Source organism: Monodelphis domestica, chromosome 7 (genome assembly GCF_027887165.1).
Source record: "Monodelphis domestica isolate mMonDom1 chromosome 7, mMonDom1.pri, whole genome shotgun sequence".
NCBI classification, from domain to species: Eukaryota; Metazoa; Chordata; class Mammalia; order Didelphimorphia; family Didelphidae; genus Monodelphis; species Monodelphis domestica.
Genome location: NC_077233.1, coordinates 50,800,581 through 50,944,759, shown reverse-complemented (window position 1 = coordinate 50,944,759; position 144,179 = coordinate 50,800,581). Strand labels below are relative to the sequence as shown.

Sequence of the window (144,179 nt, the reverse complement as noted above, 5' to 3'; positions counted from 1 at the left end):
GTTCAGGTACCACCTCCTACCCAGGGCCTTTCCCAATCCCTCCAGTTGTTATATTTAATATATAAATTTTGAAACTTAATTAAAGTTGTTTGCCTGTTTGTCTCTCTATCCTTCTGTCTCACTTTCTGTCTCTGTATGTCTCTGTCTCTCTCTAGCCACTACCTGTCCCCACTTGAAATGAAGTTGTATATTTCTGTGTATAGTTTGTATTTATTTATCTTTGTTCTTGATGCATCCTTTTAGTAAAATATAAGCTCTCTGTAATCAGGGATTGCTTTATTTTTTTTAATTGTACTTCCAGATTCTAGTATAGGATCTTGTAATAATAGGTCTTTAATATAGATTTGTTGAATTGAAATATTTTTATTTCTAAAAAATTAATTTGTTTGTTACATTAAAATACCCAGGTAATTCCTCCCTCCTTCTCCTCCCCATTAGAGAAGGCATTGAATTGATTTAAAGCCCAACTGACCATTCAAAAATACAAAAATTTTAAATTTTATAATGGACTTCAATTTGCTCTTTTAATCTTATTGGCCTTCCTGCCTTCCTGCCTTCCTCCTTCCTTTTTCTTCCTTCCTTCCTTCCTTCCTTCCTTCCTTCCTTCCTTCCTTCCTTCCTTCCTTCCTTCCTTCCTTCCTTCCTTCCTTCCTTCCTTCCTTCCTTCCTTCCTTCCTTCCTTCCTTCCTTCCTTCCTTCCTTCCTTCCTTCCTTCCTTCCTTCCTTCCTTCCTTCCTTCCTTCCTTCCTTCCTTCCTTCCTTCCTTCCTTCCTTCCTTCCTTCCTTCCTTCCTTCCTTCCTTCCCCAGATAGAAGTTGCAAAGAGGTATATTTTGTCTTGGTGTCCGAAAACTTCATAACAGTTATTACTTGACTTGAGTCATGGTGGGTTTTCCCATCCCTGGAAGTCTTCAAGGAGAAGGTAGTTGACCACTTGCAGGTACATTGTTAGAGAGACCCTTGTTTTTTAGGGCAAACTGGACTGTGTTGCCTCAGAGACCCTTTTATCCCCAAGACTGCTTTGCAGAAGGAAGAAGTTGGACCCTATCTGACAGTGCTAAGGCTAAAGCATCACAATACCTCCATGAGCAGCTCACTACCAGAAACCTTATATTCCACTCCGAAGGGGACCATTCAGAATTATTTCAGTCTTTGCTGAGATGTCCCTTACCAATGGAAAGGGATCAGGGCTGTTCGCTCCCAGGTACAATATCTCTGACTATGTCAGGCTTCTTGTGTATGCTCAGCAGTTATAAACTAGTATAGAAACTGGGGTGGAGAGTGCATGATTTACATAGGAATCTGCCAACTATGTTCTCGTGTTCCCACACCAGAAAATGAGGAAATCATGAAATCTCCATTTGCCAAAAGGGCTCAAATCTATTCTGTGCCAATGTGGAAAATCAGGTCCTAGACGGCACCGCCACTACCACCTCCCTTGCCACATCCTGGCCCTCTGCCAAGTGTTGCCCATTGGACAGCTGAGCCAGGGGCCTGGCCTTTGGGCTCCATCGCCATGTAAAACAGCTGCTTGGCGTTTGCTGTCTCTGTGTGGTCTCTAAATTGTGGGGTGTGGAAATATCCATGGAAAAAGCAATCAGAGAGAACAGGCCCAGCTTTCTCTTCAGGATGGACTCATTTGCATTAGAGCCATCTGTCTCCTGTTGCATTTTTGGAGGAAGAAAAACAAGGGAGTGACTGATGAGCCTGGAACAGCTTGCTTTGCTCTGGCCTTCTTGCGGCCCTGGCTGGGTCAGGTGTGTAGGCCAGCCAGGAAGGGTATATTGACTCTTCTCAGGGAGAAGAAAGACAGTTCTATGGGCGGATAAAGATGAAGCGATCCGCAAGGAGATTTTATGTGCCGGATTAGCTTGTCCAGTCAGTTGCTATAATATAAATAAACTTCATCTGGCTGGCTGGGTGGCTCGAGGCCCAAAAAGCAGCAGCTTTGCCCTGGAAATGGGCTTTCCCCATGGTGGATTATCCAAAGACACAGTATTTGATACTATTATGACTACTGAGGAATGATAATCAGAGATAATATGACTAAAGTGCAAAGTGCACAATGAGACAATTATTCGTTGCTGGGTCTAGCTTAGTACTAGGGTGACTCTATTTGGCTGCAGGAGGCGTATTGGAGCCCAAACTGGACAGCTCAGGGGCTGGACCTTGTACAAACATGACTGTAAATTAATAAGCTTAAATCTTGCCAAAGAAGAAGCGTGACAGCGTGGGTAGAGTTCTTCTTGGCATCTGGAAGAACTGAACCCAACATCTGCTCTGACATAGACTATCTCGATGATGCTCAGCAAGTCGCTCAACCTTTGAGCCAGTGGGTTATAGAGCAGGTGCCATTCTGTATGGGGAGGATACATTTGTCCACCCGGAGTTTGTTATAGCAATAAAGTCACAGATCTAGGGCCAACATCTTGCCTAGTATCTTGATCCCTCATCCCAACAGATGGCGCCCAGCCCAGCTCACTGACTCCTAGAGTCTCAGAGTGGGAAGATGATCTTCAGTGCTCATCTAGCACCTTTTCACACCTGGTCATCTGGCTTCCATGTGAAAACCAAAAGGGACACAGAACTTAGTCCCTCTAGGAGCCAACCATTCCAATGTTGGACCGCTCTGAATATTGCCTCTTATAAGAAGTTTAAATCTGCTTCTTTGCAATCTCTACTTTCTGCCTTCCAAGGCCAATCAGGACAAGACTAGCCATCTTCCATATGACCAACCCTCAAACCCCTGAAGGCGATGTGCAACATGCCACTGAGGGCCAGTAGCCATCCTTGTACCAGGGAAGCCACTGGGTTTTGTCAGTTAAAGCAGAAAAGAAAGTTCTTAACACCCAAACCTTAACACTGAAAAGTTGAGTGTCAGAGTTTTATCAATGGAATGTCACTAAAAAGGTTATTACTGTCTGTTTGCTGCTCTACTGATGATTGCAGAGCCTTCCCATTGGACTTAAAGTTGAAATTTTCTCTGAGTTTTCTCCCCGTATTAATCACTTGAGAACAGGGACCATTTTTACTTTCTATTGTATCCCCAGTGTTTAGCATAGTACTTTGTACATAAGTACTTAATCAATGATCTTCCTTCCCCCTTTTCCTCTCTCCCTCCTTTCTTTCCTTTCTTTCCTTTCCTTCCTTCCTTCCTTCCTTCCTTCCTTCCTTCCTTCCTTCCTTCCTTCCTTGCTCTCTTCCTTCCTTCCTTGCTCTCTTCCTTCCTTCCTTGCTCTCTTCCTTCCTTCCTTGCTCTCTTCCTTCCTTCCTTCCTTCCTTCCTTCCTTGCTCTCTTCCTTCCTTCCTTCCTTCCTTCCTTCCTTCCTTCCTTCCTTGCCCTCTTCCTTCCTTCCTTCCTTCCTTCCTTCCTTCCTTCCTTCCTTCCTTCCTTCCTTCCTTCCTTCGTTCCTTCCTTCCTTCCTTCTTTCCTTCCTTCCTTCTTTCCTTCCTTCCTTCCTTCCTTCCTTCCTTCCTTCCTTCCTTCCTTCCTTCCTTCCTTCCTTCCTTCCTTCCTTCCTTCCTTCCTTCCTTCCTTCCTTCCTTCCTTCCTTCCTTCCTTCCTTCCTTCCTTCCTTCCTTCCTTCCTTCCTTCCTTCCTTCCTTCCTTCCTTCCTTCCTTCCCTCCTTCCTTCTTTTCTTGACATCTTTGATGACAAAAAATCATTCTGGTAATGCAGATTGTCATTCTCCCCTGCAATTTTTACTCTAATAAGAGAGTTGCCTAGAGCCATCTGAGATTAAGTTATTTATTCATGGTCATACCTAGGACTTGAACCCAAGTCTTCCTTACTCCAAAACTATCTTCTATACCACAATGCACTGGAAAATATACTCCAAATAAATGCAAAGACATTTGGGAGTGAGGGAACACTAACTTTCAGGTAAATGTGCAATTAGAATTTGCTCTCCAGAAACTCCCAGCATCCCACTTTTCTTCTCATGTTGTGTCATTATGTTTTGGAGATAAAATTTTGTGTGATCCCGCCCCTCTGGCTTTTTTCCCCTGATCACAGCTTGTGGAGGTGGGCAGGAGAGTTTTCTTATGTGTCTTTACTCAGCCTTTTACTTTTGTTCTTGTATTCTTGCTACTTCAAGAGATTATTAATAAATCTTATAAAATATAATACTTGGAGTTATTGGATATTAATTTTAATCTTACAGAAATGAAGGAAATTCTCTTGAGAGAAGTGGTTCTGATGTGAACCTTGAAGGAAGCTATGAATTCCAAGATTTGGAGAAAAGAGATAGTGCATTTCAGATGTGAGGGTGGAGTTGGGATGGGTACCAGTTGGCACAAGTGTACAGATATATATTTTATGTAAAAGAGTCAGAATATCAGTTTGGCTGCAGTACAGAGTACACGAGAGAGTATCTGATCACAAGGGAAAGTAGGCTTGGAACCCAGTTGTACAGGCCTTAAAAATGACAAATGGGTGACTGAATTTTATCCCAGGAGTAATTGGGAGCCATTGAAAGTTTTTCTACAGAAGAGTGACACAGGTCATATACCTAAATATTCAAAGGGTTATTTCAGAGCATGGGAATAATGGATTGAGGTGGAGAGAAGAAAATATGGAAAGGGGGTTAGAAAACTACTGGAATCATCTAGAAGGGAAGTAGTTAAAGTTTGAGTTTGGGTAGTCATAGAGGAAAGGGGACAAAAACAAGAAGCAAAGAAAGAGAACTACCTGGAAGAAGCAACTAACTAGTTGAATGTGAAGAACTGAGGAAGACATTAAGAAGCTGTTACTGAAAGCATGATGGCATCTTCAATGGAAACAAGGAAAGTAGGAAGAAGAGTGGATTTGGGGAAAAAAAGTTAGAGTTCTGTTTTAGACATGCCATTGGGACATCCAAGAAGAATTGTTCATTAGGTAATTGATGATGTAAGACTGGGGATTAGGAAAGAGAAAAGATTAGGAGATGGAAATGTAGAATTAAGGATAATCTATGTAGAGTTGATAGTTGAATCTATGGGAACTGATGAGGTTACCAAGAGAGAAGAGGACACAGGGGATGTCCACCTTTGAGAGACTGGAGGATAATCCATCAATGGAGACTAAGAAGTAGTAGCTAGGCAGGTAAGAGGTAAATCCAGACAGGGCAGTGTTAAGAAAACCTTGAGTAGAAAGAATATCTAAGAAGAGGAGAGGATGGTCAACAGTAGCAAATACTGCAGAAAGGTGATGACGGCCAAGGGTTGAGGAAGAGCCATTAGAATTGGAATTTTAGGAATCATTAGTGATCTTGGAGACAGCAGCTAATAAGTAATGAAGGAAGTAGAAGCTCATGGGAACAGGGAGAGATTAGATGGAGGAGAAGTATATCTAGTGATGTTTAGGCATTGAATTGGCATCTAACTTGTTAGCTGGACTATTTAGTTTTCAAGGATTACATAAAATTAAAAAGGGACAAAATCCAATCTTTTCACTGAATGATTCTTAGAATCCAGTAACCTCCATTTGTGTGGCACATTTGGGTTTGCAACCCCCCCTCCCCAAACCTTACCTTCTGTCTTAGAATCAATACCGAGTATTAGAGTTCCAAGGCAGAAGAGTGGTAAGGGCTGGGCAATGGGGGTTAAGTGACTTACTCAGGGTCACCCAGCTGGGAAGTGTCTGAGGTCAGATTTGAACCGAGGACCTCCCATCTCTAGGACTGGCTCTCAATCCACTGAGCTACCCCGCTGCCCCCTATTATTGCCATTCTTAATAAACTCAAGTCTATTATCCCCAAAGGTAGCACCCAGCTTACTGTGTCCTGCTCTTGTATCACACTGCTGTCCCCTCCTAATTAATGCTTAATTTTCAAAGTAAAATATTTTATTCATTTTCGTTCTGCAGAGTTGAGCATTTTGTTGTCGGATCCTACTTTGGATACAAAAGGACAGTGGCTATTATTATCAATAATAAATAGGATTACTCAGATTTCTTTACAAGAAACTTACTATTCTGTAGTGCTTTAAGATTTAGAGAGTACTTTCTTTGCAACAACTTTGTTAGGTAGATAAAGTACCATTATACCCATTTTACAGATGAGGAAATGAAGGCTCAGAAAGGCCTCTGTGCTCAAGGCCATATAGTTAATAAGTAGCATACCAAGATTAGACTGTAGGTTCTAAAGCTAAGTTTTAAATTTATTCCTCCATATAACACTGTCTATTAAATTTTTTACCAAAAAAAAATAAATAAAAACAAACAAAAACAAACAAAAACCAAAAAAACTGGAATGTTTTACACAAGATTTAGAATGTTTACAATCTATATTATTGGGGCAGCTTGGTGACTGCTGATAGGGTAAGAGCTCACTTAGTGACAGCTGAGCTTAATATAATTATGATTTCATCACTATTAATGGGACCTAAACCAACTCACCCAGGATCCCAGCTCTCTCTCTGAAGAACTTATGTGTGACTCCAGATATGGTACACCAGACAAGGTCAACAATGTAAGAGCAAGGCTGAAAGGGCCACTAGAGATAAGTGGGGAAGGCTGTGTAATGTATAGTTAGACATTATTGAATCCCTAAAACTGCATTACCCAACATTCCTTTCTGCATTACCTAGAATCCTTTTCCCTTTTTCTGCATCTTCCCATTGGGCGTGATTGTATTTAAGTGGGCTGGAACTCCTCCCATGCTCTCTTTAACTTGTGCCCAGGCTGAGTTCAGGTAGCTTAAAAATGTTTAGTTATTATTAATTTTATTAATTATTATCATATGTAATTACTTATTATTTATTATTAATTTTAAAAATATAATACTTAGTTATTGACTGTTCATTTTATTTTTTAAATTTAAATTATATATTTTTTTTTGGTTACAATACTCACTTTATTTCCCTCCCTCCCCTCCACCCACCCTTCCTGCAGCCGACCCACAATTTCATTGGGTATTACTTGTGTCCTTGATCAGAACCTATTTCCATGTTGTTTGGACTAGGATGTTCATTTAGACTCTACATCCCCAGCCATATCCCTTCAACCCACGTGGTCAAGCAATTGTTTTTCTTCTGTGTTTCTACTCCCATTGTGTTTCCTCTGAATGTGGATAGTGTTCTTACTTGTAGATTCCTCCAAGTTCTTCAGGATCTCTGCATTGCTACTAATGGAGAAGTCCATTACGTTCGATTGTACCACAATGTATCAGTCTCTGTGTACAATGTTTTCCTGGTTCTGCTCCTCTCGCTCTGCATCACTTCCTGGAGGTTGTTCCAGTCTCCATGGAATTCCTCCACTTTATTATTCCTTTGAGCACAATAGTACTCCATCACCAATATATACCACAATTTGTTCAGCCATTCCCCAATGGAAGGGCATCCCCTCGTTTCCCAATTTTTTGCTACCACAAAGAGCGCAGCTATGAATATTTAAACCCACAGCTGGATGGGAGGTTTGAAGCCCAGCACTTTTATAGTAGGACCCAAATGGAATGATACTTTTCAAGGGCATCCTGGTCATGCCTTCATTGATGCAACCTATTGATGCACTAGACTCAGCTCTGGCCGGGGCACTCTGTGGCCCCATCCTTAGGGAGTGAGGGCTCTATTTTTTTTTAATTTAAACATTATTTTATTTGGTCATTTTCATACATTATTCATTGGAAATAAAGATCGTTTTCTTTTCCTCCCCCCCCCCCCCCACCTTTCCCTCTCCCATAGCCGACGCATGATTCCACTGGTTATCACATGTGTTCTTGACTCGAACCCATTTCCCTGTTGTTGGAATTTGCATTAGAGTGTTCATTTAGAGTCTCTCCTCAGTCTTATCTTCTCCAACCCTGTAGTCAAGCAGTTGTTTTTCATCGGTGTTTTTACTCCCACAGTTTATCCTCTGCTTGTGGGTAGTATTTTTTTTTAGATCCCTGCAGATTGTTCAGGGAAATTGCATTGATACTAATGGAGAAGTCCATCACCTTCGATTGTACCACAATGTATCAGTCTCTGTGTATAATGTTTTCCTGGTTCTGCTCCTCTCGCTCTGCATCACTTCGTGTAGGTTGTTCCAGTCTCCATGGAATTCCTCCACTTTATTATTCCTTTTAGCACAATAGTATTCCATCACCAACATATACCACAATTTGCTCAGCCATTCCCCAATTGATGGGCATCCCCTCATTTTCCAATTTTTGGCCACCACAAAGAGCGCAGCTATGAATATTTTTATACAAGTCTTTGTGTCCATTATCTCTTTGGGGTACAGACCCAGCAGTGCTGTGGCTGGATCAAAGGGCAAACAATCTTTTATCGCCCTTTGGACATAGTTCCAAATTGCCCTCCAGAATGGTTGGATCATGAGGGCTCTATTTTGAGAGATTGACATGGACACAGGAATCACAGGTTGATAGTGGATAGAGGTGCTGGGCTAGGGTGGAAGGAGAGTCTGGGAATGAGGATTTAGTGGAAGGTCCTTAGATGGAATCCCGTTAGAACAGAAGCTTCCATCAGCGTAGGTGATTTCCTTCTTCTTTTATCCTTTATTCCCAGTACCTAGCCAGGGCTTGTCATGTAGCAAATGCATAATAAATACCTGTTCAGTGAGACTGATTGACCTCTGGATAGATGCGACTTGGGGAACTCTAACTAGGTCAAGGCAAATGATGCTGTGCCTCAGGGCTCTGAAATTAGAAGGTGCTAATATTGCCTTAGAAAAAGGTCACCCATTTGTCACTTATTTGGCAAGAATTTCTTGTTAATATAAGAAGTGACCAATCGACTAATCAATTAGCAAGCATTTAGTAAGTGCTTACTGTTAATAAAGCCTTGAGATTCCAGAGGCAAAAATTAAGCAATAACTGCCTCAAGGAGCTTATAGGGGGTTTGTGCTAAGGGTCTTTGCTCTTCTTGGAACCTGTAAGATGGTGTGACCTTGCTGTGATGTTTTATCCTCTTGCCCACCCACTCTCTCATCTGAAGGTATGCTCGTGCCACTTGCCCTAGGCACAACCTTCATAGCCTCAGCTCTCCTAGTGATTAAATTGAAAGTGGAGAAAGTCATTGCATAAAAAGAAGGCCTGAATACAAATCTTGGTTTTGCCATTATAGGACCATTGAGCAAATACATTACCCTGGGCTATTCTTCTTCACCTATAAAAAGAGCAAGTAGGATTATGTGAGCTCCAGATCCCTCCCAGCTCTAAAATAGTATATGAATCCAGCTGAAGACAGTGACCTAGCTGCTATGCAGTTATTTTTTATGTGCCCAACTCTCCATGACTGCATTTGGGATTTCCTAAATACTGGAGTGGTTTTCCATTTCCTTTTCCATCTCACTTTACAGATGAGGAAACTGAGGCAAACAGAATGAAGTGAATTTTCCAGGGTCATACATTTCCTTCTCCAGCTCACTTTGAAGTTCAGGAAACTGAGGCAAACAGAGTGGAGTTACTTGTCCAAGGTAATACATTTCCTTCTCCAGCTCACTTTACAGAGGAGGAAATTGAGTCATACAGAGTGAAGTGACTTGTTATTAAATCTCTGAGGTCAGATTTGAACTCATGGAGATGAGTCTTTCTGATTCCAGGTCTGATGCCCTATCCACTGTGCCACCTAGCTGCCCTGTACAGTTTCTTAGGGGATGGGATAGGAGTTATTGCCTGACCTCTCCTTTCTCTAAGCTCTCAATTCACATTGCCTCTACCACACCCATTAGGACTCAGAAAACAATGAAATTTAGAGCTGAAAAGGAATTTAGATATCACCAAGTCTAACTCTCTTCTTTTGCAGTAGAAGAAAGAGAGACCCAGAAAATCTAGGTGACTCAACTCCAGAGACTACAGGCAGCTGAATCCAAGCTGGCTCCTCTGACTTGGGATCTTTACCCTCTATCTCCCATGGGCTCTCCCATTCTATGACCATTTTCTGCTTATTTGTCTTGTCTCTGCATCTCAGCCATGGATTTCCCAGAATGCCTAGCATTCTCTCCCTTAATGGCTTATCTGGGACAGATATGGGACAGACAATGGGACAGTCTGACTTAGTGTTAAGGAAAGCAGCTTTGTTAACTAGCTTCAGAAAAAAAGTTTTTATTTTAATGGTCTGCAAAATCGAAATATCCTTTTAACATTCTAACAGGCCTGTTCTGACTTAGCCAGTACAATTTTCACCTGGAGAATTTTGGTTTGTTGCTAAGTTTTGCACGTCTGCTTCTCGTACCTGTGAAACACAAGATAAAGGATTCCGATAAAGCCAGTTACTTCCCTCAATGTGTCCAGAAAAATCTTTAGTGGAGTTCAGTTATTTACTTTTTGTCTTGTTTACATATAACCTCCCAAATCCCTCAGAAGTCTTTTTCTAGCCCAGTCAATATTTTAATTTAGATTTTGTGGGAGCGGAGGTCAAATATTTGTCTTTTGCATATTATTGAGTGACAGGGTGATCTTGGGAACCACTAAGATTTTTTCATTCATGACACTAAGTGAGTTATGAAATATTCAGTCCTATTTAATAGGAAATTAGGGGACCCGTATCTGTTAGGCATGGATTCTCATGAATCAATATATTTTTTTTTAAAAAAGAAAAATGATTTCCTTCTCTCCTTACTCAGAGAAGGTCTCTTGTATTAGAATAAGGGAGATCAAGAAAACAAAGACTTCTTAGAGACATAATCCTGTCTAAAGCTAGAAGTGAGATCAGCATCATTTGCTATATTCCCTTATTTCAAATAAGGGGAATCTTGGGCTTAGAGAACAGACACTCTGCCCAAAGTCTCATAGCTGAAAAATGGCAGAGCTAAAACTCGAACCCAAGTATCCTGGTTCTCATTGAAATTATCTTTTTTAACTTGATACAACAGATGAAAAGACTAAAGGTGATAAAGGGAACTGGTATTATTTTCCCTCAATAATAGGCTGAACTCTCTTAGGGTAGGTTTATTTATTTATTTAATTAATTTAGAGTATTTTTCCATGATTACATGATTCATGTTCTTTCCCTCTCTTCTTCCCACCCTGATTCCATAGCCAATGAACAGTTCCACTGGGTTTTACATAAGTCACTGATCCAGATCTGTTTCCATATTATTGATAATTGCACGAGGGTGATCATTTAGAGTCTACGTCCCCAATCATATCCCCATCAACCCATGTGGTCAAGCAGTTGTTTTTCTTCTGTGTTTCTCCTCCCACAGTTCTTCCTCTGGATGTGGATAGTGTTCCTTCTCATATTTGTAGGGGAGTAATGAGGGATGAGGAAGGAGAAAGGCTAACCAGAAAGTGTAGGACCTTAAAAGTCAGGAAAAATAGTATGGATCAGATATGATAAGTAATAGGATGTTATAATTAATTTAGAGGATTGTGTGTGGTCAAGCATTTGAGGGGAGCATGACTATGGTCAAGCAAAACAAGATAAACAGATCATCTCTTTGAGGCAGATTTGTTTAGTTGTCGTTCCTAGATAGAATTAACGGGAAGAGGGACTAGTGAGAATGATCATTTTGGGGAGGTGCCTTTAAGGAAGCTGGGAAAGGCTGTTTAGTAAAATGGAGAGAGTACTGGCCTCTTCTATACTACTTATTACTGTGTGACTTCATGCAAGCCACTAATGGCTTAGCCTCTCAGTTTGCTCAGCTGTAAAATGTATAGATTAAATCACATGATCTTTAGGATTTCTTCCAGTTCAATAACAAGGCCTTTCTTGTTTGCCTTTTTCTAAATTACTTGAAACTAATAAAATTATTTTTAATGGCAGAGTTTTTATTGTTATTCTTTCAGACTGGTCACCCACCTTTCCCCTTTCACCCATCCTAGCTTGAATGAGATTTGACTCGAAGAAGTAATCTGTTTTTGTCTTTTTTTTTTCCTCTGGCTTAGTGACCTCATTTCTATTCTCAGCTTCTATTTTTTTGCGAGATAGAATAATAAAGCATTTGACTGAGAGGCAAAAGCCTTGCTTTTTAGACTTTTTTTCTTCCACTGCATGGCTATATAATCCTGAACAAGCTCCTGTTCTCTTTCTGGTTCTCCCCTTTCTTTCATTTAAAAACAAGGGGATGACTTAGAGGACATTTAAGGTCCCTGAAGCCTCTCCAATTCTTTAACTCTAAATCAGCATTCCTCTGACATATATTCTTTCAGCATAAAGATGATGTTACCTTTTGGGGGAAAATGGCATTGGACAAAATAATTGTGATTGTGGCCAGTATGTGAAACAGATGTGGTCCAGATGAATTCAGTTATTTCCTTCTTCCTTTTGGAAAGCAATTTGGTAATTCTCAATTAAGATGGTGGCATGAAAGGTGCTAGAGGAGCTTCGCTCTCCCACAAACACTCTAGTAAAGTTCTACAAATGCACTAGAAGGGAGTTCTGACCCAGAATAAAATCCGTGAATAAGGAGAAGACCACCCAGCTCCCCTATACCTACTCCAACATCGTCTGAAATTTTTACCAGACTGAATAATGACAAAGAAATAAAAGGCAAAATACAGTCGGTGACTTCTTCCATCTCAGATCTACTTAGAAAGCCAGTTAGAAGGCCACAGCTAATTAAGACAGGAGGGTACTAGCAAAACCCATTTTAGGGTAGGCAAACTAAGCCAGATTGTATCCCCAAATTACAATTCAATGTGAGATTTCTTGCTCCCTGATCAGATAATTTAATTTTCTCATGTGAGTTGCTGTCATACTCTGGGAAATATTGGACAATAATAATAGCTCAGTTTTCTGTAGGATCTTAGTGTTGATCTGAATTGATAAAAGCAACTTCTTCACCAATGAGTTCCTTATATCAATGAAATCACTGGTTCAGTCTTTATCCCTATTGCTTTAAGCTTGCAAAATATATATGGAGTCCATTTGATCTTCACAAGTCTATAAAAGCAGATAGACTTCCAAAGGCACAAGTCTAAATATGTAGCTTCCTGGTCAATAACTTTCAGTGGCTCCCCTTGGGAACCTATAGAGCAAAATGGAAACACACACACGTGTGTGTGTACATATATATATCTCACATATAATCTATATATATGTAACATATTACTATATATCTATAAATATATATTTATAAAATATATATATATATCTTCAGGGTAATAATATTGAAAAGGTAGTTGGGAGCTGTATCATGGAGTATCCTAAATATCAGGATATATATATATATATATTCATATATATTTATGTATATATACACACAGAGACATATGTATATATGTATTATGGAGGATCCTAAATGTTGAAGCCAGAAATTTAGAATCTGCCATAATTTGGCTCGCACTTACCTTTCCAGTATTATTTCCTGCTACTCACTTTTATGATCTCTTGTTTCCAGCCAAACACATCTACTGGTTGTTCTCTCAGTTCATTAAATTTCAATTTAACAAACATTTCTAAGTGCTTACTCTATGTCATTTTTGTTATTTAGTCATTCATTTGTGTCTGATTCTTTGTGACTCCATGGACTATCACATGCCAATATTGTCCATGAGATTTTCTTGGCAAAGATACTGGAGCGATTTGTCATTTCCTTTCCCAGTGGATTTAGGCAAAAAGGGGTTAAGTGACTTGTCTAAGGTCACGCAGCCAGCAAGTGATTGAAGCCAGATTACAGACTGGCAAATTCCATCTTCAATATATTTAACAAGGACTGGGTGAATCTATTGATAGAAAATTTTTTTCTTCATAATTTTACTATGTTTCTTTAATTTCTCCTCTCTGTGCATGTGTCCTTGATATACAAATAATACAAGCTGATATTGTAATTTTACTTTCAAATAAGGTTTTTTTTTATCTTACTATCTCTATTTTCTTTGCCTTGGAGATGAAAAAAAAAACATTCCATCAATTAACACAGCTTGATCCTTCAAGGTATTCCAACAGAAAGTGTTTGTGTCTCTGAATATAGAAGCAGAAAAAAAAAATAAAGTGCTCAAAGGGAAAGCTGATCCCTTGAGGGCAGCAGCTGCTATTTGTTATTGCTAAGCTATTTGAGACTTAAATAATGAGGGATCTCACTTGTTTCTAGAAAGTATATTGGAGCCATTTGAACTTGTGTTCCATGTTTCAAAATATAATGTTTAGACTTTTGATTTGTGATAGTGCTTTTTTAGTTGAGGACATTCTGTCCTTTCTAAGAGGTCATCATTTGATTATAACATTTTGATTTGAGTTTTTAGCCATGCATGATTTTGGGGACTTTCACAAAGTTTCAGATAGTCAGTACCATCCATTCAAGATTCCATTAGTTTCAACGTTTTGGTGATTCAACCAAATCAGACTAATTTGCCTTTGCACTATCTGTGAAAATCTGTCTGTTTCAGGCAAATTTGTCATGCAAAATAAATTGCAGGGCTTGTATTTCAGTTGTTAAAATATTTTTTTTTCCTTTTGGACTTTAGCACCTAATATACATAAAGCAAAATGAAGTGGAATAATTGTTGGATGACCAGTCAAATGACTAGAATTTTAGTACCAAATATGCCACTAACTAGCTACACGACTTTCTTAAGTAATTTCCTTTCCTTGGACCTTGGTTTCCTTATCTGTAAATGAGGGAGTTGGGTCACATGGTTTCATAGGTCCCTTTCAGAGTTATAACCCTAGGATCTTTGGATTCTCTGTTAATTACTAAGGTCACTAAAAGGAGGTTACAAAATTTTTGATTAAATTTCACTTATTTAAATAGTTGTAAGGCAAGTTTAATTGATTGTATTGAGTTTCAATATTATTTAGAGTAAATCATTAAAAAAATAAAAACATTAAGAGCCACAAATGATTCTAGTCTGTTAGTCAAAGCAAACCTAGAGAGTTTCTTATTTGGAAGCTCTACTTTTGGATCTAGAAAATTACAAGACATCGTATTGTACATTACAAAGAGATCAACTCTAAAAGTCATCATTTCTGGAAAATCCCAATTTAAATTCTCAGTCTAGGATTCAGGAAAGTTGCCTTTGAAATTCACTTGTAGTGAAAGCTTAAGGTTTTCTTTTGATTTGTTGCCAGTGGTAATGGAAATGATGTCGTGAGTTCCTTGTTACTGGAGGTTTCTTGGTAAAGAATGGAAGTCCATTTATGAGAGGATTCATGTCTGGGTGTTCTGAGGAAGGAGGAACATGAGGCACACGCCATTCTATCACCATTGCAATATGGTCTCTCCATCAGCTGCCTGTCTGAGTCTCCTCACAAGGATCCCTCTCCAATTTTCCCCTTTCCCCCATAGCTTTCCAGCCAAACATACCAATGTCTAACACCCAGAGAGGACTCCAGCCTAAGGTTGAATGCCTAGGGAGGTTGATATGCATACCTGAACTCATTTCTCAGTGACTAGCAATCTCCTGCTCCCTCCAACACTTTCCATCCCAGTGTTTTGAGAACTCTAGTTCTGTAATTATTCGAATTCATTCTTTTTCTTTCACAGCCTGTTGTCTTTCTCCCATCCTTTCCAACCCAACCTTCCTAACCCCCAATCTCTAGCTCTCTAGCTACCCATCCTATTCACTGTGCTTTTTGGAATGTTTCCTCCATTGGTAACTCTCAATTTCATCTTAAACTTCTCTCTTTCTTGTACCCTTTATCTTTCATTGATTGAAACTAAGCTCTTTTATGATGACACTGGCAGAGATTGGGGAGAGGCCCTCCTTCTACCTCTATCATTCAATAACATCTCCACCTTTAATATTCACTCAATTCAAATTTATTGCCCAATCAAGATGCTGTAACGACCTCCTGGATACTTTTTTTCCTTATTGAGTTCAATGGATGACTCAGTCTTTCTTGCCCAACTTTTGCTCTGCCTCTAGGGGACTTCAACATACATATTGATACTCTCAAGGATACCGTGACTTCTGACTTCCTCAGCTTATTTATTTCTTATGACCTTCTCTTCCACCCCACCATAGATAGCTACACAAAGAAACAGCCCTTTCCTTGACTTTGCTATCATCTTCAAGCATTCCACTTTTATGTTCATGAACTCTGAAATTACCTTAACTTTTCACAATTTATCATTCCATTTCTTGATATCGTACAACGTCAATTCCTATTCTTCATCCTCTGAATCATGTATAATCCTTCCACCCCCAAGTCCAGAACTAGCTCCCCTTTTCTTCTATATATTAACCCATTGGTGAACTAATTCAATTCTTTTCTGTCCCCTTGCGTAGGGAATGTAGCAGACTTTGTGTTCTGGAAGAGTAAGGTAAGACTATCATTTGTTATATAAAATAGAATTGAAAAAGAGGAAGAAAAAAAGATTCTTGAGTTCTATGACCTTTTATCCCATCCTTGATCTTTCTTGCTGAGGACTTAGAACTCTGGAAGTAAGTAGATCCTTGTTAGGGTTTTTAGTCATTACTTTTGAGACCTCAGAGACTGGGGATTTATCTTCAGGATTTAGCCTCAGAAAACCTGTGAGAAGCACTCCTTTAGCATTGATGTGGCATTTGGACGTAAACTTAGTGAGACCAGGGCTATGTAGAACCTGCTTTAAGTCTAAGCACACTCTTCTCAAGTATTAGGGAAAGTGTGTCCCAGACTTGTTGGGGTACAAGGGAAGTCTGTACTTCTTTCTACATCTTTGAAGTAAATATCCCTTTGTAGAACCTAATTGATGTTATTTGATTTAATGGAACTGGGATACTTCTCACTGAAAGCTAATAGTGGGTGAGACCAGTAGAATGGGGACTCAAGCTGATACCTCATCTTTTTAGGGATACCTTAGAACTCTGAGGGAGGAGATGTGCTCTGGAAGAGTAAGGTAAGACCATCATTTGTTTTATAATATAGAATTTAAAAAGAGGAAGAAAAAAAAAGATTCTACAAAATTAACCAGAATGTCAAAAAAAGTATTAAGTACGTGGTATTTCACATAGTACACTTCCACTTCTACAAATAAATAGGATTTTCTCCCCAGTTGTAAATATATAATTTGCAATATTATGGAAGAAGATTTTATATTTTTAAGTAGGAAAACACAATGGAGAACTTGAATAAGCAACCCATAGCCTCAAAGAGGAGTAGCAGATAGAAGGGTATTCTTGGGGTCAGGAAGTCCTGATTCCATAACCCTGCCTTTGACATTTACTAACTGAATGGCCATGACCATCTCTTAACTTCTTGATGCTTATAGCAATTTTCTAAGACTAGAAGATGCAGGAGTTTCTTGATTTTTGTCTATGGATGAACTTTCCATACTAGAGAAGGGATTCACATTTCCAGGGCCAGCTACAAAGAAGGAATCAAGTTCCTTATTGTTCATCCAGAGGGTGGAGCTGGGACCTTCTGGGAAAGTTAAAGGGTTGCAGATTTGATTTAATACAAGCAAGAACTTTCTGACTATTGGACCTGTCCATGAATAGGACAAACTGAGGCAGTGAACTCCCTGCCATTGAAAATATTCAAACAGAGACTGCATGGCCTATGAGAGATTCCTAAAAGGAGTGGGAGGTTGTAGGAAATGAACTCAAATATTCCTTCCAACTTGGAAGTTTAGAAAATTATAATCATTAATTTTCTTCAAGGAAGTAAGCTACACACTGAGAAACTCTACCTAATTAGGAATGAACATTTTATGATGCAGAAAATTCTCTTAATTGTCAATAGAGGGATAAGGTAAGAAGAAGTCTAAAATATTTATTCAATATGAATTGAAAGTAGCTCTGTTGAACAATAAAAATAAAGAGGTAGATATGTGCTTCCATATAAAACTAGGCAAATAAGGGATATATCCCAATTCACAGTTGGTCGCCATTACACCATAAACTCCAAAGTCCTTTGGCATCGCCAAATGCAGGCTGTCCAACCAATTCTTTGGATTTGAAAAGACTGTTGAATTTAAAATGGAACCTCCTACTCATGGAGTGACTCAATACAAAGGAATATTTTAGATCGTTTTTAACTAAAAGAAATTCATGTGCTAATATAGCCAAATGACTGCAAATATCTTTTTTTTTTGACTATGCTGTGATTTATTTGGTCTAGTCAACTCCTGATGAAGAAATTCACTCTACAGATGCCAATTATATTTCCTCTGAAAATTATATTCTTAGAATTGCTTGGGGATGTAGTGAGAACTTCAGTGACTTTCCCAGGGTTACACAGTTACTAGATCAGAGTAGTCTTTTGAACTCAGCTCTTGCAGACGCAAAGTTCAGTTCTTTTTACACTAGATCATGCTACCTCTTAAATTCCCAATTATTAAGATTTAAATTCATGAGATTTTACTGGAACTGTATCTTCCAGAGGCCTCTCTGTTTTAGGGGCTCTCTCTCTCTAAGATCTAAAGTATCATGGCAGGCTCATTCTGCTCTAGGCTTATCCTCTTGATTAAAAACTTTCCTCCTCCCCTTGTCTGGATACTTCCATGCTCCATCGAGTATAGCCAGGATTCTGATAACTTATTACCTGCATTTCTCTGCCTATAGCATCCAACATGGGACACTCCATAGACATATTAGAATGAGGACATCACTCCCTACTAAATAAAATGATTAGCTTTTCCAGGATCTCTGATGGGAAATAAAAAAATAAAAATAATAGTTAATATTCATATTGTACTTTAAGGATTCCAAAATGCTTTGCATATGTTATTTCAATTAATATAACAACTCTTTGAGGTAGGTGCTTATTTTCTTTGCAGATGAGGAAACTTGGGCTGAGGGAACTTAAGTGATTTTGCCTAGGATCATAGAGCCAGGGACTAAGGTAAAATTTTAACTCAGTCCATCCTCATTAGTGCTTTAATCACTATGCAAGCCAAAGGACATAGAAGTTGGATACATTGATGTAGAGAAGTGATGGGAGCTTGAGTGAACCTCGTTAGGCCATGTTTTGGGCGCAATACTGACTGTCCGTTATTCTTTCCCGTACTCATGTTGAATCTATCATGATTTGCTCTCGGTCACACACCTAGTATGAATCACAAGTAGAACTTGAATTTGTACCTTTGTGGCCAGTTTTCTATCTTCTGTGCCAAGCTGCCCTCCTAATAGTGGAGATCATTTTGCATAGAACCATCCAACCAATTCTTGTTAATTCTATTCAACAAATTCATTTGGAGATGTTACATGATTTCCTTTGTTCATACAGTATATTTTAGGGGCAGGACTTGAACCCAGGTCTTCCTAACTCTGAGATGGTCTCTTTCTTCCCTAGCTTTGACTGTATAGGCCATTCCTTATGTAGTCTCATCTGTGATGCAAAACATAAAGATTATTTCATTTGTATTACATTTCTCCTTCCTTCCTTCCTTCCTTCCTTCCTTCCTTCCTTCCTTCCTTCCTTCCTTCCTTCCTTCCTTCCTTCCTTCCTTCCTTCCTTCCTTCCTTCCTTCCTTCCTTCCTTCCTTCCTTCCTTCCTTCCTTCCTTCCTTCCTTCCTTCCTTCCTTTCTTCCTTCCTTCCTTCCTTCCTTCCTTCCTTCCTTCCTTCCTTCCTTCCTTCCTTCCTTCCTTCCTTCCTTCCTTCCTTCCTTCCTTCCTTCCTTCCTTCCTTCCTTCCTTCCTTCCTTCTTCTTCCTTTTCTTCTTTTCCTTTCCTTTCTTTCTTTCTCCCTTACCTTCTATCTTAGAATCAGTACTGAATCAGTACTTAGAATCAGTACTGGGTTAAGTGACTTGTTCAGAGTCAGCTAGGAAATATCTAAGGTCACATTTGAACCTGGGACCTCACCTCTCCAGGCCTTTCTCTCAATCCACTGAGCCACTAGCTGCCCTATACTTATTATTTCAAAGCTTTTTTTTTGTTCTCTTTTCCTCACAACAATCACAAAGGGGCAGTCAGATAGATTAAAGTATATATTTTATATTTAATTAATATAATTAATAAAAGCTAAATGTTGTTTTTTCCCAGTAGGATCTAAAGTCCTGTGGACAGGGATTGTTTTGTGGTTTCCATGCCCCACCAGGTACCAGATCCATAGCAGAAATCTTAGTAAGGGCTTGTTGAATTGAATTGTTGACCTAGGAAGAACGTGAGGCCCAAAGGTTAATTGAATTATCCATAACCTCAAAGCCAGGGCCTCTATTCCTATTAATGCTTCACTTATGTAGTACTGTCTCATTTTCAAAATATTTTCCCATCTGACTCTCCATTCAGAGCTTTCCCCCTTGATATTCTCCCCATTTCAGCCGCTTCCAAGTAAATCTTTTTAGTTTAGTTGTAGTGAGGAATCTCAGGCCCAGGACCCAAGACTCTGAATTATTCCAGCAAGTATTTTTTTGAGTTTAAAAATGACCTTTCATTTTCAAGTCAATTCAGTTTTGTGGGGGAAAAAAATAAGAGCTTAGTTCTACCCAAGTTAGATAGCTTTTGAATTGGGTTCCCGTTGCCAGACGAGTTTGTGTGAGGGAATTTGCTCAGGCTGGCACTGTTTCACCAGGCCTCCCTCTGTTCAGAAGAGGCTTTTGGGTCCCAAGCTGTCATTTGGCCTGAGCCTATTAGCGTTTGCAAGTTGAAATCCACACTGAGGACCTCTGTCTGAAGGCTCAGCACCGAGGGTGGATGCTGAAGGAATGTAGGGACCCAGAAAAGAAAACATCAGATCCAACAATAGCACACTTGTACACAGATCCTCATTAGAGTGACTGCACGGGAACAATCGCTCCTTAGAAAGGCTCAGACATGGATCATTCGGCCGAGGCACATGGCAAACGCCCATCGATGGAAACGTTTTCAGCCTCACTCCTGGGTTGCTAATTTACTCCTGTGACTATAAAGTTATAAGTTCAACATCTTTAATCGCATGCATCAAAGGTCCAGAGGCAAGTCAGGAGTTCTGGTCCATCCCTTGGCGGTTTTTCATGATAACTCATCTAGGTTGACATCATCCCCTTTTAGTGTATACTAAGAGTTGTAGAAAAGAGAGCAAAGAGCTTGCAGACAAGTATATGCTTAATTGGGGTTTCTTGGATTTGGTTTGCTCATGGCAAACTTTAGACTGTGACCATAACAACTAATGAAGGGCAACCACGTATAAAATAATTTCTCCCTTTGAAAAGGGATAACAGATAGATGACTGGCCTTGACTGGACCGATAGCCAGCTGGCCATGGATCCAAGTTCTGCTTCTGATTATATACTAGCCATGTGTCCAGGGCAAGTCACAGGGCTTCTCTGGGGCCCCACTGATGCTTGGCCACTCTTAAGTTGCCACTTTCCAACATTTCCCACAATGCACCCTCCTGACCAGGGAGCCAGTTCCTGCTCTCAGGCTGTGAAAGCTCCCTACGTGCTGCCAGCTCTAATCACTCATCTAGACCTTTTCATCAGATTCCTCTTCCATCGATGCTATCACTGAATTTGGAAAAAGGCAAAGCATTGAATTATCCCAAGCTTCCACTTCCTTTTGACTTTACTCTTCCCTACATACTTTTCCTCTTTTTTTTAAACCCTTACCTTCCACCTTAGAAGGATACTCTGTATTGGTTTTAAGGCAGAAAAGTGGTAATGGCCAGAAAATGGGGTTAAACTGACTTGTCCAGGGTCTCACAGCTAGGAAGTGTCAGAGGCAAGAATTGAACCCAGGACCTCCTGTCTCTAGGCTTGGTGCTCTATCCACTGAGACACATAGCTGCCCCCACTTTTTGAAAATTCTTTATGCTTCCCAGCCCTGGATGTGTTGGTAAATGTTTAACAATCAGCTCTCCAAGAAAAAAAAAAGTACACACAACACATTTAAATCTAATCTGCTTTAGTAATATTTCCATCACTTACCACGAAACAATAAACCAATCTCTAATTTGTAGTGTTTGCTGATTTCCAAGATGGAAATGCTCACAATGAAATTGGACAATGCTGGCTCTAGCAGATCTTGGTTGTCTCTCACTGGCAATTAAGCTCCTTGAAGAAAATTTAAAACTTTTGTTATTTATTAATCACTAGTGTTTAATACATTACTGATACACAGTAAGCACTTAATGAACATGATTTTTCATTCTTTCATTCATTCAAGCTGCAAATATATTTCAGTGAAGGGAGTTTCCTTACTAGGAGTTCTAATTCTCCTTATCCTGAAAAACAAACAGCATTTATGTGGCACCTACAATGTGCCAGGCACTGTGTTAAGCACTTTACAAATATCGTCTCCCTCTCTTGATTTAATCCCAGCTCTGGAGCCACAAAGGATCCCTCGTCTTAGAACTGATTCATCCTGATAGAGGCATATAATTTCGAGGGGAAAGATATTCAAGATGCCATTTAGTCCAGCCCCCTCACTATGTAGGGGAGAAAACTCAAATAAAGAGAAATCACAGCTCTAGACATTGAGGTGATCTCAGAGGCCATCGAACTCAATCCCATCATTTTACAGAAGAGGAAACTGAGATCCGTGGTTGCTGAATGACTTGCCCAAGGTCCCGAGAGTTGTGAGCATAGTAGAAAGAAGTCTGTAAGGAGTAAGAGAAGGGGGGAATCTGAAGCCAGGTGCCATGACTATAGAGGCAGCCTTCTCTTCAATGGGCCATCAAACAAACAATTCTATGTCACATAACCAGTAAATGGCAGAAGTGGGTCTCACCCTTCAGTCTTCTCAGACTGGTGCTCTTTATATTCCCTGCAACTCTATGTCTCAGCCTCAATTTCCTCATGTTAAAAAAACGAGAAGCCTGAATTAGATCACTAAGGAATCTTCCAGTTCTAACATTCTGCGATTCTATGAATTTTAACAGCCTTTCTCAGGGCTGCCCCATGTGGGCGTGAACATGTTAGATGTGCTTATCTTTGCCTGAAAGATTTTGGGGGTGAAATGAAAGCACTTTCCAGATTTAGCCTTCTGTCAGTTGAGCAGTAAGACATGGCAACTGCACAGATCCACCGTGGGACAATTTCTAAATGATTTTCCGAGGGTGGAAAGTCTGTGATTTCTCTTCTTCAATTCTTAAGCTTTGTATGCAGAGGGGAAAAAAATCAACATTCCACATTTTCTTAATTTTATACATTTCATGTCCTTAGAAATAAAATCAGACTTCTATACTCTATTAAAGTGGTCTCCCTTGCTGTAAGCCCATAGTGTTCTGGGAGCATGCCAAAGCAGCAGCCACACTTGATGAATGATAGGGAGAAAAAAGATTCTCCCTGTGGGAGAAAGCACTGAGTGATTGGGACAACTGCAAGAAAACCTGCACCTGGGAGGTTCCTGCCTTTGCAAGGGGAGCTGACTCTCAGCAACTTTAGAGGAGGGCACATTTTGTCTGGACCCCCAGTTTCTCTGTTGTGTATCATTCCAACTCCCCACCCCCCCATCTATGACTTTCCTTGGAAAGAATCTGAGATCAGTCATTTATATTGTACTTATTTAGTGATGAGAGCAGAGATGTGTTGGCACATATTTAACAACTGGCTCTCCAAATTTAAGCTTAATCTCCATTATTAACATTTTTCTTTATTTTTTTCTTAAGTCTGGGCAACTAACAAAATAATAAATCAAGCCCTGATCTCTAACTTTGTCAGTTTCTGAGGTATAATTCTACATGCTGAAAGAGGGGACCAATTGGGGAGGGTAATTTTAAGCTTGTTCTAATATACTCCTAGGTGAGAGGGATCTTTTCTGTAGTGGCTAGAATACAGAGCAAGGAACTCCAGTTCTTTGTCCTGGCTCCTTCCAACCCCTCCTATTCCAAAATGCCTTCATAAGGCTTAACAAAGTTTCAAGGACCTTACACACAGCACCTTGGCAAAAAAGACCAAAAGCAGGAATAATCAGCATATGAAATATTATAGGAAGATCATCAAATTCATGAATTGTTGATGGAGCCAAAAATGAAAAACTTTGGAAATGGAAATGGAAAAAATTGGAAAACATTTGAGAATTACACAAAAGAGAAACCAAAATTTCTATATCCTTTGAACTAGAGATCCTGCTGGTAGAAATATTTCTAAAGGAGGTCATTGACAGAAAATAAAGATCCATACACACCAATATATTTATAGCAGCATTTTTTGTAGTAATACAGAACTGGAAATCCATTAACTAGGAAATAGCTACATAAATGTAATGGAATAGTATTGTGGTTTTAGAGATGATGGAATGAGGCATGGCATGAGGAATAAAGAGAATCTTGAAAAGACTTTCATGAACTGATGCAAAGTAAAGTAAGCAGAGCCAGGATAAACATATATACAAGAACTACAACAATGTAAAAGAAAATACAACCACCACAAAACAATCAAAACTGAATGTTGCAAAAATTATAAATATCATTCTCAGTCCTATCCCCCAAATAGATATGAGTAAATACCTTTGCCTATTCCTCTTCTGAGTTTGGATGTGACATATTACATGTGAGCTCAAACTAGTTTGATGTGTTAATTATTTTTTGCAGAATTGTTTTCTCTTGCTCATCTATATAAAAAAAAAGCTTTTTTATAAAGGATGGAGGAAAGAGAGGAGAGAGAGTAGGGAAGCAAGAAGACAAAGAAGAAATCTAAGTGATGTGGAAGTTAAATATATTAAGAAAATTTATGTTTAAAAAATTTAAGGAAGTTTATATGACCTGAGTACTAGCTACTAGGAAAATGATGAACTTGAAAGGATTTCCTTCCCCTACCCTAAGGGGAGGGAAGCTAAGGACCCCCATTGAAGGGGATGTGGGTATGTTTTTTTTTAAAGGTTAGAACCCCTGTCTGAGGGACCCTTTTGTGTGTAGGATTGACTAATAAAAGAGGAGAACATATGTTGATTGGGTCCTTGACAGGCTCATAAAAGAGAGAGAACACTTGGGAGGAAGAAGAAACAGCTGGAACATATGGCAGCAGCTTGTGGAGAGGCAAAGAATGACAGCTTTGGAGAAGGGCAGTACTTGGGCAGATAGAGGGAAGAAGCAATGAGGCATATGGCTTATTACTGAGAGATAGGGTGGGAGAGTTTTTTTCAGCTTCAAGACAACTCTAAGATTATGAGATATGCAGGGACTATTCTCTCATCCACCAATGTAGGAGTTTATGAACAATTAGGAGTAGAGGCAGAAAATTATTTTACCCTCTGATTGAGAGAACACTGGATCTGGAGTCAGGAAGACTTGAGTTAAAATTCTACCTTAGATGCTTATTAGTTGTGTGACAATGGGCAAGACGCTTAACCTCAATCTGCCCCAGTTTCTTCAACTGTAAAATAGGGAAAATAATAGCAACAACCTCCAAGAGTTTTTAATGAAGACCAAAAGGATATCATATTTATAAAGTGTTTAACAGTGACTAATACGTAGGTAGGTACTTAGTAAATTCTTCTGCCCTACTATATGCTTTTGTCTTGGCTTGTGAGTTATTTTAATTTTAATTCTTCTATGGAAAATGATTCTGCCCCATAGTTGGCAGCCTGTCCTGGATATTCCAGGAAATGTCTATGGTTCCATTAACAAGGGAAATTCCCAGTGTGGGAATGAGAGTTCCAATGTGAGTCAACCAATGGGAGTTGCAAAGGTTCTAGTCCTTAGTACAACAGTGCACTCACAGGGATATTTTATATTTTTGACCTAATGACCTAATAAATGGAATAGTTCAGTTTTTCTTTTAGTCTAGGTGGGGTACATGAAAAAATTACTAAGATACAAAGAGTTCCCTGGAACAAGAAAATTGGGGGACCTCTACCTCACTGGATAAATCCTAAGGTCTTGCTTAAGGCACAGAGATAAGAAAAGACTTGCCTACAGTTATATAATCATTAAGTGCTAGAGAATCCAAGTCCAGGGATCTCTCCATTAGGTCACTCTTCCTTAACCAGGAGAATATTGGACTTAAGAAAATGAGCTTTTGCAGTAATAGATGGTTTTTAATCATTAAAAATATTATTCAGATTTAGAAATGTGATTCAGTCTACCCACCCAATTCTGGATCCAATTCTACTTGGATAGAATAGTTCCATATGTTACTCAACTGAATATCATACTCTGGGTAACAGGTATTTTCATCCACTTTTATTTCCATTCAACAACTATTTATTAAGCATCCACCATACATATGGTTCTGTGCTAGATCTGGTTCTTCCCGTATGGATGATTAAATTGGCTCATATTCCTGCATATTCCTCTAAGAAGGCTTTGTACTAGTTCCAAGATTCAGTGCAATAAAAATAATGTCAGTTATCAAAAAGAATCCTTAGAGGATCTTGGCAATGGTGGAACATCTTTATCTTTCTTCTTTATCTTGTTGCAGGGCACCCTCCATGATTTCAGCAGTCATTCTGTGAACATATACCCACTAGCTGGATACTTATCAAAAAATACTTAAATAGTCAGACAAGTCTGTGATCTCTTAAATGTAGTTATTCCCTCCAACGAGGGAATACAGCCCACCCATGCCCAGATGCTTCACTTGATGTAAATTTTCAAGGACTTGTTGAACAAGGCAATCTCTGGTTGTATTTGTCATGAAATCTTGGATCATGTTGACAGATGGGTGAAAAACATTGTGTCTAAGAAAAGGTTTCAAGACAAAACTTTGCTCTCAGTCAAGAAAGGCTCAGATTTCTTAAAATCTGTTTGTCCTTGGAGCCTTGTATTCTCCAAACTGCTCACTAAGCTATCTGATCTCAAAGAAGAAAGGGCAGAGGTAAGAAAGTACTATGTGTGATTATAGTCATTCCTATTTTCATCAACCTTAAGATTACTTTAAATCTTTTTTATAGGGAGCTGGCCCTTCTGAAAATACAAAATCAATAAATGTGAAAGATATTGATTCTGGCTAATAACTGTTTCCCAGATAAGATTAAATGTTCTAAAATGTCTAATATTATGAGGAGGGCAAAAGAACCCAAAGATTGTTTAATCAACAAATGCTAATTCCCTGATAATTAAAGAGATATAATCATTATTTGTGATATAAGTAGAGAATATTAGCCCATTTATTAAAATTCACAGTGGGAAATGATAGATTATGAATAATATTAGAAAAGGAAAACAAGCAGATGAGAAAATGAGTATACGGTGAGTTTGGCATGAAATCCAGCTAATGTTTATGATTATTCTGAGTACATGCAGATGAAATTCAAAAGGACAACAAACAAATGTCATATAGTACAGATCCATTGGCATTTTAATTATTACCTATTCTTTTCTATAATAATAAACTATAATAAGAATAAAAATATAGTCTACTGTTTTTAACCTAATGTACAATGGCAACAGAGGGAAAAATGGAAATGGAAGTAGATGGGAAAAGTGGATATGATTGTTCACAAAAAAAAGATGAAATTCAAAAGAAATATGGTCAGATAGATACATAGTGATTTTTAAGATTTTCAGTGATGTGAGAATACAGTGGAAATTATCACAAAATATGATCACTATGTTTTCAGCTTTAACCAAAGAAAATTGTCTTAGGTAGAAAGGATTTGCAAATTCTGTCAGTGGAGAGGATTCCTATGTAGATGGAATTGTGGATCATGGAATTTTTCTCTTTCCTTATATTTCTGTGTAATATTTTGTCTGATTTCACTTTTGACTCATCATGAGCTACCTTTACAGTTTATTTTTCATCTAAAAGATCATGTTTTTTGAGTTCAAGAACTAGAATATTCTTCTTTGTAGCCTCAGCACCTACCATAGCACCTTGTTCAGAACAGGTCTGTGATCAATTTCTGCTGATCAAAAATAATTTATTATCTCCTTTATGACACTATGATGCCCTTAAGGACTCTGACTATGTGACATCTCTTTTTTTGGTGTCCTCAGTGGCACAGTGGATCTTTCCTTTGTAGGTAATAATTCAATGTTGATTATGCACCCTCCTCTCTTAGTGGGTTTGTATGTTATTGTCTCAAATAAAATTTTCCATTTTGCATGGAATTAATCTGCATTTTATACATCTCGCATGATGCAAAGGAAAGTTAACTCTAAGGTACTTTGATACCCAGAGACATAACTAGCAATTTCTGTGCCTAGATGAAGTGCCACAAAATGAATTCTCAATTTCCATTGTGAGGGGTTTACAAGATCAAATAGATATTCAAGCTTCTACACTGCTTAACTACTTCAGTACCACTAGCGACCCTCTAAATTTTGACCCCCTTGGACAAAGCACTGACTCTCCTACCCTAGTTATGGTACTGTTGATTGCTAATAAATTACTTCAAATGGGCATGATTAAACACTTTCTCAAATCAATTGGTATCTTTCTCAGCTATGATGATTAAAAAAATGCAAACAAACCAGAAACCTTCTTCCTGAGAAACTATTGGTTCAAAATCAAATCCCTTCATAACTAGAAGGATGATAATTTTAAGAATTGCAGAAGCAATTGTTTTGGAAAAAAAGCAAGGTCTAATTACCATATTTTTTCATTTTCTAGTGTCTGTGATTTTATTATTTATAATCATAATTCCCCAATTCCTCTAAAACATGTCAGTCATGTCCAGCTGGTGCAAATGTAATTCATGTTTGTGGGTGTGGGATGAGGCGATATAGTTGGGGCTTTTATATGATTGGACTTTAGGCATGCTTAGACATAACAATAGGGGGCCTGGTTTGGGGACTTTTCTAATGGAATAATCTTGATGTGCCAAGAAAATAACTTTTTTTTAAGTGCTCCCAAAGACTCTTTACAAGGAAGTAGATTTTCCAAGGAATCTCTTTTGGGGATCATTCAAAATCAGAAAATTGGAAGGGTTTTTCAGAATGAAAAATAACTTCTTGATTTATGAGATTCTCAGTGCCAGGTGCTAGGAATACACCTTAGTGCTCCTTGCCTTAGTTAAATTATTTCATTAAATTTCATTATGGACTTTTTTATACTAGAGGAATGTGGGATTTTTCTTTCCTTCTAGGGATGTAGCTGGTCCTTTCTTTAATCTTATGATTACCAATTTGAGAAAATAAAGATGTACTGGAGAGATTTCAGAACAACTGTAGTTTGAGTGGATAGAAATAATCTGCTTATATCAAAGGAAGTTTAATCTCCAAATCAATAGCAGTTAGATGTACAGAGTTGAGAAGACTAGTTGCCAGAGTTAAAGGACCAATTAAATGAGCCAGTGAATGCTGAAAGTAATAAATCCTTTTATTTGATATGTTTAGCTCAGAAAAGAAAACTACCTGTCTTAACTGGAGATGCCTAAGAACATGAGAAAGTTGGGGTGTGTTATGATTTTTAGGAAAGAAGAAAGAAAGGGAAGATACACAAGGGAAGAATCACATATAAATAAAATGAATTTACTAACAAAGAAGGGAAAGGTGAGGGTGGATAAGGGGAAGCCCTTGCTACAGGTGGGGGGATGGAGTACCAGACACAGTGAGAATCAGAGACAGCAAGGTACACAAGCACCAGTATTAGTCATCAGTGGGACAAGGATACCACCAAAATCTAGAATTTGGTAGAGCTAGCAGGATCCAGTCTGGGAGTACCAATGTACATTATAGGGTACAGGGAGTCAGTTAGGAATGGGGAACAGTTCTTGTGCATAAAGACAAGAACAACTCCATAGAGGTCCTGGTTTTTAGAGCATGCACAGTTTTATAACTCTCTGGGTGCAATTCCAAATTGGTAACTCCAAAATGATTTAATTAGTTCCCAGCTCTACCAACAGTATATTAGTGTTCCCATTTCTCCACATCTCCTCCAACATTTATTATTTTGCTCTTTTGTCATTTTAGCCATTATGATGGGTGTGAAATGATATCTCAGAATTGTTTTGGTTAAGGAAAGCTCAATGGATGCAAGAAGGTGAATAAGAAAATTCCAAACAGGAAAATTGAGAGTGGTAGAAACAAACCTGTAGCCCCAGTTCCTTCTTTTCCCCCAACCCCTAGACTAATATAAACGTGAAGCCACTATTGCCTTTGTGAGGCTGGAAGCAGAATGTTCTAGAGGGGAGAGCCACTGCATTTAGATCATGGGATCATAGACCTGGATCCAGAAGGGATCTCCAAGGCCCTCTATTCTCCATTTACACATGAGTTATCTGAGTCTGAAGAATATCCAGTAACTTGCTCAAAGTCACACAGGTTGTAAATACTGGAAGATGTGAATCGAAGTTTTTTGTCACTTGTTAGCCATGTGACTTTGGATGAGAGACAGCAAGAATTTAGTACAATTTGGTGTAGTTTAGTGGAAAGGCCATTAGATTTAGAGAAAGACAACCTGGATCCTGAAACCCAATTCTCCTGCCTGGGTAATCTTGGGCAAGTCACATAATTGCTTTGTAGCTCGGTTTTCTCATCCATAAAATGAAAGGATTGGGCTAGATGATCTTGGAGATTCTTTCCATCTCTAAGTCTTGTGAAACAACTTCACCTTCTGAGCTTTCTTTCCCATGTGTCTATAAAGTGGTGATAAAGCTGTCAAGTTTACAGAATTGTTGGATGCAAAAAAAAGTTATCAAACAGAAAACTCCAAACCCCAACACTTTGTGAAATGTTATATCAGGGAGAACTATTATTATTAGGCTAAACCTTGAGGAAAGGGGACTTAGGGCTTGTATATTTGAATGGGAGATTCACCAAGTGTGAGGTGTTTGGATGGCCTAGGGAGGGAATGATTGCTTATTGTACAGTACTGTTGATGGTTTGACCTAGGGGTGAGTCCATACCCTTTAAAAAAATCCTTATTTTTTTTGTCTTAGTAACAACACAAAGACAGAAGGGTAAGGTTAGGCAAATGGGGTTAAATGAGTTGCCCAGAGTCACATTAATAAATTAAGAAATGTCTGAGGATAGATTTGAACCCAGATTCTTCGAATTCCAGGCACTTTATCCACTGTGTCACATAACTACCCTGAAGTTCACATTCTTGAATTTCCTTTGAATTTCTTAATTCAACAGGAATTAGCCCTGGATAAGACAGGCTTCTAGCCCCATACCTGGCCTCTAGGTCTCCTATTTCTTGACATATGAACTTTCCCCCTATACTCTTGAAAAGTTCTGATTCCAGGAGACTCATTATAGTTCATCTTCCTATGGTTTTCCTTTAAACCAATAAGGAGAATGCATGGGCAGGCACTCCTGACCTTTGGACAACTGTCCTACATTTTTATCTCAATGTATCCTGGGGTCAATCATCTTCATTAGAGTGAGGGCTATCATATGAACAAAGATATACTTGGGAGACAAAGGAAGTAACCATGGTGGACTCAAGGAGCAGTGAATGGTATGTTAAAGGTAATTGAATGAATGATCCATTCCCAATGGATTATCAGAGATTCAAATTAGGATATTAAATTGATTGTACCAAAGTCCTTACTCAAGACAATATGGTACATATCCAGATACTAAATATCAGAATGATAAACTATTACAGCTAGATAATGTCTATCAGAAATTCTTGTCCAGTTTTTAATTTGTAAAGGAAGAAACTGAGTCATACAGGTTATTACTAGCAGAAATGGGTCTAAAGTGGAGGTGTTAAACTCTCAGACCTCAGGGCACATTAAGCTTAAAGAGTTCCTTGAGTGTCACTTAAACCAAATTAAACTGTAATTGGAAAATGTTTGAAAAAAATGAATAAAATACAATATAACATAGATAATGTTAATGTGTGGTTTTCTAAGCCGAAATCCAATTCTATTTGAGTTTGACACTGCTGACCTAGATTATTCCCAGTTCAGTTCTCCATCTTGAAGATAAGCTCATAAGGGAATATCCAGAAAGAGAATTATACTCCTCATAAGGTTCTAACCCTCAAGGATAGGTCTGATCAAAGTTTCCAGGAGTTTTATTCTGAGTGACTAAATACTTCCAGCACAGAGTGATTGATTGCACAGTGCAGATGATGGAGACTTTTAGAGAAGAGAAAGCCTTGTGGAGAGATTACAGTGATGGCATCCAAGAACTCAGAAATTTCCACATGTTCGTTCCTAAGATCCCAGAGAACAAGAAGAGAGAATTGTTGAGAGCAAAGAACTAAGTTTGTAGTTGATGGCAGCCTCCAAACAAACATGCCTATACTGAAAGCTCATCCCAGAAAGTGAGAGACAGAGACAGAAATAATGAGAAAAACAATAACAGATAATTCATGTTTCAAATTGAGAAAACATGAATGCACTATTAGATTACTTTCTACATTTTTTTCTTCAGAGATAATACCCTGACCCAAAGGCAGTGCATTTGTGAATCTGTTTTCCCTTGTTTTTAAAAGTCCCGATTGGATGTCTTTTACAATGCATGTTCTCTCTCTATTAAAAACTAAGTTTAGAGCATAAGTCAGAAAACTACAGCTCTCGGGTCAAATCCAGACAGCTGGCCTGTTTGTTGTAAGGCTTAAAGTTAGAAAGGTTTTTATTTTTAAAAATACAATAAAACTTAATTTAAAGATGTAAAAACCATTTTAGCTTCCTTAGCTTTTTAGTTAAATACAATAAAACTTTATTTAAAAATGTAAAAAAAAAACATTTTTAGCTGGAGGGCCATACAAGAACAGATGGTGGGCTGAATTTGGCCCATGTGCCATATTTTGCCTGTTTTAGATGGTCTTAGCAGGGCTCAGCTGAATTGGGATGGGGGCGTGAGCCAAAAGACGCACATATCTGATAGCCACCATATTGCTCCCAGTAGGTCATGTTAATCCAGAAGTAAATGGATCATAGGTCACAAGAGACTTTCCATTTAGAAGGAGAGATCATTTCCAAAGAATTAGGGAAAGATATCTGAAACCCTCTTCAAGAGAGACCACACAGGCAATTTATCTGCGAAATGAAATCTTTTACATTTGGCACTGACCTCAATTCAGTATATTCTCTACTATTTAAGTTTAGTATTCTCCTCCCCACTTTTGCTAAGTAACCAACTCCTTTGGGGTTGCTTAGGACCTTTCTTCTGCTCTTCTTCTCCTTATCAGTTGGAGAAAAGAAGGACCCCACCCTCCCATCAATTGAAGCAAAGAGTTTTCCCATATAGGGGCAAAGGCTAGTCCTAAAACTTTGGGAATTTTTATCTTTTATTAAAAACCAGATAGATTGCCAACAGTGAGCATAATGTAGCAGATTCAAATAATTAGCTGCTTGTGTCATTTTGCTATTTTAAAACTTTCCTTATTTGAACTCCTGGAAACACATCTTTCATATTTATTAAGCTTCTGCCCTGCCCCACTCTTGCCACCAGAAAGAGGGGGAGGGAAGAGCTCCTTATCTTTTATGGGATAAAAACTATGAATGATTTTTCTTTAGATAAAGCAGTTTTGTGGAGGCATTTATTTTAAGTCATCAGTAATTAACCTAACTTCCAAGAAAAATGAAATATTGAGAATGGGTTTAATAGTTTTCACAGTAATGGAGTTCCCTTCTGTGTCTATGTCAATAGGACTGGAGAGTTGATATGCTCTAGATTTCGAAGCCCACAAATGTATATTTTGATCTAGAATTATTGAATCATGGATTGTTATAGCTGAAAAAGTCCTAGAGGTTCTCTAGTGCAATATTTCTAGTTTACAGCTATAGGAACTAAGAACGTAGATGAGGAAATGACTTTGAAATTGGCATGGAAGTTAAATAAATTCCAAGCAGCTAGTCCAAGTACTTGGACAAACCAGAACCTTGGTATCTTAGTGCAGAAAAGGATTTTAAAGGTCATGCATTTTAATCTCTCTCTCAATGGAGGAATCTCTACAAAGTATTTCTGGCAGGTGACCATCTAGCTTCTGATGGAACATCTCTGGTCATGGGGAACTCAACTCTTCATGAAGAATCTGGTAGTATGAGGCAATGCAACACAGTGGGTAATGATCTTGGAGTTAGGACACATCAGGGTGCAAACCATGTCTTAAATATTTACTAGCCATATGACTCTCTCTGAAATTCAGTTTTCTCATAGGATACTATATTTAGAGCTGGAAAGGAACTCAGAGGTCTTCTGGGGAATAATGATTTGTTAAGCACCTACTATGTGCCAGGTCTTTTGCTCAGAGGTTTACAGTTATCTCAGTTGATCCTCACAGCTGCCCTATGAGGTAAGTGCAGTTTTTATTCCCATTTTTGAATCAAGGAAACTGAGGAAGACAGCAATTAAGTATCTTGTCCAGGGTCATTCAGCTAGTAATTATCTATAGCCATATTTGAACTGAGATCTTCCTGACTCTAGACCTAGTGCTCTGTCCACCTTGCTTCCTCTGTCCAGGTCAACTCCTTATTTTACCAATGAGAAAATTGAGTCTCAGAAAGATGAAGAGACTTATTCAAAGTCACATAGGTCTTCCTTTCTTTAGACTAAACATTCCTAGTTCCTTTAACATCTTTACACCTTATTTCCTTTGGCTTATTATATATGTTGATCAGATTCACTGCCATAGCTGATGTACAATTCCACTGGGTTTTACATGTGTCATTGATCAAGACCTATTTCCATGTTATTGATGTTTGCACCAGGGTGATCATTTAGAGTCTATATCCCCAATCATATCTCCAGCGACCCATGTGATCAAGCAGTTGTTTTTCTTCTATGTTTCTGCTCCCACAGTTCTTCCTCTGGATGTCTCACAATACTTCAAACTTTTTCATTATTGTATCTGTTATGATGATCTGTGATCAGTGATCTTTAATGCCTATATAGGATGGCAAACATTACATGAATGTTGTGTGTGTTCTGCCTGTTCTACCAATCCTCAATTCCATGTCTCTCTCCCTTTCTTTGGGCTTCCCTATTCCTTGAGACACAAAAATATTGAAATCTGGCCGGTTAAAAACCCTGAAATGACATCTAACTCTTCAAATGAAAGGAACTCAATTGGTGTGGCAAATCTCATTGTTGTCTTATTTTAAGAAATTACCAAAGCCACCCCTACCTTCAGTAACTACCATAAGCAGCCATCAACATTGAGGGGTTCTACCAATAAGATTTTGACTTGATGAAGGCTCAGATGATGGTTAGCATTTTTTAGCAACAAAATCTTTTAAAATTAAGAAATGTACATTATTTTTTCTTACTTTTAGACTTACCATTTCATACTCTATAATATATCACAGTATATAGTATAAACTTCTATATATACTTGGAAACAAAAAAAATGATTATCCACTTTATAGTGATATTTGCTTTATTGCAGTGGTCTGGAACCAAACCCTCAGGATCTCCAAGGTATGCCTGTATTGACTATTTTGTAAAAAATAAATTTTCCATTCTTCTGTGAGTAAGTCAATTTGCTCCTTAAAAAAGAGGTATATGATGCCCTTGGTGAAGGTATGGACTCCTTATAACTCTGCTCATTTAAGACTTCTCTGGCCTATAGGATGGATCTGGGCAAACAAGACTTCTCTAGGGATCTAATTTTGTTGGTAAATAGCACAATCTGTTGGATGATCTCTCTGCTCATGACACCATTAAAATACCTATGTACAGATTTTCCTTATGCAGCATATTGGTAGGTTGGTGGTACAGAAATCATCCTAGATGCCAGAAATATTACAAATTTATGTATGACCTTTGATCTCAGCTATATTTGTTTGAATAAAACATGTTTGGATAACATCAGAATTACCCAGCTTGCTTAACTTGCACACTTAGATTTGTAAATAAGATTCTAGTAAATGATGAATCATAGAATCACAGAATTTTATCATTATCATCCATTACAGACTGGAAATATCTCTGCCTCATCTATCTCACTACTCTAATTTATCATCCCCTTGGCTGCTAAATCAATTTTCCTAAAATGAAGATCTGACCATTTAGCCTCCCTGTCCCCTCCCTACCACCTTAATAAACTCCAAAGACTCTGTTATAGCCAGGAACAAATATATAATTCTTGGCTTGGCATTTAAAACCACTACCTGACATCTCCTTACCTTTCCAGTCATTTTATTCTTTCTTTCCCTACAGAGAGTCTATGCTCTAAGCTTTACTACCCAACTTGCTGTTCTGCCCACAGAAAACTCAGTCTTCTCTCTGTGACTTTTGACTGACTGTCTGCTGTCATTCCTGGAATTTTCTGTCCCCTCTGGCTTTCTTCAAGGTTTAACTCAAAGCCCCCCATTTATAAAAGGACTTTGCCCTCCACAAATGCTGTTCTAAGTTATGGTTCTTAACCTATTTTTGTGGTCCTGGAGCCCTTTGGCTGTGTGGTGAAGCCTCTGGATCCTTTCTCAAACTGATGTTTTTAAATATCTAAAATAAAAACCATAGGATTACAGGAGAATCTAGTATATTAACACTCCGTTCTCAACATACTTCTTGAAGATCACACGTTCATGGACCCTAGTTAAGAACCCTTGCCCAAAGGTCAGGTTACCTTCCTTCTTCACATATATCATGTTGCTTGGTTGGTTGGTTGTTATACTCAAAGAGGATCAAAATGGCCTCACTATGTCAGGTCAACATAAAAAGAACGTCAGACTGTGGTTGATCACCAATACGAACTCGGCAGATTCTCCCACAGGTTAGTCACAACTGGCCACGTGAACATTTGGGATGGAGATGTCTCCAAATTTGTGCACCTCCCATTTCTTCTGACTAATTCTGAGCTGAGAGAGCCCAGCACTTTCTTTGATGCAGGAACACCATGCTGGATGGTCCTGTGCTTAGATCTCCCATGTCTCGAAATCAGCATCAAACTTCTTCAGAGAGACCTTGAACGTAGCTCGGTATCACTTCTTCTGACCTCTGCATGAGCACTCGGTGCCTCGTCGGAGTCCTCCATAAAATTGTCTTTTAGGAGAATGTGGGCTTAATATTCTAACAACGTGCCCGGCCATCAAGGTCGCTTTCTCTGTAGTAGATTGAATGCTTGACCATTCAGCTCGAGAAAGAACCTCAGTGTTTGGTAGCTTCTCTTGCTAGATGATCTTTAGAGTCCTCTCAAGACAGTTGAAATGGAAGTGAGTCAATTTCCTGGCATGGCGCCAGTAGAGGTCCAGGTTTTACAGGTGTAAAACAACGAGGCTGGCACTGTGGCTCTGGAGACCTTCCGTTTGGTAGGCAGCCTAATTCCTCTTCTCACCCACACTCTTCTTCAGAGCCTCCCAGACTCTGAACTAGCTCTGGCGATGCCCGTGGACATCCTTGGAAAGTATGCTGCCAAGGTTCGTGATCACGTCCATAGCATTCCAAATTTCTCCATTTGCTGTAATCAGAGGTTCCATGTATGGAAGGTGTGATGCTGGCTGATGGAGAAGCTCTGTTTTTTTGGTGTTAATTGTCAAGGGAAAACCAGGGGAAGCAGTGGAGAAAGAATCCATGCTTTGTTGCCTCTCACCCTCTGGGGCTGCACTAAGTGCTGTGTGCCTTCTATCTCCAGGTATATCTTGTAATGGACATATTGTCTGCTCTAAGAATATCTGTTCCTTGAGGGTAGGGACATTTTTCTTTTTTGTTTGGCTTTCTATTCTTCTGCTTAAAGTAATTCCTGGCACACAGTGAGTGCTTAATAAATGCTTGGTAACTAAGTGACTGACTTCAAGATGATCTGTTCTAGTCTCTCACAGAAAAGAAAGAGCATGGAAACCTTTCTTTCTCTTTTTTTTAAACTCTACCTCCTGTCTTAGTAGTAATTCTAAGAGGAGCAAGGGTTGGGCAATAGTGGTTAAGTGACTTTCCCAGGATCACCCAGCTAGACCATCAGGTCTGGAACTTTATCCACTGTACTACCTAGCTATCCTTGTCATTTCTTTTTTTAAAAAAACTTTTACTGATGGATTTTGATTTTATATCACCTCTGTTTCCAAATATATTCTGGACAACAAAAGAAAAAGCGGCTTAGCAGATTCAACCAATATGATGCTCTCCTTTTCATGGACCTTTTTTTTCTGTTTTTAATGGAAATATGATAAAGAAGCCTACTGAAATTGAAAAAGAATTCCCAGATCTCTAAGGGACCTTGCAAAAGACATATTGGTTGAGAGTGTTAGTGCCAACAATATATGAGTAGTGGACTATGGAAGCGAGGTGGTCACATGGATACAATGTCAGACTTGGAGTCAAGATGACCTGAGTTCGAATTTGTTTTCAGACACTCATCTGCTCTGTAATCTGGGCAAGTCATTTAATACCTTATAGTCTCAGTTTCTTCTTGTGTAAAAGGGAGATGAGAATAAAACCCCCCAACTCATAAAATTGTGAGGATAAATCGAGAAGCACTTTAAAAAATTTGAAGCACCACCTAAATGTCATTATTTTGATAAGACAGAGGTGAAGGCTCTGAGCAGTGGTGATGGAGGGACAGTCAGGAATAGGAGAAGGGCACATCTAGATCCTGAAGGGGAGAGCAAGGCTGTGGGACAGAGCCAGGCAGGCAAGGTAAAGCCAGCATGCAGACTCACAAGGGTCAAAGCTAGGATTTAGGTCAAAGAAGCTGGAAACTGATTCATGGTGAAGCAAGTGGTGGGGCTCAGAACAGACAATAGATAGAGAATCCAGGGAGAAAGGAGACCTGACCAACAGCCAAGTATTCAGGGGAAATGGGAATCAGAATCAAATGCAGACATAGTTCCTCAATGATAGGTATAGATATTTTTTGCAAGGACTGTGATAACGGAGGCAAATGCTACTCCATCCAGGCAACGTTTTTTTATCATTACGCTTATGGAAGAAACTGATGATGATAATTTTGATTCTCTCTCTCTCTCTCTTTCTCTTTCTCTCTCTTTCTCTCTCTCTCTCTCTCTCTGTCTCTCTCTCTCTGTCTCTCTGTCTGTCTGTCTGTCTCTCTCCCTCTCCCTGTCTCTCTTTCTCTCTGTCACTGTCTGTCTCTATATCTGTCTCTGTCTCTGTCTCTTTATCTCTGTCTCTGTCTCTGTCTATCTGTCTGTCTGTCTGTCTGTCTGTCTCTGTCTCTGTCTCTGTCTCTCTCTAGTTTACAATGAATGAATGAATGAATGAATGAACACCCTCCCAACATGGCTAGCCTAGGGTTTCCTGATGTTAAGTGACTGGAAATGCTTGAAAGCTCGACTGCAGTAGGAAAGAGAAGAAAATAGAGAGGGGACACTTCTGAAAAGCAGCTTTCCATAGACCTATGATCTCATTTCCTGGCTTCTAAGGGAAGGGCTAAATAAGGTAGAATCTTTTATGCTCATATTTGTAATTTTAATACAGCTGAATTTTGATGGCTTAGGGAATGACAATGTAGATGAGGGACATCCGGATGCTAGAGTTCATCTCCTTTTCTCTTCCTGCATTTTTTGCAGTCATTTCACTCTCATTATCACTTCCCGCAGAGAGAACACGACATTCTTGTTAGCACATGACAATGTGGAATTTGGCATCAGCCAGATCATCCTTTCCCAGGGGGAAGAGGGAGAGCCACCTCATTAAATCCCTGTTGCACATTTTATATGGTCTCAGACATGAATTCAAAAGGCAGCATTACAGTGAAATAGTTAGAGTGTAAGTTTATGAAATGTAGACTGGTTGCTTTTACTATTCCTTAATATGTGTAGTGAAATGAGTATGGAATTGATAATAAACCAAACTGGATTTTTAGTTCTCTTCCTGACACTAATTCTCTGTGAAAATCTGGATGGATAGGTCATAGCTTCTCTAAGTAGTATCTTTCTCCTCTATAAAGTAAAGGGGTGAGATAATCCATTTCTTACACTAGGGTCCATAACCAAATTTTTTTTTGGATAATTATATTTCAGTAGTATTGGTTTCCTCTGCAATCATGTATTTTATTTTATGTATTTAAAAACATTATTTTTAAATGACAGACCAAATTGCCAAATGCCCATAACACAAAAAAGATTTAGAATCCCTGTTAGATTATTTCTGTGAGGTTCTCCAGTTTCATAATTTTGTGGTTCAACATAGCTCTGGTCAAAGGCCAGGTAGGGGGCTGAAGGAGAGGCAAGGGAGAAAGTAATGGCTAATTTCTTTCTGTAAGTTATTCCTTGCTGTCTGTTCTTCTACTATCAAGCATCATCAGTACCCAACTATGAGGTACCTAGGACAGATTTTTATGGCTTCGAGACCGAAAAATATGTATCTCTACTTAAAGTATAATACAGGCAAATTATTTGAGCAATAACAATGCGAAAAATGGATTTGGGGTCAGAGGAACTGGATTCAGATCCTAGTTTCCCCATTTAATATTTTCATATCTTTGGATAAGTTATTAAAAATCTCTGGGCTTCGTGTTCCACATGTGTAGCAATGAAAGTAGGTGCCCTTTCCTATCCCTTCCACCTTAAAATTGCTGATCCTTCAAACAGAATGTATATCTCTTCTTTCCAATACCAGCCAATCCCACTAGCACAGCCTTTTAAGAACCGTGAAAATGGTAAGGCTTGAATCTTCAGTGAGGGCCTCGAAGGAGTTTGTGCATATATCCATACACGTACATATATCTCCATATAATACGTGTGCAATAAATATCACCTAGTGTTTAGGTCCAAGAATTATATTTACATGCTATTGATTAAATTTCAGTACTGATGAATCTCACTCATTGTGTACCATTGAGGATGGGGTGTGGGGAGGTGGAAAGAGCAACTGGGTTTGATAGATAAGTTCCAATCATGGCTGTACCACTTGCTATCCATGTGAACCTTGGGCAAGATACCATATTTTTTTCTGGATTTCAGTTTCCTTAAAAGTAAAAGGAAGGAAAGTTAGATTAGATGGTCTTTAATCTCCCTCCTATCTCCAAATATGTGATCTTATGATCATAAGTTTTATGATTTTCTTTTTTTTTTAAACCCTTACCTTCCATCTTGGAGTCAATACTGTGTATTGGTTCCAAGGCAGAAGAGAGGTAAGGGCTAGGCAATGGCGGTCAAGTGACTTGCCCAGGGACACACATGTGGAAAGTGTCTGAGGCCAGATTTGAACCCAGGACTTCCCATCTCTATCCACTGAGCTACCCAGCTGCCCTCAGTTTTATGATTTCTAAATGTATAATATTGTCTCTAAGTGTATGATCTTCTGAAAATTCATGATCAGGAGAAATCTTCAGTTAGAGGGTTAGAAAGATTCTGCTTTGGCTCCTAAAAGGGCTGCAGGGGCTGTGGACCCTCAGATTAAGCACAGATTTGCCATTTGTAGGCAAAAAGATGGACTTTTACCATATTATATATATATATGTATATATATATATATATAATATACATTGTACACTTTGCCACCTAGTCTTCCTTAATGATATAAAAACTAATCAGAGTCTTTCAAGCAATGGGCAGTTTAACCAAATAAGGAGAAAGATGTTGACTTAATAGAACTTTTATTGAGAATAAGCTTATCATGCAAAAAAAAATGCACTTTGAAATTTGAGTTATAGTTGAAAAGGAGGCAGACAATCATCCAACACCCTCCCCCCACCCCCTGCCAAGCCTCCGATGTTTCCGGAGCTCCTGTGTTCATGAAAAAGCACTCCTATTCTAATCCTATACGTTCTCGTCTCTTAGACTGGCATTCTGGGAAACTCCTTCTATACAACACCAGTGGTGCCATGTAGCACCCCTCCTTTCATCTGAAAACAGCTTCCTTCCCCATGTTTACACAGAACATTTTTTGGTTTTGAAACTATCTACCCACAAGCATCTTTCCTTTAAAAAAAGATCCCACTGAGAAATATGCAGTGAAGTTGTTTGCTCTAGCACAGACATTCTCTTCTGCCTCAGGGGGAGATGGCAGGGATTCTGGCTCTTCCCCTCCATTCAGGCTCCAAGGGGCATTTCTTAAGAATGCTGGGTTTTGCTACAGGTTGGGCACAGAAGCTGACCCTTGGCCACGATGTAAGCTCGGCCAGTCAGTGATTGCTCACAGCCCTCGCAGACAAAATGCTTCCGGTGCCAGGCCAGGTCTTCTACTCGCTGGTAATCCTCGGAGAATATTATCTGGCAGAGAAGAGACAATAAATCACAAGACTCATTTCAGCCCAGGGACATGGAAAATGATCTCATCCCGACTTACAGAAGGCAGTGATCTGGCAAGATCCTAGATCTAGGAGCCTACACTCGTAGCCCATGAAAGAGGGGAAACAAAACGATCTTCAAACGGATCCCGAAGGGACTCCGTGTCCATTCTCTATGCACGAGCATGGCATTTGGTATACATGGAATGCAGAATTCCTAGCCACAGATGTAAAAGATTCTTCAGCTGGGGACTAAGGCTACTCGCGGTGGACTTTATTGCTCCTGGATAGCCCGTGATACTCTTTGGAAGTCCTCGTGTTCCCCTGGCCCCGATGGATTAAGCCCTCTTCTTATTCCAAGGCATTTTCCCTGGGTGTAGTGAGTTTGTGGTGCTAGTGACCTTGCAGAGCTTGGTCATCGCTCAAGAACATATTTGGGGCTCTCTAGACAGTCATCAACTTAATCTCCATTTGGAGGCTCTTGGAGGCAAGGGAGGAAGTTGGGTGTTCGTGTCGGTCAGAATCACGTGCGTAGATCATTTCTTCTCCCATCGCCATGGCCCTAAATACTCTCATGGCCTTGGGAATGACCTCAGCACTAGAAATCATGGACATCTCCGCTTGGTGTGGACAGTAAAACCACAGGGAATAGGGAAACCAGGCCGGCCAAAGGGGTCATGCTTTACTGCGATCTCATGAAATAGAGGAAAGGGCACCAGTTAAAAGCCTCGGTACGTAGACGTGGCTAACTCTTTAGGACTCTGAGCCTCTGTTTGCTAGTCTGCCAAATGGGATTTAGGGTGCTGGTTATTCCAAGTCAAGACTTGTGAGAAGTAAATGAGACCACTGATAAGACCATGCTCTGGGTGAATAACGCTCTCTATCATTGTAGCTGCTCTCAATTTTTGTTAGTTTTGAACTTCAGTAAGAACTGCCTGTCATTAGAGACGTGCTCGCTTCTGGAAGAGGGGTAATGACTCCCAGAAAACTGGGCCATAGAAATGCCCACTAAAAAAAGAAAAGAAAAAGAAAAGAAATGTTGGGAAGAAAGAACTTTATAAACCTGAATGTGTTGTGGAAAAAAAAAAATAAAGAACGGGGCTCCAAGTCTTGGCTTCCTCACTCTAAAAAAAAAAAAAAGAGAAATGCCCACTAACTGCCCACGAGGTTCCCTTCTCCAGAGCTGCCATCTCTTGACTCCGAGAGATGTGACTGCATCTCCTTGGTAAAAGCTGAGGACTTGGGGCCAGAGAGTTGAGATGCTCTTTGCAGCTTTGTATTCTTTCCCCATCAACTATTTATTATTGGAGTAGAGGCTTGTGCTCTACCCCATGTAAGCTCCTCGAGGGACTGGCACTCAATACATACTTGTTGAATTGAATTGAACTGCATTGAATTGAGGTGACAATGAGAGGCAAAAGCAGGACCTTTCAACCGTATGGTCCCCAGTCCCAGATGTGGGTAAGCAGTGACATAGGACAAGGCATGACAGCTGTGAGGAAGGGAATCATTTGTTTGAATTTCCTGAAGCCTAGACTTCTGGGAGATGAGACTTGATAAGAGAAAGTGAACTTGAAACCATGGAAAGACTATTGAGTCTGTAGTCAGAGGACCTGGGTTCAAATCCCAGCTCCAATGCTTACTGCCAGTATGATGTTGGACAAGTCACTTAAGCTCTGTGGGTTTCCTTCTCCATTGAATAGATTAGCTCTGAATGGCTCTATGACCAAATGTGCTTTGATAATTCCCCAGATACATCAGGACTATTATTGCAATAAATAATATTCTTACCTCGTCACAGCCCTTGCAACGGGGCCGTACACTCTCACAGTAATGGCGCCCACACAGGGGAGCACCATTTTTCCAGAAGTAGATCAGGTCAACCAGAGGTTCTGAGCACTTGGCACACACAAAGCAGGCAGGATGCCACTGCCTATCATAGCCAGCTCTGTCTGCATACACCACTGGGCAGTCTGAGGGGGCAACCTGCTTACAGTGCTCACAGATCTGAAAGCAAAGAACAAGAAAGTGCAAAGTGAGTAGACAGGTCAATTTAGTCATCATGCTGAAAAAAAACCAGCAAAAATGTATCAAGAACCTTTGCTGGGGAATTGTGGGGGATATAAGGGAAGGATTAAAAACATAATCTTTTTTCTACTTCTTCCAGAGGTAGTAGGATATAACAGAGTGAATGCCAGTATCGGTCACGAAAATTGAGTTCCCATCACACTTCTGTGACCATGGAGAAGTCACCTTTCCTCCTAGGATAATAATTTTCTAATGCTATGTTACAGAAACTGATTATCTTCACTAGTAGAGGGAATTGTATCACCTGCATTGAATGAAATGATGGGTCCAATCAAAAAACAAAATGGAAGTAGTCTCTGTCCTTGTTGAATGGTGAATGCATAATATTATTGGGAAAATGAGAATTAGAAGTGTGGGACCAGGAACTTCTCCCAACGAGCAATCAACCAGACTTGAACAGGGAGTTTGAACAAGAGATATCAAATGGGGCCGTCAAAACTCCTCCATGTGGGGGAACCACCTTAAAATGTAATTGACACGTTTCACAGAATAAAAAAAACACAGTATGATGAGTGTCGCCATGTGCTTTGTTGGAGCAGCTAAGTGGCTCTGTTGGCAAATCTTGTTTATTGTACTTTTCCACCCTTTCTTGTAGAAATCCTTTTTCCTCAACTCATACAACCACTGCCCTTGTGCATATCCTCATCTCCTCTGTCTCAGACTATTGCAATTAGCTTCTGTTTTGTCCATTTGTCTCACAGCTATTCCCACTTCAATCCATCCTTCCCTTGGTTGCCAGGGTGATTTTCCCAAAGCTCAGAATCGTCTGTTACATTCTCCATCCTGTACTCAATAAACTTCAGTGACTCCCTATTATATCTGTGATCATATACGTAGTCCTTTGACATTTAAATCCCTTTAGGACATGCCCCTGTCTTAACTTTTCAGGCTTCTTACTGTTTACTCCTTTGTGGGAATTCTAAGATTCAGCTACACTGGTCTGTTTGCTCTTCATAGCACAAGACATTTATTCTTCCTCCCCTGTACCTTTGAACTGGATCTCCCACCCACCCATGCATGGAACCCTTTCCCTCCTCGCCTCATAGTTTCCTTTAAGATTTAGCTTCAGTGCTACCTAATGCAGGAGGATTTCCTGACCTGTTTCCCACCCCTGCTCCCTGCCCTCTGAGATGACCCTCCATCTACACCATATACAACTTGTGAACACATTGTTGTCAGCACGCCTTAATTAGAATGTGAGGTACACAAGGACGGAAAACTGGTTTTTACCATTCTTTGTCTCCCCAGAGCAGAGCCCAGTGCTTAGTACATATTAGTAATTAAGTGCTTGATAAATGCTTGTTGATTGACTTTCAGATCTATGGTCTTTATTTTATTCTCAAGATAGCATTGTGAGTTAGCTAAGACAGTTGGCATTTATGTCCATCTTATTAGTGATAATGCCCACTTGGAAATTCATTTGGGATGCCGATTGCCTGATTGGTTTCACTAGATTATGGAGTTCTCTGGTGAGCAAATTCTCTCTACCAAAAGCAAGCAGGAACCTCTGAGTAAGTTAGAGAGTTGCTTAGAGATTTGTCAGTCATGTAGCCAGTATGTGTCAGTGGCAGGATTTGAACCAAGGTCTAAATGACGCCAATCTAAGCCAGGCAGCTGGTGGCCCAAGCCCTATGTATGGTGTCAGGAAGACTTGAGTTCAAATATGGCCTCCAACATTTATTTTATATATATATATATATATGTATGTACATACATACATACATATATATATATATATTATATTTATGACCCTGGGCAATTCATTGAATTTCTGTCTGACCCAGTTTCCCTAGTAATAAAATGGGGATGATAGCAGTGCCTTTTGTTGCAAGGATCAAATGAGACTATAAATATATGCTGAATAACAGTTTGATATATTATATACACATATAGAGAGTTTTATATATATATGTAGAGAGATTATCATCTGTCTATCTAATCTATCTTTGTCTGTCTATCAGTCTGTCTGTCTTCATGTCTATCAGTCTATATGTCACTCTGTCTCTGTCTATCAGTCTGTCTCTGTCTGTCTATCTGTCTTTCCATCCATCTATCAGTCTATTTATCTATTTGTCTGTCTCTCTATCTACCTATCTATCTATCCATCTATCTATCTATCTATCTATCTATCTATCTATCTATCTATCTATCTATCTATCTATCCATCCATCCATCCATCTATCTATCTGTCTTTCTGTCTATCCATCTCTCTGTCTGTGTGTCTGTCTATCATCTGTCCATCTGTCTTTCTGTCTATTCATCTCTTTCTATCTATCCATCTCTATCTATCTATCTATCTATCTATCTATCTATCTATCTATCTATCTATCTATCTATCTATCTATCTATCTATCTATCTGTATCTATTTATCTGTCTTTCTATCTCTCTGTCTATCATCTGTCCATCTAACTTCCTGTCTATCCATCTCTTTCTCTCTGTTTGTCTATCTCTATCTATCTATCTATCTATCTATCTATCTATCTATCTATCTATCTATCTATCTGTCTGTCTGTCTGTCTGTCTGTCTGTCTGTCTGTCTGTCTATGTATTACATAATACAGTTCTTGGCATGGAGTAAATGCCTTAAAAATGCTCATTCCCTTCCCTTCCGCTTCCTTAAAATGATCCACAGTAAAATTCAAATCCAGAGGCTTCCATTTTTTCCTTAAGGTCAAGAGAAAGCCGTTTCTTCCTAATGCGATGCATGACACTGCATGTAAACTTCTCTAGTTGGCCTGGAGCTAACCAAAGGTCCTTGGGCAAATTGTAATAATTAATCCATTAGTTTCATGATCACTTAAAAGTAGCTGGGCAGGTTAAGCCTCTGGGAGTTAAAGTATGTTTTCTGCCTGGCCAGCTGAAAACATTAAAAGTTTTACCATTTCCAGGGTCAAGACTCCCATGGGAAAGGAATTAGCTTATTTTTTCCCCCTGGTGTGTACGTTCAGAGGATATTGAATGGCCTATGATGGAAAGCTCAGGGTTCTGAATTTCCTTCTATTGTCTGGGGGCCCCGAAGGCCTGGGGGGATGTTTTTAAGTAATAAATTAAGGCTTCCTGGTCATTTGCAGTCCAGGGGATTTCTCCACTGGGTGGGAGCTTGGATGGGATGCCCTCTGAAGAACCTTTTCAACTGATCTGTAACATCGATCATGTCTTGGGCTCAAAGGCTTCTTCCTTATTCCGAGGAATTGCTCTCAGTTCTATAAGTCAGTTTTGTCTTTTCAGGGTGCACATGGGGCACATCTTTTGATGCTCATTTTCATTTTGAAAACACCAAGAGATCTTTGGTCCAAGGAGGATGAGGCTTAGAATCCAACACCATTATTGGTTAAAGAAGAGAAGCCGTGTCAGAGGAATGGGAAAGAGGTAGATTATTTAGAAGAGCTAGGCTACTGAGTTCTCCCAAACGATTTCATGGCCCAGGACTGCTGGGAAGGAGTCTGTAGTTCTGGGAAGGCAGGACTAAAGCTTGTCTAATAGAATAGGCAAAACAAATTCCCAGCGTGACAGTTCATTAGGTGGATCTCTCTCAGATCACTGCAACTTCCCTCCCTGGCCTTGCCTAAAAAGATAAGCTCTTCAGGTCACCTGAATGCTATGGGTAGGATGTCAGATTGCCCCCGTGGATATTAACTAGAGAGCCGTGGGAGCTTGGAATCTGTCAACCAAGCACCTGATGAAGAATCACCTTTACCAAATATCCAATCAATGAGTCAATAACTCTCCATTATATTATTCCCCCCAACAGAATGTGAATTTCTTGGGATCCGAGATTATTTTTTGTTTTTGTTTTTATATCCTTAATGTCTAGTCCCTTAATCAACCAATTAACAAATATTTAATAAGTGCCTATTACAGGCACTATGCTAAGGTCTGGATGTACAAAACCCAAACCAAAAGAATGCTTGACCTCAGGAGGTTTGCATTCCCTCCTGGAAACAGCATCTACAATAACAGATGATCTGGTGTTGGCAATTGATTTTATGTAAAAGTAATGAACCTTTGGACTTGGTCTAAAGCAAGTTGATTCCATACCATATGAAAGGGCCTTAGGATCTAGAACTAGAAGGAAATGAAGGGCCAGGGAATCCAATTCCTTCCCCAATGCCATTTTCAAAATGAAGAAGTTGAGACCCAGGGAGATTTGTCAAAACTCAATAGGCAAGAATTGGGAGAACTAGGATTTGAACTCAAGTCTTCTCCCTTTGAATTCAATTTTTTTTAAATCAACACTATAGGATCAGAGCTATCTTAGGTGATGTTGAGAGTCACTAGTATTAGAAATAATATCTCTACTCTGAAAGAGATTCTCTGACCTCTTATTATATGATCGTCACCTACCTGACTGCATCTATTCTCATGGACGCTCTTTCTGTTCCTGGTTTCAATTTTCTCAGCTGTCCAAGAGTGCTTTGAGGAATATCAGTGTTTCTACTGCCTTACACTTTCTCTGACTACAGAATTTATTTCTTTCAGTAGCCTTTAAAGCAAACAGCCTAATTGCCATTTTATGAAAACAAGATGTTCTAAATAACAAGGTCTGTCAACACGTCAGGAATTAATTTCTTTTTCTTTTCTTTTTTTTTTTGCCAATTTGCTCCTTTCCATTGTCTCTTTCTTGTGAAATCTTAAAAGATTCCAGAGAACAATGACTTTGATGACTGAGGAGAATCTCTGCACCCCAAGTTCCAGGTCTCGATCATGGAGCTGAGATAAAATCATGACTATTTAAGAAAATTATTGGTTAATAAAAGTGGGAAAGGGGAGAGCATAAGATCCTAAGGAAAAGGTTTTTTGGTTCTGGCCCCTCCTCCTAAGCCTGAGTAAGCTAGGGGATTATTTTTCACTTTGATAATTTTCTTAATTATAATTAAGATTAAAATAAAATAAAATAATTAACAAATTCAGTTGTTTTTATTTGTCAGGACATAAGGCAACTCAGCCACCCTGCTAACTGCTATACTTCCCAAGGAATATCATGCATTATATAGTCAAACCTTACTGTTCCTGTTTTATTATGAAATATCTAGATGGCCAGTGGGGCCTGGAGTTAGGAAGATCTGAATTAAAAACCTGCCATAGATGCTTACTGGCTGGGGGACCCCCAGGAAGTCATTTAACCTACTTCAGTCTTAATTTTCTCACTTGGAAAATGAGAGCATTGGATTCAATAGCTTCAAATTTTCTCTCCAGCTCTAACTGTATGAATAATGCTCTTTCCCTTCCTCTGGCTTCTTTGTTCCTTCTCCTTTTCTACTCCATCCTTATTTAACCCTAGCTCAACTTTCAAACCCTATCTCAAATCTATTTTGTCTCTTCCATGAAGCCTTTGATAACGTCAGTCCTCACTTATCACATAGAATTACATAAATTTAGTATTTTGAAGGATGATTTGAGGTTGTCTCTCCTTATCTTTTAGTTTTAAAAATTATTCAACTGAAAATCAAGAGGTAAGTGACTTGTTTAAAGTCACGACTACTAAGTAGAAAAGTGAGGTTTTGGACCCAAGTCCTTTGATTTCAAATCCAAGATTATTTCTCCATCCAATGAAATCTTGAAGTGTCTTATTGTTATTAGAAGGAGGGAAGGAGTAGTAATTGTGTCAGGATCTAAGATGAGGAATACTTAACTAAGCTGATATTTCATAAGCAGCATTAAAGCAGCAATCATAGACACAGAGAGCAAAGTCACGTTATTATTGGAGAATAAGGGAGAAGGATGCTTGTTGACTAATTATTCATTGATTTGGACAACATTTGCCATATAGCCCATTTGCTACTCAACCATTGCTCTTTGTTTGACCAATCATCTCTTTAATAATGGCCATGCTGTAAGAGCTTATGTTTTTCTAGCACAGTGAATATAGCATGTAGAACTTGTTATTATCTCATGGAAGGTTAGACTGTTATAATGGTGAGCCTGTGAAAGTGGGTTATATGTTCCCTTTAAAATCTGGAGGACTTAAGTCACAGATGTTGGCTTGATCAAGAGCAGAGGGTGTTCCCTCATTTGTAAAGAAAGGGAAACAGTATGTCTAATGCCTTTCTTGAAAATTATAGAAAAAACATTTCAAATTATAGCAAATGATTTGGTAAAAAGTGCCCTGAAATAATAGACTTTTAAAAAGGGAAAAACAGTTATGATTTTCAAATTTACTTTGAGATGGGGCAGTGTTGTTCAGCAGAGATCCTCTCAGACCCCTTTTATGAAAAGATTGGAAGCACTTATAATTGGCATTCTATTTGTTTTTAAAGAATTTAAGAAATCTTGGTCACTTATAGAGTTTAAGCATTTGCCACCTAGTCTTGTCCAGATTAGGAATAAGGTGAAAAGAATATACCTTTATTAAGCACATACTATCTGTGAGATACTGTGTTAAGCATTTTAGAATTCTCATTTCATTTGATCCTCACCAGAACCCTGGGAGTTGGGAGCTATTGTTATCCCCATTTTACAGTTAAAGAAATTGAGGCAGACAGAGGGTAAGTGACTTGCCTAGAAATGAACAACTCAATATCTGAGCTTGGATTTGAACTCATGTCTTTCTTCCTCCAGGCCAAGCATTTTATCTACTCTGTTACCTAGTTGTTTTATTGTCATAAAATATGGGAAATTACATTTTTTTTGTGGAAAACATGTTCAAAATCTTATCTTATAATTTTTTTATAAAACCCTTACCTTCCGTCTTGCAATCAATACTGTGTATTGGGTCCAAGGCAGAAGAATGGTAAGGGCTAGGCAATGGGGGGTTAAGTGACTTGCCCAGGGTCACACAGCTGGGAAGTGTCTGAGGCCAGATTTGAACCCAGGACCTCCCATCTCTGGACCTGAGCTCCCCAGCTGCCCCCTTCTCTTATTATAATAAGTGCATAGAAGAACAAGAATATATCTTCCCCTGATCATTCAATTCAATAAGCATTTAGTAAGCAATTGACTAGCTAATGAATTCTGTTCAAGCATCAGCTAGACTGGAAAAATAAACAGAAAGGGTTGCCGCCCTTGAAGTGCTTGCTGTCTATTACAAGGACAAGGTAAGAGAACAGAATTGAAAACATCCCTCAATGGAGAGGCTCGAGAAGTCCTTGATAATGACAGAATCTTCTTTTACTCTTGATCAATGACCGATTTATATTTTATTTCAAGCAACAGCAAACGAATATTGTTAGGAGTTATGGGTGCTCTCCTTGTGTTCTACACGCCACCAGCTCAAGGTGATGGAGGAGAAAATCCCTCCAGACTGGGGTGGCTTAACACTCTAACCCCATTGGCTTCAATGGGCAAGAGTCCTTTCCCCATCACACACAGTTCCCCTTTGGAAACTCCTTATCTGAATGCTTGCCCAGGCTAATCCAGAGAGGCTTGGGAAAATCTCACTATTAGAATACAGTAAATATTAACAAAAGAGCCTTAAAGCCGAGCTCTGGTTTCTCTCCAATGCAAATACTCACGATTTATTTATAAACACAATCTCCCTATTTCCTCTTATGGTGATCATTCACTCAAATAGCTCAGCAGACAAGGATTTCCCCCCAAGTTTTGTTTCTGAGGACTGTGGCACCCTCTCCCTTCTTCATTCGGAGGATATTTAAGGGGGTGTGTATACAGCATCTATATCCCCCTTATCTCCCATCTCAACTTCTTTGGGAAGGAGAAATGGATTTGTTATTGAACATAATGTTCTTTTCTATCAGGGGGAAAAACATGAACATTTTCATACTTGAAATTTTTCAAGTCTCTGTATCATATCTATTATGGAGAGAGAAGGAGGATTCATCTGCAGCATAGCTGTTGAGTCTGTAATGAGGTCTTGTTGGGCACAATAACATTTAGACGGACCATTCTTACAGAGGAAAAATAATGGAAAATCTTTGGATTTACAGCCAGAGGTTCTGGGTTCAAATCCTGTATCTCCCTAGTATGAGATCTTGGGAATTTCTTCTCCCATTAAAAAGACAGTTGTACCAGAATTGCATTTCCCAGCTTTCAATCCGAGGCTATGGGTGCTGGATGGGGTGGCAGCTACTTGGTTCTAAATAAAAAGGTACTGGCTAGGCTCAAAGAAAGGACATTATTTAGGGAACCCTGAAAACTGATAATTATTTAGGTCTATTCCAAGAGCTATTCTGGTAGAGTAAATAGGATGTCTAAGATGTTTATTCCATCCCTGCCCTTTCTGTTTATTAATTTTTTCCCTTTCTTTTACCTTATAGAATAAATGTTGCATGAACATATAATGAAGCCTGAGGATGGGTTCTAAGCCAGCTCTACCACTTACTTAATCCCTCTGGGCCTCAGTTTCCATGTTTAATAGGGAAGGAGTGGATCAGATGATTTTTTGGTCCTTTTGAGCTCTAAATCCAATGAGGCTTTATTCTTCTGGTGTTTGAGCAGAGCTGTGTTTTCAAATTTCCAGAGAAGATTCAACAGGGTAGAAAAAATGTTGACTAACCCACAAGCCAAACATTTCCTTGGCCCAAGTCCTGGAAGATTCATTTGCCCACAAGAATGTACCTTAGCAGCAGCCTATACAAACTCCAACTAAATTCTCAAGTTGCCTTGAGTTTCTGTCTGCATCCTAGACTTTTGGCTGCTAAGTGAGGGACCTGGTTGAATTTTGGGACCCTCCCAGTCTTATATGGCCCCCAAATGTTCATCTACTGAGATTCTGGAAGATTGGACTCTGTGCTCTCTCGGTCCCTACCATAGAATTCCAGACCAAATTAATGGAACATTATGAATGGAAGCAATATCCTAGTTTTCCATTTCCTTTTTTTTTCCAAATCACTCAAGCCTTTTATTTCAAAGCTATAATTTTAATTATTTGACTTTACAAAAGGAATTATGGAACAATAAAAACCTGTATCCAATAATGGGGATTGAGTAAACTTTTGTATTTTTAGGCTGCAATGGTTTGCTGACTCAGGGTATGGAGTAGCATCATGGATTACTTTCTGGAAAGGATCTTGGGTACACATAGAAGAATCTAGATGACTTAGGGTCACAAAAGGAATGAGGGACAGAGGTAGGATTTGAACTTAGATTTTCTGACTATAGATCTAGGACTCCTTTCCTCTAGTTGTACTTTGCGGAAGAGGAGAGAAATCTTGGGGCCAATGGAATAGAAAAGAACTGGAAACCTAGAAAAGACTTTAAGAAAGTCATTTCCCTGAATGAAACAATTTGGTATAAAAGCTGACACTCATTTTTTAGCTCTGCTCCCATAAGTCTGGGAATACTTCTAAATGTCACCCATGTGGATTAGGATATTGAAAAATAAGGGATATCAGCAAGACTGAGGCAATCTTGTTTAAGCCCCCTAGATGCAACATTATTTAAAACCAACTAATTAGGGGTCCTTGGCCTATGGGGGTGTATTGGGGGAGAGATGGGGAGGCTGAACAAATATTCAAAGGTTGACTTCTCATTTTAATCTTTCAAAGTGTAGGCCTAAAAATTCTATAAATTCATCAGTACTATTTACCCTAAACCCTTTGGACGCTGGTAGACAACCCTGGCACTGAACCCTCTATTAGGATCTGCTAAGAATTCCCCAGAACTTCTCCCACCTAAACTAATGAGAAAATTGAAGGTAAAAGTTGTGGACCAATTTTTTTAATTAATAAAGTTGGTTTAAATTACATAATGGGCAATTAATGCCAATGGGCAGTTAACTTAATGGGAAAATAATGAGAATTCAATTGATGGTTAATTAATGATGGTGGTTAAATTATTAACTGGTATTTCCCCCCCAGTGATATTGCCTTACATAATATTCATTTTTCAGGCATTGTATCTGAATCTTTTCCCCTGTGGTTTCTTTCTCTTCTTTAACCTGGTATCTAGAAGAAACACGGGTTTTATGAGTTGATTCAAAAGAGACAAAGGAGAAGTTTAATCATGTCACTTCCCTGCTGAAAAAGTCAAAGGGTTCCCTATTGCCTCTGGAATCAAGATGAAGAACTTTTCTGTTTAGTTTTTAATTTCCTTCACGCTTTAAGTCCAGCTTATTTTTTTCAGGTTGATGACACATTTCTCCTCTCCACATGGATCTGTGTTTTATTCAAACTGGACCTCTTGTCATTTTTTATACTCGCTACCCCATCTTGTGACTCCTCTGCTTATAATATACTCTTTTCTCATCTGCAATTTTCAGAGTCTCTGGCTTCTTTTGAAACTCAGGTCAGGTGCCACTCTATACACAAAGCCTTTCCTGATTCCCCCTCCCTTCTAAGAGCCTCCTGAAGTTGCCATTTATTAAATTAATTATATTGTATTAATCCTTGGGCTTTTCTTAAAGCCAGAAGGAACTTTAGAGGTCATCTAGACCATTCCCTCATTTTATGTATATGTGGTTCTTCCAAGGAGGTCAGGAAATACTTTGTTTTCTTGATTCTTAGACCATTCTTAATGCATGTGTCTTGATGAATGAGTAAATGAATGAATTTGGTTTAGCCTTTAAGTAGGCAAAGATTGCCTAGCCAATTTTAGAGTGTCTTGTAATACAGGCTGGTCATTTGGACACGAGAAGATGCTGAGATGATGATGGTTAAATTACATAAATTATAACATAATTATATAACATAAATTATATAAATCAAATAAACCATCAGTAGATCAACAGGAATAGATCAAATAGGAAGTGATCAAACCATTGGCCTTCTTGGTGGAACTCGGGATGACTAAAGTCCAAAAGTAATGAGAAATACAGGGCTGTGGACTCTACTCAGCTCCTGCAGGACCACATAACAGCAGCTGACAGACAGTAGGTCCAGAAGTAAGGAGCAATCCCTTAAGGTGACAGCATGCAGGATCTGCACTAAACTGGAGGTAGATCTGAGAAGTTGGCTAGAATGTGGGCATTTCATTGAACTTGGTTCAGCAAAAAAAGACAGCTTGGCTAGGAAGTTGTTACTCCCTGAAAAATGGATTGTTCTTGTCCTCAGGCTCCAAACAAAAGAAATCCTCACAACAGGAATTCCACATGGACAAAGAAAGAAACCCATGTGGAAAAATCCCTTGGAAATAACTATTCCCATCTTCTCAATGGCCTTACAGTTTAGGAATCATTTTTTTTTTCTTTTTAGAGTAGAGGAGCACAGCGCAGCTATACTTTGCATCTCTTCTTGGTCTCAGAATTCAGTTCAAGTTAGAAAATATTTATTGGGCACCAAGCACCATGCTAGGCACTCATGATGTTCTATCTGCTATCTCATTTCCTTTGTCTGTCCTTTATATCTGGAATGCAATCTCATCTTATTTTCACCTCTGGGAATCCCTAATTTCTTTCAAAGATTTACTCAGATGTCACTTGCAAATGAGCAAAGGTCTCTCCTTAGCTGCTCTGATGAACCCCCCACCAGTTGCTAGATCCTTGTCCTACAAATAATCTGGATTGATCATGTATGTGTTAAGTATGCATTTATTTTGTAGATATGAGTCTCCTGGATTGCTCTGCAGAACGTAAACACCTTGACTGCTTTTATGCCCGTAGCATAGTCTCTGGAACATAACAGATGCCTAAAAAACACTTACTGATTGATGGTATATTGATGGGTATCAAAGATGAAAAAGGAAGCCTTAAAGGAGCCCACATTCTGTCCAGAATTATATCAAAAATAGGGTGATGACCTAACATTACAATGGATACCAATGGGATCTAAGGATGAGCAGTGGAGATTGAGAGATGCTGTAATGGGTAACTGGCAGCTTAAAAAGAGAGTTGAACTTCCATTTGTCTTGGATTAGGCAGGACCCAGAATGGAGGGAGGCGAACCTGAGGCTACCTAGAGAAATAGTGTCATGCCCAGAGTCAGGAGATTCATCTTCCTGAGTTCAAATTCAGTCTCAGACATTTACTAGCTGTATGATCCTGGGCAAGTCACTTAACCCTCTTTACCTCAGTTTCCTCATCCATTAAAACGACCTGGAAAAGGAAATGGTAAACTACTCTAATATCTCTGTCAAGAAAACCCCCAAAGGGATCACAATGACAAGATTGGAATAAAGGAAAAGCAACAGAATAAGCATCAGAGGTAAAATTTGAGTCTAGGCTTTCGTTGGACATGGTCAGCTGGCCTAAATTTCCCTCTCCTCTCTACCAGTCTAACAACGACAATAAATAGCATTTATATAGCACCTTAATGTTTGCAAAGACCTTCGAGACATGTTAACTCATTGGATCAAGGCCACCGTGGCTTTTTAGAATGCTCTCTTAAAATTCAGATCCATTGGACTGCAAGATTTTCTGGGAATCTTGTTCATTCCTTGATTCTGTAAATCCCTGTAGCTGCTGAAAAGGACAATTTTCTCATCTAAATAAGCCAGCCTTACCATGATAATTCTTATGATTATGGTTTCCCCCCAAGATTTAGGTTTCTCCTGTAGGCTTCAGTTCTAAAGACTAAGCTGCCTTTCTGACATCTGGCCAAGTTAGCTTCTCTTATTAGATGGGCACAGACTTGCAGCACTTACCCACAAGCCACCCCCCCATCTCCTACCCCCCAGCTTGGTCTTAAGTACAGAACAGAAAATTAACAGGTGCAAACAAGGCTGGAGGCACAAAGGCTTCATTGTAGGGGCAGCTTAATCCACAAAATGTGCCTTTCTTTAGGAGCTGGGCCAAACTGCAGAGGCAGGAACATCCCTCCTTGCATCCACACAAAGGAAGCTAATGTTAACATATTAGAACAAATTCTAAATAAGAAACAGACAGTTTACCAGGCCGCCACATGCAGTCTCCTACCAGCTTCTGCTCCCCAGCCCCGAAGGGTAAACAGGGAATTACAGAAGGGAGATTCTTTGCTATTTGCCTGGAATAAACCATAATACACAAACTTGGAAAAAATATCTTCTCTCTACCAGGGGGAAAAGGTCAACTAAACTCTCCCCAGCTCAGGTACCCCCTCCTGCAAGTAGGATTGGCTTCCAATTCTAATTCTGTCCCTGACCCGAGTGGCCTTGGGCACGTCTGTTAATTGCTCAGAAACCCAGTTCCTTCATCTGCACTGTAATAACAGCTAATACTAGCTTGTATTTCTATAATGTATTAAGTTTGCAAAACTCTGAGTTTTCCTTTGATAAGCAAGGGAGAAGGCTTTGATGAAATGATCTCTAAAGCCCCTTCCAATACTAAATCTAATATGTTTTTTGTCCTATAGTCCCAGACTTGATTCTAGGGTCAGGATTCTTCACCTGGGGTAAAGGGACTTGACAAAGCACAAACTACATTATGTCTTTAAGAGTTTCACTACCCTGTAACTGAAGTTTAGCGTTTTCTTCAGTTATATAAGTGGTGATGTTAGTCACTCATTTTTAGTTGTGCTGGACTCTTTGTGACTCCCATTTTTGGGAGCAAAGATTCTGCAATGGCTTGCCATTTTCTTCTCCAGCTCCCTTTATAGATGAGGAAACTGAGGCAAACAGTGTTACTTGACTTGCCCAGGGTCACCCAGCCAGTAAGAGTCTGTAGTCAGATTTGAACTCAGGAAGATGCGCCTTCATGTTTGACCCAGCACTCTACCCATTGTGCCACCCAGCTGCCCTTATAACTGTAGACAACAAGTGTTATACTGAGAAGGGATCCATAAGCCTTGTAATATTGCCCCAAGTATCCTTGGCTAAAAGGGTTAATGATTCCTGCTCTCGTGGGGCATGGAGGTGGGGGACCACTACTAGATTTGTTTGCTAGCAAAATGAATTGTGAGAGACTCATGGCATTACTGGCACCTTTTCACAATGAAAAGGATCAAGGATTTAGAGTCTAAGGGTCTTGATTCCAAGCTTAGCTTTTCCAGTTGCTGACAATTGAACCTTGGACAAGTCATAGGCTTTTTGTGTCTGTAAAATGAAGGGGTTAGACTATAACTTCTACCATCTATCATCTCCTTCAGGGAGCTTGCAGAGACTTTGAAACCTTGATTATTCACTTGGCATCCTATCTCGTTTGTTCCAGCTTTAAGTGTAAGTCAACTGGTGGGAAACCCAATTGGAGTACAAAATGGAGCACCACAATTGGATCTCTTTTTCTCCTTGGGCCACTGGGATGACATTTATTCTTAAATACAATGATAAAGTCATTGCCCATTAACAGCTGAAGGAAAAAAAAGAGTCAAAGTTCTTCAGTTTTGCTCTGTATCTTACTTTCCCAGAGAAAACAACGTCAGAGGAGGCTGATCATTGGCTCAAAGACCCACTTAAATGATCTCCAGCATGTGATTTTTTCTTAGAATCTCCCACTTGGAAACTCTTGGGCGAATATATTTGAGTCAACACTCTCCAAGCTCTGAAGATATGCTTTTGGCTATTAACATGTCAAGAGATCATATTGGTGCTTCCAGACAGAAGCTTTAGTCCTAAAGGTTGTAGTCCTCATGTATATAACCCTTTTCAATTTAGAAAATATTGTTTTCTCAACAACGCTATGAAAGTATGAAGTGCAAATACTGTTATCTTTTTGTAAAAATAACTCTTACCTTCTATCTTAGAATTAGTTCTAGAATAGAAGAATGGTGAAGGCTAGGGCGGTTGTGACACTCATCTCCATGTCCTGGTGGCTCCAAGATTATCTTTCCTTATAATGTAGAATAACATGTTCTTCAATAGCATTCCCTGGGCTGTCCCAGGTTCTCTCTACCTCCTCAAATGTGCTCCTCGGGTTGTTGTAAGAATCAAATGAGCTAATATTTATAACGTGTTAGGTACAGTGCCTGATACACCATGAGAGCTATAGAAATGCTTCTTTCCTTCTCTTCCTCTTCTATCTCCTTTATCCCCTGCCAGTGTAATATTATGGAAAGAGCCCTGGGCTTAGAGTCCTAAGTGCTGGTTTTGAGTTCCAGCTCTGACTCTAGGAATAGCATGGGGGAAAGGATGAGGTCCTTAATTTCAAGGTCAGAAGAGCCTTTGAATCCTACCTAATAAGTCATTTTATCCTATGTGCCTCAGTTTCCTCATATGTAAAATGAGCTGAAGAAGGAAATAGCAAACCACTCCAAGAAAACCCAGAAAACCCCAAATGTGGTCACAAAGAATTAGACATGCCTGGAAGATGACTCAATATCAATTGCAACAAGACAGAAATGGCAAGATGACTGAATTCAGTCATAGGACCTCAAACTGCAGCTCTGCTGCTCGCCAAATGTATGGCCTTGAGAAAGCCTTCAGAAACTAGTCTTCAGTTTCTTCATCTGATAAGCAAGATGTTTGTATTCCCAACCAATCAGCTTCCATTAAATGCCTCTTATGACCTAGACAATGGTCTGCATCAGAGATGTGGTCCCTAGTATTATCCAAAACAAATTAAAATATGATTGGTAAATATTTACCAAAACAAATTAAAATGCAGTAGAACATAGATAATGCTACTATGCAGTTTTCCAAGTCAATATGCTGCCCACAAGGAATCTTATGTACAGATTCTAGTTGAGTTTGACTACATGATTTCTAAGGCTCCTTCTGGCTCTAGACTGTATATCCCTATCAATTATACAACCTCTGTAGGCCTTAGTTTCCTTTAAAAAAATGGGATGATAATTCATGAGAGAGAAAGCATGGAACAAGGAATAGAGAGTTGCCTTCCTGTGACATATTCTGGCTGGAAAGCCTTAGACAAATCATTTAATGTCAGTGGCCTAGGCATCTCCTTTAGACTATGAAGTACAAACAGTTTCTTTGTTGGGAGTTTCTACCACAAATGGGATCACAGGAATGGACCAAATACAGTATGACCTGTCTCATTGGCTTGTTGGAAGGCTCGGTTAAGATAATTGATATAAAGTTCTTTGTCAGAACTTCAAAGTGTTAAATATTTCTGAAGAAAAAGAAGAAAATAGTTTATGGTTTATAATAGCTAAAGGAAAAGCAGGAATAGTGAGAGAAATCTGGATGTTGGGCAATTAACCCTAAAAGCTTAATGCTTTTGTTGACTGTTATCACTTTTGTTTATAAGAGAAACTTGTCTTGCAGTCCTAACTTAGAGCAGCTAGTGGTTCTTTGATTTTGCTATGTGTCCTCAAAATAGTTGTTGATAGACACCATCATCTTGAAAGCCCTTGGTGAAACTCAAGATAACAAGACTGTTTCTATGCAAGAGTCAACCTCTGCTTCTTTATAGGATGACAGAGTTGGAAGGAACCATAGATCTCCAAATTCCCTGCCTTTGTCCTAGCTCTATCGTAGGTCTAGAATATTCTTCCTCTTCACTTCTACTCTTAGAAGCTCTGACTTTCTTTCAGACTCAGCTCAACTACCATCTTCTTTGAGAAGCCTTTTTTGATGCCCCCAAATGTTAATGCTACCCTCTGAAATTAGTTTGTATTTCATATGAATATATTTAATATTTACTGACCTAGGTACCCCCTAGTAGAGTGAAAGTTCTTTGAGGACAAGGACTGTTTCATTCTTTGCATCACCAATGCACATTGTTGGGCACAAAGCAGGTTCTTAATTAAATGTTTGTTAAGTTGAATCTAGACGAGGCAGGCCTTTACTTTGAGAGTGAAGGAAACTTAGGAACTTGGAATGAAACCCATGAGAGGCAAAATACTTACATATTCCACTTCCTTTGTTGAGTCACCAACACTTCCATTTGTGGTGGGTGGTGTGCTTCCTGCCCCTTCGGATTTTTCCTGTTGCTTTCCCTCATCTTTGGGCAGGCCACCTTGACCTGGGAGGGCTACCTCTCCCACTCCAAGGGCATCACTTTTATATTTCTTGACAAAATCTTCCATCAGTTTCACTTCATTTTCCAAAAGGCTGCGGCATCGAGAAGGGTCTTGATCATAAATTGGCAGCTGCCTCATCAGTTGCCGTCTGCGGAGGAAAGCTCCTTCAGTCCCTGTGACTGGTTGCATTTCTTTTGGAATCAGTTCCATATAGTGGATAGCCTGCCAATGAAGAAACAGGACATGGCTAGAGCCCAGAAGAATCTTTAACTGAGTATCACAAATAAGCACTAAAAGCCCATCTCCCTGTAAAGAATAATTGGTATTATTATCACTTGGGCTACCTCACCTTACTCAATAGGAACAGCAGGTGCTAATAAAAAATCATTTTTATCACTTACTCACTACAAATTGTGGGTTGTCCTAAGACAGGTCAAGCATCAATTTACAAGGTTTTGCATCCTAAAGTGAAGAGTGATGAAAATCTGCTTCCATTCCCATAATAATCACTATTGTCAGGCTATTTGCATTACTGTCTACCAGCTCTCATCTCTGGCAAAAGCCATTCCATACTAATTCCCATAATGCCTCAATTTATGTTGTTTCCCCTATTTTCTTCCTCTCCTAGACTTACCAAATCTGAGATACAAATATTATTTAGATTTGGTCCTAATCTCTTAGCATTTAAAATATAGAGGTGGTCAGAGGAGAGAAGGCCAAAATGAGGACTACATATATATATATATATATATACATATATATATATATATATATGCAATAGTTACATAATAAAAGTCTTCTATTTCCCTAGCTTAACCATTTTCTAAGTCATTATCCATATTGTTGCCAATGTCATCTTTTTAAAATTGGGCTATGATAATGTTTCTCCTCTATATTGAAACCTAAAGTGGTTCCCCAGTCCTTACTGAATAAAGTAGGAAAATTCTCCAGCCCTAGTCAGATCATATCTAGAATGTTAAGTTCAGTTTTGGGACATCATTAGTTTTAGGAAATAAAGTGGTCATTGGAGAATGTTCAGATGAGTATAACCAGGAAGGTGAAGATACCTTGTACCATATGGAGATTCATCAACCAAAACAAGGGTTCTTGGCCTAGAAAAAGCTTCGTTGGGTAATGATAGCTGTCTTTATATATTTAAAAGAACTGTCCCCTGGAATAGGGATTTACATTTATTCTCTTCAGTGAGCCCAGCTAGAAGCAATGCATGGGAACTCCGAGGCAAATTTAGGTTTGGTAAAAGGAAGAGCTTCAAACAATTAAAACTACCCCAAAGTAGAATGGTATGCCTAGAGAAGCCACGAATTCCTCTTATGGAAATCTTCAAGCAAATACTAGATGACCAATTATATTACACAGAGAATTATTTTTCATGTATGGGTTGTACTAAATTACTGTGAGGTCATTTCCAACTCTGGAAAAATTCAGTAGTTACTAATCATGGTATTCAAAGTCCTCCACAGTTTAGGTCCAACCTACCTGCCCACCTTATTCCCTACTCCTTGACTGTATTATAATCTGTGTTCTGGCTAAACTTTAGCAGATCTCATCTTCATAATCTTATTTTTGCCTGAAATATACGGGACATAGGTTCTTATTCTTAAGTCTATGACCTTTTAATTTTAATTCACAACTGTATTTCAATATAGTTGATCCCCTTCATAGCCCTATATGTTTTACTTTATGTGTCTAAAAATAATATTCTCAGAAAGGATCCATAGACTTCACCAGACTACTAATGGGGTCCGCTACTTGACAAAGTAAAGAAACCCTGGAGTGGAGAATATAAGAACCTGTTATTGCTATGGTTTGCTTATTATTAAAAATAACAATATTTGATAGAGCAAAATAATATCTTTTTTCAGAAGGGAAACATATCTCCTGATAAGATCACTCAATTTAAATTGAAATTTGGAATTTAAATTTGAAAGAAACAACTTGCAAATAACTTTGCTCAGTGATTCTCTGTGAGGCATAAAACATGTAGAGGCTTGCTCACCAAAGGTGGTCCCAGTGTCAAAGAACTAGATGTGAAATCTAAATGTAACAATAATTGCTTTTCCTAATTTGCCCATTCATCTCTTTTTCCTACCATTGTGAGTGTATTTGGACTGTCCTTTATACCTAGGATGCAGTTCTACCTTATTACTCCCTCTTACTTTCATTTAAAGCTCAGCATTTTCCTTATTATCTCTTTGGATTGGGGTTATAAACCCTAAATGATCACCCTAGTGCAAATATCAATAATATGGAAATGGGTCTTGACCAACGACATGTAAAACCCAGTGGAATTGCTTGTCGACTATGGGAGATGGGGGGGAGGAGGGGAAGGAAAGAACATGATTTTTGTAATCCTGGAAAAATACTCTAAATTAAGCAATTAAATAAAAAAATTAAAATAAAAAATAAAGCTCAGCATTTATTCAACCTCTTCTGTAGGAATTCTTATCATTTTTGGTATCATGAATCCCTTTGACAGGCTAATGAAGCCCTATGGGTCCTTTCTTAGAATAATTTTTAATGCACAAAGCAAAATATGTGGGTTTACAAAGGAAACAAATGATATGGAAATAGTTATAAAAATGTTTTAAAAAATCATAGATCCCAGGATAGGAGGCCCTGTTACTTAGTCCTTACTTATTCTATATTAGAGCTCTTTCTGACCTAGTTTGTTTACTGTTGTATCCATCCAGAGGAATTTAAGCTTCTTGTGTCATGCATTCTCACTGTCCAGTACAGTGTCTTATATGTTTTAGGGTCTTAGTAAGTGCTTATTCGATTGGACTGGATAGTACATGAGGTTCTCCAGACACTACTTTTATAAATCGATTAAAGGGTCACAGTTTTAGCTCTTGAAGGAACCTTAGAGATGATTTCATCTACATTACATTGATTGTATACCCCATTGAGGCACTTCAATGTCTCCTCTGTGGGATCAATAGTCAGTCAAGTGACTGTCCTAGTGGTCCACACAGAATAAACTAAGTGAAAGAAGAATTCATATTGTCCAAGGAATGGCATGCAGTCCAAAGGGAAGTCCATTGAGTTAGTTCACAAGTGCAGTATATTGTACGCAACCTGGGTACAGTCAATATTATCAGTTTATTAAGAAACATTTATAAAGCACCTACTATGTGACAGGCACTATGGTAAGCACTGGGGATAGGAAGACAAAAATAAAAATGTCCTTGATCTCAAGAAGCTCACCTTCTTTTGGGGGGATCAATATATATGCTCAAGGAATAAAGGATATAAAAATAAAGTCGTTAGTTAAATGGGGAGATACTAAAATCTTGGAGGATCAGAAAAAACCTGGGCCCAGAGATATACTTGAATTGGAAGTAGAGATCAGATCAGATCGGATTGAGTTTAGAAAATTTTACAATGCTTTTTGGAACATATAGCTGTCCTTGCATTGAAAGTCTTTTAGAATACCCTTTGGGGTTCTGGTGGCATTATATAGCAGTGAGTCAAGGTGAACCATGAATTCAAAAGAATTAAATCACCAGTGACCTAGTGATCAGAAGAGAGATACACAATGGGTATGAATTAGTTATGGAATACATGGTATGTTTCAGAAGTTAACAAAGAAAACATTGAGAACATGCATGGGTAGAAAAGGAGATACATTCATCTTATAAGAATGAAGGCTAACTGAAAGATAGCCCAACTAGTATATAGATCTCCATGAAATATTAAAAGGGACAGAGGAGACCTCCTGTCCTTTGGATTAATCCTTTATTTTATGGAAAGATGTGGAAAGGAATTGTACAAGATAGGAAACTGTGGAGGTGGAATTCTTAAGTTGAAGAGCTCACAGATTCACCGGTGTATCAAAAGCTGTAGGAATAATTAAATACATCATCTGGGTACTCACATATGCTTAAAGATGACTGACAGTGAAGGATCTGGACATTCAGATCAGAGAAACTATCCAAATCAGCTTTGATTTTCATAAGATAATGGATTTATAGCAGGAAGAGACTTTAGAGATCATGTAGTCAAGAACACACATTTTGTGGATAAGAAAACAAAAGTTCATCAAGGTTATGGGACTTAAGATCACTGAAGTAGTCAATAAGAGTTCTAGAATTTGAACTTGAGTTCACTGACCCAACTTCAGTGACCAATTTACTGCAACTGAAATAGTTTTATGAAAGTCATTGACTTCTCCAGATTTGTACAAAGAAGGAAACGTTGGAAAAATGTCATCCCTTTCAAATGAAATGTGGTTTTGGATGATCTAAATGAGGTTAAATATTTATCTAAACAATTCTAAAATATCTACTTTCTCAATCCTAAAATTACAGAGTAGTAAGAAAATTTATGGACTATCCAGTTTGACCCATACCTGGATGACATTATCCTCTACTACGTATCCAACAAATACTTAATCCTTCTTTTCTTGAAGACTTCCAATGCCAGGAAACCTACTCCTTCCCAATGGGCAACTCATTCCACTCCTGAATAATTCTCTTTGGAAATGTTTCCTGTCAAAAAGCTTAAATTTGCTTCTTTGTCACTTCCGTCCATCCCTCTTTATTTGGTCCTCTGAGACTAGAAGCAGAGTAAATCTAAATTGTCTCCTTTATGACTGACCTTCAAATAGCTGAAAGATTCCTATCATCCTTCTGTTTTCCCCTCTTTTCTTCCTCCTCCACCATTCAGTCTTCTCTATTCTAGACTAAATGGTTGCCAGTTCCTTCAATGGCTCTTTATTTAGACTTAATTGTCTTCCTTTTACCTACTGCCCTCTCCTAGATGCTTTCCCTTGTACCTGGAATCCAACACAATGGAAGTGGTCTGAGGAGGACAACATATGGCAGGGCCATTTATCTCCCTAGATAATTACATAATTGAAATTGACATTAATTCTATCTTGCTAGTTTTGCAACATGGATTTTGTTTCCCTCAAAATTAAAAATCAGTGCCTAATTTCACATACAGGCAGCGTGCCTAATTAAAAAATTGGCAGTCTAATTTTATATTACTTTTTCTAGAAAATTGTAATGAAATCATTAAAGGATTTAAAAACATTTCATAGTTAGCTGAGATCAAAAGTATTGGTGTCTATGCCCTAAAGAGTAAAAATAACATATTTCAAGGCACATAGAATTCAGAAATTGATTTGGGGATCAATATGACTGATAACTGTCTGATTGTTCCACACATAATTGGCTGGTTCTGACTCATTAGATCAAAATAATTATTACTAGTGTTAAGAGTCAGAAGAGGGGAGAAGGTGAAATCTTAAAGGAGGTTAAGTTTTGGGTTCTTTTTTCTGCCCAAGAATAGCATAACAATAGTGGTTAGAATGCTGAGTTTGCTTGTAGAAAGGCTTAGGTTCAGATCTTACTTCTGACACTAACTGTTGAGGTCAGGGTAATAATAACAATAATAATAAACATTTATATGGTTATAGTCAAGTCATTTAATCTCAATGTGGCTCAGGAAACTTCCTAGGATTTATCTATTAGGTCATAGATGGTCTGGGTTCTGCATTGGTGGAGGAATGGCCACATGACGAATTTCTGAGGATAAGGTTCTCAGAGCCCCTATTTGGGAGAAATTTGAAATGATCCACTTATACGCCATCTCAGAGCCAAGACAGCAGTATGCAATTTCCTAAGGTTAGAAGGAGATTGTCTCTTCTATGGCATGATAGAAGAATCATTGGGTTTTGAATCAGAAAATCTCGTTTGGAGTCCTGGATCACATTATCTGGCTGAAAATGTCTCTGAACCTTAGTTTTCTCTTCTGTAAAATGATTGGATTGGATAATTTCTTGGGTTTCTTTCTACCTCTAAAATCTAGGATCCCAGAAAGGACCCTAGACTTTGTCAAAAAGCAGATTCATCTCTGGTATAAAATTCTAGTAAAAACTTGGATCATATCCAGAATGCTTGGACTTGGACAATGCCTAGAAGGCTGGGCATCATGTCAAAACAATTCACATTATCCTGGTTCCTTCCTACAGGAGTTTACAACTTAAATATCAAATTCGCAGATTTTTTTGAAAGTCCTTTTGTTTTGATTGTCATTACTTTGTTCGATTTTAAAGTTAATTTGCAAAAGGGGAAAAAGTAAGAGTTTCTTAGCTTCTGAAAAAGTTCTCATTTTCTTTGTAATCTCTTCACAGTTAAGCACAAGGACTGATTGTCATCTGTGTTCAGTCATTTGTCCAGATTTTGTATCACCATCCAGTTAGCTAGACTTCACATCAAGGCTTCTAAATACTAGCTACTAAAATACATACTACTTTGACTATCAGCCTAAGGAAAATGGCCTCAACCATCAGACTTTCCCACAGTATCTATTGGACAGATAGCTATGTGTTTGTTCATTGCTTTTCAGTTGTGGCTAACTCTTTGGGATTTTCTTGGCAAAAAGATACTGGAATATTTGCCATTTCTTTCTCCAGCTCATTTTTTCCAGGTGAGGAAACAGAGGCAAACAGGGTAAGTGACTTGTCCAAGGTAAGGTGACCCAGATAGTAAATGTCTTATGCTAGATTAAGTCACGAGGATGAGTTTTTCTGACTCTAGGCCTCTTGCCCTAACCACTGCATTACCTAGCTGCTTTGGGCCAGCTAGCACTGGATCTGGAATCAGGAAGACCTGAGTTCAAATTTGGACTCAGACATTTACTAGCTGTATGACCCTGGGCAAATCACTTAACCATTTTCGTTTCAGTTTCATCTGTAAAAAATGAGCTGAAGAAGAAAATGGTAAACCACTCCAGCATCTTTGCCAAGAAAACCCCAAATGAGTTTAAGAAGAGTCAGACATGACTAAAAAAAGACTGAAATACAAATTATTTGTTTTCTATGGGATCCATAGTGTTGCATGGAATTCTAGTCCTTTAATTAGTTAGAGACACTAATGAGTTAACTCAATTCTGGCCAGGAGCCTGGAGTGAAGGGAGTTTCCTTCTCAGGAGACCAGTTTTCTTATTGTAGCTTTAAACATGGCTGCCTAGTTGGCCTTTTGCCATTTCACTGTAAAGACCACAGTTTACAGCTGCCACAGATGTGCTTATATGAGGTTACTATTGCAGGGCTGGCTAGGGATTAAGTAGGAAGTCAACTAATGACCAACTGTGTGTGGCTTGATGAGGATCAGATAGATTTAACTCTGAGTGTCAGTTGCTTGGAGCTGTCCTGAACCTCCAGGAGAGCAGGTTGTGAAATTCGGCCCCATTTGCCTTGGACTGTTTCAAAGATTAGTTGAAAAGATTGGATCTGTGTCAAAATCATCCATATGAATTACCCTGCCTTTCAAACAGATAGTTCTGCTTCCCATTGGAAGTAGGAATGGTTGGCCCCCAAAAATATTTTACACAGAGCATTTCAAGAATCTTATTTGTCAAAAAAGAATGGAGATGTGACATAAGTCCCTTTTGCTATCCTTTGTTGTTGTGTGTAAGCCTATTTGAAATTTTCTTGGTAAAGTTCTTAGAGTAGTTTATCATTTCCTTCTTTGGGTCATTTTACAGATGAAGAAACCAAGGCAACAGTGTTAAGTGACTTTCCCAGGGTCACATAGCTAGTACAGCATCTGAGGTCAAATTTGAACTCAGGGCTTCCTGACTCCACACTCAGCACCTAGCTGCCCTTAATGTGTTATCTTTAGAGATGGAAAAGACCTCAGAGGTCATCCAGTCCAATCCCTTTATGTCAGAGATGTCCAAAGATAAGATCCAGAAAGAAGTGACATCCCAAGAAATCAATGTGGCACACAGAGCTCTGGGTATGGAGCCAGAGAATTTAGCAGTATGAAGTAGCCAAATTCTCTAGCCTCCTTTCTGCCCCTGTATCATGAGATGGTTGGCCAAGATGACCTCTGAGGTCTCTCTCCTGGTTTGTGAAACATAGTAAAAGAACTCCTTTAATCCCAAAGTCATCAGACTTCCCACTGTCCAGATGCCACGCTGCCTCCTTCAAATGGACAAGTTTGAAAGTCCTAATGGAATCTAAAGACATGGGGCTCATTCCCATCAGTCTTTGGTTCTTTACTCTCACTTACCTCCCATATCTAATCGGTGGCCACATCTAGATAGTGCCACAGTCTCTATATATCTCAGACATCCTCTCCTCACCATTCACACAGCTACTACTTTAATTTCATTAGCTGGGTAGCATGGTAGAGAAAGCAGAGGACCTGGTGTCAGGAAGACCTTAGTTTATCTCAGATTCTTACTAGCTGAGTGACCCTGGCAAGTTATTTGACCTCAGTTTCCTCATCTGTAAAATGAGAGCAATTATAGTCCATACCTCAAAGAGTTGTTGGAAGTATAAAATAACCTATTCAAGATACTTTACAAACCCAAATTTACTATATCAATGATAGCTATTATTATTACTTCTCCCCTAGCTTCCCTGCCTCCACTCTCTCCTTTTCCCAATCCATCCTTCATAAAGCTGCAAGACATAGTTTTATATATACATTCCCACATACATAAATATACACACATTTCTATATAGATATATTCATATAAACATATATATGCACACAGAACATATGCATATACATACATGTATTTATATAGACAGACAGACATAGATGAATGGATAGACAGATAGATAGAGGATGGATGGATAGACAGATAGAAGGATGGATATATAGGCAGTTAGATAGAAGGATGAGTGGATAGATAGAAGGATGGATGGATAGACAGATAGAAGGATGGATGGATAGATAGATAGAAGGATGGATGGATGGATGGATGGATGGATAGATAGACAGTTAGAAGGATGGATGGATAGATAGATAGAAGGATGGATGGATGGATGGATGGATGGATAGATAGACAGTTAGATAGAAGGATGGATGGATGGATAGATAGATAGATAGACAGTTAGAAGGATGGATGGATAGATAGAAGGATGGATGGATGGATGGATGGATGGATAGATAGATAGATAGACAGTTAGATAGAAGGATGGATGGATAGATAGATAGATAGATAGATGGTCAAGTGATGCCTTCTCTAGTACAGGGAAGGGAGAGAGGGAGGGAGATGTCTGGGAAATTTAATGTAACAACACATAGATAAATTAATTTAAAAATGACAAAGCTGAAAAATTAATATTCCTAATATTAAATATCTAGTCTGATCATGCCATTACCCTGCTCCAGAATGTTCATTGACTCCCTATTTCCTCTAGGATAGAATACAAACTCCTGTGTTTAGCATTTAAAGCCCTTCCCAGGGTCTCTTATCTCTCATTCTAGGCTGAATCAACATGGCTTCCCATCATATATTCTACATTCAAGTAAACTGGCTCTTTCCTGCTTCATCTTCTGCCTCCCTGGGCCCTTCCCTTCTACTCTCCCAATGCCAGGTTTATTCTTCCTGCTTCCTTCTGCCTCTTTGAACCCATAGCTCACTTCAAGGTTCAAGTCTAATGGCTTCTCCTGCAAGAGACCTTTCCTAATTCTCTCAATTGTTAATGCTTCCCCCTCCCCATTATCCCCAATTACTGTGCATTAATTTCTAATGGATTTTGTCTTTGCTTACCCACATACACGATCCCCTCCACACAACCCCCTCCCAGTAGAATGTCCCCTTCTTGAGGCCAGTAGGGACTGTTCCTCTATGTCTTTGCATCTCTCTCCAGTGCTTACCATCATGCCTGGCACAGAGTCTGGTGTTTAATAAGTGCTTATTGAATTAAATTGCATTTCTCCTGCCAATAGGCTGCTGGGACTTTGCTATTTTCTCTATGAAGTAAATTAACAAAAAGGAGGTGGCTGAGGGAGCCCTTGGATTTGATCACTGCCATTTGTCCCTGCTCTCAATGCCGACAATCCAATTTTGGAGAGCTTCCAGCTCTTGAAATAGCCCTAACAGGACCAGAGAGTAGGAGAGCTGGAAGAGTTCTCTGAGATCCTCAGGTCTGGCCTCTTGCCCTTTACAGATGGGAAAACTAAGGCCCAGGAAGGGGGATTCACCTTGACTTGTCCCAAGTGACATGGGTTGTTAGAAGGATACATAAGACTAGAATGCAAGTCTTATGGCTTCTCAGTGCAGAATAGCTCCTATACCTAAGATATATACTTCAAAAGCTATTTCCTTTATTCCTCTGGCCAAGGCCAAGGTCAAGAGCTTGCTTGAATATGACCAAAGAAGAAAATTTATCCTTTGAGGATTTTAAGTGACCTTGGGAGATCCTTTGTCTTTGATAAAGAATATAACCGGCCCTTTGGAGTTGGCTAGAAATGAGGCATTATTGAAAGAGTGCTCACACTGGAGTCAGGAAGACCAGAGTTCAAACCCTAATGCTGAACAATTACTGGCTCTGTGACCTCGGATGCTATGCTTTATTTCTCCGAGATTCATTTTCCTCTTCTATAAAATAGGGGCATTAATTCAAAAGTACCTTTTAAATTCTAATATAAACACAGACCCTTATTTTATAGAATGGACTATCTCTGAGCCACATCATGGATCCAAAGCCACTTATCCTTAAACAAGGATCAGTTTTAGCCCACCTCCTTCCTGAAGCCTTCCCAGAGTGCTGCCATCTTTAGTGATTTGTTCCTTTCCTGAAATCTCTGGGCATTTTTTAAGATTGAAAGTCTCAGTGGTAGAAGAGTCCAATACTGAGAAGAGAAGGGGTGCTGTCAATCAGGCCACAAAAGTAAAACTTGGAATGGAGCTTGAATTCAGGGAAAGAGGTTGTTTTTTTTTATGGTGGGGGGTCCAAGTTTGGGTTTCATGACCCAATACTAATTATATTCTGATAACAGAAAGGTACTCTGGGGCAATGGAAAGAGTTCTGGCTCTGGAGTCATACTTCCTGGGATCAAATCCCAGCTTGGCCCCTAAAAATTTGTGGACTTAGGAAAGTCATTCAATGCCTTTAGACCTTAGTTTCTTCCACTATAAAATAAGGGGATTTGTGCAGTCCCTTCCATCTAAAAATCTAGGATTTTAGGACCCTGATTGGTTTGGGAATGCCACCCTTTGGTAGTGGGTGTGTTGCTGGCAGCTTATCAGGGTTGTGATAATAATTGTTTAACAACCAGCTTACTAAGTGGGGGGAGAGGATGGAAATGAACCCTAGACACACTTTAAAGTTTAATTTGCATGATTACATGTTCACCATTTTCCTCAAGCTTAAAAAATAACAAGATAAAAACTATTTATTTATACAATTATTTCATATATTGACTATAATAATTATTTACTCAGATAACATTGTTATAGATTAGGCCAAAGCAGGTCCTACTTTATAGCATTTATTAATTTCTGAGACATAAATGCTAATATTGAAAATATTGCCTATTCCTGTAATTGACTTAGATACTGACTATGAGTAGTGAGTGGCCCAGCAGCTGTTTTAGACCAAGCATTTCAAGTCAGGACCAGAGTGCCATTTTGAAAAAAATGATGGCCTATCTGTGGGCCTGTTCTTTGGATTCCTTATTTGTAAAATAAGCCCTTGCTCTAACTTACATTCTTTTGGGGGGGTGTTATGAAGGGCTGTGTGAGCATTGTTCAAAGGGGAGAGAAGAGGAGGGAAAAGAAGAGGGAAAGGGAGGAAGGGGAAAAGGAAGAGAGGGTAGCAAGGCAAGGGAAGACATGATCTTGCTCCCTGGGACAAGCTAGGGCCTGGATTGCTGAAATAGCAGAGCAAGAGGAGTGTGTCTTGCTTGTGACCCTTTAGAATGTTGCACCTGGAGGTTCTGACATCTGTTACTATATCTGTCCTGTGCTATTTAGAGTCCAAACATAAGGCAAGGCAAGGAATGTGTTATCAGATCTGGGCTTGTTTTTTCTTTTGCCTTTTAATTCATCCTAATTTCATGGCATCCTGACCTTGGTTTGGCTCAGTATTTTCCCATAGCATCATAAAAGCAGAGCTGAGTTCAGCAGTGAATTTGGTCTAGACTATGTTTAGAGAGGAAGCCTGGGAGTAGTAGACAGAGAGCTGGTCCCAGAGCTAGGAAGCTCTGGGTTCAATCCTTGCCTTTGGCACATGCTACCTCTGTGACCAATGAGTGATTTATCCTCTCACTGCAGTCAGTGCTCTCCCTTTCCCTCTGTCTCTCTGTCTCCCTGTCTCTGTCTCTCTGTCTCCCTGTCTCCCTGTCTCCCTGTCTCTCCTCTCTGTCTGTCTGTCTGTCTGTCTCTGTCTCTGTCTCTCCTCTCCTCTCTCTCTCATATCCCTAGTCACAGTGCTAATGAATATCTGACTCAGGACTTGAATCTCTGTTTTCTTAACTCCAAATCCAATGTTCTTTCCACCATGATATACTGCCCCTCTACTATGAGTCAGCTGCTACCATCAACGATCAAGCACTATTCAAGGACAATGATTTAAGACTATTTTTCCTCCCAGAACTCTCCTGGAGTATTTTATCTCTTTTATGCAGTCATGTTTCACATTCAATTATATTGTCACTTGTGCACTTGTCATCTCCCTTCTAGAGCATCAGCTCCTTCAAGGACCAAGTCTTGTATATTATTATTCTATCTCCCAAAGCACCTCACTCAGAGCAGGTACTTTGTAAGTGACAGTCACATTGTTGATGGGTGATAAGATGGTCTTTTGGGTGGAGGTGATGCTAGTGCCTGGGAAATAAGAACATATTGTGCTCAAGACCAGTTGGGACATGACATTTGGCTTGATAGATTAGAACTCAGTGTGAACGAGGCCCAGGTCATGAGATCAAATTTTCTGTGAATTAGTCAACCACAACCACTATGGTACCTTGAACCCTATCCAACTCTCTCTGGGGATTTGGGTGAGAGCATGATTGGATCCACCTTAACAGACTCTCATGAAGGGAAAAAATTCTCTTCGTTCTGTGGATGGTGGGTCAGGACTATTATATCGGAACCTTAGAATGCCAGACCTGAATCCTTAGAAAGAATATAGGTCAACTTCCTCATTTTGGAGAGGAAGTGGGGATCTAGAGAGGACAATTGATTGTCCAGGATTATGTAGTTGGTAAGGGGTTGATCAACCTAGGTCTTATGATTCATAGCCTGTGAGGAAGTTGACCTATATCTTTTTTTTTTTTTAAACCCTGACCTTCCGTCTTGGAGTCAATACTGTGTATTGGCTCCAAAGCAGAAGAGTGGTAAGGGCTAGGCAATGGGGGTCAAGTGACTTGCCCAGGGTCACAGAGCTGGGAAGTGGCTGAGGCCAGATTTGAACCTAGGACCTCCCATCTCTAGGCCTGGGACCTATATTCTTTCTAAGGATTCAGGCCTGGCATTCTAAGGTTCCAATATAATAGTCCTGTCCCACCATTCATTTCTGAGCACAACATTGGACTTAAAAGGCAAAAGAACAGTTGAGGACTCTTTCATGTGTTAAGTTAAAGAATCACCCATTTCCTTTCGGTCTTTTTAAAATGTATTTTCATTTTTTCAAAAATTCTAATCTTCCCTCTTAGAATGGATATTAAGCAGCAATTCTAAAGCAGAACAATTGGGGTTATATGACTTGTCCAGGGTCCTAGAGCTAGGAAGTATCTGAGGCCAGATCCAAACCCAGGATCTCCTGTCTCTATCTACTGCACTACCTAGCTTCCTCTATTTCACCTCAGTTTTTAGAGCTAATATTAAAGTTGAATTACTAATATTTGTATCATTAACAGAGAAACTGCTGGGTAACTCAAGGCAGTTCAGCCTGAGGCCTTAAGTAATGAATGAATTCAGATTTGCCCTAAAGGTCACTTTAAAGAGGAAACAAAAATGCAGTCCCAGATCCATTGGAGCCACTTGATAATTTACTGAGGGAAAATGGGCAATCTATGGGTCTGCAGACTTAACTGCTGAGTCATGACACTCAGCATGCTCAGACCATCAGTCATCAATAATGGTTTCAGCAGACACAAAGAAATGAATGAACCCTAGTTTACTTGAAAATGGGAAAGAAACCTGGAAGTACAAATTTAGAACATCGAGCTCCTTAGGCATGCTGAAGTGGAAAGAACATTGGGCTGGGAGTCCAAACACCTGGGTTCTAGCCTAGCTTTGCCAATAGCCAGCTGGACAAGCCTGAGTAACTTAAACAGGCTTTCTGAGCCTTGGTTTCCTCATTCATAAAATGAAAATTGAACTAGATGATTTCTAAAATCCTTTCCATCTTTAGTTTTCTATGACAATATCATCTGCTTAACCACTCAAGCTCTTTAGGGTCATCTATTTGGAACTCTGCTTTTGGTTCCCCAAAGCATGCTGGTATATGTGACCCAAGGACAAGAAATGGAACCAAACTCTTTCAAAAAAGCAGCTTGTTGAGAGTTAAGGTTAAATAAGAGAAATGAAAGAGAAGGTAGAAACATCTTCATTGGAGAAAATGACATTTAAAATTTAGAAAACAGAGGGAGGTTGTGTTTAAGAAAATTAGGAATCTTATAAATAGTCATAAAGGATGTTTCCAAAATGAAATATTCTTGTTAAAAAAAACTATCAAATTATATTTGTAAAGCTAGTTTGATTTCTATCTATGGGTGTATGTTTTTCTAAACTTTCTTGATATCTGTTGCTTTTGAAGAAATGCTTAATAGTCATAATTGGAAGGGGCAATTAAGTAATTTAGGCAGGCCTAGAGGGAGGCGGTCCTGGATTCAAATTTGACCTCAGACATTTCCTAACTATTGACTCTGGGCAAGTCACTTAACCCTCTTGCCTAGTAGGCAAGGCTCTTCTGTCATGGAACCAAAATACAGTACTGATTCTAAGATGAAACGTAAAGGTTTTAAAAAAAAAGTAAAAAAATAATTCTTAGCTGGTCCATTGGGAGAATATATTGTATTTTACCTTTGCAGCATTCCTAACATCTTTGCCAAAAATTCCTTTGCCTTTCTATACCTTCAGGGTTTCCTCACCAGAACTATGCCATCTCTGGATGAGGGCAAAATTAGTTTTTGTTTTTTCTGTTCTGAATCCAGCCTTCTTGGGTAGGGAAGGATTAGGAACCTGCATGTCCTCACAGAAATAAATGTATTTTCTCTTCTATGCACATTGATTCTGATTAGAAGGAAGCAATGGGTCCCTGAATCACAAGGTCTCAGATTCAAAAATGACCTCAGTTGCCATCTAGGTGAATTTGTGCCTGAACAAGAATCCTTTCTACCACATACGCAGCATGTGGTCATTGACATTTTTTCCATGGCGGTATATGGCCAGGGATATACAGAGATATCCTACTTCATAGGGAATGAGAAGAGGATGTGCCTGAGTTTTCACATAACAACCAAACTGCCACTATTGTAGCATCGAATTTATGAAACCCGAATATATAAACGAGCAGGACTGTAGAATCAGGGATTTGTAAGAGTTTGATTTTATTCATTTATTTAATTTGTAATTAATTGTAAATTAATTTAATTTGTAAGATTTAGTCCCATTCCCTCATTTTATAGAAGATATCATGGAAGACAAGAGAGGAAGTAGAGGGGTTCACCCAAGGTCTGTAGAGCACCCAGAGGAGAGCAATTGGAATGGCCAATGGCTTGGAGTCCATGACCTCTGGGTATCATGAAGAGAACTTGGTATATTTAGCATGGAGAGAAGAAGACTTGGGGTGAGGGGGCTGAATTGCCTTCAAGTATTTGAAAATCTGTCATATGGAAGGGGGGTTAGAATGCTTTCTATCTGACTCTAGAAGGAAGCAGAACTAAGAGCAATCACTTGAAGTTGTGAAGAGTCAAATTTAGACTTGCTGTTGGGTTGGAGAAGAAACAAAAAGCAAAGTCTCTTATCAGTTTTGTTCTTGGGCCATTTCATTTGTGTCCAACTCTTTGTGACCCTGTTTGGGGTTTTCTTAGCAGAGACACCAGAGTGGTTTGCCATTTCCTTCTCCAGCTCATTTTACAGATGAGGCAACTGAGGCAAACTAGGTGAAATGACTTGCTCAGGGTCTCACAGCTTAGAGTTATCTAAAAGTGAATTGGGCTGCCTCAAGAGGTGTGTGTGTGTGTGGGTGGAATCCCTCCTTTTGGAAATCTTCAAACAGAACCTGTGATTAATTTGTAGAGCAAGTTATGGTCAGTCTTTCTTATTTGTATGGTTTAGATTACAAAGGTGCTGAATTCCCATTCCCAAACCCTTCCATTCTCTTTCTAATAGCAAGTGGAAGATTAGAACTGAAGTGTAACCACCAGCCTGCTTCCTGATCTAGCCTAGCTCCCCTGACCTTCTAGGACAGTCTACCATGGGCCACATTGCCTCTCACTCTTACACTCCTTTAGCTGTCTAAATGTTGTATTTCTCCAAAAGAATGTAAACTTTTTGAGAACAGACACTGATGGATTCTGTCTTTTTATTTCCATCACCCAGCACAGTGCCTTACATAAGAGCAAATGTTTAATAAATATGTGTTGAATTGAATGAAATTCTTGACTTTTAAGGAAACGAATAGACAGTGAATCATAGGTGTCAGACTGGAAAGGACCTCAGAAACCACTCTGGAGGACCCTATCATTTTTCAAATGAGGAAACTGACATCTGGAGAGTTGTCCATTGTTATATAGCTGGTAACCAACAGAGATGGGATTTGAACCCCAGTCCTGTGTTCCTAGATGATGAATACCAAGAAATGTGTGGTATCCCTTGGGTACCATACTTGAACAGGAGAAAGGCATGATTTCAATGATGCTCTTTCCACTGTGTCCAGAAGGAACAGTTATTCAAATTCAGGGTCCCAGGAGATGAGTGCTTTCTCAAGGCTAGAGAGAGATGTCCTTACCAGTTTCTGAGTCAGTCCTGGAGGAGCCCATTCATACGTGATGGTATCAAAGGTGGGATCCTTCCCTGTTGCAATAGGATTGGTCATAATCATCCGGTTCCTTTTATAGATGCGGATGCCATCTCCCCCTTTGATTCGGGCCGTGAGGGTAGAATATTTGGAATCTGTCAGCAAGCGGCCAATTTTCCGATCATCTTCCATTTCAGAGCTCAGGCTGTGATCTCCATGGCTGCATTTACATGACTTGCATATTTTCCTGTGGGGAGTGGGGGGAGAGGATGATATGATAAGTGAGGTCATCCTTTGGCGAGGAGCACGACTGTGGTGGCATTTGCTCTTTTGAAAGCTCAAAGTTTCACTTTAGTCCCTTGGAAAGGTTAGTGTCAGGATCAGATTGGGACCCTAGACAAGGAGCCGCCTTTATGATTGAAAGCCTTATTTGGGAAAAGCCAGTATGGTATTTCTGCAAGGAATGTGCTGGTGATGTAAAATATGAGACAGATTTTTACTGCTTTCCCATGGGGAAGGGGAGAATGTCCCCCACCTTTCTTCCCCAGCCCCCCCAAAAGGCAGCTGATTTTTGTGTCCTGAAGTGACAGGGCAGGCTCATTCAGTAAAAGATGCTTCTAGGAGTTTCCCCCAAGATTTATGGGCCCCAAAACAACAGACACTTGTAAATTTGGCTATGCTAGTGCAATTTTGACAGAAGGCAGCTGTGAAGTTTCTTGGGGAAGAGTGGACAGCACCCAGAGGAAATGAAATCTATTAGAAGTCTGGAAGCTAAGCAGGAGATATTGGGCTGGATGAAGTCTGGCTTGATGGTGGGGAGGGACCTGAGGAATGTGTGTAAGTGAGCGTGTGTGTGTGTGTGTGTGTGTGTGTGCGTATGTGCGTGTGTGCGTGTGTGCATGTGTGCATGTGTATTTGTATGTGTGAAGAAGAGTCATTTGGTAACATTCAGATTCTGAGGCTTCCCTCAAACACCATGTACATTAGAATCTGGTTACTTTAAGGCATGCAGGCAAAATTTAGATATCTAGACAGGATCACTGTCTGATTTCAGGAAAATCATTCCTTTCCCTTTGAAAGGTTCACTGGATATATACTAAGTTTCCAGTGCCTTGTGAAGAGCTTGTTCAGTTAAGGGGAGCTCACTACTGATCGGTATCTGGACTTTGATGTGTTTTGTTCCTAACCGGGGCTGAGCCAGTTTACCCACTCCTTAGCCCACTGGGTAGCACTCCCCACTCTTGGAGGCTCGCCATATTAATGCTGAACTTAGTACAAACACCTAATCAGCAGAGCCCTCTGCATCCCAAGCTCAATGTGTGATCAGCTGCAGCCTCCCTCAATGGCTGGGATTTCAGGTGTGTACCACCTCAAGCCTGGCACATTTCATATTGATATCTCTCTTAGAGTATCTGGGTTTTTTTCATGTTAACAAAGAAGCAAAGGGCAACTCCCTCATTCAACTTCACATGTAGAAAAAATGGGTAGGAAAGAAGGGAGAAGGGAGACCCAAGGAGAGATAATGAAAACATGGAGGGATGGGAAGGAAACAGGGGAGATGGGTGGCACATAGGGAAGATGGCAGGAACACAGAGGAAATGGCAAGGAATCAGGGGAGATGGCAGGGACACAGGAGAGATGGCAGAGACATAGAGGGGATGACAGGGATATGGGCCAGAAGGAAATACATGCCATTTTTAGATTCAATTATTTTATGTAATAATTTTAAAGTATTATTATTATTTTATGTAATGGTTTTTTAAGCATTATTATTTTATATAATAGTTCTTCTTTTGGGACAGTTTCTAAATGAATGTTTCTTATTCTTTTAGAAAATTCTGCTCTGTGGCAGCTCCTTAGAAGGGGAAGCTCCTTTTGTTCCCATATTCTGTCTTAGGTGCCTTTTTTACATGAATAAAAAAGAAAGCTTAATTTTACCTTGTTTATAGCTATATTATAGAGAATTTTTAGGAGTTGGAAAGACCCCTGGAAAGCAACTAGTCCAACCATCTCACTTTACAGAGAAGGAAAATGGAGCCCAGAGAAAGCAAATGGATTGCCCAAAGTAGCCCAGCTAGGGGCAGACCTGGAACTAGGACCCAGGTCTCCTGACTCCCCATCTAAGGTTCTTGCCATTGCTCTATATGACCTCTCTTCTGAGTCTTCCTCAGGTTGGTAAATAACATTTTAGGTTATGCAAGTTTCATGTTGTAAGATATAACTACCATTGCTGAAGGCTTTGTTGGGCGAACATCACATGAATTTTAATTTATATAAGCCTGTTAGGAAATGGAGAGAATGTGAATTGAGCTTAGCAATTATATTTTATAGCATATTGTCTCATAATTCTAGGAAAGGCTTTGGATGCAGTGGAGGGACTTAGAGGAAGCTTGGCATAGTAGAAGCAAAATGAAATGGAGGAAATTGGTTTCTAGTTTTAACTTAGCCTCCTTGGTCCTCAGTTCCCTCGTGTAAAATAAAGGGTATTGGATTAGAGAATATCAATTGTCCTTCTTGTGGCTCTAATTCCATCACCTGGATGCTGGGCATCTCTTGCTCATCATCAATCCCCAACAAATTGTTTTCCTCACCTATCTAGTGTTAGTGGGTTTTGTAGTTCAATGACCCATTATCTAGAAGACATTTTGAAAATGAAAAATTCATTTAACTTTACAGACCCAGCTAGATTGTAATCTCCATTAGGTTGTAAGATCCTTGAGGGCAGAGACAATTTTTGCCTCTATTCCCAGTGCTTAGCACAGTGCCTGGCACAAAGTTGGAGCTTCAGAAATGTTTACTGAATTGATTTGAATTGTATTGAGTAGATCATCCCCATTTACATGATCTGATCTGACGGATACTGACAAGACTCTTCCTCTTCCTCTCCCCCATTCCTAGTTTATCCATCCCCTTTTTTACATGTGACCACCTTCTCTCAGGCCCTCATTACCTCTTGTATGGATAATGCAGGGTGCCCAAGGAGCAGACCCTGAGTTTTAGCTCGGTGTTTAGTGCATTGTAAGCAGTTTAAAATTGCAATAGCAAATGTATACACGAGTCTCCTCAAATTTTATGGAATTCACACTTGCAATCACATTAAGGATTTTTTGTGATAAGGAACAACATTATTATATGAGAAAAAATAAGGATGACTAATTTGAGGAAGTTTGGCATAGTAGGAAGGAAATGGAATGGAGAAAATTTGGTTCTAGTCTTGACTTAGTTTCTTTGGTCTTCAGTTTTCCTCATCTGTAAAATCAGAGTAGTTGGATTATTTCAAGAGTGTCCCATCAGGTCACTCTGCCTCTAGTCTTCCTTGTTTCCAGTATATCCTCTAAACAACTTGGAAATGAACATCACTGTAATACAGGTTTGACCATGTCAGTTCCTTGATCAAGAAACCTTAGTGGCCTCTATTGTCTCCAGGATAAAATATAAAGTCCTTTGATGGCATGCAAAGGTTTTCACAATCTGGCTGAAGCTGATCTTCCCAGATTAATTTCATTTTACTCTTCAAGAACTCTGCATTCCCATTAATCTGATCTAATTGATATTCAGCATATATAACATCAATCTCCTACCTCCGTGCCCTTCTTAGATTGTTTAAAATGCCTTGAAAATACTCCTACACTTCTATCTCTTGGCAGCTTCCTTCAAGACTCAGTTCAAGTATTGTCTCAGACTTGAGATTTTTCTTGAATTTCAGCTATTAGTTTCACCTCTTGGATATTACTGTTTATTTGTTCTCTCTCTCTCTCTCTCTCTCTCTCTCTCTCTCTCTCTCTTCTCGTTCTTCCTCTCTCTCTCTCTCTCTCTCTCTCTCTCTTTCTCTCTCCCTCTCCTCTTATTTAAATGGATTTTTAATATATATGTATTTATTTGATGTTCTTATCCTAGTTGACTATAAACTCCTTGATAGCTTGTCATATTGTTTGTCTCTTTGTACTCCCATCGCTTAGCCCAGTGCCTTAATGATACCTTGCATAGGGAGCATGGTGTAAGGTGTAGGAAGTCAGAACACTTGGGTTCTAGTCTTAAAGCTGCCATTCACTAGCTCTGTGAGTTTGGGCAAAGCACTTTATCTCTCCTGGCTTTAGTTTCCTCCCTTATAAAATGGGAATGGATTAGAAGGTCATCTCATTTCTCTCCCTCTCCAGCATCCTTGCATTTACTGTAGTTATCCAGAGCCTCTGACTGGCTAGAATTTCTTTTAAATAGTACTGTAAATATACAGCAGCAGCAGAGTTGGCCGAGGTAAGAAACTGTTCTTTATCATCAATGGTACGTTGATTTTCCAGAAAAAGAATGTAGGGAAACTGAATGATATTCAGGATTGTTTGCTCAAATTTAAATAAACCTAGAAACATTGCTGAGAAGTTTTTTATGCCAAGAATTGCCCCTAGGATTAGAGGCGTTAGAAGTCTACTGGACTAGAGAGTGTAAGTGACTTGTCTAGTTTTACACAGCCAGTAATTGTCAGAGGTGTAGAGTAGGTGGCAAGTGGTTAGAACTGAAAATGGGGGAGGTTCTGGGTTCAAATTTGACCTCAGACACTTCCTAGCTTGGTGACCCTGGGAAAGGCACTTAATCCCCATGGCCTTACCACTTTTTCGCCTTGGAACTGACACTTAGTACCTATTCTAAAATAGAATGTAAGGGATTCAAAAAGAAAGAAGTCTACCACAAGGAGGCATTAAAAGAAATGGATATTTTTTGGAATCACAACATAATTGCTACACAATCCTCATAGTATGTATGTGTGTGTTCCTGTTCTCTAATTTCTCTCCCTTTCCCTGTACCATCTGGAATTTTCTCCTTGCACTGACACGTAAACAAGTTTAAGGTATGTAGAAGGCTAAGGCTAGATTGGATTTAAGTGAAGGCTAAAATGAAATAAAATTAGAAATTCTCCTCATGCTCAGAAAATCCAAGCCCTTTTGACATACATACTATGAACTGTGTTTGCACTGAAGAAATCCCTCAGTACCGGACTCAGGAATCATATTTCCTTCTGAACTGGGAATTAACCTTTATAGCAAATTAGCTAGACTGAAAGCTCCATTCAGAGACCAGGAAATTTGAGGTTGCTCTGGACCAGCCCTCCCATTTTTCCATCACTTTGTGCTGTGGAAAGTCTGCTCCCAAACAACTGTCTTCTTTTCTGCCTTCATCTCCTCTCTGGACCTTCCCCAGGAGGCAGTTTTTCGTAGTGGATAGGGAAATAGACTTGGAGTCAGGAGGGCATGGGTTTGAATCCCACCTCTGACAATTACTGGCTGTGTAAAACTCGACAAGTCACTTACACTCTCTAGGCTTCTGCTTCTTCATCAGTAAAACTTGCGTGGGGTTGGATTCCATGGCCTCTGAGGTCTCTCCCCAGCTCTACATCGATGAATCTGTGACTGCCGTATTTCTGACTCACTTTGAAAAGCTAGAATGGCTACCAGTCTGTCACTGTAATGGGGAACTGATTTGTTGAATGCTTGCCTGGCGTGTAATCTCACTGGGTGACATCCATTTTTATAACTCAAGGCAGGAATAGACGGCATCATTGAAACCACAGTAAACCACATTATGCACTTTTTAATGTTTGCATATCCAAAAAATTAATATTAAGAATATGCTCTCTACCAAGCTCTGTGTTAGAGACTGGGGAAGATAAAAAGAAAACATCTTATTGCTGATGATCTAGAAGGAGTATTAAAGCAAATACACACAACCCATGGGGCCATGTTGGCAGAATAATGGTTATACACTTTGGCTGAAACATAAAGTATGTGAGAGGCTGTAGTGGGAAATAAGACTGAAAAAAACAAACAAATAATATTTATTAAATGTTTGCAATGTGCCAGGCACTGGGCTAGGTGGTAGGGATACAGAAAGATGCAAAAGAGGGGATGTAGGGGAGGAGAAAAGCACAAGCATGTATTAAGTGACTTCTGGATGCCTGGCATTGTCCTAAGTACTTTGCAAATATCTCATGAGATCTTCTCAATCACCTTGGGAAATAATGGCTATTTTTATTATTCCTACTTCACAGGTGAAGAAAATGAGATCAACAGAGGCTAAGTGACTTTCCCAGCAAATGTCTGAGGCTGGATTTAAACTTAAATCTTTCTGACTCCAGGCTCTGCTGTATCTACTTTGCTATTTAGCTGCCTTAGAGATGGAGAAAACCTTAAAGATTTCCTGGTCCACCCCTTTCATTTTACTATTTTATATTACTGGGAGGGAGATTATGACACATTGTAAAAATAACTAGATTTGGAATCAGAGGACTTGAGTTTGAATCTTGGTTCTGCTGCTAGTTAGTTTGTGACCTTGGATAATAAATCAGTCAACAAACATTTATTAAATGCCTATAATGTGCAAAAAAACTATGGTAGGTTCTGGGGACACAAGGCTAAAAATGAAAAAAAATTGATCTTCTCAAGGAGCTTACATCCTATCAGGAGATATAGCATCACATAAATAAGTATGCCAGAACAGAAATAAAATACAAGCTCATCTTGGGGATAGGGTAAGGCTTCATGGCAAGGTTGGTAGTCAAACTGAGCTCGGAAGGAAATAAGAGATTCTAAGAGGACGAGGTGGCTTTGAAGGGAGAGCATGGGGATGGCCACTTTGAAGGTACAAAAATAGAAACAGCCCAAAGACCAGTTTGGCTAGACCTCAAAGTGCAGGGTGAGGAGTAGTACATCATAAAAGGAGGCTAAAAGAGAGGCTGCAGCCAGCTTGTGAAATGCATCAAATGTTAAATTGAGGAGTTTGTATTTTTTGTCCCAGAAATAGCTCTGGAATTTCTGGACTCGGAAAGTGACATGGTCAAATCTGTTCAGTTCAGAGCATCCCCAGTAGCTATGAGGAACATGGATTGGAGCAGGGAAAGAGTGTTTGTTGAGTTGGGGAAACCAGTGAAAGAGGCTAGTAAACGTAACATCTCTGAATCTTAATTTGGTAGTTTATAAAACCAAGGGGGCAAGGTTGAGATAGAATCTGGATGAAATTCCGGGGGGTTTCTTTATGAATAGAATGGACATGATGCCATCTGTCTCAGCTACTTCACAAAAATCTGTTTTGAGAATAAACTGAGTTGAGACTATAGATCTGAAAGTCACTGTTTTACTCTAATAAATCCCATATTTCCAAAGACCTATGATTTCTTCAGTGTGGGTACAGAGGTAGATTCCAACCCTTCCACCATATGATCTTGGGAGATGGTTCCATTAAGTTATTGTGACTACCACTCTTAAAAAAAAATCAGACAAACAAATAAACCAAGCCTCTGCTTCATAGCTTTTCCTAATTTAGCTCGGTTGGTTCTCAAACAGTTGACATATGTTCGTTCTTGGCACATAATAATCATTTAATAAATGCTTGTAGAATTGAATCAAAACCCCAGTTTTATGCTCAAAAACTCGCTAACTCGGTAAGACCCTCCACTGGGGAATTCGTTCTTTGGCCTTCAAGCATCTAGGGTCACTTGTAGGCCATGAGGCACCAGGGAAGGGCTTTAGTGGAGACGTGCGTGTATCATGTATCACAATTATTTTTGTATGCTCCGAGAGCCCCTTGTCCAATGCGCTTACTCATCACATACCCCCTGATTAACAGCATAGCCCATATATATCGCATCAGTGTCAGTAAGGAAGGGCCCAGGGAGGGGGGAACAGAGTGTGTAAAAAAAAAATCACATCCTCCTTGCCATTACTATCTAGGTTCAAATAAATATTCAGGGCAACTTTGAAGAGAAAAACAAGTCACCAAAAGGGCAGTCAGAGAGGGTGAGAAGGGAAGAGGGAAGGGAAAATCCTTTTTGATCTCCCCTTTTGCCTTGGTGATTAGAGGTAGAGGCTGTTGTGGACTGAATGAATTTTAAGAGGCTCAGGTCTTTTTTTAGCCTTGGTGCTTTTGCCCAGGCTTTAGTCCATGCTCATGCCTGTGCCTGGAATGTTCTCCTTCTTCACCTCCACCTCTTAGAACCTCTAACTTCCTTCCAAAGAGAGCTCAGATGTCAGTTCTGATAGGTTTTCCCTATCCCTCTAGTCACTAGTAATCTTTCCCCACAAAAATTCCTTTGTATTTTCTCTGCATACACTTTGTAAATATATAATAGTTACCTGCATACTTGTTGGGACCCTTCCTCTGATCCCCCAACACACACACACACACACACACACACACACACACACACACACCCTCCACCAGAACAAAATCCCAGAAGGTATAAATGAATTTTTCATCTTTTCTAGAACAGTAATAGGAACTCAATAAATTCCTAATGAATTAAATGAATCTAGATGGATTTTTCCTTTTCTACACTGTTCCTCTGAGATTACATTCCATACGTATCTCTATGGAGTCTTAGCTGTTTGCGTTCTGTCTCTCCATTTGGAATGGGTGAACTCTTTGAGGCCAGGGACCCATGTGTTTGCCTTTCTTTGTTTCCCCAGACTTACACAGTTCCAGGAATGTAATAAGTACTTACTAGGATTGCTGACTGGTTGAGTAGCTTCTTCTAGGAATCACTACCCAAGGAAGGATGGTTGAAGCAGAACCATGGCCAAGGTGGGACAATAGAGTCATTGTCTAAGGGTGCTGAAATTTATGGGTCCTTGTTCAGGAATATCCCCCCAACCCCCTTTGGCCACTGCAGCCAATTTTTCAACAACATAGAAACTAGTTTCCAAGGGCATGCTTCTTTCGCCTGGTTGGCCCATTCTAGGGGAGCTCCTGGGTCCTAGTATTGAACAAACAATGTAATTCCTAGTTATATATGAATCTGACTGGAAGTAAAGGAGAGGAAAAGGTAGAGCCAGGGCTTGAACTGGGCAAGGTAAGAGGCCATTTAATGAAGGCCAGGGCAAATCTTGATCTCATACATCTCCCCCCCCCCCAGCTGTTAGTGATCTCCCTATTAAAATTCCTTTGTATTTACTCTATACAAATTTTGTAAATGGTTATCAGTCTACATTTGGCCTTCTCCCATACCCTCTTCCACAATGCTTGCATTCTTCCTCCCTCCTTCACTCTGTTTTTTCACTTTCTTTTTCTTTCTTTGTTCCTTCCTTCCTTCCTTCCTTCCTTCCTTCCTTCCTTCCTTCCTTCCTTCCTTCCTTCCTTCCTTCCTTCCTTCCTTCCTTCCTTCCTTCCTTCCTTCCTTCCTTCCTCCTGCTATATAATAATCAATTAAGGAATAGTGACTGAATCAAATTGATAGAAATGAACTAGGTAATATTAAGTCTTTAAAAGGTTTATAAAGAGTTAATCTCAGTCTTTATGTTTCCCCTCATTTGCAAAAGATTTTTCTTTCTTCTTTTTTTTTTAATTGACAAAGCCTCATGTTAAATAGGATAAATTTCAGAAAAATAAGACGTGCATTCACTTTGGACTCAGTACAGGCCATTCTGAACTGTTTCTACTTAGTATGGCATGTAAGCTAAGTAGGCTTGGCATAGAAGAATGACCAACATTATTAAAGAGGACAGTTAGGAAATCAGGGAAGGCCAGGGCCTTTCCTACAGTCACTCCATTACCTCCAAGGATGTGGCTCAAAGCCTGCACATGTCCCCTTGCATCTCAAACAAGGCACACCTCTTGCTGATTGCTGTTGGCCAAGAGACATCTGGAAAAAAGAGACAAAAAGAGGGTGTTTTCCTTCAAAACATCTTGGACTGGAATACTTGACCTCAAAAAAAAGAAGTTAGAGGAAAAAACTTGGCAAGCTGGCCAAAGGATTGTGTAGAATACCGAGGGTTCAAGATGAATAAGCCATCACTTATTGTTTACCAAGGCTACATTGAGGGCCAGCTAGGGAAGTGGCTCTCCTGCATGTAAATCTAAAAGGGTGGGGTCCATGAGGATGAAATATAGGGGTGCTAATTCCCAGAGCCTCTGCTGTTGTTGTGAATCACCAAGGCAACATTTAAAATGCTCAGAAGTGAATTACAATTCCTTCTCCTCCCCCCCACCCTTTTACTGGAATGGAATCTTTGGGCTTATGCTCTTTGCTTCTTCTATCTGTGATTTATGGACAGAGCATGATTAAATCAGAGTGGCAAATGCAAACAGATGTTTACTCCACCACATGTTTATGGTCTGAAATAGAACTTAAATATTTTTGCTGAAATGTTTAATGTGTGGAGGCTAGATCCAAGTAGGCCTCCATTTCTGACAAGAGGAAGGTATTCAGTATTCATTATTACAGGGCAAAGAGATAACTGTGGAATAACTCTAACAGTGCTTATTATGCATAGAATCCAATCTGGGAAAAGTGAACAAACAGTCCCCCAATGTCGATCAACTGGCTCTAACCATACTTCCTTTCCAAAGATGGATTTTGGAAAATTATCCTTAATGATGCTCCTTTTCTAGCCCTAAAACTCCAAATGATAAATACTAGTTGGATGTTGCCAATTTGGTTTTTTCTGTTTATACCATTTTGTATCTTCTATATCTGTCTGTTCAATGAGGATGGGAAAAAGAAAGAGCAATGCCATATTTATTAGGAGGAAAACTCAAGTTGGCCAGAATCAAAAAGCATATTCAAATCTGCCTTTATCGATTTCCAGGAAAACATCTGGGTATTTGATGAAGACATTGGGGAGAACTTGCTGCTCTATGAAATTGATAATTCTTGTCCCTTTGGATGAGAATGCTTAAATGTGACCCGGGGAAATAATATGGAGCCTCCATAATACATGCTCAAATGATGTCTGGGTTTTTTAAACCAACACAGTAAGACATATTTCCATCAAAGAATGTTAAATCTTGGAATGTCTTTAGAAGGTACCAAGTACAATTCCTTCATTTTACAAATGGGAAAATTGAGGTCCAGAGAAATGAAATGACTTGCTCAGTAGGTCATTTGATGGCAGTGGTAGGAACAGAAATCAGGTCTCCTGATTCCTAGTATAATCCATTACTTTGCTATATTCATTATAGGTTCAAGATTTAGAATTGGAGGAGATCTTAGGAGTCAAACTACTTCTTTTCATCCTGCAGATGGAGAAATGGAGGCCCGAGTAGATGAAGTGTTTTGTCCATAGACACACAAATAATAGAGGCAAAAATGGATTTTGAACACAAGACTTCTAACTCCAAATCAAGCATTAATGTCAGAAATGGGATTTGAACTCAAGTCTCCTTGGCCCCATGCTCAACACTTTATCCTTTCTCAATTAGGATTCCTAGGAAATCCAAGGAGAATTTCATCTACTAGTAGGTTGGAAATTTGGAAAGCAAATAAAATGAGTAGTCAAACTGAAAGGATATGAAATTTATTAGTGGGCTAAGGAAGACCACTCACTGGATGCAGTTTCAATCATTTCAGAAAATGTTTGTTATATAAAAATGGAAGGACTTGGTTGCCCATCCAATACATAGCTTTCTGAGTCATTTCACTGGACTGTTGTGTTTCTGTCATACAAAAAAAGCAGATCACTAGACAATAACGTAGGTTCCCATAAGGGGAGATTTAACAGTTTGTTTCATCTCCTACTCACTCAACTAGACTATTGGTGCTCTCTTCCTGGATCGTGGGTTTTGCAGATGGTCAACTGGAAAGCCCTTCCTTCCCAGAGGAAGAAAAGAAGGTTGTCATTCTAGTCACACAATTTGTTCTTTTTTTTAATCCTTACTGTGTGAAGGGAAGATTTTGGAGGGTCTTGATATTGCAAGATTGCACTCCCATGAGCACTCAAATGAACAGAGCAGACCTTTGATAGAATGCAGACTCAGTTTTATTTTAGGGAAAGAGGAGAGCCACAGCACAGGAGAATGTGCCCCCAAGTAGACAAGATTAATTATAATTTCTAGGGAAAAAAGGGATGGGGAATATAATACAATACTTTGTCACCCTTTACAGTTAGATGTTTCATTTCATTTTGATACATGCTTATCATCCTTTCCTAGGAGTCATCTCCAAATGAACAAGTTAGCAACAGCAAGAAGTTCAGGGTCCGAACTTCTGTCTACAATGTATTCTATCCCAGGACATTTCCAACACATTTTGTGCTGGTCAGATAACAAGGAGGGGAAGAGTTATTTCTTTGTTTCTATTTATCTTAAAGAGAAAAAAATAGGTCATTACTTTCCCTTGGGGGCTGCCAAGGGAATCAGGATGGGAGAAGAGGAAACTTCAATAAGAAGAGGGATTCTGGCTCCTAATTACTGACTTTGCCCTCAAGTTTAGCAAAGCACAGATTTTAATGTGTGTGTGTGTGTGTGTGTGTGTGTGTGTGTATGTGTGTGCAAGAGAGTCAGCCTTCCCCAGGCACATTCCAGCCAAAAGGTTCTTCTCTGGCTCTTGAGATGGGGAATCACAATTTCTCTCATCCAAAAGGGATTAACTCTTTTCCTATTACTGGGGCTCTAAAGACACTTAATTGGGGATACTACTATTGCTAATTAATAATTACATTGAGAATAATATTAATTTCTTACTAATTTCTCACTTACCTTCCAATTTAGAATTAATTGTATGTATTGGTTCCAAGGTAAAAGAGTGGCAAGGGCTAGGCAATGGGGTTAAGTGACTTGCCCAGGGAGTGTCTAAGTCTAGATTTGAACCCAGGACCTCTTATCTCTTGGCTTAGCTCTCCATCCAGCTGACCTACCTAGCTGCCCACCTCCACAATATGTTTCTAAAATGATGTTTTTTCTCCCTCTAAAAAAATATAGGAGGGAAGTTATAATACAGTTATCCTATAAAGAAGTTTCTGTGGAAAAGTTATACAAGGATCATAGACTTGGACCTAGAAGGGGCTTTAAGATTATATAATCCAAAACTCTATTTTTACATGTGAGGAAACTGAGACCCTAAGGTTAGGTAACTTGCTTAAGGTCACCCAGATAGTAAGAGGCAGAGTTGGGGTTTGAACTCCTTGGACTCCAAGCAAATTCAGTCCTCTTCCCACTGCAATACAATGAATACCTTAATTAGCAATAATCAGACAGGGTGAGAAGGGAAGGTGAGTGGTGGAAAGGAATTACAGGATATGCATATTAAAGAGAGGACAGATTACCAAAGTACTGAAACAATGCCTCATATTTTTGTTGCTATTGTTCAGTTGTCTGTTGATTCCTCTTGGCCCCATTTTTGGGGTTTTATTGGCAAAGACACTTGGAGTGGTTTGCCATTTTCTTCTCCAGCTGAATTTTTACAGATGAACAACTGAGGCAAGCAGGATAAAGTGACCTGCCCAGGGCCACCCATTTAATAAAGGTCTGAGGCCAGATTTGAACTCAGGAAGATGTTTTCCTGACATTATGAGCTGTGCCACTTTGCTGCCCCAAGTTACTCAGAAGAAAGGGCTTAATTCAATTCTCCAACACTAGAACTAGGCTTCAGTATTCAGTTTGGAGATGGGGAGAAATGACTTCTTCTGGACTCTCATTTTACTATTTGTGTACATTATAATTTATAACATCTTATCCTCATTATTCTCTTTTTCTATGAAAGTCTTATCTCTTTAGTTTGACTATCAACTATAGAGAGCAAGGACCAAATATCTTGCACTTCCCATAACCCAACATAGAGGATAGTGCCCAGAACATGAGGTATTTAATGAATATATGCCTTATTGACTCATGGGATTTCAGAGATGGAATGGGATCTTAGCAGCCACCTAGTATAACCCTGGTGCCCCCAAGCCAACCCAAGACAACCCTGCTGCAAGATATTCAGCAACTGCTCATCCAGGCTTTGCTCAAAGATCTCCAGTGGAGAGCTCATCACTTCTCCAGGAAGCCATTTCTCTTTGGGGTCACTAATTGTTAGAAAATTGTTTTTTTTCCCTTGGCCTCAAACCTAAATCTGATTCTTTTCAGCTTTGACCAACAACTCCTGGTTTTGCCCTCTGGGGACAAAGCAGAACAATTCTAATCCCTTTTCCAAAAAATCCTTCAAATACTTGAAATCCATAATTGTGTTCCCTCTAGTCTTCTCTGGGTTAGATTAATAATTTGTAAGAGGAAAAGAAGGTGGAAGAGGAGAAAGAGGAAGGGGAAGAAGAAGAGGAGGAGAAGAAAAATGAGTAGGAAGCAAAAGAGGAGAACAAAAGACAAAACTAGGAGAAGATATATTCTCATTATTTTGGATCACTGATTCAAATGTATGTTGAAGAGAGAGAAAACTCAGTCTCAACCCTTTTCCCTGTGTACATGCTTTGTGGATGGTTTCCATAGTGACAGAGGCCCCTAAGGGAGGAAAAAAAAATAAGTGTCCCTACCAGAGAAGAAACACATTTTGGCAATCTGGTCATACTTGCAGCCAGACCACTGGCAAAATGCTGAAAATAATACATTCTCATTTGATTAATCCCTGCCATTTTTCCAGAAACCAACCCAAGCCCAACTTTGGGACAAGACATAGTGGTATGAGATCTCCAAAGAAGTACTCAGAGAAAATGATGATATTGTTTATTGGGGGGAAAATCATCCAGAAACAATGTTTAAAATTATATATTCTTGTCTATAAACTCTAGGTTTATTACATATAGGCTGTCTTTATCAACAGAATGTACAAAATTTTCATAGGAGCCAAGAATAGAATAACTTAAAAAGAAAGATTAAAGGGATAACTTGGAAGGAAGGCAATGTCTGCTCTGGAGTTTTTTCTTGACACAGGGGATAGCCACAACAAACTGTGAAATCATCGTCATCTTCTATTTGCAGTATGTGAGGCCTCTGATCTCATCATGTGAAATAAAGTTATGTCAGGGACCCAAATAAGTGCTGGACTGGCATGAGCTCATCCAAGGGGATTCAGGATTAAGAATGGCCAAATAATGCCATATGTTCCTCCTTCCCTCAGTCCCCACCATACCTATTTGTATAGGATTAGATGTAAATGATGATCAAGGGTAGTTATGAAAGTGTAAAAAAATCAGATCGATCTATCGCTTAGAATGGGTGGGATGGGGAGCATCTATCATGTAGAGTGTTTGAATCAGCAAAATGAACTCTTATCTGAGCCTCAGTTTCTTCAATTGGAAACGAGAGATGATTATACTGGAGGGAATGTAGTTTGTCCTAACTGATAGAGGGTTGGCTTTGGGGGCAGGAAGGTCTGAGTTCAAATTATACATCAGCAGACACTAACTTTGTGACCTTTGGATGCTCATTCAGCTTCTCAGTGTCTAAGGTAAAGCTATAAGATGATAAGTTGCCAACCAAGATACCAGTATTTGTGGATGAAGATCATTTACACGGTGAGTGTCCTCAGTTGGGGAAATAACAGGTCCTGATCACCTTCACTCCCTGAAATAATGCTAATAGTAATAAGATTTCTATAATTCACTCCATGGGGCTCTTATGAGAATAAACCTTGGAGTACTAGCCCAATGGAAGCTATTACCATGCTTGGATGACTTCTTTCTCCATCGACTGCCAGGAAATGGAGCTACCTCCCCTTGCTGAATTTTGGTTCTTTCTTCTGCCTCCATCTGAAGCTTCTAGAATTGCCTACCTAGGACACCAACCTATTTCTGCCTCATTATGCCCTAGAGGTAGCTGGTAGGTACACAGCCCTTACCCAGTACTAGGGATTTCCTCAGCCTGGAGGGTCTAGGTGTTGAAGAGGACCAGAAGTGTAATGCTGAAATGAGACGAGCGTGATGGCACCATAGTTTCATAATGGGGACATTCCTTATCTTCTTGCTTAACTATCCTAATTTCTTCCTGAGTTCAAATCTAGTCTTACACATTTACTACCTGTGTGACCCTGGGCAAGTCACTTCACCTTGTTTGCCTCAGTTTCCTTATTTTCAAAATTAGCTGGAGAAGGAAAGGAGTATCTTTGTCAAGAAAACCCTAAATGGGGTCCAGACATGGCTGAAAGGACTGAACAATGAAATCCTTATAAATAGCGGCCAGTCTTTCAGCCCTGAACACCATAGAATGGGCCATAGCCATGGTATGAAATGAAGTGATTTCCTACTCTTGTCTTTTTTTCTTACCCATTAATTTCAGTGCCATTATGTTTTCCATAGATTAATTTTTAACACAAGATTTTGTTCAAATGTGAAAAAAAAATTCCAAATGAAGGTAATTTTATTTCATGGTTGTGTTTTTTTTTAAGACTTTTAGCTGGTGCCCTTACTTCTGGTCTAGTATCAGTTGGGTTCAGAGTGTGGCAAGGGTAGAAATGGATCTTATTTCACAAGCAGGATTGTAAACCTTTGTCTTCCAACTACTTTGTTTGACTTTCCTTTTTGCTTCTCTTCTCTCCTGTATGGATGCTCTCTCCATTCAGTTCAAAGCATGTACACTCTCCTCTCTAATATTGCCTTGCTTACCTGGGGACCTCAGACACTAGTGCCATCACTATGTAGCCTGGCTACTCAAGACTTACTTGAACCTATTTTCTATAGACGCCACCTCCATGTTCTCAAGTTTCATGCACTCTCTACCTCTTCACCACCAGAAAAGAAACAAAAAACAAGGGGTCTCCTCCTGGCCCTACATTCTGTTAATGCAATAAATTGAATAGATGACAAAGCATCTAAATGATCATGATCACCTTCTGGGAATTCTGGAAGGAATGGGATTTGGGGGGTGATTGGACTAAGTTCTCTTACAGAAAAGGCTGTATTCAGTTTTGATTAAAGATGCCCCAGAAAAATGTTCTGTAATCCTTTTATCTTTCCAGGCCTCAGTTTCTTCCTTTGTAAAATGAAAAGATTGAACTAAATAACAGCGATATCTTTTTTTTACTTTGAATTCCAGGTTCCTGTGATTTATTTGTATAATTATAAGTAACTGGGAAGCCTGGGTAAAACATCAGGCTCAGCACTTGGGACCTTCAAGTACAGAAATATCCTGAAATACATTAAGGTAATCTAAAAATCATTATTCTGTGATTCAAGGATGACACAAAAATATTTAACTAAGTATGGAAGATATCATCTTGAATTTAAAAAAATTTTCTTTTTTGTCTGTATTGCAATATTTAATTCAATTTCATTTATTTAAATATTTTAATATGTAGAGTATTGCTTAGCTCTTAGATTATATACTTCTTGAGTTTTTTTCAGATTTCTTGTTATTTTTTCAATCTTTTTATCACTCTTAGTTTCTCAGATAGCATGAACCCTAAATTCCTGTTTATTGAATTAATTTGTAGTAATGATACTGTTACCACCCAAGTTGTGGCAGCTGCCCTACCTCCTCAAGATATTAAATAATCTGTATGCTCTGGAAATAAGATGCCATGTAGTCTGCCAATGACAGCTGTATTCTGTAGATTTCCGTAACACTAGGGAATACTGGGCTTTGCCATCAGACTTGTCCCTGTACCATCTCTGGGGATTGCCATCTGCTCTGTGATGCAATGTAAGAATCTCTGGGTTTAGCTATATGTCCTTTCATGGCATCCTAAGAATCACCAGATCTTTTCATTCACCTTCCAGTTAAATTCTCCTTTTTGTCTTCTTTCTACCAATTAGAATGTGAGTTCAAAGGAGAACTCAAAGAGGACTTGTCACAAATTTCTAATTGGATCTCCAGCAACTATTAATAGTATTTGTCATAAAATTAGTGACACATAAATATTTTTTTCATTCATTCACTCATCTCTTTAGTCATTCATTCAGTAGAACAGTACCCTCCCTTCGGTTCCTAGAACTTGGCTACTCAGAGCATGTGTTGTCTGATGGGTGGTGACAATAGAGTTAATCTTTACTGGAAATCTGCTAGCCTAGGCTATGAAAGAAAAAAAAGGAAAACAAAAAGAAAAAGCTTTGGTTCTTTTTCTAAGCAATAATTCCATAAAACATAAATTTGTTCTAATGTTTCCTGCCTTCACCTATTTCCATTAGGTGACTTATAGATCAAAACAATGAAAGATATGGTCCAGTTAAACAGATTTTAAATGAAAAATATTTATGGAGATTTGGTGTACCCACTTTGCAAATTATAATACCCCGGAGAGCCCACAGAGCAATGCTTATTACAAAAGGGAAGAGGAGATGGCACCTTGGAACTTGAGGCGGTGTTAAAGAACCAGCCCTCTTGGAAAGAGAGGGAGAAGATCTTACATAAAAAAAAAAAAAATCTGGGTAGGAACTCCTCCAAGGGAAAGGTCTCTATGTAACTTATCCCAGGAGACAAGAGTTTGACCATGGCTCTTGGCCCACTTCAAGTCCTCCAACAGGCAGGCTGTCAAGATGCCATTCCTTGCCCTGCTATCATTGTCAACTTGTGGAAAGAGCAAGAAATTCCTTCTGCCACTATAGATCCTCTCACGGTCTTTAGCCTTGACTTTTGACACCAGGCCGGCTGGGACCAAAGATGGAGAAATCATTTTATCTGAAGGGTGAGGGCGGCATTACAGGGACTTACTGACTTGGTTTGAAGGGTGCAGGGCACAGTTTGGTTACTCTCACACTGGGTCCTGCATTTTCCAAAGCTGGTGCTATTCCTTGAGATAAACTTAAGTGCTTTCTTTTGTAAATATTCAGGGCAACACATAGATGGCCATTTCTAATGGACCAGTGGTAACTGTCTTTGGGCAATGAGCCAGAATGATGGCTTTCCTTAGAGGGAAATGGGGACAACAATCCTGGCTTCACATAGTTTTCCCATGAAAGGCCAGTTGGAAAATCTGCTCCTCAAGAGAGTGCCCCTTAAGAGAAAGTGCTAGATTCATTTTGCAACCAGTGAAGATTCAGAGAAACATCACATCTGACTTCTTGCTACAGGTGTAGGAGGGACTGGGATAGGAAGATGCATGAACCTTGAAGCCAGTTTCCTAAAATTCATCTTCACTAAAAATACAAATAAGTAACAGGAGTCAACGAATGTTTTCCTGATTCTTAACTTATTTCCTTTATTGTTCACTTAGTCTTAGCAATATATTAAGTCATAAGTTTATAAGTTGGGACCTATGAATTTGGCTTTTTAAGAAATATTTTGAAAACTACTTCAATATAATTTCTTTCCTTTGGAATACTATATATTTTATTTTATGTTTAAAAATATTATTCTAAGAAGGGATCCATAGGCTTTGCCAGGCTAAGATAGGCATCCAAGACACACAAAAAGGTTAAGAATCTCTGAATCAAATATTCCTGACATATTTTCAAATGAGCTAAAGGATTTGGTGGATAGAAAAATATATATCTGTATTTTCTAAAGTAGATCACTAGACTTGTACAATCTCTCCCCACCTTACTTATGCAGTCATATCTCTTCCTAGCCCTCTACCATGAACTCTCTACATCAGGCAGGCATAACCATTCCTAAAGGTACCAGTGTCATTCCTACTTTTGTAACATTTCTCTTTTTGAACGTCAATACTTTCTTTTAATGAGCCTTTCCACCTGAGGTCATGCTTGCCTCTCATCTCCTAGTCAAATGGTACCCATTCATAAAATCATCCAGTTTTAGCATACATAAAAATCTGATTAATCCAATTTGTCATTTTATAGATGAAGAAACAGAGGCTCATAGATAAAAATATCTCAGAGTTAGAGGGTGAACTCAAAGGCCACCTAGCCCAATCAACCCCCCAAAAAGGCATTGGAAAAATAGAAATTTGAGTCCCAGTTCTAAACCATATTATGGCCATAGGTAAGTCATCTAAGTTCTTTGTATCTTTATTTTCTCCTCTTTAAAATGGTGATAACACTCATGTTAAATATGTCACTGAGTTGTGAGGCAAATATTTTGGAAACACTTTAGCTATGGACACCCTAGCTGTTATTCTTCTCCCAAAAGGACTCCTTTTAGTGCAAGGACAGAAATGGAACCAAATTCCCAGATTTCAAATCTGGTATTCTTTCCATTCTTCAGGGACAAGTTTAAGTCCTTCTTACTCCATGAACGTTTTTCCAACTACTTAAACCCACAGTGACATTTGTCCCTTTTTCTGTCTCCACAGAGGCAATATTTTGTTGGTATTGATCTGTCCCATAGATCTGTGATGAGAAGGCACAGATGCAAATGAGATCTTATTTTGTGAAGCAGACAAATCATTAGTTCAAATTTGTCATTTGGACCGCACTGTTCTAAATGCTTTCATCTGGGTTGGTAGCCAGATTATTATAATTTTTTTGCCCTTTAAGGACCCTGAGTCACTTTGCATTTATAGCTTTCTTTCTTCCTTTCCCCTTCTTTTCCTAAAACCCAAACTGCTTGATCTGATCGCTGAGAAATACAGTGTGAATTCTATATAGACGGTCCAGTTCTAACTGTGAAGAACTTCCAATAATTCCATCTGCAAGGTCCTCTATGTTGGCAGAATAATAGCTTATATTACATTTATCTTGCAATGTAAATTCCCTCTAGAGATTTACATCTGATATCTTATTGGAACTTGTCAAATGTTTTGTGAGGTTGATACTACAAAGTATTAATATCTCCATTTTATGACGGGGAAAATGAAGTTCAGCTTGTTTGTATTAGTTCGTAGGAAAAGAATGGTCAGGGCTAAGCAATGGAGATTGAGTGACTTGCCCAAGGTTACATAGCCAGGAAGTGTCTGAGGCCATATTGGAAACCAGGACCTCCCAATCTCTAGGTCTGGCTCTCAATCCACTGGGCCATGTAGCTGCCCTTTACCCTCTATTTTTTAATACTTCCAAGGCATGAGACACTTTCTTTGTAGAACAAAGGGATTAATTTTAGTGGGAGGAGGTAGAGAAGAAACAAGCAATTATTAAGCACCTAATATGTGCCACACATTTATGAGAAGCATTTAAAAATATCTCATTTTGTCTTCGCAACAATCCCTGAAGACAGGTGCTTTTATCACCATTTTCAATTGAGGAAACTGAGGCAGACTGTAGTGAAATAATTTGCTCACGGTAATATAGCTAGTGGGCACCTGAGATTAAATATGGACTTATATCTTCTTGACTCCAGTCCTAATGCTTTATCCACTGTGCCACTTAGCTACATAATTATTAATTTTAAAGAGGCGAAATAGATTTTCTCATTTAAATGTATAATCAGGCAAATTGTCCATTTTACAGTTAGTTATGTGGGTTAAAAGTCAGTGGAGAAAGTAGGCTAGCTTTGTGAGCTATGAGGAAAATTTGTCTCCTTCCCACTCCCCTCCCCATCCAGTGTTGACATTAAGTGTGAATGAAGGGTTAATACAGTTATGAAATTGGAGCAAGAGCAAATGGGTAGTTATACTTAGCAAAGCAACTCTATATGGAGGGAGAGAAACATAAAGTGAAAGATTTCTCTGTCTAAAATGTTGAGCCAGGTTTCTGTGCACTGGGGCTGTTCCAGGAAAAGACTAACACTCAGAGCCATGGTATTAAGAGACAAATGCATGCAGGTGTCTAATCTCACCCCAAAGTTTTGACAACATTGGTTGGGTTCTAGCCATGGGTATAAGAAAATGGCTATAGGATCATAATCTTTGGAATTGGAGATTTTAGAGATCATTTAGTTTAGTCCTTTCATTTGACAGATGGGAAAACTGAGGTTTAGAGAGATAGAAATGACCTGCCCAAGGTAACAAGTGGTAGAGTTGAGAGTTGAGTTTGGATCTTCAATCTCTGCAAAACAACCAAACATGTTGGGGGGGACAAATCTAAAAATATTGATCTCTTATCTCCAGGATAGAGTCCTTAGCCCTTTTTCTTTGATAAGCTGATATTTTTTATGAGCTTGGGAGAAAATCCTAGGACTCACTTTATCCAGTCATCAGTCTATCCATAGTCCCCAGTATCTTATTTATAGCAACTGAGAAACACAATCCATTCTTCTTTTCCATCCCTGCCAATACCATTAATGTAAACAGGGAATAAAATAGAATAGCAAATTATTAGGTCGCACTTTTGGAAAATGGTCCTTTTGGGAATAAGAATATATCCAAAAATGTTTCTTATAGTGATTCTTCTTATAGAAACTCTGCATCAATAACCATGGAAACCATGGATAATTGGCTTGGCGCTGCCTAGAATACGGAAGGATATTGGTTACCTGGTAAAGAAAGGATATGGAGCCAATTGTCTTGTCCTTCCCTCTTCCACTGAACATGATATGGAAACCTCAAATTTATGTGGAAATTTCTCCCTTATTGTTCCTGTATTTCATTGCTCTCCTACATCACATAGTACCAAACTTCTGAGAAGAAGGCATCTTGGAAGACCTTTGAAGAGCAGATTCATCATAAATTACTCTGTAATTGGCTTTATTCATGCCCTGATCTTAAGATAATTTAGCAAGTACTGTTGATGTCTTGAGATATATTTTACTGATTTCCATTCTGGGAAGAGAGGAATTCCAAGAGAACAAAGGAAAAATATGCACAGGGAAATGTTGCCCAGTATTATTCCTGTTTACTGTTACCTTATTGGTTCTTGGTGCAAAGGTCCCACTTGACTGGTTTCTACTCCTCCCCTGACTCTTTAGAGTTCCAAGTTTGCTGAGTTGTTAAGGAGCCCTTCCAAAGATCGACAGCGGCAGTGATTACCTTGCCTCTCTTGTTTCATCATTTTGTTTCTGTCATTTGAGAGTCTTGATACTTTCACTGTGCTAACCCATTTTGTGGGATTTAAAAAAATCAAACACCAAAGCAGCATAATCTCAGAATCTGGAATAATTTGGGAAGGAAATTTGTCTCAATTTCTGAAAATTCTCCTGTGTTAAATGAAGTTTAAGTTTAAGTATATCCTTCCAATAGCTTGAACTATGGGGCTATTAAAGAGAGATCTTATTAGACTTGCTTTAATGAATAGATATGAATTATTTACACCCAACATATTATTTATATGCAAATGAGTGATGAAAGTGCTCAAGGAGAATTTTTTCTTTGGAACGTCTAAACATTCCAACTGAAATTTTATTTTATTCATTTCTCTAGGCTGCAGGAAGATAAACTTTAGGTTTACATATATGTGAGTGCAGGAATCTGATAAATGTCATCTGGGGGTACCTTAGTGCTCCAAATACAGTGGTGTTTTTTTTTCCTTTTAAGGCTAGAGCTTAGAGAGGATATTGATTCATGTCTGACATATGGTAAGAGTAATTCGGTTTGCCAAAGTAGTCATACAATAAGCTCAGGCCTTTAAACAATGAGACAAGGAGAAAAATCAAGAATGGGCCAACCAGATAAGGAGGGGTTGGATGCTTTGAAAAATGTAGATGCTATAAAAACAAAGATCAATAAAAAGTTATCTTAAAAAGTATGCTAGCCTAGCACTGCCCTCTTTCTGAACAGTGACACTTATCATTGCTTCATTTTTTCCCCCAACTTCTTTAATAGGCATAGGGAAAATCTGGAAATGTTCCTGATAGGATGATTTTTTTCTTCCTTTTCCCTTTGGTCTCTTTCCTAAGCATACACAAGAGGGAATTAGTGAACTGAATCCTTCTCATCACACACTATTGTTCTATAAAATAAAACCTGGAAGCTTCCATGTCTGGAATTGTTTCTTCTCATGGCACGGAACCCAGGCAAGAGTTAGGAAAGCCTTTATTATCTGGAATGGTTATGCAATGGGGCATTTTGGTTAATTTGGTACTCAGGCTACATGAGCCCCACATGAACAGACCAGAGTCCAAGGAATTGAAATACAATAAAATATATCCAATAATAAAATTATTTTTATCATGTTTGAGTGTGATATGGAGACAGAAGTCTAAGGATAAAAACCTCCAATGTAGATTAACTCTGAAAGCACTCAGTTTCCTCATTTGTAATATGGGGATAATGGTTCTTCTGAGAGTTAATGTAAAAAAAAAGTATTCTGCAAAAAGAAAAAGGGCTATGAAAGTGAGTGGCTATTATTAGTTTCATATTCTGCCAGGGATACTCTATGGCCATGAGCCACAGAATGCTACAATTTCCAAATAATTGAAATTCAGGGTCACCCAAGTTGCAATGCTGAGATCCATGGTAGGTATGAGTAGGCTGCAAGACATCTCAACCCAAGAATTATGAAGGAGTCACACTGTAAAGGATCTCATTATAGAAAAGCACTATCAGGAAAGAAGGTGGGCTCCTCTGGCAAGGCAAGCAGGGGAGATAAATCATTTATGGATAACTATCATACTCCATGGTTCTCCTTGAGAGGAAGAGCCCTAATATGGATCCCTAGGAGGAAACTTCCAGGAGGATTTAGATGAGTTTCACAAAGGGCAGATAGGCATAAATTTGTTGGAAGAAATACCCATATCGACGAGAATACAGATCTGTCCACTGTGGTATTTGAGTTATCATTTAGTGATTAAGAAGGCAGGAGAGGTGCCCTTTTCAGTGCTTGGGGGTCATCTCTATAAAAGCTGATTATTAGTCTAATGTCCATATTTGGAACAGAATTCCTGGAAGGCTGACTGCTCATTGGGTAGGTCATAGAAGGAATTTTTAATTAGGGGTGGGTTGGACTGGAAGAATATCCTATCAAGGTTCCTTCTAGCTTGGAACTTCTACTCTTTTGGTCCACAGATTTCCATGAAAATAACTCTTCTTATATTACTAATTTGCAAGCTATTATATAGATGGAAAAATATATTCAATCCTCGGAAAGGTACTGATTATTCCAAATGATGGATTCTGTTGATCTCTCTAATTCTTTCTATCACACTTGAAACAAAACAAAACAAAAATGTCTTTCATTGACTTTAAAAAAAATCACCTCAAAGAAAGATAAATAAGTCGAGAAGAGATGAAAAGGTCATTTTTGGAACCACTGGAATGGGTGGATTCTAGAGAAGATTGAACAGAAGAAGTCCAGTAGTTCTGTACAATTTTAAGTTATCGGCATTGTCTCTTCTAGCTGGAATGTATCCGTAGAGGTTGTCTAGACGTGGCCTGATAATTTACAGGATATGCGTGTTCTCTTTTCAAAGCCGAAAGACCAGGACTATCTTGCTTTGAAAAATCAAAGTAACCCCAGGAGTCCCATGGGTAAGGCAAGTCTTCCTCCAGTTAGCTTTTGGCAGCCAAGTGCCAGGACGAGCTTTGGGCAGTGGGTTCAACATGGAAAAAATAGGAAGTCTCCATGAGCAAGACCGCCTGGAGCACCAGCTAAGTACGTGGGTTCCTTTGGAGTCTGCCAGCGGAATGTTAAACAAAATGATTATGACTGGCCAACGAAAGGAAACCAGCCCTTCTCCTGCCAGTTTCTCGCTGCTGATAGTTGATGTTTACTTGCACTTGTGGCCAAAGTTGTCCCATGAAATCCTGTGTGTACAAAGACCCCAACTGGAGGGAGCTGATAGGATTTTACTGCTATGCTAATATTTTCCTTTGACACCAGTTCCCTTGAAACCAGACGGAGACATTGCCCCTGGTGAAGACAAAGGGAGACTGGCAGAATCAGTGGAATTATCAAAAGCCAGTCTCTGATGTGTCTGCAAACTGCCTGCTTTCCAAAAAAATTGACTGGGCCTTTATTTGAAGGCCTTGTGGCTTATTTTAGTAGCCAGGGTGGGAAAATTTTCTCCCCATTCCCTAACAATTCTTAAAATTTTAAACAATCTTAAACAATTCTTAAATTCTTAAAATTCTTAAATTTTAAGGGAACTTTTGGGATGACTTAACCCCTCCTCTCCCAAATGCAATCTTTCGGTTTCATAGCTAATGAAAAAGGTTAGTATGGAATGAAAGTTGACTTGATCCCCCCCCCCAAAAGAGCCAAGCTGAAACTATAATGGATCAGAAGGATCCCCAAAATTCACTTTTCTTTTAAGATTTGTGTTCTGAGCAAATGCCTTTTTATGACAAGAACTGGTAACTCAAGTCTCCTGGGAATCATTTGTGCAGGGATTTCCCATCCAACTTTGGAGATCTAAGATCAAGGAAACCCTGAAACCTAGTTACTGCTGTAATGTTTCTTTTTCTACCCTTTAAAAATGTTTTTTTTTTCTATTTCCTAATTGAACACAAATTGTCTTTTCAACTATCCCTACCATCAAACAATACCTTAAGGTTATTTAAAAAAATAAATATTGCTTTCATTATTCTCTTTTTTCTTCTTCTTTTAATGGCCTTTTTAATGGTTCATAAGTGCACTTCTGGAAATCCATGTTCTGCAACACTTCCCTAGTCTACCTCTCTGGTTTTACAAATATCCTCCATTTTACAAGGCTCCCCTATCTTCTCCATATATTTTTAAAAGATGTTCTAAAGGTATAATTTGGGCAAAGAGGGAAGAAACACATTTCTCTAATTCAATATGATGGCCTATTCCAAGGATAACACACTCTTATTAGACTTCACTTTGGCAATGTCTTTGCCTCAGGAAAATAAGTCTTAGAGGGTTCATCTAGTTAATATCTTTGATTTTTAAATCTTTTAAAAATGTTATGTGCTGCACAAATGCTTATTTTGAAAATAATTCTAATGTCCTTGCTTATATAAATGCATTCTTGCTAGTCTCATTATTAATTTTTAAAGTGTACTTGCCAGAATGGGAGGATTGACTGCGAGACAGACAGGAAGGGGATTTCCTTAAACAAACCATGGTACCCTGTACTGTAAAAGCCATAGCTGATCTTTGAAGACAAGCTTAATAAAAAGTCATTCGTGGCTTAAAATGAACCTTGCTTTCAAATGTACTTTACCTGGCTCTTCTCGAATTAGAGGTTTTTCACGTGATGTGAAATTGTGTTTTTAATGAATACATTTTTCTCTTCCTTGATTTTTGCCAGGTGATGCTTATTACATAAATTTTATACAAGTGCTCCCATGTTTAGGAAAGCCAAAAATCACATTTAAAGAACAATTAATCCCAATACTATGTAAACTATTTGGCCAAATGGTTGAAAAAAGTATTCTATTAAATTCCTTTTATGACACAAATACAATGCTGATTCTTAAACCAGAAAGAAAAAAAAACAGAGAAAGAAAACAATAGAACAATCTCCCTGATGACTATGAAGGCAAACATTTTAAATAAATACTAGCAAGGAGATGCAATATGGTTCAAATAGGCTCCCGTCTTCCAGAAGGAGTCAGTGAAATAGATGGAACCAGCTAGGATGACTGACGAGTTCCAAGATACAGCCCCCAAACACCAACATCATTTTACCAATCCTCTGCTCATCCTTATCCAGATTACTGAGGAATAGTGTATTTAAAGAGAACTGAGGTCTGCCTATTTTAGGTCCATGCATTCCTAAAGAGTCCATCCTTTCCTTATGTATCCCAATAGTTTAGGGTTAAAGAGTCATTGATTTCAAGTTGGAAAGGACCGTAAATATCATTTAATCCAACTCTCCTTTTATAGAAGAATAACTCGAGGAACAAAGAGCCCAAAGTTATTTGGCTGAATTTAAATGGTTGAAAATGACCCAGATTTCATTGAACCCACTGATGAAGTAATAGTATCAGTATTTTGAATGTATTTCTGTTTATGTACTGTATGTAAGCTCAATATTTAGATGGCCTGGGTTCCATCTTTGTTCCTTGAAAATCCCAATTGGCCCAGCAAAGTTGGTAAGCCAATGGATGATAACTCCCTTTATAAAAGTGAAGGGAAGAAAGAGGCAAGCATTTATCAAGCAGCTCCTATGTACTGGACATGACTAAGTACTTCACAAATAGTATCTCATTTCATCCTTCTAATAACTCTGGGAGGTGGTAGACGCCCTTATGACTTCCATCTTACAATGGAGAAAGCAGAGGTAGAGAGGGCTTAGGTGACTTTCCCAAGGTTATAGATCTAATGCCTGAGGCTAGATTTGAACTTGGGTCTTCTTTGCTCTGAGCCAGAGCTCTCTCTGTGGTACCTCCTGGCTGCCTTCAAGTTTTCAAAGCAGCAGGGCCCCATCCAATGAAAACAAGGACTTGGCTGGAATTACAAAGCAGTCATAGGTGAGGAGAGCTAGGGCTTGTTTAAAAGAATGTGATTGCCAGCACTCAGCCTTCAGAGCAAAAGGGCATGGGATGGTTCCAGAGCCTCCAATCTCTTGTACGTGGAAGAGCACGTACTTGGCCAAAGAGCCTTTTGTCAGTCAAGATGAGGGAATTCTGGAAAGGAAAGGGGGTGAGGGCAGGGGAACCATGGGAAAGATATCTTTCCAGTTGTCTTAAGTTGGGCTTTGAAAACCTGATAAGCCTCAGAAACTGAAAAATAGGAACTGATAGGAACGTTTAATTGCTTCAAACAGATTTTGGGTCAACTTTAAGGCTGTCACTCTCTAGCATGTGCTCAGGCTCTCTTGATGGAGGAGAAAGCAAGCTATCTCCAAAGTGATTATTCTGGGCCTGATGGAATCCTCAGTGGAGGAGTTCTTTTAGAGTCAATTCTCTTGAGACTCCCTGGCAGAATGGGGAGGCTTAACTAAAGTTCAAGGCATAGGTTTTGAAGCAATGGAAAAAGCGTGGCATCTTAGCTAGAGAGCACAGGACCCGGAGGCAGGAAAACTGGAGTTTGCATCTAAATTGGGACCCTTGGGCAGGTGACTTAAACCTCTGAGCCTCAGTTTACTTCTCTGTAAAATGGGGAATGGGGTATTGAATGTGTTGTAAACTTTAAAGTAGTATATAAATGCTAGCTATTATTCTTACCTTTAGATCTCTAAAATGCCTTCCAAATTTAAATCTATGATCTTAATTAAAATGAAGTTAAGTTCTGGCTCGTCCATGTACCCACAAAGCAAAAATATCTGTAGAAACAAGCCTGGAGACGAATGAAACTGGCTAAACTCTGTGGATATTATATTGAAGGCTAGGAGCCTCCATTGGATAAAGGCTTTGTTGCCATTCCTTCCACCTCCTCTAATTCTCCTCTGACATCACTATGAATTCTATAATCAGAACCATAACTAGGTCAGAACAGGTCTTGGCTCCCAGGTGCTGACAGCCTGTGTGCTCTGTCTACAGGTAGAAACAACTGAGCTCAGCACATCATTAGCAATAATAATTAGCTAAAATAGGAAGGTGCCAGATTGCCAACTTCTTCCCCACTAAGCAGGGCTGCAACCCAAGTGAGCTCCTCCGTGGCCCAACCCTGTCCTGTTTTTATTGCCCAGGGCGCCATCTTCCTAGAATGAACTCTTCCAGTGTCCTAGAAGAATCAAAGGGGACGTGCTGGTTGTGTTCAAATCTTTAACAGGCTCTTGTGCAGGATTTTATTACTTTTTATATAAATTTATTTTTAATATTATTAGATATTATTAATTATGTTTTATTATATTGATTTATTATTAATTAATATATTAATGATAAAAATTATAAGAAATAATAGGAGGCAGCTGGGTGGCTAAGTGGATGGAGAGCCAGGACTAGAGACAGGAGGACCAAGATTCAAATCTGGCCTGAGACACTTACTAGCTGTGACCCTGAGCAAGTCACTTAACCCCCATTGCCTAGCCTTTAACACTCTTCTGCCTTGGAATCAATACAGAGTATTGATTCCAAGACAGAAAGTAGGAGTTTTTTTTAAAAGACATAATAATATTATTGTATAATATTAATTAATAAAATTATGTAAATTCATTACAATTTAGATTACATTTTATTACTTTTATGGACTTAGAATCTTGAAGACCTAGAATGAAATTTCACCTCAGATATTTGCTAGAAATTGTTATTGTTGCGTAGTCATTTCAGTTTGTGACCTCATTTGTGGTTTTCTTGGCAAAGACTCTGGAATATTTTGCTATTTCCTTCTCTATTTCATTTGACAGATGAGGAAACTGAGGCAAACAGGGCTAAGTGATTTGCCCCATTGACATAGCAGGTAAATGTCTCAGACTAGATTTGAACTCAGGAAGATGAATCTTCCTGACTCGAGACCTGGCACTCTTATCTACTGCATCATCTAAATATTATTAAAGTTGTTCTATTTTGCCCAATAGGGTAGAACTAAGGAGATAGGTGGATGCTGCAAAAAGATCCATTTAGGCTTCATAGCAGGGAGGAAAAGGAATAAAAAAAATCTCAATAATGAGTGCTGTTCAAAAGCAGAATGGGTTGCCTTGAAGAGTGATAAATTCTCCCTCCTGGGAGATCTTCAAGTAACTACTTGGTGAGTAGATTTGAGGGAGGACCTTTTTTTAATTCTTTTTTTATTAATTGAAAATTTTAAATTAAAAAAAGTTTTAAAACCCTTACCTTTGGTCTTAGAATCAATATTTTGTATTGGTTACAAGGCAGGCAAGTGGGAGTTAAATGACTTGACCAGGGTCACACAACTAGGACGTGTCTGAATCCAGATTTGAACTCAGGACCTCCCTTCTCTAGGCCTGGTTCTCTATCCACTGAGCCACCCAGCTGCCCTCAGGAGGATTCTTTTATGCTTGGGGTAATTCCTTCCAACTTTCCAGTTCAGTGATTCTGTCTCCATCCATGTTCTCCATTAATTGTTATCCCAAGATCTCTCCTCTCAATGGACCAGGTCCAATATGTCTTCCCCTTCCAGTAGTATCTTTCTCTAAAAGTTGAATGTACCCTTCATGTCTCTTGCCCTGCACACATTCTATAGTTTGTATCTCAGGCCCAGAATTTCTAGTACTGGTTTTGTGTCTTCTCCCTCTGTCTCCCATCAGCCCTGTTGGACTGGGTCTGGGGCTAGGGAAACAAAGAGTTCATTTTTTAAAGCAGGGATCATACCCTGTAGCGTCAATGCCAAGGATAGTGTTGGGACTATCTTTTCACTTTCTTTGTATCCCCGCTGCTTAGAGCAGGGCCTGGCACACAGTAAGGCATTCGACAGATACTTAATGATTGAATTAACAGACAGCTGAGGGGATATTTAATGTAAATTTTCTCTTCCCTCAAAGTCCTGTTCAGGTCCTTCTTCATAAAACTTGCCTAGCTGCCATCTTTCTTTCTCATATTTCTTTTTCAATCTCTTTGTACTTTTATAAAATAGCTAAATTGCATTTCTACAAATGGTATTTGATCTTCACAATGGCTTTTGTAAGGTAGATGCTTTCCCTTATCCCTATTTTATGTCTGAGGAAACTGAGGCAAACAGAGTCACAAAGCTACTCAATGACTAAGGTTGGATTGGAATTCTGGTCTTTCTGACTCCAGGCCCAGGGCTTTATCTGCTGCCTCAGGAAAATGCATAAATACACAAAAATAAAATAAATGGTAAGAAAATATATCATTTAACTCTTGATTCTAATACAAGAAATATTAATGAGGAAATATGCACATTATTAACCTTCAAAGATGTCAAGACAATGCGTACTGTGAATTAATAGAGAGCTATTCCTCTTGGTTAGATCAGTCTGAAAAATCTTTATAAATAATAGGGATTTGAGCTTGATCTTGAAGGGCAAGAAGGATTTGATTCAGAGAAAAGGAGGGGGAGATAGCATTCTGGGTGAGTGGGACACCTTGAGAAAAGGTGGACATCCTTGGCACGAGGAAAGCAATGAAAGAAGTATAAAGCAAGACATTACCAGCTGAAATATAAGTTGGCTAGAAGGCATGGTCAGGTGCCAGTCCATCTGAAATAAATCTGGGAGTTTCAGTGAACTGCAAGCCAAATATGAGACAAGAATAGATATGGTGGCCATAAAAGCTAATATGATTTCGAGCTGCATTTAGAGACTTGGCTTCCAGGAATAAGAACTGCTTAGCCCTACTATGCTCCATCCTGCTCAGACAACATCTGGACTACTGAATTAAGCTGGAGCATGATACTTTAGAAAGGATAATACATGGGACAGAGTCCAGAGGAGGGCAACCAGAATACTGGAATTGAGTTCACGCCCTATGAAAACGGATTCTGGGTTTAGCACAGAGTAGACGTCAAGGGAAAAATAAAAGCTATCGTCAAGTATTTGAAGAAAGTTTTGACTTGCTCAGCTTGTTCACAGAGGGCAGACATAGGCACAAAGAATGGAAGGTTCAAAAAGATAACTAACGTGTTAGAATTGTCCCCAAGTGGAAAAATATTGCCTTGGAAGGCAATGGATGTGTTCCCCTTCACTGGAGTTCTTGAGGTAGAGGCTGGATGACCATTTGTCTGCTTCTGTGTAACCTAGACCAGCTTTCTCTTTCTGATGGGATGGAGGTAGCTGAGTGGCTCAGTGAATTGAGAGTCAGCCTGAGAGAGAAGTCTTTGGTTCAAATATGGCCTCAGACACTTCTTAGCTGTGTGACCCTGGGCAAGTCACTTGACCCCCATTGCCTAGCCCTTACCACTCTTCTACCTTGGAGCCAATACACAGTATGGAATCCAAGATGGAAGGTGAGGGTTAAAAAAAACCCCCAACATAATTTATTTTATATTAAGATAGCCAACAGGGGTCAGCTAAGTACCTCACTGGATTGAGAGTCAGGTCCAGAGACAGGAGGTCCTGGGTTCAAATTTGGCCTCAGACATTTCTTAGCTGTCTGACCTTGTGCAAATCATTACCTTCACCCCCATTGCCTAACCCTTACCACTCTTCTGCCTTGGAAGCAATACATACTATAGATTCTAAGACAAAAGTTAAAGATTTAAAAAAGACAAGAGAGAAATGGGAAGGCATTGTTGTCTGCCATATGGACCCTTGGAAAAGGTTAGAGATGTATTCTGCACATTCTAATTTCCCTCCACAACTCAGCAAGGACCTGTCACTCATCAATTCATTTCAGCCACTCGAGCCTTCGCCACCTTGTGGGACCATGACCATGAAGTCCCTTGAGCTCCCTACCAACTAGATAAAGGATAACTTTGTCTGTTTCCTAAATAACCCCTTTTCTGCAGAGGTTATTTTAGGACAGAAAGCTCCAAGGGAGGCCCCCGGACTCTTGGCACTCTTGGACTCCAGGATTTGGTGAACCATCTCTCTGCTCACTCTCCATTCCCTTCAAATGTTTAGAGACTTGGATGGAGTCCCATCTTTCTCTTTTTTAAGACAAATAAGTCCAAGTCTAGTTAGTCTATCTTTAAAAAAAATAAAGTCAGAGTCCCATCCCCATGTTTCTTCTAGTAAGTTCCAAGTACTTCAATGGAATGATTTTCCACCATCCACTTAAGTCTGATGGCTGCCCAGAGAGTCAAGGATGAGGCAGGATACCTTTTCCCTCCACCCCTGACTATTCTCCGGGCCCCCAGAAACAAAAGGATGATCCCTCTAATTTCATTCTCCAGATAACTGGCAGAGAACCATGCAGGCTGTCTGGTTCTTTCTAACATAACCGTAAGCAACTGTCAAAAGTCAAGAACAATCACCCTAGTGGCATTTTGATATCAAAACCATGTGTTCAGCATTTCAGGGCAGGACAGGCACTGCAAAGCTCCAGAGATTGGTGATATTTCACAAGGAAAAATATACATTACGGCCTGACAAAACTCTGCAATGAGAATGCCACGAGGGAGCTGCCTCTAACGCGAGATTTTGGATCTTGTTACCCAAGTTTCCACATTTCAAAAGGGCTTGTTTTCTTCTTCACAGCTCATCAAGAATTCCTATTTGAGTTTTCTTTCCTCTAATTATTTAAATGGTTTCAAAGTTAAAGGTGAAGTGCTGAGCACACCCTTTCCACATCACGCCTTAAATGGTATTTCGTCTTTTGCCAGGACATCGTGTACTCCGTCTGGCATCAGATGGGTGGTTCTATAGGTCGTCACTGCTGGCCTGAGCAAGGGGGTGCATTTTGGGGGGGGGACCCTCCTCTTCTCAATTTTTGTTCTATGACTTCTCAGCCCCTTTGGTCACGGTGCAAAGTTGTGACTTAGAAAAACCAGGCTCACTGGGGACAGGGATATTAGGAAAGTGTTCCTGGGCTTGCTTTCAGAATGTTGGCCTCTCAAGCAACTGCCTTCTCAGGTTCTCGCCGTGCCAGGCTGGCAGGCTCTTTCTGCCACCTCATTGTCGTGGAATGGATTTGGGCTAGAAGGGAAGGAGAATGAGGGCTCCGATGAAAAGAAGGGAGTGCAGCTGGGGTAGGGATGGAGAAATTAAAACATGTTTCCTCAGGCCACAAAGCTGGAGTGAATGAAAGGGCAAAGATAGTCATTTCCCAAATTAGTATTCAGATAGATGGAATGGGAAATGGAGGTGAAATTTAGTTGGTAAGCCACCCTGATTCGTGTTCTTTCTGATTCTACTATTAGAAGACCAAAGCTTGTCTAAAGAGATGGAAGATGAATCCAAAATCCAACCAATTCCATAAGCATTTATTTCAGAACTGTTAGATTCAGAGCACTATGCTAGGGGGATAGGATAGAGAAAGATGGAGGAGACATAGCCCAATATGGCGTCCTGGAAACACTTTGGATTTGGAGTCACCGAACCATGGGTTGGAAATTTGGCCCAGTTTCACACTACCTGTGTGACCTCACGGCAGTTACTTAGCCCTCCAGGCTTCCGTTTTCCCATCTGTAAAACTGGGAGATTGAACTAGATGGTATTTACAGTACTTTGTAGCTCTTAATCTTATACCCTTCCATGAAATGTATACTCTTATAAGCCATCCAGTAGAGGAAAGAGGCACCAGAGACACTATGACATAGTGGGTAGAATGCATGGCTAGGTTTTAGTTCATCCTTCCGAAGTCATTCGACCTCTCAGAGGTCCAGGCTTCTGGATATGACTATAAATTAAAAAGCAGATGCTGATTTGATTTGGGAGAGGCCTTTTCTTCTCCTTCACTTCCCTGTACCAAAGAAAATACAAGTATGGTCCAAAATTAAAGAACAAAACAAACAAAACAAAGCAACAATTAGCCCAAAAGCAGCTTTAAAAATTCACTTGTTTATTTTGGGGAAGGAGCTTTGGGAAGAACACTGAATCTGGAGTCAAAAGGGTCCCTTAATCTGCTATTTACTGCCTGCAGCATGAACTGGTACAAATTAACTACTTTGGACTTCAGTTTTATGTGTAAAACAAAAAGACTGGATCTAATGTGCTTTCTAGTTATAAGTCCATAGTCCTACAAGCCCATTTTCTGTTGAGTCTAAGAAATAAATAATGATTGCTTTCTAAAAAAGGGTAAAACGCTGAGCCAGACAGAAAGGAAAGAAAGCATAGACTTGTACAACCATCCCATTCTGAGAGAGACAGATGATGGACAATATGTCTTCAAGGAAACCAGGGCAAGAGAGAGACAGGGATATCTATAAGTCACTTTCCTAATAAAGGAGGTGGGCAAGTCAGGAGCCATATCCTATTACTTTTGGCCTTTTATGGATTTATGTGTCTCAATGACCTCTCTTGGGAGCCTCATGAATCCAGTACCTGGAAAAACCTGTTAGTCATAGTGCCCAAATAGATGGTAGCAACTTAAGGGCTGGTTGTTTACTGGGAGAGATGAGACAAGAATCCTCTCCCCCCCCCCCCCCTCTCTCTCTCTCTCTCTCTCTCTCTCTCTCTCTCTCTCTCTCTCTCTCTCTCTCTCTCTCTCTCTCTCCCTCTCTCTCTCCCTCTCTCTCTCTCTCTCTCTCTCTCTCTCTCTCTCTCTCTCTCTCTCTCTCTCTCTCTCTCTTTCTCTCTCTCTCTCTCTCTCTCTCTCTCTCTCTCAATTTCATTAAATATGGCTTACTCTGGTCCCATTGACATTTCTAATTCATAATAAAATTCTCAGTGTTGATAAAAGAACTATATATCTTCTATAAAAATAAAAATTACTTGGGTTGATGATAATGTAATAAAAATGCTTGTTGACTTGAATTAACCTAATATGTAATAGGTCAGTGGGCCCCTCCAATGACCTAAAGATGACCAATGACCAATGGCCCTGAAACTCATCAGGAAGATCCACAGAGTTTAAGGAGATTATTAGTTAGCCCCTCCTTTGAATATGCTAACATAGCTCTAATTGGTACATAGCTAATTAGGAGGTGGTCCATCAAAATCTCACCCTTTCCCACATTCATGTGATGAAGGCAGGAAGAGAACCCTTGTCTCTCTTTTCCATTAACCAACTTTTGTTTAATTCATGGAGATTCCTAAGGACAAATAAAATGTAAAAAGCAGAGTTTCTGATCCAGGACCCAGACATAGGAATAGACAAAAAATCTGCCTAAACCATGATCCTTAAATAGAAATTAATATATTATAGGAAAATGAAATTATTACAGGAGAGAGGGAGTATCAAAGGTTCAGACAGAAATACTGAATTTTAGGAATGACATTGATAAACTAGAGAATATTAATAGAACAGTAACAAGGATGATGAGGGGCCTCGAGTTCAAATGAAGATTAAATAAAGGAATTGGAGACTTTCATCTAAATTCCACATTCTCCATGAAACCTTTTCCAATACTCACTAATGTTTGGGCCTTCCTATATTCATCTTATTGGTGCATGGCTGTTTGCATGTTATTTTCCTCACTAGACTTGGAGGAATCCCTTGAGATCAGGGACTTTCTTTTGCATTTTTGGCATCTTTAGTGCTTTGCATAGTGCATGGCACATAGTAATAATAATAATGTAATAAAAATGCTTGTTGACTTGAATTAACCTAATATGTAATAGATATCTGGCAGCTTTCAAAGGTCTATCAGGTGGAAGAGAGATTGGTCTTGTTTGGCTTAAGTGGAAGACAGAACTAAGACCATTAGAAAGGTGTGTCAAAGACTTGTATCTGAGGGGATGGATCCAAGATGGCGACTTAGTATCAGTGAAAGCTGAAGCATCTCTGAGAATATTTTCAAAACAATCTTTAAAAAGTGCCTCAAAATGACAGGAGTAAAAATCTAACAGCAAGATGGAGAGTGGGGCCTCTCCTGGAGAAAACAACTGGAAAGATAGGCTGAGAGGGTCAATTTTTATGGGATAAAGGAAACTGAAAGTAAAACTGCACACAGAGAGGTGTGCTGGCCAACCAGTCCCTACGAATTGTGCCAGGTTCTGAGCCTGGGAATAGGCCAACTTCTGGATCCCAGGACCCAGCCTATACCAACAATAGAATACTTAAATAATACCATCCCAGAAAAAGAAATTGAACAAGTCATCCATGAACTCCTCAAGAAAAAATCCCCAGAGCCAGATGGAGTCATAAAGTGAATTATATCAAACATTTAAAGAACAAATAATTTCAATATTATACAAACTGTTTGGCAAAATAAGCAAATAAGGAGCCCTACCAAATTCTTTCTGTGACACAAATATGGTGATGATACCTAATCCAGGAAGACCCAAAACAGAGAAAGAAAATTACAGACCAATTTTCTTAATGAATATTAATGCGATAATCTTAAATAAAATACTAGCAAAGAGACTATAGCAATATATCACAAGGATCCTTCACTATGACCAAGTGGGCATTACAACAGGAATGCAAAGCTGGTTTAATATTAGGAAAATTATCAGTATGATTCATATCATATCAATAAACAAACCAACAGAAATCACATGATGATATCAATAGACGCAGAAAAAACCTTTGACAAAATACAACACTCATTCCTATTAAAAACACTAGAAAGCATAGGAATAAAAAGGCTTTTAAAAATAAGTATTATTTATTTAAAACCATCAGCAAGTATCATTTGCAATGGGGATAAATCAGAAGCCTTCCCAATAAGATGAGAAGTAAAGCAAAGATGTCCATCATCACCACTACTATTTAATATTGTGCTAGAAATGCTAGCTTTAGCAATTGGAGAAGAAAAAGAAACTGAAAGAATTAAAGTAGGCAATGAGGAAACTGTCACTCTTTGTGGATGATATGATGATATACTTAGAGAATCCTAGAAAATCAACTAAAAACTAGTTGAAATAATTAATAACTTTAGCAAAGTTGCCAAATACAAAATGAACCCATACAAATCATCACCAGATCTATAGATTTCTAACAAAGAATAGCAGCAAGAATTTAGAAAGAGAAACTATTTAAAATCACCATAGACAATATAAAATACCTGGGAATCTATTTGCCAAGACAAACACTGGAATAATATGAATACAATTACAAAACACTTTTCACATAAATAAAGTTAGATCTAAGCAATTGAAAAAAAACATTAATTGCTTATGAGTGGGCTGAGCTAATATAATAATAAATGACAACCTTACTTAAATTAATTTACTCATTCAGTGTCATGCCAAGCTACCAAAGAACTATTTTATAGAATTAGAAAAATTAATAACAAAATTCATCTGGAAGAAGAAAAGGTCAAGAATATCAAAGGAACTAATAAAAAAAGGTGAAGGATGAAGGCCTAGTGGTGCCAGATCTTAAACTGTAACATAAAACAGTAATCATCAAATGATCTTGTACTGGCCAAGAAATAGAAAGAAAATGGGTCAGCGGAATAAAATTATGGATAAATGATCTCAGCAATCTAATGTTTCATAAACCCAAAGATCCCAGTTTTGGGGATAAGAATTTAGTATTTGACAACAAAAATTGGAAAACAGTATGGCAAAAATTAGGTTGAGATCATCTTCTCACATCCTATAATAAAATAAAGTCAAAATGGGTATATGATTTAAACATAAAGTGATATAAATGCATTAGGGGAACATAGAATAGTTTACCTGTCAGATCTTTAGATAAAGGAAGAATTTAGGACCAAATAAGAGACTGAGAACATTTACAAGATGTAAAGTGAAACATTGTGATTATATTAAATTCAGAAGTTTTTGCACAAACAAAACTAATGCAACCAACATTAGAAGGGAAATAACAAACTGGGGGAAATTTTTTATAACAAATTTCTTTGATAAAACTTTCATTTCTCAAATATATAAAAAACTAAGTCAAATTTATAAGAATCCAAGCTATTCCCCAATTAATTAATAGTCATAGGATATGAATAGGGAGTTTCAGATGAAGAAATCAAAGCCATCAATAAAACCATATGAAAAATTTTCTTGATTAGAGAAATGCAAATTAAAACAACTCCAAGGTACCACCTCACACCTATCACATTGGTCAATATGACAGTAAAGGAAATTGAAAAATGTTGGAGGGGATGTGGCAAAATTGGGACACTAATGTATTGCTACAGGAGTTGTAAACTGATCCAACCATTCTGTAGAAAAATTTGGAATTATCCCCAAAAGCCTATAAAAGAATGCATACCTTTTGATCCATTAATGCCATTACCAGATCCATATCCCAAAGAGATTTTAAAAAATTGGAAAGGAACTATTTGTACAAAAATATTTATAGCTACTTTTTTGTGGTGGAAAAGAATTGGAAACTAATGAGATGTCCCTCATTTGGGGAATGACTGAACAAATTGTGATATATGATGGTGATGGAATATTATTGTGCTGAAAGGAATGATGAACAGGATGATTTCATAAAGAGCTGGAAAGACCTATGTGAACTGGTAAAATAAATAGAACCAGGAAAGCATTATTTATAGTAACAGCAATATTGTGGAATGATCAAATGTGAAAGACTTTGCTTCTAACAGCAATATGATGATCCAGAACAAATTTGAGGGACTTATGAAAAAGAACGATATCCACCTCCAGAGGAAGAACTGTTGGAGTAGGAATGCAGATGAAAGCATATGGTTTATCACTTGTTTATTGGGTATATATTTTGGGACTTTGGTTTTATAAGATTATTGAGCTACAAAAATGAATAATATGGAAATATGCTTTGTACGATAATACATGTATAACCCAGATTGGATTTCTTGCCAGCTCTGGGAGGTGGGAGGAAGGAAGGGAGAGAGACAATTTTGGATCATATAACTTAGGAAAACTTATGTGGAAATTTGTTATTAAAATGAAAAAAAATAAAGTTAAAAAATAAACAAAAAAAAGAGATAGATATGATCTTGGTTTAAGAACAACTGTTCTAATAATTTGAGCTCTTCAAAAGAGGAATAGGTTTCCTTCAGAGGGAATGAGATCCCACTTATTATAGATCTTCCAGCCAAGTCTAGATGAACACTGGTGGAGAATACTGCAAAGGGAACTCTTCAGGGCTAGGTTAGACCAAAGATCTTTTAGAAACACTTCTAGATTAGAGAGTCTGTGATTTTTTTTAAGCAGGAAACCTTGGACAAGAAAGCATGCCCAAGTGGGTCATTGTCCCTGGAGCTAATAGAGGTAGCTACTGAAATGGAAAAAAAAATAGGAATCACAAGTAAAGGAAAGGAGCCACAGTATCCACCCACATAACAATTTTGCTGAAAGTCTGATATGTGCCTCATTAGGGTTAGAGGCTCATAGTAACTGAGAAAGGGCTTTTCAGTGACAGCCTGATGTTAAGGCATAAAATGGAAACCCTTGTCACTTGGCAGCTTTGAGTTAATCACTCTTCACAGATCCCCCTTCTATGACTGATTGATCCAATGAATGAAGGACAACCATACTGGATGGGTTTCCCTTTCAAGGTTGTTGTGGGGAGGGGGTGGAATTCTAATGAATAAAGGCTTTCCATTTTTATTACTCCCAAGGATTTTAAAAAGGTGCTTTCCCCACCATGACCACAGATTGTAGGAGAGCTCAGGTTTTGAGGTAGCTAGTGGTACAACAGCCTGGAGTCAGAAAGACCCTGATTAAATCACTTAAATTCTCTTTGCCTCAGTTTCCTCAACTATAAAGGAGAGATAATAATAGCAACTACTTCACAAAGTTGTGGTAAGGATCAAATGAGATAACATAAGTAAAAAGAAAAGTGCTTGACTCATACTAGGTGTGATATAATTATTTATTCCATTTTTATTTCCTTATCCTATTATTATACCTATTTTTTAAAGAGACTGAGTCTTGGAGAAAGAAGTGATTTGCCCCATGTTTATGCAAAAAGGAAGTACCAGAGTCAACATTTGAACTCTGGTCTCCTGACTCCAAGTCCAATATAAAAACACTTTAAAACGATAAAGTACTATGGACATGTTTGTTGTTGCTCAGTTGTTTTAGTTGTGTCTGACTCTTCATGACCTCATATGAACTAAGAACATTTTTGGCAAAGAAAATGGAATAGTTTGCTGTTTTCTTTTCTAGTCCATTTTATAGATGAAGAAGGCAAATAGGGTTAAGTGACTTGCCCAGGGTCAAATAACTAGTTAATGTTTAAGACCAAATTTGAAATTAGGAAGACTCATCTTCCTGACGTCACTTAGTTGCCCCATAGATATAGTACATTTCTATAATTCCTCATATCTCTTTAAAAATATAATAAAAACCAAGAATGTCATTACTGATTTTTGTAGGCTACAGAATATCTAACTTCAACTAAGATATCTAGGGGAAAAGTCTAATTCTTCTTCTGTGTAATGGTGCTCCAAATATTTGAATAGAGCTATCAATATTCCCTCTTTCTTGAAATTATTTTGCATTACTTTGGATATTCTTTGCATTTACTCATCTATCTAACATCTATCTATGTATCCATGTATCTATATATCTATGTATCTTTGTATGCATGTATCTGCCTATTGATCTATCCATCTGTCTATCTTTCTATCCATCTATCCATCTGTCTGTCTGTCTATCTATCTATCTATCTATCTATCTATCTATCTATCTATCTATCTGTCCATCCATCTTCCCATCTATCCATCCATCTTTCCATCTATATCTGTCTGTCTATCTATCTATCTATCTATCTATCTATCTATCTATCTATCTATCTGTCTGTCTGTCTGTCTGTCTCTGTCTGCCTGCCTACCTTTCTGCCTGGCTCTCTACCTGTCTGTCTGTCTGTCTGTCTGTCTGTCTCTATCTCTGTATATATCTATCTTTTTATTCATCCATCTGTTTGTCTGTCTGTCCATCTATCATCTATCTTCCCATCTATCCATCCATCTTTCCATCTATCCATCTATCTATCTGTCTGTTGGCCTCCCTATCTGTCTATCCATCCATATTCCCATTTATCCATCCATCATTCCATCTATATCTATCTGTCTATCTATCTATCTATCTATCTATCTATCTATCTATCTATCTGTCTGTCTGTCTGTCTGTCTGTCTCCATCTGCCTGCCTACCTTTCTGCCTGGCTCTCTACCTGTCTGTCTGGCTGTCTGGCTGTCTCTATCTCTGAATATATCTATCTTTTTATTCATCCATCTGTTTGTCTGTCCATCTATCATCTATCTTCCCATCTATCCATCCATCTTTCCATCTATCCATCTATCTGTCTATCTGTCTGTCGGCCTCCCTATCTGTCTATCCATCCATATTCCCATTTATCCATCCATCATTCCATCTATATCTATCTGTTTATCTATCTATCTATCTATCTATCTATCTATCTATCTATCTATCTGTCTGTCTGTCTGTCTGTCTCCGTCTGCCTGCCTACCTTTCTGCCTGGCTCTCTACCTGTCTGTCTGTCTCTATCTCTGAATATATCTATCTTTTTATTCATCCATCTGTTTGTCTGTCTGTCCATCTATCATCTCTTTCCATCTATCCATCCATTTATCTCTCTCTAATATACCGATACTACCTAATTACATGTCCAATCTCCAGTAGTATGTAAACTTCTTGAAGACAGGAGACTGATTTTTAAAAAATAACAACATCCCCAAACCTTTGTTTTATTTGTCTCTTTACTATTGTCTCATCTCCCGCATCCCTCCTACATTAAAATGTATGTAAACTCTGGGAGGATAAGGGCTACCCTGTTTGCAACAATATCACCAATTCCAAGTCCAGTGGCTAGAGCCCAGAAGGCACTTACATTTTTGTTGAATTGAATTCACAGTCTATGCTTGATTTGTATTCCATCCTCAAAGGGAATTTTAACAAAAGCCCAATGTTTAAGTACAGACAACCGAGATCAGTCCATAAACAAACAGGCAGTATTAGAAACAGCTGCCATCTAACCAGAGTGCTCAGCTCTTTCTCTTCAGATTGAAGCATTTACTAATGGGTTCCTCAGTGTCCACAGGCCTATGAAATAGACATAGTATTTCCTTTTAAAGTATGTCCGAGTGGGGGCTTGGGCCCAGTGTTTTGCTTGGTTCTGATTCCCATGTTACAAGGCAGACCATGAGTCAGACCAATTAGACAAGCAATGATACACATCCCAGAGGCCAAGTACGTGCCCTGGACTTGTATTTCCTGGAAGCTCCAAGACAGCAGATCTCTAGGATTCTTTTGAAGGCCAAATCTAGACATAAGAAATGAGTGGAGCCCATTTACATGTGGTAAACAGACTTTGAGTATGTTAGCACCAACTTTGTAGTCTTTTCTTAGGAGGTTTTCAGGTTTAAAGTTGTGTTCTTGGTTCCTTTCAATTTCTCTCTTGGATTTCTCTCCATCTGCCTCCAGAGTTTAGCCGTCTATGGGGGAAGCAGGGGACACCTCAGTGGCCTGCAGGGTGACAGCAACAGCTGCCTCAGGCCCCCATCAAAGGGCTAGCCCCACAGGATGGCATTAACTTGCTGTTAATAGGCATCTGGCCTGGACCAACAGAGATCAGTGCAAAGTGGGTGGTCAGAAGAGGAAGGAGTTTTGGGGCAACATCTGGGGAGTTTGGTGCATCCTGAATCAGACTTTTTCTATAATCTATAATCTGTATAGGCAGCCTATAACAATAACCACTGACCCCTAGAATCCTTGCATTAACAGAATCTCTGCCTACTGCCTGAAGAGGAAAGCCAGTTTGCCACAGATTCTGTCTTATTGTGGATTGTATAAGCTAATAGTTCAGAGAATCTAGGCTGCTAGAAGAAAGCAAGTGGTGTATGTGTGTGTGTGCGTGTGTGTGTGTGTGTGTGTGTGTGTGTGTGTGTGTGTGTGTGCACGGAACATACAGAGCGTGTTTTTTACAGACATCTACTTTTGTTGTTGCAATAATAATTAATGAGATTTGAGTCATTTATACTCTTCCACCATAGACGTGAATGAGATTAGACCCTGATACAAACTCAGTTATCAGAAATGGCCTTGTGGGAATAGCGAGGTGGTTCAGTGGATAAAGAGAACCAACCTTAGAAATGGAGGACTCAGGGACAAATCTGGTCTCAGATACTTCCTAGATGTGTGACCCTGGACAAGTCACTTAACTGCAGTTGCCTAGTCATGACCACTTTTCTGCCTCAGAACTGATACTTAGAATTGATTCTAAGATAGAAGGTAAGGATTAAAAAAAAAGAAAAATGACATTGTATATACATGAGATGAGATTGATAGCTCATATGTTGAAAAGATGTTGTAAATTGCCAGCAGATATACTAGAAAGTTCCAGAGCTAAGGGGCAGGTACATAGGTCAAACCCATTTAATCATCAAGTTGAGCCCTTGAGTGGTGATGCCTGTCAGGAATAGAAAAGGAAGGTCTTTTAAAAGAAAGAGTTTATTTTGAAGAATAGTGATTTTCTCACATTCACATTCAGATGTTAAATCTGAAGGCACAGGACTTTGAGCAAAAGTCTTGCTTCTAGTACTTAGTACCTGCATGAAATTGGGCAAATCCCTTAAAGACCTTGGGGCTCCATTTTCTCCACTGTGATAATAGAGAGTTAGGCTAGCCAGATTTTGAAGTCCTACCTACTTCTTGAGCTAAAATCCTCGCAGAATCAATCTTTTGCCTCCAGCAGAAGTACGTTTGGGAGCCATTTTCCCAAGTCCCGAGTTCAAATTCTAGCTGACACTCATTGTATGATGTTAGGCAGAGCACTTCTTTTCTTTGTCCGATAAGAAATAAAAAATGGGGTCAGGTTATGAAGGACTTTAGATTCCAGAGAACTTTTTTTTAAACCCTTATCTTTTGCCTTGGAATTGACACTTGGAACTTAATGTTCCAAGGCAAAAGAGTGGTGAGGGCTAGGCAATTGGGGTTATGTGAATTGTCCATGATCACACAGCTAGAAAGTGTCTGAGGCCACATTTGAACTCAAGACCTCTCAACACTAGGACTGGCTTTCTATAAACAGAGAACTTTGTGTTTGATTCTAGAAGTGATAGAGAATCACTGTAATATACTAAGTAGCAGAGGACATGGTCAGACATTTCAGATTACTTTGAGAGTTGAGTGGAGGTTGGGTTGAAGTGGGAGGGAGTTAGTCAACTGGATAAAGAAAACCAGTGAAAAAGCTATTAGAGTTATTTAGCGTGATTACCCCCCTCCCTCGGAGCATTTTTCTTTTGTAGGTTAAACATTTCTTTCCATTTTTTAAAACTCTTACCTTCTGTCTATGATCAATTCTAAGACAGAAGAGTGGTAAGGGTTTATCAACTGAAGTTGAATGATTTACCTAGGGTCACACAGCTAGGAAGTGTCTGAGGCCAGATTAGAATCTAGGACCTCATATCTCCAGTCCTGGTGCTCTGTCCACTAAGTCACCTATCTGCCCCCCCTCTTTCCATTCTTTTTAATAGTGGTGAGGGATTTATATTCTCTTCATCATTTAATGAGGAGGTGAGCCAAGAAAAGTTTAAACTCCACTCAGTGAATAAGTTTACATCCTAATAGAATCAGAAAAGCTATCTGTTTCTCTCTCTGTCTCTGTTTCTCTGTCTCTCTGTCTCTGTCTCTGTTTCTGTCTCTGTCTCTGTCTCTGTCTCTGTCTCTCTCTGTCTCTGTCTCTGTCTGTCTCTGTCTCTGTCTCTGTCTGTCTCTGTCTCTGTCTGTCTGTCTGTCTGTCTCTCTCTCTCTCTCTCTCTCTCTCTCTCTCTGTCTCTCTCTCTCTCTCTCTCTCTCTGTCTCTCTCTCTCTCTCTCTCTCTCCCCCCCCCTTCTGCAAACAAACTACTAATTTAATTATCTCTGTATATATCGAACCCTACCCTCCAGCATATAACCTCCAAGATGGCAGGAGCCATGTTGTTTTTCCTTTATGATCCCAGATCCTATCACAGTTCCCTGGACACAGCAGACCCCTAAAAGATGTTTGCTGAATCGGTTGGCTCTGTGCTGATTCTGAAACTGAAGGATTAAAAAGCTGAGGTTGGCAGCTGTTCTCCAGATTTTAATGATCCCTATTCTCCCCTAAGCCACAGGTAATCTAAAGTTGGCTGCCTTTGCAAATGTCAGTTGCAAATCTTCAACCAATCTGGGAACTGAAGCCTATCCACATAACACAGTAAAAATCCTCAACTTTAAAAGTCAGATCTTCAGAGTTAATTTTCATAGTCAATGGCACAGGGAGAATTCTCCTCTAGTTTGGGTCTGAGGAGCTGTACCTATGGGCATCCTTCCAATGTCATAGTAATTAAAGTCTTTAAGGGATAGCTTAGTATGTTTTGAAGATGGAAGGAGCCAATGTCAATTCCCCAGGAGCCATGTTTATGTTGGATCACTTGCCTGGAGATCCTGCCAAGAAGCACAGTGCAGGAATGAGAGGTGAAATAAGGGAAGGTCCACTGAGTACCAGGGGGAGAGCTAGCCTGGAGCAAGATAAGGGGAAGACAGCTGTGATGGGGAAAAGTCTAGAGACACTCATTGAGATCTTGGAAGCCACTTGGGATCATAGATTTCAAGCAAGAAGGGAACTTAGAGGTCATTTATTACACTCCTACATTTTACTGATGAAGAAATTGATGGCCAAAGAAATTAGGTGACTTGTCCAAGGTTATATAGATGGTAAATAAAAGAGCTAGAAATTGAACCCTGATCCTCTGACTCCTAGTTATTCAATCAAATTGGATTCATTAGGCACTGTGCTAAGCACTGAGAATAGAAAGGAAAGCCAAAAAATCCCCATCCTTTTCCTCAAGGAGAACATATTCTATTGGGAAAGATGCCAGGTAAAGAATTAGATACCTACAACTTACACATAGACTAGACAAAAGGCAATCTTAGAGAAGACACTAGCAGTAGGAAAGGCCCTCTGCAGTAGGTGCAATTTAAGTTGAGTGCTAAAGAAAGCCAGGAAACTAAGAGACAGAATGAGAAGAAGAGAATTCCAGGCATAGAGTACAGGCAGTGCAAAAGCCAAGACATGGAAGATGGTATATAGCCCATGTGAAGAACATCAAGTAGGCCAGTGCAATTGGATTATAGAGTGTATAGAGGGGAAAGTCAAGGGCAAGAAGACTGGAGAGGTAGAAAGGGGTCAAGTGCTAAGAAGCTATAAATGCCAAACAGAGGAGATTATATTTTGTCCTGCAAGTAATTAAAGCCATTAGAGTTTGGAAAGGCAAAAATGATCTACACTTTTGGAAAAATTGCTTCATCAGCAGAATGGAGAATAGGTTGGAATAGAATGCAACATGAGACAAGAAGGTCAGTTAAAAAGACTGTTGCACAGGCAGTTGGGTGGTTTAGTGAATAGCGAGCCAGGCCTGGAGATGGGAGATCCTGGGTTCAAATGTGACCTCAGACACCTCCTAGCTGTGACCCTGGACAAGTCACCTAACCATAATTGCTTAACTCATTACTTTTTTTCCTTGAAACTATTAGTTTCCATTCTAAGACAAAACATGAGGAGGAAGGAAGGAAGGAAGGAAGGAAGGAAGGAAGGAAGGAAGGAAGGAAGGAAGAAAGGAAGGAAGGAAGAAAGAAAGAAAGAAAGAAAGAAAGAAAGAAAGAAAGAAAGAAAGAAAGAAAGAAAGAAAGAAAGAAAGAAAGAAAGAAAGAAAGAAAGAAAGAAAGAAAGAAAAAGAAAGATGGATGGATGAAGGGACTAGGAAAAAGTCAAATCTGGAATCTAGTGACCCATAGTTCAAATCCATCTCAGTTACTACCTATAATGGGCAGCCCAAAAGCCTTGGTGAAATTTTAAATTGCTAGGTGGTTTAATGGATAGAGAGATAGGCCTGGAGTCAGGGGGACTCAAGTTCAAATTCAGCCTCAGACATTTTTCAATTGTGTGACTCTGGACAAATCACTTAACCACTTTTGCCTCATGTTCCTCATCTATATAATGAACTGCATAAGGAAATGGTAAACCACTCTAGTATCTTTACAAAAAGAAATATCCAAATGAGGTCATGAAAAATCAGACACAACTAAACAACAACAAAAACTACTACTGCTTAAGCATCCTGTTTTACTCATAGCCACCAACAAATCATTAACTCTCTCTGGATCTCAGTTTCTTCATTTGTAAAATGAGAGCATTAGACCATGTGATATCTGAGGTCCCTTCTAGCTTCAAATCTAGGATTCTGGTATTGCATAGGGTTAACAGTGATAAATTGTTTGTTGGTACTTTATTTTAGGTTTCCCAAATTCTTGAACAAATGACTTGGATCAGTGCTTTTCTTGCAATCACTATGTAATAAATGTCGAAGTGGTTAGCAGATTATTTAATGGAAAGAACCTTGGATTTTGTATCAGGAAACACTAGGATCCAACTAGGAAGTGATGGCTTCTGTTGCACCCTGCCCTGCTCAGACCATATGTGGAGTGCTGTGCTCAGCCCCAAGTGGTCATGTTAGGGCTGAATCAATAAAGTTGGAGGTGACCAGAGGAAGACAACCAGGTTGAGGAAATCCCTAAACTTTATGATATATGAAGATCACTTGAATTAACTGGTCATGACCAGAAGGAGATGTTAGCATGAAAAGAGCAGTCATGCAGAATAGGGGTTACCTTTGTTCTGTGCAACCCATTATTAAAACAATGAGGGGAAATTACAAAGATGTAAATTTAGGTCTGATGTAAAGAAACATGTCTGACAATTACAGCTATCCCAAATGCTGAATCAGGAGGTAGTGGGCTCCTTATAGAAGATCTCCAGGTGAAGAATGGGTAGGTTTTTATAGGGTTTATTGTGGAGGGAATTCTTATTCAAGTAGAGTTTGCTTGAGATGACCTTGGAGAGTCTGTGATCCTCTATTGCTGACTAAAAGAATGACAGCTTTAGTATCTTTAGTATGTCTTAATGGAGATCATCACTATGCTACAATGGAAAGAACAATGGATCTGGAGCCAAAGGATCAGGGTTCAAATTCTAGATCTTCCATTTTCTCCTAGCTTGACCCTGGATGAACCATCTGACTTTTCTAGGCCTTACTATCCTCATATGTAAAATGAGGGAGCTGAATTTGGTGTACTCTATAGTCCCATCCAACAAGAAATCAACAATCCTGGTATCTCTCCATTTTATAGTCAGCTGTCTCCCTTTGGACAGCTCTCTCTTTGAGGAGCAAGTCAAGAACAATGATCCCTCAGGTGCAGGTGTCAGGTGTAATCCATTAAGTAAAAGCCAAATCATCAAAGCAAGGCCCTTGGGACACTTCAATGTTATTAGATTTTTGTTTAATTTTATTTTTTATGGAGGGGGATTATTTTTTGTAAGTTAATTAAAATGACTCCATCTCTAATAACATGTCCTTTTCAGCTCTAAATTCCTAGAAAATATTTCAAAATGTCTGTTTAATGCATCCCCCAGCCAAATGAAAAATGGTAGCTCAGTTTTGAGTTTAATAATTAAAAAGGTGATAAAGCATTCTAACATGCATTTGAAGGAACATGAAACTTCTATTCTTTTTAGCACAGCCAACTCCCCCTTTCACATATTTTTCCTTCTTTTTTGTACAGAAGACACTTGGTAGCCTCTAAAGCTATGCTCACTTTTTTGATTGTCACAATCCCAAGAGGCATAAAATATCTTTCCTTTCATCTCTGCACCATCACATATCTTTTCTAAGCCTGTAATTGGATCCTAATGGAAAATCCACCCTGTGTAGGCCAGGGATGTTGGCATTTAATGGTGGTAAGGAGGAGAAAATGTTCTTCCTCTAAGCCAGATAATCCTGTTTTCTCATGCAAAAGAAAACAAAATAGACATACAACAACAACATGGGGTGTCTGGACAGGTTTGGGCCTGCCACCCTTTTTAGCAATTAATCAGCTTGAGTCAAAAGACAAAATTACAAAATTTCTAGAGGTTGTATGGTCTTCTTAAACTGCTGTCTTCACTAGGTCTAGGGAAGAAAATCGGGCAGAAAACATCTGTGGGTGGAACAATCTTTCTTGATTCCCCAGGCCCCAAAACAAAAACAAAAAGATGATCACAATATCACTACTTGGACCAAATATTTTCCCCCCACGTTGGGCATAAATGTCCTTATTTGGGGTCTCTGCTCCCATTACTGACACTAATCAGTTCTGTGATCATGAAAAAGTAACTTACCCTCCCTAAGCCTCAGTTTCCTTATCTATAAAATGGAGTTAATAACTTAATAACTTCCTACTTCACAGAGCTATTGGAAGGCTCACCAGAGCCTTTGCAGACTTTAAAGTGCTCTGTATCAGTCTCATTTATAATTCATCAACTATCTGTTATTATTTGTCTAATTCTCTTTTTGGTGGAGTTCAGACAGATTTGCTCTTAGGACAGTTATCCTATTTTCTGTTATATTTAATGTTATTTCACACCCACATTAAAGAATTGACATATAAGATAAAAGCAGTTGTTGGCATTGCAGATCATGGGCGTTCCTAGTATAATTTATAGATACTGATCCATTGGCTCTGAAGAAACTTTTAAGCGGTATGTGATGGCAGAGAGGCTGCAGTGGGGATTGGGCCACAAATAAATTTCATTTATGATCACTTCTGGAAAACTTGCCTTCTTAATGGAACTTTGAAATCTGTGGATAGCTCCCTTTCCAGGGTTAATAGCAAGGAAGTACATTGACTGGCATTTCATTTCATCTTCTCTCCTTGCCCAAGTTCCCAGTGGACTCTGTGATTTCCAGTTTAAGTGAAACTACCCTGGTTTTAGAGTCAGAAGGCCAGAATTCAAATCCTGCCTCTACCATACTACCTAAATTATTTAGGACAAGCTGTCTTTTTTCTCTCTGGCTCCCAGTGGCATCTCTAAAATGAAGGATTAGAAGAGGTGATCTGTTAGACTCCTTCCAGTGCTTAATCTTACAGGATGTCACAAGAAACTTGGAAAGTAACTTGAGCATCATATCAGAGTTCTAGTCTCTGCTCTGCTATCATCCAGCTATATGACCTTGGGTAAGTCACGGCTTCTATTCAGGCCTCCAAATCCTCATCTGTGAAATAAGGAGGTTCAACTAGAACCTTTCTATGGTCCCTTCTGGCTCTAGTTTTCATCCTGTAATTCTCAGACTTTTCCTTACTTTTGACTGTGGTTCAGGTAAAAAGCCTGCTTCTGGGCTACGGGAACAAGCAAAGCCTCTCTCTCCTTCAGCTTGATTTCCTCTGACCTGTGATTCTTTACACGCTGCCTGCTGGGCTTCTGGCCAGCTCTTCTCAAGAGGGAAATGTGCAGACCCTGGGGACAGAACCGAGTTCCCTTGTGTTGGAATTGCTGCTCCAGCTGCCAATGTCAGCCACTGAAGAAGCCGTTTTGGCCATGACTGGAGTGAGTGGAGAAACCCCAAGGATGAAAGCAAAAGGAGAATTTCCCTTTTGGCAAAACACATTTTTTAGCTTGAAAAATGGAAAATCCCTCCTTCCCTCCCTGGTGCTGGAAAGCAGGAGAACAGACAAGTTGTGTCTGTCAAATTCAAGCTGCCGTTTAAACTTTCATGAAGACAAGGAGGCAATCGGACTACCTACAATGGTCTGGCTGGGTCTGCGTTGGCTGTGAACTAGTGGCTTTGGGAGCCCATCACCTGAGCGCCTAGAGGGAGCAGGAAGTTTTCATGGTAGCCCTGGGTTGAGTGAGAGCCGGAAAGGAGAGCGAAAATCAAACACTTGATCATCCGGAGAATTACAGGTAAGTTTCAGGCAAGAGGAAAAGCAGGCAGAGAAAGTTACGAGGTAAATAAAATCTCAGCTCACCTTTTGGACTCCAGGGTTCAGATCCATTGCTAATCGGGTCTGCTCTTCTGGAACAGAGGCAGGTTCAGGCTCTGCAGCCCGGTGGACTGACTGCACTTCTGACAGCTCTTGTTTGAATGACTGATGCCTGGGAGATGGTGAGAGATGGATAATAATACTCCAGGTCCAGTTGTGAGCTCTGCACTCAGCCAGTCAGACTCAGGAGGCTTTAATTGGAGACCAGGACTCCCTCTAAAACCTTGCCAGCCAATCGCTGAGGACTCCCCAACTTTTCCAGCCAATCCTAGGGCGCGCTTTGCTCCTTCTGTCACTTTTGCCCGGGAGGCCGAGAGGAGACGGGAGAGGTGTCACCCAGCCTGACGTCAGGCTCAGGAAGCAGAGCCAGCTGCCTGAGGCTTGATTCACATCTGTCCCACTGGACTGGGAGCTGCTGTGTGTGTGTGTGGGGGGGGGGGGGGGGAGATGGGAATTCACACTCCCTGCTCTCCCTCCCTTCCCCTCCCAGCCCCACCCCTCCCTGTGCCTTTGCCTTTAAAGGAAAAGAGAGGGGAGGAGCAGTGGGGATTTAGTAATTCATTCAGGTCAAAAGGGAGAGTGATTTGACCAGGAAAACACGGGTATATTTAGTTAACTTGATCCAAAAATAAACGGTGAGCCAAGCTCCCCTTCCCACCATTTCTGACTTACAGAAGGGGGAAAGGAGGCAAAGTTTGCAGGCTTAGCGTTGACTCAAAGTCCACTCACTTTTTCCAAGGTCTGGCAACATTCTCTGCTAATCTGGGGGATGCAGTCCTGGAGGTGCTTTACAACTTGTTGGAAACAGAATGAGGAGCCCGTAATTAAAAGACTTGGCAGAGATCACCAACCTCCTACGGATAATGTGGCCAAGTCAGTTCCTTGCTCCATAGATGGGGCTGGTGGGCAGCTCATTCATGAAAATGGTGGAAGGGTTCCACTGAATTCAATTCACTAATTCAACTCCACAAACAGGCATTAAGCCTCCACTATGGATAGGGCACTGGATACAAAGACAAGAATAAAATTCATTCCGCCTTTACATTCTCCAGGACTGATACAAAATATACTTAGATATAGAGCTGAGACTTCAGAGGCCATTGGGTCTAATCTTTGCATTTTATAGATGAGAAAACCAAGGCCCATGGAGGTAAAATAGCTTTTGCAAAGTAATACAGACAATCATCATCAGAAACAGGATTTGAACCCACATCTTTTAACTCCAAGAAGGGGGCAACTGTGACTCAGGGGTTAAGAGTACTGAGTCAGAAAGATCTGAGTTCAAATCCAGTCTCAGACACAGGCTACCTTTGTGACCTTCCGGAAGTCTCTTAACTTCCATATATCCAGGAGACATCTAAATGTCTCAGTTCATAGAGTGTTCAGACCTTGGACATAGGAAAACCTGAGTTCAAATCTTGCCTCAGATAATTCTTTCCTGTATGACCCTGAGTAAGTCACTTAATCTTTGATTATATGACCAAAGAATCCATTGGATTCACTGGAGAAGAGAATGACAAACCATTGCAGTAACCTTGCCAGGAAAACCCCAGGGATAACTTATGGTGTATGGGGTAATGAAGAGTCAGACAAGACTGAACAACAATAGCCTTGGATTCCAAAGCTATTGCTTACCTCCTTGCATCTCCCTGTCTTCCTTAAATACCAAACCCCAATCCAAATCAATTTGAGGACTAAAAACTGGGGTTACCAAGAGACGGCTTGTGGAGACAGTACCAGCTGAGTTGCCTTCTGCAGGGAGCTTGGGATCTCACAAAGAAGAGAGAGGGGACAGTCATTCAAGTTGATTCAACATTATTGTTGTCATTTACTCTAGAAAAGGTTTTTTTCTGGAGGAAGTACTGGTAAGTATATTGAGAGGAAAAGCCCTGGAGAATAGAGAAGGGTGTGGTGGACTAAGAAGAAAAATATTCTTTTGAATTGGTCTGCTATAGGCGGCACTGCGCAGACCTCATATAATGCTGAGTTTCTCCAGTTCTTGGGATGGAACTTGCTTGTTGCTATTGGGTTAGCTAGTCTTGTAAAACAAAGCCACAAGCCCTTTTCTTTTTATGCCTCCTTGTACAGCGATGGGTCATCATTTTGCTTTTAATGACTATCACAGATCTGGGCCCCTGAAAACATTTTTTTTCTTTCCAGACAGAATTAATCCCAGATCCCTTTAATCTTAGCGAGAGAGAAACATTTCTGTCCATCCTCCTTTCCTTTCCCATTCCCATTTGGAACCTGGCATTGCCACCTGTCTGCCTCATTCCCTTGCCAGAAATTAATGATCACCACGGGGTAAAATACCTCAAATATGAAATGTGTTCTCAGGGATGTGCTGTTCATTAGAAGATGAGGAGGAGGAGGAGAAGTGCTGGGGGTGGGGTTGGAGAGGAGTGCATCCACAGAGCTACTTTTTGCTGAATTCTTTTCTTTAGAATCCTAAATTCTTTGCATGTATCATTCCTTTCCTCTAGAAATTCTTTTATAGCTTACTAAAACAATGACATAGTTCTCACTTCTCAGTACTCATTATCCAATGAAACCCTTCCTTCTGATAAAGTACATTGATGCGTAATCATAGATGATATTATATACCTCCTTCTGTACTGGTGTTTTCCGTCTCTCTGAGGGAAGTGCTATATAATAATTGGTAGTATTTAGGCAGCACTTAATATATGCTATCTCACTTGAGCTTCAAAACCGTGGGAGGTCGGTACTATTCTTATTCCTATTTTACAGATGAGGAAATTGAGGCAAGGGAGATTAAGTGGCTTCCCCAGGATCACATAGCCTAGATTTGCCTGAGGTAAGATATTTCCAATTCCAGGTCTAATACTTTTATCCACTGAGCCTCTTAGATGACTGTGTGCTTTATTAAGAGTCAAAGTTGGTCATTACTGTGGGTATCATTTATTAGTGTTCTTTACCTTTACTCCTTGGACACGTTCTTGAAAGTGGCTTTCACCAGTTGATCACCTTCTCTCAATACTGACGACGAATGGGCCAATGTTCTGAAGACCTTTCTCTTTTTTCATAGACCACCTCTAACGATTCTCTTGATGATATTGTTTTTCAAAGGGCGGTACCTTAAAATGATAAAAGGTCAGAATGTCAAATGTTGGAGGGGATGCAGGAAATTGGGACACATACATTGTTGTGTGCAGAGCTGTGAACTGTTCTAACCATTTTGGAGAGCAATCTGGAATTACACTCAAAGAGTTATCAAACGGTGTGCCTTTTGACCCAATAGGGCCACCAGTAGGTTGATTTCCTAAGGTGATCAAAGAAAAAGGAAAAGAAGTTTTATGTCCTAAAATATTTATGGAAGCTCTTTTTGTGGTGGCAAAGATCTGGAAATGGAAGGGATGTTCATCAACTGGGGAATGGCTGACTAAGTTGTAGTATATGATTATAATGGAATACTATATGTTGCCAAAAGAAATGATAAACAAGTTGACCACACACACACACATACACACACGTACACACACACACACCAACAACCTGGAAACACTTATATAAAGTGATACAAAGTAAATTGAGCAGAACCAGGAAAACATTATATAGAATAACAACAATGATGAAAGATGATCAACTGCGAATGACTTAACTATTATCAACCAGGCAAGGATTTATGACAACTCCAAGGAACTCGAGGAAAAAGAATATCTACCACAAAAGAAAAAACAGAGTCTGAATGTGGATCGAAACATACCATCTTCTCTTTATTTCCTCCATGGATTTTTCTCTAAAATAAGTTATAGTGTCTTATTTTAAAACACGATGAACAGGGAAATATGTGTTATATGGTAATATACATACAGTCTATACTACCTTCTTGAAGAGGGGTGGGAAAGTGAAAAAAAAAAGATTTAGACATGGATTTGTGGATGAAACTACTGTAAGAATCTGTTTTTCTTGGATAAACATTTATTATAACTTAGTACACATTTTAATAAACTATATGTATATTTATTGTTATATTGCATATTATATCATACATACAATTAAAATAAATAGTAATTTTAAAAACCATGAAAAAGTTATATGAAATTTTGAAGAATGAAATGAGCAGAGTTTAATGTAACAAACTAATTAATTAACTTAAAAAGAGAGAGAGCTAAATTAAATAAAGTGGGTTGAGAATGACACCAGAATGGTACAACGAAATTAGAAGATCTGCATTTGAAATCTGCTTTTACATCTTACTACCAGTGAGCCCTTGGCCAAATCATTTAATCTAGAGGCAGCTATCTGGTGCAGTAGATAAAGCATTCAACTTGGAATCAGGAAGTCCTGAGTTGAAATCTCACTTCAGACTTGCTGTATGATCCTAGACAAGTCACTTGATGTCTCTGTGCCTCAGTTTCCTTATTCATTAAATCAGAAAATTAATAGTATCTACCTCCCAGGATTGTCATGAGGACAAAAGGAGATAATATATGTAACATACTTTGTAAATATTAGAGTGCCAAATAATTGCTAGCTATTATTAACCTCATTGGGTTTCAGTGTCCTCTTTGTTAAAATGAAGTCATTGAATTAAATGACTTCAAAACCAAGCAGCATTATTGAAGATTATCTTTTCCCAATCATCAAACTAATAAAGATTTAAATATAAGTAGAACCCTGTTGTTATGGCCTTGCATTTTACTCGATGAAAGACTTTCCTGTCTCCTGTGAATGAGAGAAATAGACCAAGACTGAGGAAAATGAAATGCAAAAGAAGAAGAGCTCAAGAAAGCAGATAGAATCTTTCAGACCCAGACCCTATGTGAAAATCAATTATTCTATTGGTAAAAGAGAGGGTTCACTTTAGAGCCAAGAATTCCTACCTCTGGCACATTGCAATTCTGTGAGCTTTGGCAAGTCACTGAACCTCTTTGTGCCCCACCTCACTTTTTGAGACTGTAAGTCTTAGAGATTCATGGAGATGGCTTTTCTACCAATCTGTTTCTTTGGAAAGAGCTTCTATCATGGGTTCTTCTTACACTGATGAAATCATAGGTCTGGACTACTTCCCCCCTTCCCCCAAAGTAGGGTTCTATTAAATGGAATGCAAACAGACATGAGCCAAGACAAGCACTGACTAATGAGGACAACTTCACCATGAATAGCCCTTTCAATAGCAAGGTCTAGGGATGGTGGTAATCACACAGGCAAGGCCTGGAAGCCAGGAGCCCTTCTAAATGAATCAAAGAGGGATTTGTATATATGATATTTTTCTCTGGTATCTTTACAAAGGGAAAAACAAACAAATAAACTTCTCCCAAAAGTAATTTCCTGTCACCTCTTCAGCAATCCTTCTTGCCCTTTATCTTGGTTAACTGTAATGACTGGCCTTCATGTAACATTGTAGGTTTTAATAATACTAATAGTATTTACATTGAGTTTTAAGATTTTCAGAGTTATCCATAGCATCCCATTTGATTTCAACAACTCTGTGAAAAGTTGTTATTCCTTTTTTTTACAGATGAGGAAACTGAGGCAGACAAAAGTTGAGTGACTCGCCTAGAGTTGCACTGTAATGTAATTATCTGAAGCAGAATTTGAATTCAGATTTTCCTAACTCTCATCTCAGCTGGGCTGCTTTACAAAACACTTTAGTTCATTATCTCATCTGAATCTCATAGCAGTCCTATGAGGAAGGGTATGATTATTTAGTTGTGTCTACCTTTTTTAGACCCCATTTTTTTTTTGCAAAGATATTGGGTAGTTTGCCATTTTCTTAATTCATTTTACAGATGAAGAAACTGAGGCAAACAGGGTTAAAGGACCTCCCCAGGGCCAAACAGCTAGTGAGTGTCTAAAATTAGAGCTGAACTCACAAAGAAGAGTCTGGCTCCAGGTCTAGCACACTAACCATTGTACTACCCAGCTGCATAAGGCAGGTAGTACAGAAATTTTTATCTTTCTTTTCCTGTGGTGAAATGACAAAAAGCTGATACATGGGAGTATCTGCATTTGAATCTTAGTCATCTGACTCTGTAGTATCATAATATTACAGGATCATGGATTTAGCGTTGGAAGAGATTTGGGAAGCCAGTGGGTTCAATCTCATCATTTAACCAGCAAGAAAAAAGGCTTCCAAGGATTTGTTTAGTAGCAAAGTGACTATGTATCTGATTTAGGATTTGAACTGAGGTCTAAACCCAATGCTGTATTCACTATCTCATCCAATTGTCCAAAAATAGATGAGGAAACTGAGGCTAACAACAAACTAAGGCCTTGCCCAGGGTCACACAGGAAGCCTGTGTTAGAATTTTAACCCAGGCCTTCCTGACTTGGAATCTAACTCTCTGTCTTCTATATCATGATTCTCCCCAATCCTGGCCAATAGCCTTTCCAGGACATTCTGCAATCTTGTCAATAACCACTGTAAACCTTAAAATTTCTTAGACTTATGAATGTTGGAGATTTCACCATTGGGAAATTTCATACTTGGAAAAAATTTCCTACTGATAGTAAGAACTCTATTGGAATGTGAAACCCCTTGGCATGGGAGGATCCTTCTCCTCCCTACTTAAGACTACTTTAGGACAGAAACCTTTTGCTAAACAATGGAAAGGGCTTTGACCTATGCTTAAGCATAGAACAGCAAGTTCTTTGAGTCATGATTGATTTTAGAATTGATACAATAGAGATACTTGGCATGACAGAACCAGGTCTTGGAAAATACAATCTCCACCCTACTTAGAGTAACAGGATTTAGGAAGGGCTGCAGCAAGATCAAGATTTAATTATTTGAGAATATGACCTTCAACAGACATGTGCAAAGCCACAGACCTCTGGGCGGTCCTGGGTTAAACTAGAGCCACCATTGGAACAGGGGAGACATCGACAGTGATTGGTAGATGTGAGAACTGAGGGGAGGGAACTTAGATAGTTTCCTGAAAGATACTGGGGTCTGAGGACAGAAGGAGGAGGGTTTTTTGCTCAAGGAGGTTTTGCTCTGAAGGAGTCTGAGAGGAGAGAGGTCCTGGAGGGAGAGCTCCTGGAGAGGTCTTGAAGGAGGTTGTAGAAGGAGAACTCAGGAGGAGTCAGGAGGAGAATTCTCTGGAACATTTCTTGAAAGGAGGCTCTCTTGAAGGTGGAGCCTGAGGTTGGCATGAGAAGCCTTACCTAGAGAGATCTTGGGTGAGTGATAAAACCAACTGACTGATTTATTAATTCTTATTCCTTTCTTACTTTCTCTCTTTTTCTATTGATTAATCAGTGTATTATAAATTAAATTTCTCTATAAAACCCAGTTGGCTTGGGCATATTCATAAATTGGGAATATATTCCCTGGCGACCATCTTATATTTATATAAACCCAAGACACAATAGAAAACATATTTCAGTGGTCATAATTGTCATATATTTCCCTTGCTCCCAAAACATTTTAATTATCACACCACTTCCCCCCTCTTAAATTCCTTTAGCACACACATGTTTCTATTTATTCTATTTGATCTCCCAAGATCCCCCAAACAAAATTGGACTAGGTAGGCAGGTACTAAATATTTTTACTTTCCAAGAGGGAGTTTAGAACAAATGAATATGTCTGGTACATAACCGATACTTTATAAGTATTAGTTGACTTAACAAATATTAGTCCATCCCACAAAAAAAAAAAAACCAATTGATTTTAAATCACATTTTCTCTATAATAAATTATGAAAATTCATTAAGACTTCATTTGGGGGCAGTTGGGTGGCTTAGTGAATAGTAAACCAGACCTAGAAATGGGGGGGTCTTGGGTTCAAATTTGACCTCAGACATTTCCTAGTTGTGTGATCCTAGGCAAGTCACTTAAGACCAAATACCTAGCCCATACCACCCATCTGCTTTGGAACTGATACTTAGAATTGATTGTAAGACAGAAGGTATGGGTTAAAAAAGGCTTCATTTGAAATAATTTACATTTATATAGTGCTATAAGATTCATATAATGTTTTCCTCAATGATGACCCTACAAAATAGGGGTATAAATATTGTTCTCTCTACTTTACAGATGAGACAATAAGACTCAAAGCAGCCAAGAACTTTGCCCAAGATCACACAGCAAGGAAATAGTGGAGGCAGGACCAGAACTTGGTCTTCCAGCTCTTGGTTGGAGGGGTTTTTATTACCTACACTTCACTGGAATGTGAAAGATACACTCTGAACCCCTACATGTCTCCAGAAATGATATTCTTTCATTAATGAATATTTCATATTGGTTTGACATAACTAAATTTAGATATCATGTTGCATTGGTCTAACTACAAATATTGGGTTAGAATTCTAATTACATAGACTCCTAGTTCAAGGAGGCAACTATGTGGCTCAATGTATAGAATACTAGACCTGGAATCAGGAAGACCTGCGTTCAGATCTAGCCTCAGACACTTCTCAGCTGTGTTACCTTGGGCAAGTCACAACCTCTGATTGCTTAAGAAAAAGGATCTATTGCCTCAAATGGAAAAGGAAATGTAAAACCATTCCAGTATCCTTGCCAAGAAAAGATAGCTATGGTCCATGGATTCCCCAAGAGTCAGACACAACTGAATAATTAAAGAACTAATGTTAATTGTCCTAACTTTAGAGATCACCTTCTCCAACTCCTTCACTACTTTTTTTTTATTTGAAGAAATAGACTCTGAAGAGTAGGATTTCTTCCAGTTCATACATGTATGCCAGTGCCAAAATTCAGTTGTAGGGTGTTTGATTCCAACTTCAGTCTTCTTTCCATTAAGCCATGCAGTCGATTCCTCTGTCAACAATCAAGGCAGAGTTACCTATCCTCTTTTTAAAATCTCCAGATGGGGTCTCTTGGAATATAACCATGCTGAGTGAAACACCCCTAGTGACTATTATCTGTAACCTAAGGGTCTCTCATCACAACTTGTGGAATCTGACATCACTGGACACCCAGGGAGAGAGACTTAAATCCTAGGGTCATGGAGAGAAAGTCTATAGAACTGAAAAAGACTTCTGGTCTACTTTGTTTCCAGGCAAGCAAAGCATTATCAAAGTTATTATAGATGTGGCGGGGAGTCTGTAGTTTTCTCTCCAAAAAATATTGCTAGGTTAATGTGTGGATTTCTCCCTTGCCTCCACTAGCCTATTTCCCTCTTTAGGATGACAAGGGAAGAAACCCTAGAGGGATTCAAAGGACAACCGGGGGGGGGGGGGGATCTGGATCCTTTGTAAAGCTTTGACAACCCTGTGAAACTCGTGTTGCTTGGCGAAGGACTATATCACCTCATAATTCATCCTGGCCCAGTGTAGCATCGCTGATGGAGATCTATTTGAAAATGACAAGGGTGGTTTGTATTTCTGACTGCTCAGTGAACTTTTGAGTAAAGTAAAGACATATAAGGAAACCTTAGCTCAAGGGAAGCTATCCTGTTCTGACCCCTCAATTCAGGTGTCATTCTGCTGTGACCCCAGACTTTGAAATAACTCCTTCTGCTGTACTCGGACATACCTGACAGCGGTTCTTCTTATAGAAGAAAAATGACTAGTCCTTTCTTCTAGAAGCTGCTGAGAACTCCAGACACAGGGACAGGAACTATTTAGATGGAGAAGAATATCAGGGAAGATGTAATTAATAATAACAATAGCCAATATTTATAATAGTGCCTAAGATTGCTAAGCATTTTACAACTGCTATCTCATTTGGTCTTCACAGGAACCTTGGGAGGTAGATGATATTATTATCTCTTTTTTACAGATGAGGAAACTGAGACAGATAGAGGTTATGGTTTTCCCAGGATCATATAGCTAGCTAGTGTATAGAGCTGGATTTGAACTCGGATCTCCTGACTCTTGGCTTAGCACTTGATACACTATGCCCCTTAGTTGCCTGCAATATAAAGTATACAGCAGACTGATATCACACAGAAATGTGGGAAGTTTGCTTGGAGTTCCTGAGAATTACAGACCCTTTTAAAAGCAACAACTCCTGGAAGCCCTACCCAATACATAATAGTAAGGATCCAGGCTATACTGGTCTTTGTTAGAAGGGAGCCCACTGATAGGCATCAATGCTTTGAATGATCTCAGATAAGAGCTCTTTTTCTTTTCTTTAATCAGCAAATAAATGGCTTCTTTGATCACTGTGAACTGTGTTCTTGAGTCACAGGGACTCTTGAAACCTCTCTCCCAGAGACCAGCTTCTGTCTGCTTCACAGTTATAAGAGGGGACTGGGTGGTTGGGGACAGGGAATTGTGTGAGGAAGAAACAAACACCTACTATTTGCCAGCCACTGGACTAGATCATTTACCAGTACTATCTCCTTTGTAAAGCTTAGCTTTACAACCCATTCTAGGGAACCCTGAAGGATTGGGTCATCAGTTTCAGCCTTTCACAATGAGGAAAGAGCTGGTTGGGACTCTAGTTCTTTCTCTAGTAGATACTGATTGAATTTTATAAAGGGATATTTTCTTCAATGATAAATCAAGAACACATGGAAATGTTTCCCCTAATGCTTGGTGGGGGAAACATATTCTTTGCTATACCATCTAATTTTCTAGGGTAGTAGGTTCAAAACTCAGCTAAGTTTCTCTATAACATTGGTCCCATTTCATGTTCACTGCTAGATGAATCTTCTTCTGAGTCAATACAGGGTTAGAGTCCCAAAGATTATTCTAAGAGATCTCTCATTGATCCTCAGGGCACTAACACTGGGTTGACTGTAAAAGTCAGTCTTCATTCATGTAGTTTGTTCCCTCAACCCTTTGAAATGCCCAAGATTGAAGAATGAACTCCCTTCACCTAGAATAGGAAAGAAAAAATGAAAAAGCAAAGACCTGAGGCTTGTTTCGTGGGAACACATGGACTCAGAGGAGAGATGACCCTAAGGCTTTTCCCCTTCACACAAGGAGTCCTTGAGGGACTGAGGCAAATTAGAAGTGATTTGGGCAGATTTTTTTTGAATGCCTCTGAAGCTAATTAAAGAATCTCTCCATCATCCATGGTTAGCTGATTGAAACCAGTTATAGAATGTCTAAAGGTTCCCCTTAGTCTCTCCAAGGCATTTTCCTACTTATTATTGTTTCTCTCAGAAGTGAGTTCTTTTATATCCTCCACATGGAGAAGTAACATCAATTGAGCAAGTAGATAAGAGTCTGAGTATTCACCAGAACTCCATTACACTTGAAAAGAGCAAATATGAAAAAGCACTGGGTAATATTTAGTTCTCTCATTTCTTGCTTGGGAGAATAAGCAAAGATGTGAGACTTTTTCCAAAATATACCTGGATAATTTGTGTTACAGGAGGCAAAGTTGAAATGTGGGCATTGGAATGGAGGATGGAAGAAAGGAAGGGAAGGAATAAAGGAATGAAGGGAAGGAAGAAAGAATGGAGGAAGGAAAAAAGAAGGAAGGAAAAGAAGAAAGAAGGAAAGAAACTAGCAACTATTAAATACCTATTATGCACCAGTTACTGTGCTTAGAACTTTACAAATATTATCTCATTTAATATTCACAACAACCCTGCAAGATAGAACTTATTAGCCTCATTTTACAGTCAAGGAAACTGAGGTAGACAAGTTAAGAGACTTACTTATTCAGGCTGCTAAGAAATATCTGAGGCTCACCTTGAATTCATCTGTGTCTAGTGCTCTTTACTATTCTACCCAATAGGTTTATTCCTTGGAAAGAGGAAGACCTTGGTTTAAATCCTAACTCTATCATTTGCTAGCAGAGTGACTGTGGACATTTAACTTTCTTGAGTTTCAGATTCCTTATGAGTTCAATGGAGAGTGATAATATGTTCTATATCATCTCTATAAGACTGGTGTTAAGTACAAATAAAATAAGCTAAGAAAAGTGATTTGCAAACTTTGAAGTATAGTTTCAGTGTCAGTGATGATAATTTGAGAGACTCTTCATGTTAGGGCAGCATTCTTTAAAGAGATTCTAGACCAGGCATCCAAGAAGACTAAATGGTTTGGACTATCAAGAAAAAGCCAAGAAAGCTCCTTTTCCCAGCTCCAGAACCCCTACCCTATGCTTTCTGTGAAAAGGACCTTAAAAGGAAAACTCAGCCTGTTCTTCTAGTAAGTATTCCTTTGAGCAAATGAAATACTGTGAGATCATTGTTTCTTAGGTGGAAGACAGAGGTACAATTCCTTGCCAAAACCTAGATAATATCATTATGACTAAAACCTTCATTAGTGCTTGTTCCATTCAAACTCCTATAAAAGTTATTACTGTAATACTTTTCCTGATGAAATGTTGGGTTTCCATAGTTATCTGGAAAAGATGATGAGAATTATATAGTGACTTGGGTAGAAAGGTAACATGTTGGTTCAGTTTAAATCGAAAGTTTCTGAATTCACAACCTACAATTTTGGGACCCTCAAGATTGGGGAAGCCAATTCTTTGAGATAAATAAGTCAATACAGTTGGTGAAGTTTATCTTTTTCTTTTCTCCTCCTTTTTTTCAGTGCACTTTTTCCATCCTCTTCTCTAACTCTTTACCTATACCTGTCCTTTTGAGCATGCAACTGTCGGTTCAATAAATATTTTTCATATGTATGCTATGTACAAGATACTGTGTATAAACTATCCTGGAGGTAGATATAAAGGTACAGCAATCTCTATTCTCATGTAGTTTACAAGCTAGTAGGAATTTGAAAATATTTCAGACATTCTTTTTTGGCTCTGTTTGGAACTGAGTATTGTTTGGAGTCATCCTTTCCAGCTCTATGATTTGTGATTCCAATCTTTTCTTTCTTTATGCTTCCTTATTCAAAAGTGATCTGCCATGGTGCCTATTACTTTAGAACAGTGGTTCTCAATCTTTCTAATGCTGTGACCCCGCAGCATAGTTCCTCATGTTGCAGTGACCCCAAACCAAAAAATTATTTTGGTGGCTACTTCAAAACTGTAATTTTGCTACAGTTATTATTCGGAATGTAAATACCTGACATTCATTATGTATTCTAATTGCTACAAATTGAGAGGTTGAGAACCGCTGCTTTAGAACCTTCTCTTAAATGAAAAGTCTAGGTAGTCTTATCTGGAGTAGCTATTTTAAAAGAAACTAATTTGAGCCAGGCAGCTAGGTGGCATGATGAAAAGAATGCTGAGTCTAGAGTCAGGAAGACCTGAATTCAAATATGGCCGTAGACAATTACTAGCTGTTTGACCTTCGGCATGACATTTCATCTTGTTTGCCTCAGTTTTCTCATCTGTAAGATGAGCCAGAGAGAGAAATGGCAAACAACTTCAGTATTTTTGCCAAAAAGAAACACAAATGGGGTCATGCAGAGTCTCAGTTATGACTGTAACAACTGAACAATAACAATTTGGCCTAAATTGTTAATGGTGAAAAGGACAGAATGTGTTTCTCTTACAAGATAACATTTGTATTTTAACAGGGGAATGCTTTGACTCAATTGTGTGAACACTGTTGTTAATCAGGGACCGTATTGCCAAATCCTAATCCTCCTCATTTCTCCCATGATGCTTAGGAGAGAGGTCAAGAGATACACTCATTCCTGCAGATCTAGTTTGCAGCAATCAATCAACAAATACTTAATAGGCACCTGCCATTGAATGGTTTTTAATGTAAAAATGCATCAATAAAACTTATTTTAAAATATAAAAATTATTTTTAAAGTAGTTAAAAGTAGTGTTGTTATTATCCAATTTTGAAGATGAGAAAAATTGAGGTTGGAAGTGGTCAGTTCAAGGTTAAATGACTTGTGGAGGGGTCACATAGCTAGCAAGGTTTGGGGCAGGATTCTAATTCATATTTCCCTAGTACTAGTTTCACCTAATATTGAGCAGCTCTACTTTAAAATAATGAAAATCTGTCTCATCAATTGTTAAGAATCAGAAAGGTTTTAATTTATGATTATATTGAAATCAAATTTGTCTTCCTTCTCCCCCCAATAATTGATACCTATTCCTAGATATTTTTCCTGTAGATAAACAAAAACACTTTTTTCTTTGCCCACCTAAAATATCTTCGATTATTTGAAGACTCCCAAATTTTCTCTTCCCTAGGTGCTTCCATTTTTCAAATGATGTTTTCTAGATCTTTTGCCATTTTGTCCACACTATTATTGACATGCTCAACTTTAAAGGGGTTGGTACTTTGGAAATGCAATACCTAATCTTGTCAAAATAACTGGAGAAATATGTAGAAGGTGATGCAAATAATATTAATAAGGCAGTTGGATGTGCTCCTATTTCATCCGTGCATTGTAAGACTGTATCCTCTAGTTGGGTATCAGGCAGTATATTAGAGTAGAAAGAACATTAGACTTGAGGTCAGAGGACTTGGATTCAAATCTCACTTTTGTTGTTTACTACCTTTAGGATTGGGGCAAAGCAAGCTCCTTAACATCTCTGCATCTTAGTTCCTTATCAGCAAAATGTAGAGGTTGGACTAAATGATCTCTGAGGTCCCTCTTAGCTTTAAAACTGAATTCCTATGATATTCAGCCTAATCTGTGGAACTAGATCCACTTTAGGCACTTTTCCAGGGAGAGAAGGGAAATGATCAGGACTTTTTTCTCAGACATCTTGCCTGTTGATATTGAGGGATTTGCCTCAATTGCTTTGTGGAGCACAGCCCACTCTGATGGCTGAACAAAGAGACACCACAAAGATATTTCCTTGATCATTTCCGTGGGTCCTATAGGGAGGAAAGTGATTGGTAAAACCATTATTGTCTGGGCAGATTCAGAATTTACTTTCTTGGTGTGAGGATTTTCAGCGTGGTTGCCATACTTCGGCACATCCTGGGAAATGACTGGCTGGGAACCAATGAGATTCTCAGACTGTCAAAGGGAAGAATTCCAAAGTAAGTTGATCATAGAGTACGGCGGAATGACGAGTCTGTACTATACTCAGTTAACAAGGCATGAAGGCACCAAATCCCCATGACGAAGGCCAGTCATGCCTCTCCAGTGACTGTCTCTGGAAGTGTACAATGAGCTCAGTTCATCAAAGGGTGGGGGGAGGGGCTGGGCAGAGATCTTACGGAAGATGTTCAGTTTATCAGAACAAAATCCAGTGTTTCCGGTTTCTACAGTCATTTTCACAAGACCAGGACGTGGCTGGACTACAGTATAATTTCAATTTGAAGAGTGGAGGTGGAGAGAGAAAGAATGCCAGAATGGAGACAGGGGAAAGGAAAACTATTCAGGGCAGTAGCCACTCAAAATTGATCTGGCATTGCAGGATGGGGAGAAATTACAACTATTTAGATTATTATATGGTTTTAAAATTACCAATAATTTTCATAAAAATTCAGTTCTGTTGCTCTAATGATTTTTTTTAACTTTTAAATTTTTTACTGTATATTGGTTCCAAGGCAGAAGAATTATAAGGGCTAAGCAATGAAGGTTAAATGACTTGCCCATGGTCACACAGCTAGAATGTGTCTAAGGCCACGTTTGAACCCAGGACCTCATGTCTCTGGTCTTGGCTCTCAAGCTACTGAACCACCCAGCTGCCCCCTTCCAGGGATTTAAATAGCATCACAGTATAGTTTTAAGAAAAATACAGTTTAGAATTTAGAATTAGGAGATTCCTCTATTTAATTCCTATCTTCAATAGTTACCAGCTATGTGGCCATGGACTGGTCATTTAATCTCTTCACCTTTAGTTTCCTCATCTTTAAAACAG

General features: G+C 39.2%; 1 protein-coding gene across 3 annotated transcripts; it reads right to left on the bottom strand.

Annotated features, from left to right (window-relative positions):
• Positions 1-40,968: 40,968 nt before the first annotated feature.
• On the bottom strand, positions 40,969-128,997 carry LMCD1 (LIM and cysteine rich domains 1). Of its 3 annotated transcripts, none has more exons than XM_001374941.5 (6): positions 128,540-128,997; positions 86,646-86,734; positions 77,101-77,356; positions 60,258-60,593; positions 43,410-43,625; positions 40,969-41,601 (listed from the first exon to the last, which is right to left on the bottom strand). In XM_001374941.5, the coding sequence occupies exons 1-6, from the start codon at positions 128,564-128,566 to the stop codon at positions 41,443-41,445; spliced, it is 1,083 nt and encodes a 360-aa protein (XP_001374978.3). In that variant the 5' UTR covers positions 128,567-128,997; the 3' UTR covers positions 40,969-41,442. The 3 variants fall into 3 exon arrangements, with proteins under 3 accessions (XP_001374978.3, XP_056660551.1, XP_007500205.1); XM_056804573.1 differs by lacking the exon at positions 128,540-128,997 and adding an exon at positions 105,584-105,856; XM_007500143.3 differs by lacking the exon at positions 86,646-86,734 and having other exon boundaries at positions 128,540-128,984.
• Positions 128,998-144,179: the final 15,182 nt, after the last annotated feature.

What these genes read in the sequence shown, in the direction of transcription:
- LMCD1 (XM_001374941.5), bottom strand. Translation starts at nt 128,566, where the DNA reads ATGGATCTGAACCCTGGAGTCCAAAAG. An exon ending in CAGGACTGACTCAGAAACTG is followed by an intron (nt 60,594 to 77,100) that starts GTAAGGACATCT and finishes CTTCATTGGCAG; the next exon opens with GCTATCCACTATATGGAACT. An exon ending in CAACAAAGGAAGTGGAATAT is followed by an intron (nt 43,626 to 60,257) that starts GTAAGTATTTTG and finishes CTTTGCTTTCAG; the next exon opens with ATCTGTGAGCACTGTAAGCA.